The sequence below is a fragment of the Hippoglossus stenolepis genome, chromosome 14, assembly GCF_022539355.2.
Source record: "Hippoglossus stenolepis isolate QCI-W04-F060 chromosome 14, HSTE1.2, whole genome shotgun sequence".
Taxonomy (NCBI): Eukaryota; Metazoa; Chordata; class Actinopteri; order Pleuronectiformes; family Pleuronectidae; genus Hippoglossus; species Hippoglossus stenolepis.
Window position 1 is genome coordinate 19,825,085 of NC_061496.1, and position 143,705 is coordinate 19,968,789.

The 143,705-nt window shown below is 41.5% G+C and overlaps 7 protein-coding genes across 13 annotated transcripts in view; 4 read left to right on the forward strand and 3 right to left on the reverse strand.

Moving 5' to 3' along the window:
• Nucleotides 1-4,927: 4,927 nt before the first annotated feature.
• Nucleotides 4,928-10,388, forward strand: echdc2 (enoyl CoA hydratase domain containing 2). Its single transcript, XM_035176241.2, has 11 exons — nucleotides 4,928-5,372; nucleotides 6,320-6,387; nucleotides 6,464-6,551; nucleotides 6,644-6,730; nucleotides 6,837-6,929; nucleotides 7,860-7,916; nucleotides 8,012-8,074; nucleotides 8,173-8,297; nucleotides 9,522-9,572; nucleotides 9,653-9,700; nucleotides 9,867-10,388. Exons 1-11 carry the CDS (start codon nucleotides 5,132-5,134, stop codon nucleotides 9,942-9,944), a joined length of 999 nt encoding a protein of 332 aa, XP_035032132.1. The 5' UTR covers nucleotides 4,928-5,131; the 3' UTR covers nucleotides 9,945-10,388.
• zyg11 (zyg-11 family member, cell cycle regulator) lies at nucleotides 10,382-20,079 on the reverse strand. Its single transcript, XM_035176230.2, has 18 exons — nucleotides 19,670-20,079; nucleotides 19,378-19,543; nucleotides 18,357-18,568; nucleotides 17,945-18,262; nucleotides 17,699-17,812; nucleotides 17,496-17,612; nucleotides 17,274-17,414; nucleotides 16,848-17,024; nucleotides 15,908-15,972; nucleotides 15,602-15,701; nucleotides 14,769-14,819; nucleotides 14,521-14,682; nucleotides 14,324-14,371; nucleotides 14,023-14,220; nucleotides 13,878-13,930; nucleotides 12,729-12,826; nucleotides 12,410-12,610; nucleotides 10,382-12,326 (listed from the first exon to the last, which is right to left on the reverse strand). Exons 1-17 carry the CDS (start codon nucleotides 19,697-19,699, stop codon nucleotides 12,420-12,422), a joined length of 2,241 nt encoding a protein of 746 aa, XP_035032121.1. The 5' UTR covers nucleotides 19,700-20,079; the 3' UTR covers nucleotides 10,382-12,326; nucleotides 12,410-12,419.
• Nucleotides 20,080-20,092: 13 nt separating this feature from the next.
• Nucleotides 20,093-22,242, forward strand: LOC118120854 (cytochrome c oxidase assembly factor 7). The gene is made up of 3 exons (XM_035176243.2): nucleotides 20,093-20,493; nucleotides 20,587-20,727; nucleotides 21,581-22,242. The coding sequence occupies exons 1-3, from the start codon at nucleotides 20,388-20,390 to the stop codon at nucleotides 22,024-22,026; spliced, it is 693 nt and encodes a 230-aa protein (XP_035032134.1). The 5' UTR covers nucleotides 20,093-20,387; the 3' UTR covers nucleotides 22,027-22,242.
• A 1,420-nt stretch (nucleotides 22,243-23,662) lies between these two features.
• Nucleotides 23,663-92,501, forward strand: ralgps2 (Ral GEF with PH domain and SH3 binding motif 2). 6 transcript variants are annotated; one of them, XM_035176231.1, is made up of 21 exons: nucleotides 23,663-23,932; nucleotides 44,347-44,451; nucleotides 46,586-46,752; nucleotides 47,014-47,121; nucleotides 47,498-47,548; nucleotides 56,046-56,129; nucleotides 59,856-59,945; nucleotides 60,047-60,139; nucleotides 61,799-61,925; nucleotides 82,196-82,333; nucleotides 82,900-82,990; nucleotides 83,160-83,227; nucleotides 83,349-83,487; nucleotides 83,627-83,778; nucleotides 83,860-83,914; nucleotides 84,487-84,564; nucleotides 85,804-85,909; nucleotides 87,265-87,357; nucleotides 88,106-88,211; nucleotides 88,551-88,642; nucleotides 88,721-92,501. In XM_035176231.1, the coding sequence occupies exons 3-21, from the start codon at nucleotides 46,657-46,659 to the stop codon at nucleotides 88,748-88,750; spliced, it is 1,797 nt and encodes a 598-aa protein (XP_035032122.1). In that variant the 5' UTR covers nucleotides 23,663-23,932; nucleotides 44,347-44,451; nucleotides 46,586-46,656; the 3' UTR covers nucleotides 88,751-92,501. The 6 variants fall into 6 exon arrangements, with proteins under 6 accessions (XP_035032122.1, XP_035032126.1, XP_035032127.1 ...); XM_035176235.1 differs by having other exon boundaries at nucleotides 23,667-23,932; nucleotides 46,586-46,716; XM_035176233.1 differs by lacking the exon at nucleotides 23,663-23,932 and adding an exon at nucleotides 23,981-24,363.
• Nucleotides 65,270-80,423, reverse strand: angptl1a (angiopoietin-like 1a). 2 transcript variants are annotated; one of them, XM_035176238.2, is made up of 6 exons: nucleotides 80,104-80,423; nucleotides 71,550-71,807; nucleotides 70,776-71,396; nucleotides 67,644-67,837; nucleotides 66,594-66,864; nucleotides 65,270-66,472 (listed from the first exon to the last, which is right to left on the reverse strand). In XM_035176238.2, exons 2-6 carry the CDS (start codon nucleotides 71,737-71,739, stop codon nucleotides 66,285-66,287), a joined length of 1,464 nt encoding a protein of 487 aa, XP_035032129.1. In that variant the 5' UTR covers nucleotides 71,740-71,807; nucleotides 80,104-80,423; the 3' UTR covers nucleotides 65,270-66,284. The 2 variants fall into 2 exon arrangements, with proteins under 2 accessions (XP_035032129.1, XP_035032130.1); XM_035176239.2 differs by having other exon boundaries at nucleotides 80,093-80,423.
• A 1,051-nt stretch (nucleotides 92,502-93,552) lies between the features above and the next one.
• On the forward strand, nucleotides 93,553-105,225 carry fam20b (FAM20B glycosaminoglycan xylosylkinase). Its single transcript, XM_035176240.2, has 9 exons — nucleotides 93,553-93,860; nucleotides 94,899-95,217; nucleotides 95,401-95,648; nucleotides 95,733-95,819; nucleotides 95,923-96,032; nucleotides 98,935-99,106; nucleotides 100,764-100,955; nucleotides 102,142-102,201; nucleotides 102,558-105,225. The coding sequence occupies exons 2-9, from the start codon at nucleotides 95,089-95,091 to the stop codon at nucleotides 102,787-102,789; spliced, it is 1,230 nt and encodes a 409-aa protein (XP_035032131.1). The 5' UTR covers nucleotides 93,553-93,860; nucleotides 94,899-95,088; the 3' UTR covers nucleotides 102,790-105,225.
• A 37,668-nt stretch (nucleotides 105,226-142,893) lies between these two features.
• The window catches only part of faslg (Fas ligand (TNF superfamily, member 6)), a 1,783-nt gene continuing 971 nt past the window's right edge, over nucleotides 142,894-143,705 (reverse strand). Inside the window, exons 3-4 of the mRNA XM_035176849.1 lie at nucleotides 143,603-143,665; nucleotides 142,894-143,516 (exon numbers count right to left, since the gene is read on the reverse strand). Coding sequence (XP_035032740.1) covers nucleotides 143,098-143,516; nucleotides 143,603-143,665 — 482 coding nt within the window. The 3' untranslated portion in view covers nucleotides 142,894-143,097. The remainder of the gene's footprint in view (nucleotides 143,517-143,602; nucleotides 143,666-143,705) is intronic.

Sequence of the window (143,705 nt, forward strand, 5' to 3'; positions counted from 1 at the left end):
CAAGTTGTTACTGGGTTGGAATCGCTGCAGAGAACTGAAGCCTCAGTACATGTCTACAGCAGCCTTTGAATGTAATACTCTTGAATATGATATCAAAATATTTACATATAGGACCGACCAGTAATAGACAAATATTAGCCTCTTAGCACACACACACACACACACACACACACACACACACACACACACACACACACACACACACACACACACACACACACACACACACACACACACACACACACACAGTTGTGTCTCCATGACTTCAGAGGAAATTACATTAATTTTCCGGAGACTTACTCTAACCCTAACCATAGTTACAACTTGCCTAATCATTACCCTCGCCTTAACCTTAACCTAAACCTAAACATAACCTTAAAATGTCTTCATCTTAACATTTAATGATTTACTTTATGGGGACTTGGCTTTTGTCCCCGTAAGGAAGACAAGTCCCCATACTGTGACTGTGTTAACAGATGTATGTCCCTAACACATGGGCAATACCTGGATCACACACGCGTACGCACACACAAACACAAATTCGCATTAAACATCTTTAGTCATACTTTTAAAGGGGACATAGCATGCAAATTCCACTTTGTTAGTGCTTCTACAGGTTAATGTGGGTATCTGGCATGTCTACCAACCCAAAAACTCTGGGGAAAAAACACTTGCGCGTTTTGTTATAGTTCCTCTAAGTCAGAAACGTCATGCTTGAGCGACTCGATTGCGCTTCCTGTGTATTGTGTCGTAACAAGGAACTGGAAGTCTCCCTACATGGTCTTGGCCCACCCCCCACCTCATCCCCCGTCCCCACACTCGCTACGCCGGGTTTACACCGGAGGCAGCGAGACTGCGAGGCAGCGCAGCGCCGTTCCCAAGCACGCAGCCGGGCTGTTCACACGGGACGAGCATTTCTCCGCTGGTCAGCCCGCGATTCACTCACATGTGGCATTTGTCTGGATCGTTGGGACTGGGAGGCTGCAGCAGCTGCTCGGGAGCGACCGCCGCTCTCCGTGCGTGAGCTGGAATTTGTGTCAGCGCCACACAGCCAGCAGTGTGGAGGACTTCCGCAGTGTTCAGCGCTACTGTAACCCCCGAACCCCGACATTCAACGGGTACAACAACAAGCGGAGAAAGCAGAATCGCGGGCTGACCTTATATATACAGTCTATGGGGCTGACCAGCGCGGAGAAATGCTCGTCCCGTGTGAACAGCCAGGCGGCTGCGCGCTTGAGAACGGCGCTGCGCTGCCTCGCAGCGGTCTTCCACACTGCCAGCTGTGTGGAAGACTTCCGCAGTGTTCAGCTCTACTGTACGCCGGGTTACAGTAGTTACGCCGGGGTACACCGGACGCGGAAGCGCCGCTGCGAGGCAGCGCAGCGCCGTTCTCCAGCACGCAGCCGCCTGGCTGTTCACACGGGACGAGCATTTCTCCGCTGGTCAGCCCCATAGACTGTATATATAAGGTCAGCCCGCGATTCTGCTTTCTCCGCTTGTTGTTGTACCCGTTGAATGTCGGGGTTCGGGGTAAATGATGTCTTCATAGCCCCCCCCCCACCTCTCTTTCGCTCTCTGTCTGTCTGCTTGTGTGCTTGTAGTGGATGGGCAGAGGGGGACATTTAATTATGTGATTGGGAAAATTAAAACTCCAGGACAACAGAAGGGAATACAAAGTATGGGATGCATATTTGATAATTTATATCATATAAAATATGTAATTTATATCGTTTAAAATCATGGGGGGAGAGGGGGGAGGGGGGAGCTGGCTCATTAGCATTTAAAGGAACAGGCACTCAAAACAGGTCACTCTGTGGAGGGCTGTTTTATACAGGGTAAAAAGGGTGCTGTTTTAAATGATCCTTGTGGTATTTTGACCAAAGTATGTTACAGACATTTCATTAAGACCCCAAGGAACCATATCAACTTGTGGTAAAATGGGCATGCTATGTCCCCTTTAAAGTAAATTTGCTTCTTACATGAGTTATAAGCAGACAGACCTGTTTTTTTATAGGTGTCTGTGTGATATGGCAAAAGCCCCTGTTTGCAGACTAAGCTTAAGAAAGAGAGAGCTGTGTGTGTTAGTGTTACGTATATCTTGTGTAAACCTGTGACACAAAAGGTCAAAAACCCTGTATACGCCCTGAGCGGATCACTGTGCCGTCTCGCTCTTGACAGACAGCTACAGTAACAGGATGCCATTCACTCCCTCTGACTCATGCTCGGTCTTGTGCCCATGCTTGTGCCCCATCACCGGGCATCCCTGCCCTGTTTCGGCCCTGGGCTTTGGCAAGACCGAGGCCACTCAGTGGAAGTCTGCACACATCGCCTCCTTCATCCAATGTGGGGAGAGGAAGAGGAAGGAAACGGAGGATGTGAAGAGAAGAGTAGAAAATGGCGAGTATAGAGGACGAGGATAGTGAGGAGAGGTCGTGGCTGAGGACGGAGATGGTCAGTAAACACATGCAAGTTGTGAAAAGCAGAGCAGAAGAGCAACAGGACAGACTCCACATTTCTCCAATCAACACGTTGATACAAGTCTGACCCCTACAGGATTGGAGGGGAAACACTGTGAGATTGGCATCAGATACAGTGTGCCATTTACAATGATGTTTGCTGACAGAGGAAGATGTGAATCTGCTCAGTTTAAGCGAGAAAAGGGTGCTGTAGACAGAGCAGGTGCAGAGGGAGCTCATTGAAACATATTGAGACAAAACACCTCCTTTATTCGTCCTCGTCCCTCTGGAAGGCCTGCGTGTGTTCAACCTGAGAGCCCTGAATTCACCATCTGTCACAGTTTCTGTCACTCACACTCAAGCAGCGAGTGCCATCCATCATCAAATTTCCACCTCGAGCCACAAACACACATGAGACGAGGAATGCACACCTGCCAGACGTCAAATGTAAAAAACCTATACCCCTCCAAATCCGCATCATCAATGTCATCCAGGTGACATTTCACTCCACTGCAACAGAACCTACAGGCACATGTGAGAGCTCCTTAGAACTATCCCTTGTCAGGTTTAACATCCAACTTTAACACAGCTCTCGTTTTACCTGTCAGCTCTTTCTTTTTCTCTTCTTTTTGTCTATCTCATCCCTCTTTATGGTCACTGGTCTAATTTATTTAAGTAAAATGTGAGGGATTAATGTGCATCTATGTAGTTATGGTTATAGTTTCAGTTTCACTTCCTCCAAATCATCCGGCCCACCCTCCTGACGCAACACCCTGCAGCAAACCTGGTCCCTACACACTGCACTCATGATACATTTACATTTCAATTACAAATGATTATGATTCACTGACCAGACTCATTTGTATCCAACAAAACTGGACAATAAAAACGTCAGAGGGAAAGTAATCAGATCAATATAAATGTAATCTGACATTACTGTGTAATGGAAGTTTTCTGGAAGCTGATGTCTTATGCAGAAGGTTTTAATGTAGACTTGATGCATCAAGGAGACCAGAAGGTGAAACAATATACAAACGCTAACACAGTAACATGAGCAATTGTCACCCCCCAAGTCTGAAGATGTCTAACACAGCATCCCCATATATCTTCCTCTACTTGCGTCACCCATTCTAACAGCACATCCATGAATGGCTAGAATTGCTGTCACTCTCTATGTTACATGTAGGTGTTCACATCCTATTGGATAGTTAAGCCTAGAGTGTGTATAACTAAATCACATTGTGTCCTGATGTCTTTCCACTGGTGAAATACGCAAAAGAGTTGAAGTTGGTGCCTCTCTGTCTGGGGCATCTGAGTTAGATATGAAAGTCCCTCAACGTAGACACTACAATGTACTGTTGGTTGGTCCTGTATCTATAACCTGACCTTGGGTAATGCTTAGAGAGAGAAGGGAGTATCTGTGGAATGTAGACAGGCACTATTTTCCTGTACAGATATAATATACACTATAAATAATATATAGTGGCATATACAGGAATGTGTGAGGATGGTCAAAAATTCCTCAACAACCTTGATGCTAAAATAATAATAACTGTAATATTTCATAAATGACCTGTTTCTATTACAAAGGCTTGATCACATGCACGTGGATGTGAACACACATAGAGAGGGGGGAGAGATACCTGGCTCTTAGACTGTTGGGTCATCAGACCCACTGACTGACAGGGTAATTGCATAACCTGTAAAGACCTGCTCAATAATGCATGGTCAGACTAGACAAGGGCAGCCTGACGGAAAACCTTACCTCAACAACCCACTTTGTCCGGACACTGTGTGTGTGTGTGTGTGTGTGTGTGTGTGTGTGTGTGTGTGTGTGTGTGTGTGTGTGTGTGTGTGTGTGCACGCTCATTTTTGATGCCTCTTTTGGACCTTTCCCAGTATAAACACTGACCTTGTCAGGACATTTCTGAGTTCCTGGTTAAGGTCAGTGGTGAGATGTGAATTGTGGTTAGGTTAAGGTTAGGTATGTATTGGTCATGGTTAAGGTATGGATTGGTCATGGTGAGGATAGGGTAAGGTACGGATTGGTCATGGTTAAGGTATGGATTGGTCATGGTGAGGATAGGGTAAGGTACGGATTGGTCATGGTTAAGGTTAGGTATGGATTGGTCATCGTTAAGCTATGGATTGGTCATGGTTAAGGTGAGGGCTAAGGATGGTTAGGCTGCCCACAATGAAGGGAAGTCAATGCAAAGTACTAACAAGGATAACTGCACAAACTATTTCTCTGCCGTTCAGTGCAAAGTCCTGTCAGTCATTCAACCCACACCAACACAACCATGTGCTTGTAAATGTGTGCGTGTGTATGAGTGTGTGAGTGAGAAGAGGAAGGGTATATTGAGAAAGTAGCAACGGATTTTTCACAATTGCAACACTTTCACTTTGAGTCTTGCTGAATGAAATATAAACTGTGAGTAGGTAAAACTCCCTTTTATCAAAATACCGTCTTACATTTCAGACGCCCCAACAACACACTGACAGAGTTTTGGATGGTGGAGTGTATATACTACCTGTTTGCTCTCTGCTGCGTCACTGCTGGTTTTTAAGTCGCTCCTCCTCTGACCGGAAGAAACCTGCTCCAAACATCCATTTGTAAGAACTCTATCACGCCGTCTTCCTGCTTCGGGAAACGAAACAATAAAGCCTCTGACAACATGACGACGCTGCTCCGCAGAGTACCCGGGCCCAGGGGTCCATTGTGGCGGTGTCTGGGTGCAATTCTGCGGGGAACGCACATCCGAACCTCCCATCTGATTCAGCGGGACGGAGCGCGAATGCTGGCCGGTGTCAGGCTCCCTTTAGCGGGACACAGTCGCGCTCACCGCCGCTGGCAGCACACGGAGGCGGCGGATCGTGCAGAGGTGGATTTGAAGCGGTTAGAGGAGGGAGACGATGGTAGGGAGGAAGATTTCATGTTTTGTAACATCGTTTCAATTCACTCTGAGCAAAACGCCATGAAATTATCACACAAACCCAGTTTGACCCGTCTCCTGCCAATGTCAAATGTCTATACTTTCCTACTGGATGCTTTTTGAAGAACAGACTATTTCCCCACAGTTGTATAATAATCATGATTATTATTATAATTAATATGGAATTTGGTAAACTATTCCCGGAAATCCATATGACCTTAATACGTCCTGCTCTTAACAGGAATCTGTGCTGCAATATACTTTTACAACATGTGATATTAAACAAGATAACGGACACGAGATAACGGTGGAAAAGATAAAGTGCTGTAATCAAAAACGAAAACATTGAATTGGTAAAAAATATTTAATGAACTATTGATTGTTACAGATGTTCTCGATACCGATTCCGATGCGTATCGGCCAATACAGAGTAGCGTTCCGATTCCAGTGCATTTATCTGTTGTATGGTCTTTTTTATGGTCTAGCTCAGGTTAAACCTTCTGAAAAACAAATACATAATGAGAATGAATGCAGTAGAACTTCTTTTATTGTCTAATTTTATGGGAATAATTGAGAAAGAACACAAATGAATAAATCTAGGAATAAAGAGCAATTAGCTCCTTTAAAAGCTGTTAAAGTGCTTGAGATTGATAGTGTGGTAATTGGCAACACTAGTGCCAAATTTCCAACATCTTAGCCAGCTCTGGCTAATGCTGCACCATCAAAGATCTCCTCTTCGCTGCTATAAAAACTGTACTTGCCAGTGGCTGCAGAAGAAAGAAAAGAAGGATTGGAAAATAACTTAACTTTAAAGACCGTGGATGCCCGATCCAGCATTTTCGGCAGAATCAAAGGCATATCCGATGCTGGTATTGGCACATCTCTATTGATTGTTGGCTTCTCTTCCTCCTGTTGCTTTCTTCTCTTCAGGAATCGTGGAGGTGGTGATGTGTCAACACAAGGCAAAAAACGCTCTGGGCCATGTGTTTGTGTCACAGGTGAGCAGACTCTTACATCACACGCACGCACGCACACGCACACACACACTGAGACCACTGTGTCCTTTGAGTACAGATGAGGGAGCTGGTGTCCACTCTGTCCACTGACTCCTCGGTGCGAGTGGTCGTCTTCAGGAGTTTAGTCCCCAGGGTTTTCTGTGCAGGTACGTGACATCTGAAACATCTTTCACCTGCCGGGCGTCTACACGCTTGATCAAATCCTTTCTGCATCATGTGTGATGCTGCCCGTTTGTAGGTGCCGACCTGAAAGAGAGAGCGTTGATGAACAACTCTGAGTCGGACCTGTTCGTTCACGGCCTTCGTTCGCTCATGACTCAGATCGGTAAGAGACCAGAAAGATGGTTGGATGATTAGTCTCATCTTGGTTGTTCCCTGGATGTGTGTACACACTTGTGAGCTGTCCTCTCTTTGTTTTGATGTCTGTGTAGCATCGTTGCCCATGCCAACCATCGCAGCCGTGGATGGCGTTGCCCTGGGAGGTGGACTGGAGCTCGCCCTGGCCTGTGACCTCCGCACTGCTGGTGAGTGACGGCTGAACCTTCACTTGTCAACCTAGATCTGGAGAGGCAGCTTCACGTGTGGATACCTTCTACATTTCTCTCTCGCTTCAGGTGACATTAATGGAGTTAGAGAGGCCATGTCGAGTCTGCTTCACAGCTGTCAAAGATCCAGTCATATTAGATCAGTGGCTGACTGACAATAGTATGGTGGAGAATAGAAACATCCCTCGGGACCATTCCTCTTGACTAGACTGACAACTCCCTCATTCATTGTAGATACAGATAGTGGCTCTCCACCTGGATGTGGGGACACGAGAATGATTAACAATGTAGGGAGTTAAGAAGAAGAACATTATGTTTATTTTACTATTTTAAAATGTAATCTTCAAACCATCACATCATCTGGGCCCTAAAATCTCTTCTGGTTAAATATAGACTGTGTATAGAATGTTGTTTTAGCACTGAATACATACAACACCTAATAATCAACCCTTTACAAAAATTGGTCAATCATTAACAGCCCATCTTGGATTGTGAGGAGAAAAGCATAACCTGACGCTTCTTATATTTCCTGGAATGGTGCATTCATGTAAACACACTATAACACACAGGCTAAAAACAAGTCTGTTGTCGTTCCTGACACGGTGACATTTGGAGACCCACTATTAATGATCGTCTGATGAGCTCAGGGACTAATGATAGCTGCAGCGGGCCACACATCTGCTCAGCTGTTCATGACGCTGAATCTGATAGGCTATATTAGGCCGATCTGTGATTGGCTGAGGGCTGACAAGCTAGGTGAGCAGGTGCTTGCGTGTGTTGCTCTGAAAGAGTCATCAGTCAGACTTTGTGCCGTCCCTATAGCTTAATGGCCCTTTGCTGCTCAGACCTTCAACTGTCCTCTGTGTGTGTGTGTGTGTGTGTGTGTGTGTGTGTGTGTGTGTGTTACAGCGTATTCGGCACAGATGGGTCTGATTGAGACGACACGGGGGCTGCTCCCAGGGGCGGGTAAGACGAACAAAGGTCACAAAAATGAGTTGATTCTGAACTGAGAGACACAAAGTGGCTGTGGGAAGTTGACCTTGAGGTGGTTTGTCCTGCAGGGGGCAGTCAGCGGCTGCCCAGGACTGTCGGCATCACTCTGGCCAAAGAGCTCATCTTCACAGGTGGTGATGCAGAAACGCTGACATGTTGCCCATAGGCACAGGATGCTTGTTGTGTAGCGAGGGCTTTTGTGCATCACACACTCTCTCTCTGTTATCAGGTAAGCGTGTGGGGGGGCAGGCAGCGCTGGAGATGGGGCTCGTAAACAGAGCAGTGGAGCAGAACCAGACAGGGGATGCTGCCTACAGAGAGGCACTCAGCCTGGCCAGAGAGATACTGCCCCAGGTTAGAATACATGCACACACGCACGCACAGTCGTGTCTCCATGACTTCAGAGGACATTGACTTACATTGATTTCCTGGACACTTACTCTAACCTTAAACATAGTTACTACTTGCCTAACCCTCACCCTTATCGTAAACCTTGACCTACCCTAATCTAACTTTAACCTTGACCTAACCTAATCTAAATCTAACCCTTACCTAAACCATCATTTTTTTATTCCCCCACAGCTCAGATACTGATGCATCCTCCTCCTCCTTTAGGATTCTCTTTTCTCCCCCTCTCTCCCCCTCTTCCTGTTTTAACAATTAATCTCTTCTGCTTCTCGTCCACCTCTTTTCATTCTGCCCTCCACTCTTCGTGGTGGTGTCTTCCCACCTTCCCCTCTGTCCCTCTTCTCCCTCCTCTTTCCCCTCTCTCCAGGCTTCTGTCGTTCCATATTTCTTTCACTCCAGTTCAGATGCCTGCAGTCGGGCAGGGCCAGAGTGGCAGCCAAGTGGAGAAATGGACCACAAATAGCGCACACAGACACACAAAGACACACATTGGTGTGGGTTAAGTGGCTGACAGGAGTTTGCAGTGAATGAAAGAGAAATGGGATACAGGAGATAATATTCTGAGTGAGGGTTTTGGCATGAGGTGGAACCTCGGACCAGTTTTGTCAATATTTCTCACGGGAGGTCTGGTGTGTTACAGGGTTAAGGGGGGGCTATTTCACTTTTTCATTTAAGGGTCCAGTGGGTAAGATTTAGGTTAAAGGGATCTATTGGCAGAAATTGAATATAAAATAAGTGTTTCATCTAAAGTGTATGAATTGTTGTTTTCTTTACCCCAGAATGAGCCTTTTATATTTCAAAACTTTATATTTACATCAGGAGTGGGTCCTCTCTACAGAGGCCGCCATATTTTTTACAGTAGCCCAAACTGGATAAACTAAACACCTTTTGAGTTTTTAAGACAACTGAAGGCTACCACAGGTTCCCTTTCATCTTTGGAAGGGCTGATAAGATAAATCAGAATTCTAATATCAGATTACATCCCAAAATCCAGTCTTGGTTTTGATCTGGATCCAACCTTCAGAATTATTCTTTCTAACTACAGGCGTTTCAGTTAATTCCATTTGCATATTTATTGAATTTAATGGAGCCAGTACAATAGTCTCAACAGGGTTTCATATCAAACTTCTCACCCTCCAATGTGTTTGATGTTTCATTTGTGTTGCCCAGGCTCCTATCGCCGTGCGAATGGCTAAAGAAGCGCTGAACAGAGGCGTCGAGGTAAACAAATGACTCATGAATCACACCGTCCCATTATTTTTCATCAGTGACCACGCTGACTGAAATCAACTCTCTTACAGGTTGACATCACTTCAGCGATGGCTATAGAAAGGATGTGCTATGCTCAGGTAAGACTCCCAGTGTGTACTCAATATGTGTTCATCAAAATTCTGGACGAATCATTGCATTAGTTCAGCTGTGATGCTGAGTGTAAACCCTCGGAGGCTGTCTGGAGTCGCATCATCATTGTCTGGCCGCTGTCGCCCCGCTGTAACCTTTGCCCTCTCTTGTCAGGTCATCCCCACGCGGGACAGACGGGAAGGGATGGCCGCCTTCATAGAGAAGAGACCTCCACGCTACACTGGGGAATAGACTCGTCTCAGTTGTCATGTTTCTCTCTCACACAGATGCACGCTGCTCCCTATGACCTCACGTCTGATTGACAATTAACACCCCGTGTCTGTATGTACATGTCCTATTTGCATTATAACATCCAATTGGAGTTGTCACAGCAATATGACAGACATAGAGCCCAAAGACACATGTTCTGGGTTCCAGTGTAAACAAGTAGTAGCAACTCATGTGAACATAGTCAAAATAATGTCAATAGTGGGAATATTGCAATCCAGGCAGTCTGTGTCAACACATTAGTTTTAGTTGGCTTTAGTAGTGACTTTCAGGATTAGACTGACAAATCACAACAGCATAATATGACCTCCAAGATTTTTACCATTACCTCTCTATACTTTGATTTATAGGAACATCATCTCTGGAAGAGACTGCATTAAAAAGGCAACACAAGTGTCATCTCCAGTTTATGGGAATGTACATTCTTTATTTTTTCAAACTTGAAAACGTGACTCAGCAGCAACATGACACCGTCATAGCAGACATACAGCATCTTTAACTGGTTTGCATTTCCTATCTGATTAAATTCTTGTTTTTAAAAAACTGCCTTTCATCCAGGGAGGTGTTCAGGGGCTTAACAAAACAATCCATCACATCAGCAGGAGCAACAGAAGAGAACAAAAAACATGTTCTGTGTCATCTGCAGCTCTTCATCAGCCTGGGACACGTGCAGAATTAACAAGGCCATAATTCACTGAGCAGAGGAGCTGATGTGTGCTTTGCTCACTGGTATTTTCAACTACCGGTTGTAGCCCAATATATTACATTGATTTCATTTTCTATAAAAGCATTGGGACCTGTCACTGTCGTTACTGCTGGAGCCAAGATCCATGTTGCCTGGAAATGATGAATTCAATGAGCAATTTGTTGTAACAGTGACATTAGTTTGGTTTGCATCGAGAATGGATACAGGAGCCATGACGAAGGTGGGTGTCAGGGTCAGCTCTCACAGCACATTCTCTGGACGACAGAGATGCACCTAGTAAAATCCTGGAGGTGGACGAGTGGTTTCAGAAAAGGGAAATAACTCTCAACTCCACTACCTCCCCTAACCCCCATCACAACTTCCCCTCTCTTTGTTCTGCATGTTTCTCTTACTCAGAAACAAACAATGGAACATACAATAGAATAATTATCATGCAACCGGTGCAATCACTATTTCTCTGGTGTTTTCTAATATGTACAAATGACAAACAGTCTTTAAGATGCTGATACTTGTACAGACGTACATACACACATGCTCACAGAGAAGTGCTGTCTCTGTCTTTACAACACCTGGACTGGTTGGGAAGCACAGCTAACATACCAATATATACACCAGTTTCTCAAAGAGAAAACTGCTGTCACTTAATGCACATCTGTACAACCTTCATGACTTTACTGACCACATCATTATCCAGAATGGACATTTGCACTTAAACCAGAAATAATTGCGTTTAGTTCTTTTTCATTTCAATAAATCATGTGAGACCTACTCTGGGTCGTTTGATTTACAGCATCACTGGCTTGCTTGCGGATTCAACTGACTTGGGGCAGCCAAATGCTCATAAAAGAAATAGCACTGCAGCTTCTTCAAGAGACATAACTTCTCTGTAATTTAGGTTTTCATCTGTAATGTCTGGAACATTTGAACCCACTGAACACACCCTCGGCAAGTGTCCTGTCACATCAAATCAAACGCATTAGCTGATAAAAAGACTAAATGAAGAGGAGAGCAACAGTAGTACTGCAGACCCAGAGGCCGTGGGGTTTCAGTGAACGGAACACTGCTATAAACAAACAGGCAGGCATCTCTAAAATGAACAGCACAACAATTTGGACTAACTCCAGCATGCTCGAGCTCAAAGTGGCGTCATGCGTATATTTAATGAGCTGATCAACCAATTCAGACAGGCAGAGCCCTAAGTGACAGTACAGGGGGCTGGAGAGTGGCGAGAGCCTTGGATAAACTTTCAGTTCATAGGGCTGCTTGCTTTCCCAAACTGAGATTCGTATGTGTGTGCACGGACATGTTTTTGGTATGAAAATCAGGATGCAGAAGTCACACTAATGAGAACGAGCACAAACACAGGCCTCATGAGATTTGAGCTTAACTGACCAACAGCTTATCATATTTTAATTTTTTCATAAACATTAGCACAACAAACACAAAGAAAATAAATAGGGTTAGTGTGTGCAAAGAATTGCGTATTCTCTGTCCTTGACCACTCTGGGGATTCTTGATGAAATATGTTTGTGTGATAGATACAAATACCACAGACAAGTACGCACAAATACAGAAGCCCCTTAGTGGTGGCACCCCCCTCCCTTTGAAGTGTCTCTTTCTTGGTCAGGGAGCTTTGTTTTCTGAAAGAAACAATGTGAAAGAATGAAAAATCCACAGCCAGTGTGCGATTAAATAGCAAATGAGCAGTTGTGTGTGTCTTTACCTCTGTGATATTATTGGGGTGGTGGGCATCGACTTGTGTGCGAGTGTGCTGGCTGGCCGGTACGAGCTCTGTGGCGCTGCAGGCTCTCCAGAATGCTCTCAGCCAGCAGTTTGACGTCTTTGTGAGTCTGTGGGTTTGTGTGGACGCGCTCCAACTGCTGCAGGCCGCCCTCCTCCAACAACATGCTGCAGTAGCGGGCGGCTGCAGACACAAGGGTTAACACAATATCACATGAGTGGCTTAGTTGGGCGGGTCAGTGAATGGGTTAACATAACAAAACTGAAAATGCGTATTAGAATGTACAGTATCTGTGCCTCACCGTTCTTGCTGCAGACGTGTTGCATGGCCCATGCTGCCCACAGCTGGACACCAGGGGTGTGAAAACACTCCAGAAGAGGGAAAAAGGGGTTAAAAGACCTGCGGAATCAGATAAAGTGATAAGTCGTAGGCTAAGGTTTTCACAATTGGCTGAAGTTTATACATAGAATCAATGCTGTAGGATCTGCATAGCTGCATTCCCTTCACTTTAAATTGATGTGTACTTCCGTAGAAATGCGTTCACACTACACGCGACGCACATCACTCTGATGATTGGTTCACTTGGTTGCATTGCATTTCCTCCTACATCTTCCAATGACTAGTCAAGCACAGAAAACCAGCTTCACCCTCCTCTTGCCTCAGACAGTTCAGTGATTGTACACACCATCTCCTTACTGTTGTCAAACATTTATTAACTCCAAAATGATCTGCTCTTTAGCGCCCCCCTATATTTATAGTGCACTAATGAACCTCAACACAGTGACACAAACTATATGAGGAAGAATTTGATGGACTTGTTTTTTTCAAGGTGCCCTTTTAAATATAATCTTTGGAATTTGTGCGGTAGAGATGTCCTAGAATTCTCCTCCCACTTGAGCTATTAAGTTTATGATGTCTAGTATTGTCTCTGCAAGAAGGAAGAAAGTTTGGATGGACTTTCAACCTTCCAAATACAACTTGTACAACTTATTTTGCAAAGTTGACCATAGGTTTTCATAAATTGTTCCATCCAGACACAAATTTAGATTTTTTTTCAATAGTTTATGAAAACAAATTATACAGACTTGATATAGGTAATACATCCTTCCTTTGTAAAGTATGGGCCTACTTGTCTATATGCAATCATATTCTTTCCTTTTATTATTACTAGTGCACTCTCTGTTCTATATCTGTCTGTTTGGAATGGGCTGCTTGTTCTGCCTTTGTTGTTGCTGCTTGCAGATTTCTATCCGAAATTGTAAAAGTGACCTGCAGTAAATGAGCCTTAGCAAGTAAAGACAAGCTGCAGGACTCCGTCCACAGAACCCTCAAGCTGCACCACCTCTGCAGCACAACGAGCTGTTCACCTAATTCGAGATATGCAAACCACATGCAGACAGAGAAAGATTTATGGAATTGTTGTTAGGTAGATTTAGAAGCTGCTGCTCACCTGTATGCTACCATTTCACACTCTGGTGGGGGCCACTTCATAATGACAGCATGCTGGAGAGACACACAAATACACACACCTTAAATAAACTTATACAAAATATTTGGGCATAAGTTGAATACATGTTTGTGTAGCTCATTCCCACCAGTTGCTCCAGCAGCGAAGACCGCAGATCTGCGCTGAGCGTCCAGGCCTCCTTTCCTCGTGACGTCAGATGTGCGAGGATGCCTGCGGCAAAGTAGCTGACCTCCACCTCTGAGCTGTGCAGCAGAGTGCTGATGTGGTCCAGGAACCCCTGCACCATCAGCTCTTCGTGCAGCTCCCCGACCTCTGCTATGTTGTTCTACACAAACAAAAGCCGAAAGGGGAATAATAATGTCTCACAAATTTTAAATGTATTCAGCTTTTAGTTTTTCTGAGGGGTAAAAACAGAGCAGTGAACTCACCAGTAGACCGAGAACCTTCTGCTGAATAGAAGACTCAATGGGGAAGGACTGCAGGGATGGAAACAAAACAACAGTGAGTCAGCCTGCCCCTAAGGCATACATACCTGAGCAGTACATGATGTGATGATAGGCTGATAAGGTAATCTGTTCTAAATTGTGTAGTTCATTTACATGCGCGTGTCGACATGTCTGTGTACCTCTAGAACTTTAATAAACAGGTCCAGCCCCTGGTTCTCGATGAAATGGCGGCAGGTTGTTGGTGACTCATCCGTGAGGTTCCAGAGTGCGCTCAGTGTAAATTTGAGGGTGGCATCCACCACGCCCTGAGTGGCCTTCTGACGCACAATGTGGAGCAGTTGCTGCAGGGAAGGGAGAGAGATTATTATTTCCTTTTTTGGTAAATTAGTGACGGTGAAAGAGAACACAGCTGAGAGGAGAATCTTACCTTCACTATGAACAGCTCTGCTCCTAGCTGAGCAGTTTGTTCTGTGGACAACTGGAAAGAGCAGACATTAAAATGTTTAAAACTTACAAATGGGCACTGAAAGAATAAAGCGAAACATTGACAGCCCACTTTTAGAACGGCTCTGGTTCCTGAAGTAAATTTCCCATTCATTTTATCCATTGACGTTTCAGAAAATCCTTCTAAAAAGAGTTTTATGTCTGGTACCAGGCCGACCAGCTATGAGATGATCAGTGGCCATTAAACATTTGATTATTAACTGTGTACATAATTGTTTTAAGAGTGAAGGAACGATGCATGCAAATGATCCCTTTCCTACAACTTCCAGTTCATTTCTTCTGGAATTTAACCTGATTCTAGTGATTTACACTCCTTTGGACTCTTTTCCTCATCTCAAAAAACAAAACAAATAACGCAGCATGTTAGAAATGAAATCCTGGTTGCTCTGTGGTAAACGTTATGAAATGTTGAACCGCCCGATTGTAGCTGACATGAATTTCGCAGTTGTTGGTAACATAGTAACGGCAAGCTCCACCAATCACAGCCTTCACTATTTTACCTGAGGATTCTGGGTAGTGCAGTACTTCCCTTTGACATTAAGAATTAAAACGTTTTATGTAAAAAAAACGAGTGGATATCATACAAACTTGTGGCTTCTACAGGAGCACATAAAATCGTTTCGCAATCTTGTAGCTTGTGGTGAGTCCACCTACCTTTTTTTTAATACATTTTTTTAAATAAAGGGATTTTAACTTCTGGAACCATACTTTTGAGCCCTTAACAGTATAAGTGATATAATACAACATGAATTGAACCTTAGCAGCCAGTATGGAAATAATAGCCACCGCCATCCTCTGCATATTCTGGTCTTCATGGTTGCAGAGCCACTGCATCACTAATTTGGCAGCTTCAAACCTTTAAAAGAGAAAAACAAAGATCAAAACATATCTACTGTAAACACACTATTCCTTTAATAGAGAAGCTTTTACATTATGACCTGTCAATCATTTTATGTTCTGGTTTCCTGCCTTGCTTCCACTGATGCATATTCACTGTTTCAAGCTTTTACATATGTTTAAATTACTTTGTAACCATACTACTACAAAATGTGTAATTCACACCTGTTGAATGGAACCTCCTGCAAGATGCGGTCACTGCACAGGGACAGCAGGCAGTTCTTCTGCAGCTGTAAACACAGGAACCAAAGTGGAGATCAGTGTCTGATCTGCAGGCTCAGTAAAACATGTAGACAAAATTAATCTCTTACGTCTAAGTTGAGGCCTGTATGGTTCAAAAATTTGTCTCAAGTCTTATGTTAACATTATATGTTCAGTTCTCCTTGTGCCACCTTGATAAAAAAAAACAAAAAACATATATATTTGCTTTTCTGAAGACTTTTATTTCCAAACCAAAAGAAGAAAGCTGCTTCTTTAGCTGTAGGAAGTTACTCAACACATTTTGTCACAATTTACATCAATAGTAGACAGTTTTTTTATTTATATATATATATGTGCCTTGATAAAAAATATGTTGCTGATAGTTGATATGAACTGAGGATTCCCCAAAAACATTACTTCCACAATGGAGGTTAAGTTTCATGACTCTGTCCGTTAGTTGGTTGGTTTGTTGATTTGTTTGCAGGGTTATGCAAAAAGTACTCAACAGATTTCTACAACACTTGGTGGAGGGATCCAGACAAAGAGGCAAGTATTTTCTTTTCTTAAACGAAGCAATATACAGGATTTCTTTTACATTTTAACCAATTTCCCAGTGAAAAATGCATTGATCTTAATTGGGTAAAAAATCTGGTCATGGAAGTCCGCACTCCACCGAGTGTCATTTAAGATTTCCTATTTCATCCATTGGAATAATTCCTCCATGGAGAGTCGTATGCCCTTTATTCTAAGTTCCCTCTGCTTTTAAACCGTATCAGGTGAAAGGGACCTGCTAAATGCAGTCATTGTTATTACAGATTGTTTTTGTTTATCGTCACCTGGTGGGCTAGCCTAACCCTAACCCTAACGATGTGCCACTATGACAGCGGCACAGACATGACAGTACCTGCTGGTGGTTTGGGAAAGTCCTCATGGCCTCCAGTAAGAGCTGAGTGACGGTGCTCAAGAGTCGGACTGGCATCCCTGCTGCCAGGTCCTGCTTTGTCAGGTTGAACACACAGGCACTTGCTGCCAGCTGAACATTCAGAGTGGCAGGATGATTCTTCATACCCAAAACTACCAACTAGAAAATAAAAAGAGAAAAAGAAAGTAATACTGTGTTGGTTAGAGTAATGAGGAGCTTGAAGTGTACAGAACTGTAGTGGGGATGTAGGACTTTGACATAAACTTGGAAACGTGGCTGACACTCCAATGATTGTTAGATAAATATATTATTATTATCTGACATTATTGATGAAGCAAAAAAATACCAGTCTTAATTGAATGAGAAAAAAAAACAACTTAATTTCTATATATAATTATGTTGGTTCACCTTTAGGATGTCAGGCCGTGGTTTCTCCATGACATGGGTCAAACTGAACAGATGAAATAGAGCTTCCCTCACAAAACCCTCCCTCTCACTGTAGCGGCGCAGGGCCTCACAAATCTGGGTCTCATTGGCTTCGCCTGTGACCTGTTGACACGCAAAAAGATTGTTTAGCGGACCCTAATTCCTATGTACAGTTATCAGTGTTGATGTACACATCAATACTACCTTCAGATTTCCTTCTCCAGAGAGGAAGTCAGAAAAACCAGCATCTGTGGCCAGAAGTCCCACAAAGGTCATCCCCGGCCTCTCATCAACAAATGCTTTAACAGCTGCATCTGTAACCTGCAACAATTCACACATGTAAAAAATGAGAGCTTGATGATTGCCATCTTACTCAAGCACTCAGAGACAAATGCAAACATAAATACCTGTTTCCTCCCCGACACATCCAGGGAGACGAGGTCAGGTAGAATCCCTGGCTGTCCAAGCAGCTGACGAGCCACATCAGAGGTAAACTGCTTATCATCACTGATGTCCAGGTGCTGAATGGCAAAGGGTCACAAAGATCACAAATGGCCAAACACAAACAAACATGACTTTGGGAATCTTTGTGATAGTATTCTTTTCAATAACCACATACAAACTAATTTGAAAGAAGACACCCTTCCACTCACTTGCAATACATCCAGCTGGCGTATGAGTCCCAGCAGCTGAGCAGTGCTCATTTCCAGCCTCTTCAGCTGGTGCAGTGTCAGTGATCGCAGCCGATCCTTCAGGCCCAGCAGTGGAGTGAGGTTGGTGATTGAGGTGTTGGAGATATCGAGGCTCTCTAATCGAGGCAGGGAACAAACGTCGACCAGCCCAGAGTCATAGAAGTCTACATTGGCAAGAGAGAGTGAGCGGAGGCCCTGGAGGGAGCTGAAGCGATACCGGATTGGTTCCTCCAGAGAGGACATGGCGAGACCTGTTAAGCCAAGACGCTGGAGCGAGTCCTGCAGGGTGTTTGAGAAAAGAAGAAAACAACAAGTTATAATTTTAACATGAAGCGAGGGAAAAACCTAACAAGTTAACATACTCTCTCTTTACCTGACAGTATTTATTGGAGGCCAGTCCCTGTAGGATATCATGAATAGTGAGGTCTGCATTGACCCTGGCAGCATCCAGCTCCAACAGTCTGTGGGGACAGAGAGCTTTCTGGAATGCCTCGGCAGAGATACGCGCTGTGCGGATGCAGGCCCGTCTCAGCCGCAGGTATTCAGAGTTCCGAAATACACCCACTGTGCTGTCATTCAACAGACCTGTAGAATAATGACGTCAAGTCAAATGAAATCTTTGGATCCATGCAGGACTGATCAGGACTGAGCTCTGCACTATAGTACTTAGATTTCCTAGATCAAAGTTTTTGTGAGAACATACCATTGGATAAGGCTCTGTTCAGACCTGGTATTAACATCTGTCCTTAGAGATCTGATCACAGGGGGTCAACTCTAAGTTCATCTGTTCACACCTGGAATTAGAATGAATCCTGGGTGCGTGTCCTGTGACCACTTGTGATTAGATCTCACTTCCCTGCTCTCTATGTAAATGATCCCAGCTGCCATTTGTGTTCACAAAGACCATTTGTTGTTTTAAGGCTGTTTGGATTTAAAGGGTTAGAGGGCGTGAGCTGAATATGCAGTCTGAGTCCTTATATATATTTTATATTATATATGTGGACCTGGACACATTTGCATTCACACAGCAACAAGAATGTGGCCACATGCATCCCAGACCACCTCTGAATGGGGTCAGAGTGATCATATCTCAGGACACATCATGATGTACTTAATGCTGACCACTTGTGATCGAATCACTCCAGATGGATGTTAATACCAGGTCTGAACAGTGTCTAAGTGGCTCGCTGATTTTACACATTTATCCCTTTTTCTTTAAGGGGAATAGAAGCTTTTGAGAGACACTCAAGAGCTAAATTCTTTTATTTTAATCCCAGTAATGGATCAGCTTGGTATTTGACTGTTCAACAATTGAAGGATGCAGAAACTATGGTGGGACTCAGCCATGACCAGCTCTGTCTGTCCAGCAGTGTCTTTCAGAGAACCAGGTTTACCTTCAGTGGCCATCTTGGCCAGCAGCTGGTCTGCTAGCTCCTGTGGGAAGAGCACAGCCTCTCTGAAGCACAGGGAGCCGTCCGGGCGCTTCACGGAGAAACAGTCCAGGTTCTGGCTCACATAGGTCAGACACAGGTCTGTCAGAGCCGCGGGGGATGACTCATTCTGAAAACAGAACAATGCTATTGTTAGCTTCTGTAGCGGGTTTCAATTGACAGTAACAGCGCATATGCTAATTGCTTTCTCCAGAAATGACATGAGCACAACATAACGTCAAACGGCAAAACTTACCGTGTGTAGGAAACCGCAGGCCATGGTCATATTTTAAAGAGTAAAATTTAAATAAACGAACTCTAGTTTTAGCTTATGAAAAGGAGACTGGTGTCTTTTTCACCACCGCTTCACTTGCTAGCCGTGCAGCGGCTCCGTGTTCAGCCCGACGCTATGCTAATCTGTTAGCGGCGGAGCAGCCAGCTAGCTCACTTGTTTTCGCCTCCGCTGTGGAAAGTCGCTCCGCGAGCAAACATGTCGACAGGAAGCGGTTGTGTCAGAATTCATGTTCGAGAGGTATCGACTAATCACTGCAGGTGACCGAAGCTCTGGAATCGAGGAACCGGGGCAAAGAAGGTTTTAGTTTTCACAGCTATTTTCTATATTTGACGAGACAGACGATAAACACAGGTCACAGCACCGGAAGTACATTCTCAAAGGGGGCCGGGCTACGGAAGCCTGTAAAGTCGTCTTATGAAACCAGGAAGACACATGGACTAGTCCCTCTTCGTGATTCAAGAGCAACCTAACATATGAGTTACTGTGTTGAGCGTCTATAGCAAACTTACCTCTGACTGTAATGATTTCTGATGAGGTGTTTATTGTGAGGAAACGCTTTTCGAACATCGCTCCTGAACTCGCTCTCCAAGGTCACAAGTAGCAGTGGATGTGGCGAGAGCTCAGCCTGCAACACATGCGATTTATCTGAGGGTTAAAACGCAGAGGTGTCGACGGAAACATGGCGGGACTTGTGGACTTTAAGGACGAGAAGGAGGTGAAGGAGTTTCTGGACAACCTGGGGGTGGAGTACAGCTTCCAGTGCTACAAAGAGAAGGACCCTGAAGGTAACACGACCTGCGCTGTTCACAGATCAGTGGTGCTGAAACTCAGCTGCAGGTTTGAACTGTGCCATCACTGACCTGATTTCTTCCTCTCAGGGTGTCAGAGGCTGGCAGACTACATGGATGGGGTGAAGAAGAACCATGAGTCTGCAGCTCAGGTGCTCAAACACAACTGTGAAACTTATGGACATGGAGAGAGCTGCTACAAACTGGGGGCTTACCATATCACAGGGAAAGGTACGACAGCAGTGTGGCTTACTGCCTCCATTATTTACCCTCTCTTATGTGTGAGACACACATTTAGAAGTTCAAAACTTAACTTCATCAAGTCACAGGTGGGAAAATACAAAATTATGATACATTAGTTGAGGAAGAAATGGAAAGTGCTGTACTTGCTTGTATGTATTGGCCTAATATTATGACATTAAGTAGTCAATGTACTTTTTGATCAACTATTTTATGGCTGTACAACAGTTAATGGTTATAGTGCAAGATAAAGTTGTCAAGGCAAATATTATTGCAAATATTAGCTGTTTAATATGAATAATCTGTCTGTCCATCCATTCATCCATCTACCTATGTCCTTTGCTTTGTCTGCTTTTTCATTTTTTGGTTTTACTTTCAACACTTCAGGATGAAAAGTTCAACATAAATAAGTTTTATATTATGATGATTATTATTATTATTTTTAATAATTATTTTTACATGAATCTTATCCTGTAAGGGTTGGGTGAGAAGTGGGGTTTATATGTCTTTGGAGTGTGGGAGGAGGCCGGAGTACCCAATTCAAATTGTATGTGTATAACCCATATTCACAAGTCTCACTGTGTCTTGTAGGGCTTAATCTGTAAAAGGTGCAACATCCTCTGTCCTTAACCTTAACACTATTAATAATGATTATCAAAATAGTATGTGACCACATCAATAGCTAATTTAAATTAATTAATCTACTTTCTATTTAGATGTTTATATACATTTTTATATTACTTTATCTTATATTAAATGTGACTTAATTATTATGGAAGGGAGGGGTTTAAATACTTTTTACATCACTCTGCATCTCTGTCACTCTCCTGAATCTTTTCACCAGGTGGAGTGACCGAGTGCCTGAAAACTGCCTACTCTCTCTTTCTGCGCTCTTGCAATGCCGGTGGAAAGAAGTCTATAAATGCCTGTCACAATGTTGGCCTGTTAGCCCATGATGGACGAGCTATGGAGGGAGGACCCGACCTCACGGCCGCACGCCAGTACTATGAGAAGGCCTGTGCTGGTGGCTTCGCTCCCTCGTGCTTCAACCTCAGCGCTATGTTCATCGGGGGCAATTCCAAAGGAATGGAGCCAGACATGACTCAAGCTTTGAAGTTTGCTCACAGGGCTTGTGAGCTGGGACATGTGTGGGGCTGCGCCAACGCAAGTCGCATGTACAGACTTGGGGATGGTACAGAGAAGGATGAGAAGAAAGCAGAGGACCTGAAGAATCGAGCGAAGGAGCTTCACACTGCGGAGAAGGAGAGGCAGCTCAAGTTTGGGGAGTGAATGTGACACTCTCGGTTATGTCATTGTGGTAGAGGTGTTCAAAGGTTGGAGGTGATCTGATGTTAGTTAAAAAGCCAAATGGTCAAATGGGTGTTAGCACCACCTTCTATAAACCATGAAATTCAGTGAGGGACAAGTGTGGCCACTTGAATATGAGTAGAGTTCATCAAAATGTGTTCAAGAGTTATAAAAGCAATAAAATTAATTTTGATTAAATGGATTAATTTGTTATTCAATCCACTATGGAGAATGTGTTTGACTGTGTGTTTATTTATTGTCTTATTTGTCAGCAGGACTACACATATCTACTAAACTAATTTCCACTAAACTTGGATGGGGCCTGGGCCTGAGAAGAACCCAGTAAATTATGGGACGGATGTGGATTAAGGGCCGAAACCAGGAGGACTTTGTTTTCTCCACTTTATTTAGACATATTTTATGACAAATAATTAAAGTTACCAGACCACTTCCATTTGTCCTTTATATTTCATATAAAAGAACTAGGCAATCATGCTTGAGCAGATTTAAATATTTTTATAGAGGGGTACTCTCCTTTTCAGCCACTGTACATAAAAAATATAAAGCTACAAACCTGTCACTACCACTGATGTGTAGCTGAGATCATATTTATTCAGGAAGGTAAAATGGCTGCGGTGTATCTCTCATAGTTTTATAGTGTTAACAAACAAGTATGACATATTCTGAATATGTTTTATGACTAATTGTTTAGGTCATCAGCCCACTTCCTATATCTTTTATATTTCTACTGAAAGAGCAAGACAATCAGGTGTAGGATTGTTCAGCTTTGGCTGTGGTATGTATTCTACCGAGAGACACTCGTCTGTGATTTTTAGTATAGAAATAACAATACACAAGCTAAAAGTCTAAAATCCAGCTTTAAACCCCATTGGTTATCATGTATCAGCCTTCATGCAGGACTGTGTAGTACATCCATTGTGTGTTTGCAATTAATACAGGGTATGTTATGTAGAAATCTGAATTTCATTTTATTTCCAGCATAGAAAATGACAAACTTGTGGATCATTGCAGTGTGGCCTCAAATTGTAAAGCTCTAAAAACTAGAGTCCATCAATGGTGGGCAAATGCTATCAGAACATAATTTTGAATTGATTTATTTGATAGTGACATATCTAATCTATGTATTTGGCAAGTCGTATAAAAATTTCCAGGCAAAATACACAAGCTTGAGGTACAATGTTGTAGAATAGCCTTAGGTAACGTAGATAACTGTGCAAACTGAAGGCATCACAGATTGTAGCCGTGGTAATAGTGGGTCGGATTCTTTAATGCCTAAAGCCAAGTTTGAAGTCTGTTGTATAGTGTAAAAAATTCTATAGGAGGCATGTTGGCCATTCAAATTAATTAAAGCATTCACAAATGTTTATAAGACAGTATTATGTTTTATTTCTCTGCAACCCCACCTCTTGACCTAATAATATGAATAATAAAGTCACAGGAGCTGCTGTGGGCACTAAGGTAGTTGTACCACTAGGAGGAGTCAGAATCAAGGACATGAACTTTGCGCCCTTTTTAACTGTCACAGCGCGCGTCCCCCTGAGGTCACTGCAATAACCAGAGGTAAGCTTTCTGTCTGTCCTGAACCCTTTGTACTATCTTAGAAATGTGGACATACCGGGGACACGCACACATAATCCACCTGTATATAAAGAGCTAAACGGAGCCGGGCGGCTTTCAGGGTGATGGGCGGACTGGTCGGGAAGCTCCGCCCGTCCGCCGCGCGTCTCCTCAGCCCTCACTCAAAACAGAGGACAGCTGTTGCGACGCGCATCGTCGTGTCCTGAGCCTCGAGCCTGTCCGCACCGTCTTCTCCTCCCATGTGCCCGCTGGAATACCAGCAGAAGACAGAGGAACACAGCGCACTCCGGTGAGTCACTGAGCAGCACGAGGCTGAGTTTTGTTATCGTCTGCGACGTCGTGTTTAGAGAAATCCCTCCGCAGCCGTCGATGTAGCTAGCTAACGTGTCTTTAAGCCCCGCGCACGGGTTTGGGTGTGTTTGTTTTTATACGCAGGGTACCCCCCCCCGTATAAATCGGCATCCATCCGGAGGAGGGGATGCGAGAGAAACGACGAGCTGATGCAGGGGCTGCTCCGAGTGTAGCTGGGTGCTGTAATGCATGTCAGCCATTATTCATGTTCTCCTCCACCCACGTGAAGACACAGTCGCCGCACCGCACACCGAGCAGTTTGATACAACGCTCGTAATAAATCATGCGCTCCCTCGCCGAGCTAACGCTTTGAGCTAACGAGCGGTGCCGCTAACGCAGGGACCACAGGGAAAGGAGGGCGGCGAGTCGGTGAGTTAGCATGCTGTGATTCCCCTGGCGCAGTCTGACTGTGTTTACTCGAGTCACCGCACAGCTTGTTGGTGTTTGGGGACACGGGGGGGTTCGTGTCGACCCATTTTCTTGCTGCTAGCCCAGCGGAGCTCATGTAGCAGCCGTAGCCACTGCAGGCTCGGTGCTCCGAATAGCTCATTGGCGGTGAACCCCCTGCACGGTTACCCTCCAGGGAGTGTTTTGGGTGTGGCGTGGGTTCACCCACGAACAATACTGTGTGCAGTCCATCTAGTCTCAGAAGGAGCACCGAGGACGTGTCGTGTGGCTGCTTTGTGTGTCTAGTGACCTGCAGTTTTCGACCCATATGGCCTGAAATGACTGAAAAGAGGGGGACTTTTAGAGCTTGAGAAGGAGAGGACCCCCTTCCAGGCTCAGCTGGTAGGTGTTTATTAAATTCACATTTCACTAACACCACTCAATGAGTCACTGTGCCTCATAACTATCTACCTCCTCGGATGTAGTCTTAATGTTTGGATCCACAATATCAGTTCAAACTGGAATGGCACAGAGCTCCACTAGGGCTCAAAATCCTCCTATGAAACCTTGTTTAAGTTCACTACATTTTTATTTGGATCTGCAGCAAAATGATAGATATCCACTAAAATTACCTTTTTCTCCTAAGAGATGCATGCATGATTCTCTGAGAAATCAACAAACATTTGTGCCCTCTACCAATGTTAAAGAAAGTGGGGGCAAAATCCTGGATGTGCACCCTTTATATGAATCAGCACCAAAATGTAATGGGTTCTTCCCTTACCCATGTCCCACCCTGCCACCAAGTTTCACTGAAATCATTTCAGCTTCATTGATTAATCTTGCTTACAAAGAAATGGACAAGTGTGAAAACATACCATCCATGGCGGAGGTTATAAGAGATTTGGGACCTTATTCTTTTACATCTAACTCTGGTAAAAGATTATACAGATCTAACATTGATCAATCTTTAGCTTCTATCACAGATCAAATGAAGCTATGTTGATCCTCTACTGATAAATGAATCTGCGACAGTGGTCTTATAGCAGTAGCAAGAGTTGCATGTTAATTTGTTAGCCCAGGAGTATCTGAAGATATACACAAAGTTATCTTTAGATAACAACGGAAATGACTCACACACGAGTGTTCCCCTTCAATAGTTATCAAGCAGATACAGATTTAATCTGAATTCACTGCCTGCTCACTATTAGCCTGCCATTTTTTTCTCTTTCAAAGCCTCCCTCTGCTCAGCCCTGCCGCCTCACACACTCAGTGTCCTGTGTGTCATTGCTCACCCGATTTTAAAGGGCTCTAAGGAATGTTCCATATCGATATTTAGTATGGCTGTGTGGAGCTGCTGTTCTCAACACTTAACATATGACCCACAGGTCACCGGTTCAGACTCATGACTCGCATGCCTTTACAGTGCTGTGGTGTGTTGTGTCATGCAGGGAAGGCGGATACAATCTCATTTGGCTCCAGCTGCCTCCTTCAATAGTTGAATAGATACCAGATGCGTTTATTCATTAGTTAGTGTTCGAGATTGCAGTCATACCAGTTCTGTAAGCATTGTATTATTGAGTGGTCAGATAATACTACAGTTAAAGTTTAGCCCTAAATAGGAGATGAACCACAAAGCCTTCGCAGGGTTGGAGGTCCCCTGTTCGTCCATTTGTCAGTAAAGGAATCTGTTTGGAATTCCTTTTGGTTTTTACTTCATCTAATTCAGACCCTGAGAATGCTGGGATGGGTTATAAATTATCAGTGAAAGCCTCGTCTGCAGGTCAGTGGGTGCAAGGGCTTAGGTTTTAATCCAATAAAATATGGTTGATTCAGTATCCAGTGTAGAGATTTGCAGTATGGGACTTGAGCAACAAACGAACGATCTGTACGCCTATTTACGAATGCTGCATTGCAATATAATTTTCTTCGTTTCTCAAACAAAAACATCAGGTTGCAAACTGTAACTGTTGCTTGCCGATAGAGCGTGAGCACCTGGATGTTTTATTGGAGCTCACCTGTTTAGGGAGTTATTTATCTTTAATTACACCCCTTTGTCTATAACACAATCATCTAGAGCTAAGTGCTTTCTCTTTTCAAGGATGTACGTCAACAGTTCTTAATTCAAACGTGGTCATGTTGTATTCAGAGGGAGAAAATCATTCAGACGATAATGTGTTTATAGACACAGCTTCAGTTTTCCATCTCTGAATGATTTCAACTCCCTCAGCGTCATTTGAGATCTATAGTGACTTTTAAGAAACGGTTCCCTCGGTAACTCTTCATACCACCTCCATCTTCCGAGCTGGGCTAATCCCAGAGATGCCTTGTGTACGTGGGCCCATCTGTTCAGCTCTGGGGTGTAGCTGCTCTGTCCAAGGCCTGCAAATGTGATTAGTTAGAGATTACATCTGTGTGTGTGTGAAATGAAACTCCCCTCTCAGAATCAGAGCTGTGTGTTTTTAGGGGAAAGGGCTTTTGCGTCATCGGGTTCAGCCCCTTGTGTTTCACAGGGTATGTTTCCCTGCTCTGCATTACATCATGTTTACTCCACAGTTTATATAAAATTCTCCTTCAACCAGCAATCTTGTATCCTCCCTCCTGGGTCCTATACATATTCTGGAGGCGTTTTGGGTCTGCAGCAAGTTTTGTTCTCTGCGTGACCTCCTATCGGTGCTTTTACTCAGTTGCCAAGGTAACTTGATGCATTTGTCTGGCACGTCCATGCAGCACAGATGGAACTGCGAAGTCACATGTCGTAACATTCTTCCTCTGATGCCTTCCCACCCTCGATTCTGTCACTATGAGAACAAATGCAAAGTTGGTTATCGGTGTTAATTTTCTGCTCATGTTTTGGTGTTGACTCCACAAAGCCATCACTAACACTACTTGGACTAATATAATAGGTCCCTGCGCCTGACAAGTTGTTTTTAAACACTGATAATATTATGGCATACAGTTGTGTTTGATAAAGACTTTTTTTTTTATATACGAGGTGTCTCTTGTTGCTGGCAGCTGGTTGAAGTGGGTGTTGCGGATGTGAGCTTAGGTAGCACCTGATTAGCTGACTGTGTGCATGACCATGTGTGAGAAGGAGATAAATGACAAGGATAATGCACGTCCTAGCATTTACGTAAGAGATCTGAGTGGCAAGCTCTACTTGAGCAATATGCTGCTTTTTCTTTGTCCACAGAGGAACATTTGAGGAAGTAGTGCAAAACTGCCTCTTCTTATTGTAGTGAGTCTATTTACCGTGTGGTTCCTCCAGTGTTGTAATCACAGCCCTTCTGAAGGGGAAGTAGACGCCACAGAGAGCAGTCAGACACAAACGGTGTTGAAACAGATACTGTACATAGTGTCACTCGTGACTGATTGCTGAATCAAACCCTGCTAATTACACACCACAATAAGGTGAGTGGTGGCAGGAGGTCTAGAGCTCTGAGGACGTGGGAGAGGACTCGCACATGAAGGGCTACACAGCAAGGGAACCACTGCACAACTTTGTATCCCTTATTCCTCTGTTCTCCATCTCTTTTGTGGTTGCTTTGCTTTCAGTTTCTTTTCACTTTGCTTTCTTGTTGGGAGTAGGACCTTAAGCTATTACATTCCATAATGCTATGTCTGCTTAAAGGGATAGTTCACAGAAAAATGAAAATTCACTCATTATCCACTCTCCACTATGCCGATGCAGGGGTGGGTGAATTGTTTGAGTCCACAAAACACTTCTTGAGTCTCAGGGGTAAACAGCGTTGCAGCCGAATCCAATATAATTGAAGTCAATCGAGTCCACTACCTCAGACGAAAAAATATAACATGCCTCCACACTGCTCGTGCGGTGTCATCTAAGTTTCCGCAAGCCCCGACATTCATATTCAACTTGAAACGGCGTCGTTGACAGAGTTTTTAGCCTAAATGTCCTCTAATAGCCCCCCTCGGAGCCGCGTTCACGGGCACACCGGAAACACACTCTGTCGCCCCATGGCATGTGTGGGGTGCACGTTCGTATGGCTACGTCAATCTTAGCTTTTAGGCTTAAAACGTGGTGTAAATGACCTTGTTTTGAGTCAAATATGAATGTCGTGGATAATGAGCGAATTTTCATTTTTTGGTGAGTTTCACTCCGTCACATTTTTAGGCCGTAACCCCAACCATGTGTTGACATCAGAGAGGAAACAATGTTCAAATTTCATTTCATCCATCATATGTGTGAGATACAGACTTCAAACTAGCTGTGCAAATAAAATCTTTTATGTATTTGTTACTACTACTACTTCCAATTTTTTTTTTCATTGAATCTGATTTAAAATCTTAACTTTTATGGTGACTTGTAAAACTATATAAAATTTATATTTGAAATGGTTTCTTTTATAGCCTTCGTGGTGAAATGTGACATTTTGAATTATTATATTTTTTGTTTCATGTAAATATATAAGATAATCGGATGAATTGTCTCATCAAAAAAAACTATGGATGAATCAATAACAAATAATTTGTTGCAGCCTCAGTTTCATCCCCTGATGACATGAATTGCTTTCACCAAACCACAAGCCCCCACTTCCTGCTTCCTTCTCCCTTTTTCTTGCTTTTGGGGGTCTTTTTTAAAATGTCATACTAATATGGTTGTCAAATTTCAGTACCAATAACAAAACAATACTTCTTTCAAAGTAACCCTTATTTAGAATATATATGCTGTTAAACAAAAAAGCCTTTTCTTTCACTTAAATGAGTCATACGCCTCCAACACATCAGTATAACTTTGTCCTAACATACACAAGCTACACAAATCAATTTAAGTGTATTTTATTCAGGAATATTGTGATTTAGACATTTTGAGTACAGAGCAAAACACATTTTGTGGTTTGAAAGTTGAGAAGGACATAATATTGGTTATTCCATTAGAAATTGGGTTTGTTTTCAAGCCCTACTTATAAGCAGGTCATGGTTTTATGTGGCTGTGCTGACCAAGCTGTCCTTATCTTACCTTAACCTTATCGGTCATCATTGGTCTTTCACTGCAATTGCTCTCCACAAAGCCTATTAACTATTTACTTTTTAAAAAGTTGATGTCGACTCGTTGTTTTGAATGTGCAGCTTTAAACAGGATTTGATATCATATTTTTTCTCTAGATATAGAAACATTAAATATCAAAATATCCCTCAGACTCCAAACAGATCCTATCAAAGTAAAAACATGGCTTTGTTTTGAGCAGATTGTGTCCTGGCTATTTGTTATGCTGACAAGTGGTAATGTTTCGGCCAACTGGTTTAACTCTAATTCCGGCCTCTCCACAGCCTAGATGATTATCTTACAATGTCTTTCATCTGTGTGCAATTGCATCCCTGTCCATGTGTGCTTTTGAAATGTAAGTATTTAAGGGGATTTCTCAGCCAGTAGCGTAGTTTCCAAGAATTTGCCGTATTCAAAGATTGGTACCAAACTAGAGACTAGTGACCATAAACAACAGTATATAGTAGAAAACTCCCAGCATAGGTCATTTTCATTATTTAAAAAAGGTTGGGCATCCCACCTAAGTGTTATAATGGTAGGGAAAACCCTGGTCAGGTTGGAGGCGTTTGGGGTCAGGAGGCCAGGGGTCAAATGTTTGTTTAGGGACACATTTGTAGTAAAGGGCCCAGCCTTTCAGGCATGCAGAATGCCAGCTATGAGGGTCTTGTTCCACCTGACACTCTCAGGCTGAACCTTTACCTCCTGTGTCATGTGGTCATTTCTCAATCAACCATCAGAAGTTTCCTATTTGGACCAAATGATGAGTACAAAGCAAGGTAACCATGGTCAGCTGATTTGTAAATTAGGTTTTGTCTTAGTAACATAACAATGAACGTGAGCGGAAAAGTTGTCTTCTAGCAGAACAGTGGTCTGGCAGTTCATGTGTTTTGGGGATGTAGCTTTGACGAGAGGGCAGATGGGACGGGGTGGGATGTACCGTAGCATTTTTTCAAATTATAGCCTGCTCTTGTTGGCTTTTCCAGGAGTACCAACCCTAGCTTTTTAACTGGGTGTACCAAATTAGAAACGAGCCAATGGGTATGTTTTCAAACTTAAATTCTATTTGGTGTGGAAGGCGCGATTGCGAACACTCACATTCAACTCCATTTATAATGTGTCTGAGTTGTATGATCCCCCACTCTTACTACTCTGTGTAATGTGTGTGCTCAGGTGTGAGGGCTATTTTTTCCGAGTTTTTGTTCTACAAGGAGGGCCAGGACCATAATCTCCCCCCCCCCACTGGCCCAGATAAATGTAAACAGAAAGATGCCGCACCCTTCCACTTCCCTTGCATATTGTCCTGATCCACCAGTCTGTATCAGTCTCTGTGGTTTCACAACACAGCCTCATTTATCTGTCTAAACCTTCATGTGTTTAGGCTTGGGAACTAACTGAGAGCTGAGCCTCGGTTATGTCATGGAAACTCAAGAACTTGGTCCTGAACCCTGCCAAAGACAATAGATCTGATACAGACAAACACGATTCCACCTCTCTCCTCTTTTGCTCTCTTTTGTTTTCTTCTTTTTCCAACATTTTCATTTGTGTTCTTTTCCACTACATCAGACTCATGTGTCAGGTACACAGTGGGCCTTTATTTGCCTTAAGAACATGATGAATACAAGGCTTCATCCTGACCAGCTGCTCCGCTCTTTGCCTTCCTTTTTGCCGTCCGGTATCTCTTTGATGAAATAAAAGGTGATGATTCATTTCTTAAGCAGATGTGATTCTCTGTGTCATCTTAAAGACTTCATTTAGACTTGAGTGTGTGACTGAGACAACCTGTTTCCTGTCACCTTTGTCAGGTTTCCCACAGGTTGGGTCTCAACATGCAGACAGAGACTTGCATTCATATGCCTTCAGTTCCCCACTTTACATCACCAACTGTCAAACAGGGTTTTCACTTAATTCATTCAAACCATGTACATGTCATAGGATATTGCATAAGAACAGTAAAAAAAAAATGACAGAAGTAGCACTGGCGAGTTTAAAATGCAATTTGGCAAAGACGCTCTAAATTAATGTATTTCTTTTTTTTTAATGAAGGTGTAATTGAGTATCTTTAACTTTATGGCCTTGTGTTGTCTTCCCTCCTAATTTGAAATTCATGCAACGTTTACAAAGTAGTTTTCTCCACCACACAACAGTTGGATCCAATACAGTAATGTTTGGGTCAGGGAAGAACCTATTGAATTTTGGCACAGATCTAGGAATTTTTTTTCACGTTCTATAACATTTAGATAGGACAATTTTCCACATTTCCTGTCGAATAATTCATGGTTCTTGATGAACAAAAATCAGGCATGTTTGATATTTCTGAGTGTGTGCAACTTGGTGCAGATCCAAATAAACATCTGGATGTAGTGAATTTAAATCTGTTTTCGTAAGGGGACAGTTGGGACTTGGCGGAGGTATGCGCTCTACTTTGTCATTTTATTTAACTTCTGTTTAGATCCTGTTTGGGCCAATGCAACTTTTCCGTACTTTAAAAGTCAGTGGGAAGAGTTGTGACTGCCCTTATTGCATGGCAAGTCCCTTGAAAGACTTGGACACCCCTCTGTTTGATGGTGCTTTGCATGTGAGAGGGTCACCTGGCTTCATTTGGTCACTTGATAAACTTGGGATTAGGGGTGGGCGATATAGCGAATATACTCAATGTATCGTGGCTTGTACCATGTGCGATGTGAAAAAATAACTACAACGCGACCATCGAGTATAAATTTGTCACGTGAATGTTTTAAGCAGCTTGAAATTCTCTGAGTTTCGCTCTTATCATGTCCCTCTCACAGCAGACTGCTCACTTCCCCGCCCGTCCAGAAAACTCCTGTGTGCATGCATATTTTGTATCAGGAGAGGAGGGAAGAGACTCAGAGAGCAAGGAGAGAAAGAAAGCGAAGAGTCCCAGCGAGTTGACGAGAGTTCAGAGACGGTTAATGACAGTTAGTTCATATTCTCTGTGAACGCTGAACCGAACGAATCAGTTTACAAATGATGAATGTGAACGTAAGTGGCGTTCGCTCCAGCAAGAGTGGAGTGTGTGTGGTTGTAAGTTTACACGCATATAGACACACAGGCCCTGGCACTACACAGTGAGATTAGAGCTCGTTCACTTGAAGCAGCCGGTCAGTGGCTTTGTTGAAGATCAGTAGATACATCAGTTTTCTCTAGGATCCACAGCTGCCCAATGACCAGAAGGCATGCCACGACATTTATATTCGACTTGAAACAAAGACATTTACATCGCGTTTTTAGCCTAAATGTCCACTGATATCTTCCGATGAGGTTGCTTTCAGGGACCATCAGAAATGCTTACATCTGCTAGTTTAGCCACTTCCTGTGGACTTTGAATTTAAGGAATTGAAAACATTTGTACAGTTACTTAGAGGAGATTTCGAAATATCTAGGTATATATCTTGATGGTGATATAGCCTAAAAATAGAGATTTGTTTTAGGCCATATCGCCAAGCCCTACTTTGGAGTGTTGGAAGGATATTAGGAAGAGAAGCGGGAGGGCATCAGTGGCACTGGGCACAATGTCTTCCCAATTTGTAGTCAATAGACAAATGTTTCGTAGCTCATGCGTCCTGTCTGTACTTGTAACCCGGACACGCATTGTAATTTGTGTCTGTGTGCACAGACAGCATAGCCCCTGGTCATGGTGCTCTGTGGGAGAGGAGGATCAGAAAAAGGGGTGTGAGGGGCTCATTCAGGGAGAGAGGAGGGGGAGGGGAGCAGTGCAGGCCTTGAAGAGATACAGCTGTTTCTCCAGTCTCAGCTGTTGCTCCTCTTCCATTAGATGCAGGCTTGCCCCCCCCTCTCTCTTTCAAATACACACAGATACACACAAACTAAAAGAAGCACACAGTGTAACATTGTTCTGCTGTGTGAGAGAAAGATGAAAGAATCAATCTTTCATAGCTGCTATCAGATGGGAATAGGAAGTACTCGCCATATAATTGAGAGAGGCCTCCATTGCCACATAAGGCAAAATCTGTGTCTGTATTCATCACATTCAGTTGTTTTTCCTTTTGCTTGTCTCTGTTTTGCCTCTTCTGTTGCTTTCTCTGCAATGATGTTTGATAGAATTTAACAACTTTTCGCACCCATTCTCTCACTGTATCTCTCCTTTTATTTCTTCCCATGTGACCTCTGACCTAGTGAACTCTCAGAGCACACAGCTTTGCAAGTGTAGTTCATGTCCCTCTTTGACCAGCTTTGGGTGTCAGTATCCATGTATGTTTAGCTCCTATTCATGCTTTTATACTGAACAAAAATTTTAGGCACATGTCTTCCTCTTGCCCCTTCTGTGTTTAGTTTTCCTTCTGCTTTTTCCCCCTCTGTAAAGCTCCCTTTGTGTCTTAAGTTGTAATTGGACATTTTGTCACGCCCTGAAGACGGGGCAAGGCCATGTGAGGGGAGGCCATGGGGTGCAGCACTGTAGCTCCTTTTTATCATGTTGCTGTTAAGAATACCCCTTTATTGTCACCTTTGTTTGTTAGGTCACTGAACCAAACAAGGAGACATATTGCTGCCCCAGTATTCGATTTTGTGTAGTATGTCGGCTTAGTAGAATCAATTGCGTGACATCTAAAACAACAGTGTAAGTTATTAAGAGGTTTGGTTAAGTCTGTAGGAGATAAATGCAGGTCTTTGCAAAATCGACCCGTGTGTGCATATATCTTTGCGAGAGCCATTTTGAGCATAGAGCTTACAGAATGATGAAATGTTGGGGAAGTGAAGACAGAGGATTAGGGTTAGACATTTAATTGCGATGGTAAGGTAGGGCATGCATTAAGCCAGTGGTTTTTCTCACTAAAGTAGAAGTACAAGCTTGTGTGTGTGTGTGCACGTGTCTATCTATAGTTATCTATCTATAGGACAATTTTGGCTCAATACCATCATTGTGAGGACATTTTGACTTTGGGAGGACATTTTGGCTGGTCCTCTCAAATTCAAAAGGTTTTTTTGAGGATTAAGACTAGGTTTTAAGGTAGGGTTAGAGTTTAGTTTAGGGTAAGGCAATTAGTTGTGATGGTTAATGTTAGGGGCTAGGGAATGCATTATACCGATGAGTGTCTTCACAATTATAGAGACACAGTGCTTTATGGGACGTCTGTTTTCTCAGTCTTGCTCAGTTAAGCAATTTCAAAGGGACAAAATTCATCTTAGAAGTAAATTCTCAAAAGGTTGACCGCGACACAGTGCTATATTCAAAACTGTAACACTCCCTCTTACTTGGCTCTATACACATCATAAGACTCATTAGACTAACAATAGCTAGCCTACAGCGTGTTTGCTTTTGAAGACACTCCAGAGTCTGCGTTTTAGTGTTGTCTGGTGCGTTGCTCTTTTGGGTCAAGTATCCAAGCAGACTAGGAGCAGAGCTAGGCCAACCTAAAACAGGACAGAAAAACTTGTTGGAGGAGGATGATCTCATCGTTGCATAGCACAGACATTTTAGTGCTCTATGTGGGAGAGGGATGATTTGTGAGGCTTTACTTCAAAGAAACAGAAAGATGGAAGTACGATGCAATCTGGTGTCAGTGGTTACATTCCTGTGATGGCCCACCCGTACCACTGTGTTTTACGTTAACCAGCAATGATTGGTTTGCTAGAGCTAAAGAGGGGAGTATGCAGGACTGAGAGTGTATGTTTGCTGTCAAATAATTGTACGGTTTGTCAGGATGCAACATGCCAAGTCTGTGTCTCACACAAAAGCCCCAAGGGACCTTCCAGAACCCTGTCTTGAAAATACTGTCTCCAAGGTTTTCCTTTTATAAATGTTCTGACAAAGTCACGTAACTGGATGGAAATTAGTTGAGAAAACTAACTGAAAATTTAGCATTAATTAAGAGAAATATGACTCATTTATTGGGAGGACCAAACATAGGTGGTAATCTTAGGAAACATGATTTGATGATTTTATTTAATTTTTTTATTTTGGGAGTCTCACTTTGATTCAAACCTGACTCTCATTCAATTCAAACCTAACACTATCACCAGCTGTATATCCAAATTGTTGAGAGTGGCTGCAGGTCTTCTCTTCAGTTCAGTGTTTAAAACTAATCCACCACTAGACAAACACACAAAACATCTGATGTAAGTTTGTCTACCAATTTCCAACATTAGTTAAATCCGGCACCACAATAAATGTCATATATAATTTTACTCACTGAAAGGGCTTTTACTATGAACAGTTACTTGAAGGGTTGACCTTGTATAAACTGCACGTTAACATCATTTAATCTCATTGGATTCAGGACCTCACTAACACTTCTGCAATTTTCTGTTTTTTTTTTTTTTTAAAAACTAAACTCTCCAGGCTGTTGCAAGCGTCCTTGGAGAAATGACAGGAAAACCCCCGCACTAATCTGCTGTGACCAAAACTTCCGATAATGTCTTTACAGTGCTGACTCAAACCAACGATTCTTGGCCAGATAATCGTGTATTTGCCAACATGTTTAGCTTTAATGAGGAGAATTAATAATCAGTGTTAGGCTGGACCAAATCATTATGCGAGTAGTTAAAGTATATTAGCTGGAGGTTGTCGAGATGTTTCAATTAAAAGTTCTATCATTTAGACTAAGGGTGTCATGAAGAACCAGTAGAATGATAACTGAACTTAAATTTTAGTAATACACATTTGATTATAGTGTGTAAATAATCCATCACCCCTCGAATCTTAATATAATAATGTCTGTGACACTCAAATGACTTAATCATAGATCCTATTTCCAACCAACCCTCAGGTCAGTGTGTTTACACCTGACACGTCATAGATTTTTGCAGTCTGGATTTTGAATGTGCTTCTTTTGTGTGCTAGTGTGCTACAATCTTTCTTTCTTGACTATAAAGCCTTACATTGTAATAAACAATATTTTCTATGTAATTTAAGAATACAATGGTTTTTTTTGTTGCACAGTACACATTTCAACCTAAACGTTGAAGCTTTTACAGAGTCTGCCTTGCCAGAGGGAGCATGGTTTTAATGAGCCAATCACCAGAAATGATCACTTTGAACTCAGACTGAAGGTCTGCTTGCTAATTGACAAGACATTAGCCTGATGTGTGCAGACGCCTGTTAGCTAGAGTTAGCTCCCGGGCATGGGCCGGTTGAATTAAGTCGTAGTCAGTTGACTTCCATGGCCCTACATGACTCAGCCAGAGGTTACATCTTTCAAACTACCTTTGACTGATTGCTCAGATCAGTGTGCAGAGCCTTTTTTTGTCCATCCCTCCTGTAGATACAATCTTTAGATATGCTATGAAATGGCCTGAGTCTGCAAACCTTCTTGAGTCACAACAGTCTTGAAACAGTGGTGGGTTTACATGGACTATATTCAGAGTACAGTTAACCCAACTGTTGTGAATCAGGGCAGTTTGTATAGCAAGCAACAATCTACATTCCTCATTAATTTAAAAATAATATTTTGTGCATGATTCTATGAACTGATTCCTGAAAACCGCAAACTAGACAATTTACCCATCATGCAACAATTAGCCACTGCACACACATGTAGTAATTAACCCGTAGTTCAGTTGTACCTGCCATGTAACTGTGATGTGAAGGTGCAAATGCAAAGATCAGTGTGGATATTTTAACAATTGATAATGGATCTGAATAAAAATCAGAAAGTTATTTTTGTAATCCAGCTCTGTAAGTATTTAAATGATATTCACCTCAATGGAAAGTGTAGCACAATCTCTGCTGCTTGATAAAACCAGTTGTCTCCAGTACATATTCATAATACTCAGCCATACCACTATAGAAGCAGGTTAGTGCCACATAGTTAGGTGTTACTGTTTTACTTGATTTTATGCTGGATGCTCTCAAGATGTTTGCTTAAATATCTGGACACAAACACAGAATATCTTGTTTTATCAATAATGTCTGGATTGTTTAAGCCATGAAGCTTCACGTTCATCCTGAATTTGTTTACTCAGCCCTTAGACGTATGTTTTACTGCTGTATGTTTTACTTGTGCCAATCCTCAGAGACTCATAGAGGAAGACATAGAGATCATATCAGTTTCCTCTAAACAGTACTTCTCTGACTGACTGCTCTGTTGCCCTGTATTGTTAGTCTTCCCTTTCCTTGTTAATAGTCCGTGCAAGGAATGACCACAGACATCAGAGCTGCAGCCAGCTCCACACTTCCTCTGTTTCCTCTCCTGCCCCCTTCCCCTTCCCCCCCTCTCAGTCATTTGTCACCATGCTCAGGCCTCTCAGGCTTCAGCAGCAGAGTTGAACTTGGCCTAGGCCGCTTGCCCGCTCCCATTTGGACCACAAATCAGGCCGAAGCCAGCACACATGCAGACATAGATACACACACAAACTGTAGGCCAGTGCTCTGCCCACACGTGACGGCCTGCTGCTCTGGGGCCCTGCCACATGCCCCTACTCCCAAGCTTGGCACCGTGGCCTCTCTTTGGTTCATTTGATGGATAACCAGATACTGTTATCAAAACAGAGTTTTCCATACGTGCCAGCTGTCGGCCAAACAGCCAGCTACTCATTTAAGTCCAGCCCATTACTTTATTACATTATTAAATTAGGCACTCCATTTAGGAATTTGATAAAACTGTTTTGTTAACAAATTACATTTCGATTTCCTTTAACGCTAGCCTCCACCTTTTAATATAACGCGAGCATGATCACAGAAACATGCCTGTCTGGAGTTTATTTTATATATTCATTCCAGGTCTTTCATGTTGATGGTACTGTTTCTTCATTTCACGTTCAGATTTTGCTTCTGCTTAAAACTGTTTGTCTGTTCTCAGATTTACTGTTGCTGCACATGTCCTGTGCTTCAGTCTCGGTTTGTCTCCTTGCGTTTTACTTCGTAAAGTGTCCATTATGGGTAGTTACAGTTTAGTTCAGGTTCAGCATGCATCATGTTTTATTTTAATGCTGATATTACATTCTTCAGATTTAATCGGTGAGGCATTTTTGTGGCATGCAATTGCATGCATTAACAGCTAACCAGGTAGCAAAATTCTCAAAGAGCATTTACTAGTTTTTGGGGAAACACTGGGCCTCATTCACCCATATCTACTTAAGAATTACTTTTTTCTGCCGTGTGCACACACAGAAACTGAAAAGAGCATTAAAGAAGCCAGGAATGATTAATGTTAATTAAAATGATAAAAAAATCTAAAGCCGGCGCTGTACCAGACTCAAACCGTAAAAAAAGTTGTTATATTTTGTAGTGTCAGCAGTGGACGCTTGATGCGAACACAGGGAGCACTGCAACACTGACCTGGGTTCAGTGTGCAACATGTGGTGCGGTTGCATCTCCTGAGCCATCTCTTATCTCAGAAAAGAAATGAACTTGGTTTTCATAATTAATCCCACATAAGAAAACATTTGTGATGTCAGAATCTTTGTAAAAACTGCATAAGTGGGTTTTAAGAAGAAATTTCTTCTTAAGAACGGTTGGTGAATGAGTCCCACTCTCTGCTCAACCACTGCTTCAATAAGGATACCGTTTCTGGAGGGCGTAGGTACTTTGATTGCTTGTCTCTGACATTTACACCCAGACTGTCTTTTTGAGCTCACTGTGTGTGACAGATGTAACTCTAGGCTAGGCTATTGGACAGGCAATCAGAAGTAGTTGGCCGAATCCCGTGGCCTAACGTAAGGTGGGCCACCGCATTGGTAGATTGGGGGCTATTTGTGCCTGTCATTCGGGCTACGCATGAGAGCCTGCTTTGTGCAAGACACTAAGAGATCCTTTTCTCTCATTGATTTATTAGTTCTGTCACAGCAAAAAAAAGGTTATACAAGCCTTCTAACTCCTGCAGGTTACACTGGACCAACCAAACCAACACCAATGGATGAGTACTTCTGAAAGGCTTTAGACTTGAAAACACTTACAGCTACAAATAACCCATAATGCTCTCTAAAAGAATAATTCTAATTTTACCCAAAGTTGGGGAAAATAACGATTGTCATATATCTTTGTATACGATGTCTTTAATTGGGGCCAATGCAGGACATGGTGTTCATAACTCGTAGTTACACTTGTTGGCATCCTCTCTTTTCCACTTCCACTGGTCCAAACTCTCATTGAGCTGCCACCTTCAGAAGGATCAGAGCATAACAGGCATGATAAGTGATGGTGTGAAAGGCCTGTTAGCCATGTTCCCTCGACAGCAACACACACATCATTGTCCCTCCACAGGCCGTGCCACTATGCTCTGCTTGAATAGCTAACCTGCTGAGTGAAAGCAGTATATCGAACTGCTGTGACATGCAGCCACATGCTGTGTAAGTATGTGTATGTGCAGGTTATTGGAGTGCGTGTTTGATCAGCCTGGCCTCTCTTAGCTTTTGATCAATAGTGTTCTCTTGACTGGAGCACAGGGAAAGTGAGAAGCGAAATCTAGCCTTTGCTGTCATAGCATCACTGAAACACCACTAACTAGATCTCTGGTGATTAACAGGCTTCATAAACAATAAAATCAAATTTAGATTCAATTTAGAATCTAGGGCTCTGAGCAGCACTGTGCAGGCCCGAGCACTTGCGAACTCGGGACCTGATGGGGCCGTGGAAGAGAGCGGTCAAGGACCGGGCGAAACGGTTGCGTGTGTTCTGCACACCGCGGGAAGGATAAACGCTTCACTTCCTGTGTCCGTCACGCACTGCCGAACCATGCCCACTAATCATGCATTATGGTACACACCATCAAGTGCAGACCACACCGTGAACATTTTATGTAAATCTAATTTAAGTTGTAAACGAGGCTTACTTCCTGTTGCCAGTAGGTGGTGCTATCACCATATACAGACTAATAGATCTGTTCAGGTCAAAAACACTTGTTTCTCTTCATATCGTATAAATCGTTCACCTTTGCAACATCTAAGACATCAAAGGAATGTATGACCACTGACATTATACAGATTTGTATCTGTGCTTTGATGGTGTGTTATCAAACTTTGACGCCACACCACGGTCACACCGTGTGACAAAAATCAATGTAATTTTATTCCTAATGCTGCTTGAGACTTTGTTTGTGCGTCTGGTCATGATACACGTGTGTACCGAATTTTGTGAAGATCGGTGAAAGCGAAGTAAGGTGCTGCATTGGGGGGGCTATTGAGCCATTTTGCCACGCCCATTTCAAATTACTCCAGAATACATACATTTTCACCACTTTCGAAATTTCTGAAAACTTTGAGTTTTCATGCATGTTTAGGCCTTCAAAAAGGCAATTCATTTGGCAGACAATAATAATCATATAAATTTCAATAAGGCCTTCGCCATTGTCTGTGCTCGGCCCCTAATAAGACCTTTCTATTTGTTCATGTAAAATGGGAATGAGAGTTAAAGAGACCATGGATTGAAATGTAAGTAAAGCATCCATATCCCAGTTTATTCTCTTATGGTGACATTGAGACCTACTATGGTAATTAAATAGTAAACAAGTAATTTTCCGAAAAGATATATAGTTTGACTTTGCAGACCTATAGATCCTAACAGCTCGGAGTCTGTTTGTGTTAGTGTACTGTGTACTAAAGAGGAGAAGAAGAGGGCACAGCCTAATGGGCTGTCACATCCCTCACTGCTCAGCTCAACACACTGACCCACTTTGGCTCCCTGACTTTGGTGCATTCTGCGGCACGGTTTTGAAATTCCTCTTGCCCTGCTGTTGCTGCAAGGCAAAGCAGAGGGCATGTGTTACACAGTGCAAGCATTGTACAGTGACAAAGAGGAGGTACTTTAATTTTGTATCATAAAGCACAGCGGACCAATAGAGGAAATGGATTCTCCCCGTACTCCTTTTTTTTAAAGGTTTGTGCAGAGAAAAGGCCACGACTCTGTGCTGTTTTTATGAATATGGTCTATGAATCTTGCTGTTTGCATGAGACCGATATTTGTGGAGCATTCGCACACATTTTGAGCAGATTGAGAAGAGATGCTTTCGCGGCTGCTAGGTGTCAAAGACAGGCCTGCAGAGCTGCAGGCAGGGAGTGGCAGAGCTGTCAAAGCTGTTGAAGTCACACAACACTGTGTTAATGCTGGACGCTACAGAAATCTCCCATCTGATCCTTTTTTCACAGTTTCACAGTAAGTGACCTTCTGTAAAGGCAATAACAAACATGTTCCCTCCATCACACACACACTCAACACAACAATCCTTTATGTTTGTGTGTGCCTATGGAAGCTATCATCTCATGTTGGGATAGTGATGTAGTTAAGAGTAAACATGTATATGCATACTAGAAATGTTTCAAAACCATACTACCCTTTCTGACACTGATTCCAATACCTGGACAAGACAATGGCGTATCGGCCAATGTCAAGTACCGATTTGATACCAGTGCATTTGATAAAATCACAACTTGCATAAGGTATTTTAGCAGCTGTATGCTACTAACCACGTATGGAAGTCATGATTGCTGTCATTGTTGTATGGCCTGGCTCAGGTTAAACCCTTTTAAAAAACAAATGATTGCAGAAAATGAATGCCATAGAAATTCCTTTGTTAAATAGTTTGACAGAACTGAAAAATAACACAAAAAAATACATCTACAGACTAATAGATCTGTTCAGGTCAAAAACACTCTTGTTTCTCTTCAGATCGTATCAATCTTTTGCCTTTGCAACATCTAAAACATCAAAGGAATCCATGACCACTGACATTATACAGATACAACCTCGTGCTTTGATGCTGTGTAATCAAACTTTGACGCCACGGTAAAAAAAATACATCTAGAAATGCACAACAATTAAATTATTATTACTCTTTTCGCTCTTTCCAATGCCACGAACACTGTCATACATGCAGTGCATGCACTTTAATTTGTTTACCTGACAGAGATGACCCTTTTGCCTATTAATCCATTCACATAAAATCTTAAACTGCAGCGAAAAGAGGTTGAGGTGAAGAGAAACAGGGCAGGAGATGAGCAGCGAGAGGAGGATAGAGGATAGAGGACATGCCAAATGAAGGTGCAGGAGACCTGTTTTCATGGCCACTAGAGACAGGAATGTAAGGGTCAGTGCAGGATGTGGAATGTGTTGTCACATGCGCAAATATGCTGTCATGTGAATGACGACACACGGAAACACTTGCTAGTATGCATTTTGCCCTTCAGCAACGAGGCCAATTAGGCTGGCAGCGGCTTTTGTGTTTGAACTGCAGCATGTGAATGTCAAAGCAGCCTGGAAACACAAAGAGGGGGGGAAGAGGCAGCCGATTCAGAGAGGCCTAATTCAACAGCACCTGCTAGGCTGCGCAATGACTCACATTTGGCTTAACAACAACACATCCTCTTCTACAACATGACACTTTCCACTTTGCTGTCAATCTTCCTCTGCTTCTTCCTCTAATCCATCATCTCCTCCTTAAGTACTGTCCCAGTGAGCATTCCTAGCATTTACAAATGATATTCTTCAGGTAAACATTCCCTGGCTTGAACCTCAGGAAGTAAAGCATGATGTCAACACAACATAACACATTTCAGCTCATCTTATTGTTAGAGGTACATGGATGTGGCCAAGTGCAGAGAACAGGAGACTGACCTGATGGGATTAGATGGGGAAGTGTTATGGAAGTTGCATAGTTGGAGGTGTGGGCATCTTAGGGAGCTGTAAAGTTAGATGTAAACTGTTCTTGGATGATCAGGTACGTAACAGACACAGAGCAAACTGTCAGCAGACAAGCAGAAACGGGCTGTTGCTATGTAGTGTTTACACTGCTCACTGTATAGGAAGATCAACACTTTCTGGGACAATGACCGACTATAGATGTAAGCATAGTCTCTGTTAAGTTTGCGTAGGAAGACACGTTATTCCTTTTCTTATAATACAAAAGAACCCAGTGGCTCAGCTTGAACCTTGAACCAGTTTGTTCTCAGCAGGCTGTTGTGAAACTGAACCCAATCTCCAGGGTGGTGTTCTCTTGCTCTAATGTGATCTTTGAAAGAATGTACAGGCTTCTGTAAGCAAAGGTTTAAAGTTAACTCCGACTAGAGGAAATCTTAATCTGCTGTTTGTTCTGCTGCTGAGCTTTGTACCTCTATCCAGTGATAACAACTTTGAGGGGATGAGAAGATCTTAGCTGCTGCCTATCGGCAAAAGACCAACTACTGTCTGTCAGAATGCAACATTTGTCCATAGCCTGTCTGTCTGACACACAGGATTCATTCTTTAGAGTAGTGAGACACCTACTGGTGGTTATTAGTCATGCAATGTCATGTTCAAAGTGTTAAGGCAACAAATGATTCATGCTCAACATGAGGTTGGCTGCAAACTATCTGGACCATATTGGAATCGTGTGTCAAATATTAAGTCACTCATGCTTCTTAAAAACCAACTGATTAATGAGAATAAGGATGTACTGGTCCATTTTTTTCCTAATTCAAATACCAATCTGTAGCCATCCAGTATCTTTGTTACGACTTTGGGAAATCATTTCTATGTAACATTTCAGGGCCAAGAAATGTCAGCAGCTGTGAATAAATTGATGAAGATAATCGAGGGAAACATTGAAAATGATACCAGCAATGATAACAAAATGGGCTCTGTAATGTCATGGCTAACCCCCGATCTGCTCAGATGGATACCTGTTGAAACATCTGCATACATTATGTTTTTTTTGTAATTATTACTGCATTTCTTGATTTAGGTGAACAATTAATACCAATAATTGTATGATATTGAGTTGTATAATATAATAAATGGCATTGATTGTGTATAACTATCTGAAAGGAAGTTTTAGTAGGTATTTATATGATGCCAATGTTCCTCTCCCACTTTTTTCTGAGTTAACTGTTACTTAAACAGATGGTTCAGAGGATGCAGAGGTGTCCATCATCATTCGTTGCAATAGCGGGTTGTTCAAATCAGCATCTGGACTTTTTTGGCAGTGCTTGTTGCTTATGGCTGTGTGGGTTTTCCACATGTTCAGAAGATTCATGCTGCCTTCCTCTCTCTTTCTCTTTGTTCTTTCACACAGAGAGCAGGAGCCAGTGTCACAGAAAGAAAGGACTCGATAAACAAAGTGATACAGAACAACGGGCTAACCTCACCCCCAGCACTATGCCCATTTGACACACGACTGGTAAGTGTAACAGTCTTTGTAAGGACAGCTTGTTTTTCGCGATGTTTTGACAGCACTGTCTGTGTGCCTGCATGGTCGTAGGCTACCTCTATTTTAATTAGAGCCAATGTAGATTTTTTTTGTGGACAATACAGACATTAGGAAGTTTGCAATACTGTCAGATGTAAGCATGAAAATTTGAAATGCCCTAATGACAAAAAATGTATTTTATTCTTGATATTTTACAGTTCAAACTTGTATTTAAATAACTAAATAAAAAGAAACCACAAATACAACCAAATATGTAGAACTTGAATTAAGAAAATAAACCGTGTGACATATAAACATAAATGCTCATCTTTTTTACTTTGTTTATTCTGTAAAACAAAAGTTTTGATAAACGCTGATACTGATTTGTCTCTGAAAGGCTTGAATCTGCCAATTTTCAGCCAACCAATAATTCGGTCAGGTGCAAATTTTAACTGCATTGATTAATTGCAGGAGCAGAGATGACTGTACATTGTTTCAGGTGTTTGACACACTGGACTGAGAGGCAAACTAGTGAACAACCCTATTGACTGTGGTTATAAAGTTTAGTAGAAGATCATATGTTGAGTCATAGATGTTTTTTAAAGTGATTATTTTGGAATGAAGACATAATCCCTGTATCAATGTTGGACACTTCATGTATTATGTTAGCGTAGGTCTAATTTTACCCTGACTGGGCTGTGTGGTAACTGTGAGTTACACTTTATATAATTGTCCTGGGAAAAGACCGACACTAGTATTGGACCAGGAAGTAAGGTAATTGCAGACGTATGATTTTATAAACAGCAGACATACTTGTACTTGTAAACACAGACTAGCTACTGCTTCCTGTGCAATTATGCACTGCTGTCAAACAATATGAAGAAGGTTGACATGATGTAGCGCTGTTTGTTCTGGCTGAGCAGACTGCAATGTGGAAGGAAGCAGCTAATGGTATTTGAAGCAAAGGCCGTTGCCTGAGCCTTGAGCCAACCAAAATGATAGGAAGAAACGTACTCATGCACGCACGCACGCAAGCAGGCCCGTATGGGCACATAGAGGCCTGTATTGTCAAGTACACAAGAGATGCCTTAGCTGGAAAAGTTTACAAAAAATGTCGGGATCATCCGACTCGGCCATTTCCATTCTCACATACAGCTCCCTGGTACATTTCAGGATTTAAGTGCATGTCTGAATGCAGCTTGTTAATCCTTTGGTGTGTCTCTGTCTACATACGTGTAGTTTTAGACAAGAATATTAAAATATACTAAATTTGTGTTTTGAATAAAGAATATGTTGAAATAGCAGATGCTGAATCTATTTGTTCATCATTTGATTCACCAAAGTAAAAGGGACAATGTTGAGTCATTTCGGTAATTCAGCTTTGAATAAGTCTTTGTGTAGCTTGTGTTGTGTATTTGTCATTCACATTTGTACGTTAATATGGTTCTCTCAGGAGCGATGCTCCTGCTCGCACTGCAAGTACTGTGAGTGACGCATTGTAGTATGGCATGAATCCTTAGCATTAACAAACCAACTTAATAAAACACTTGTGTAGAAATCCTTTTTTCACACCAACTACAAGTTACAGCAGCCATTTTATGTTTTTAGTAAAAATCCAGTTATCCATTAATACTCAGTGAAAGTACCTGGAGAGCGTCAGGATTACATACTCTGCTCTGTTGACCAGAGAACTTTTAAAAATCCTTCTGGTCTAGAGAGTCATTGAGTGGCAGTAGGTCATATTGTAGTGCTGTGTAAGCTGTTTAAAGTTGTGGCTCTAGCAGCCAGCTGGCCTCTCCAAACCCCTTTCAGGGAAGATCTCTTCTTAACACTCAGCCTAAGCTCCTTCTGTCTTGTCCGGTCTTATGTGTAGTAAGTGACAGGCTGTGAAAGTGTGTCCATATGAAATGCCCCTGCTGGGACGATTCAATAAAACATTTTCTGAGGGTTAATTTAGTTTAATATTCAAGTCAGGAACCCATAATGACAAAGTGAGTTCTCAACAGAAGAGGGTGCTGCTGCACCAAGTTGTGAGTGATGAGTCTCATATGTTTGCAGGTGAGGAAATAATGGTCAAGATGTGGTGCTAAATGTACCAACTGACTGTGTGTGTGTTTTATTCCAGAGGGCCGGGTGGACTTTGCTGCATTTGAGGATGATGAGTGGTCTCCTGCACTAGAGCTAGATGGTGTGGGAATGATGGACCTCCCTAATGGCCAGTCAAGCATCAACACCAACGCTGCAATTGTCTCTGAGGTGAGGCCACGCCGACTCGCCAGGCCTCCATTCAAGGTGTTGAAAAAAGCAGGACGAACGCACAAGAAGTGTCCAGCCCTAGTATTTTATGATTATGAGGCGACAGGATGTAGTTAAGTGTTAGATGTTTATTTTGACTGGAATATTTAGTAACCACAGTTTTCTTTGATCAACCTTTCTTTTCCACTTCATATTTGTTCTTAACCATGCAGCTGCCATCATTCTTGTATACCTGATGCCTTATTCGAACTGTTACACACAGTTGCATTATAATGTTTGTGTTTTTACTTCCATCAGAGGAGCAGCAGCTCTGAATCTCTCAGTGATAAGGGTTCTTCAGAGCTGAAGAAGAGTTTTGATGCTGTTGTGTTCGATGTGTTGAAGGTCACTCCTGAAGAATATGCAGTAAGTGAACTCTACTTCATCTCTTAAAACTAATGTACTACCTTGTTTGGCCACAAGGGGGCACTCTTAATCTTTGTCTTGTCGTAGTGTCACTTTCCCCTGGTATTTCAAGAAGGTGTTAAAATGTGCTGTCAGTAAAAGTCATGACAGTAATGGGCTGTGCACATCCTGTTGCGTACAATGACGTGGCACACAAGAGGATGTGGCAGTATTTTAACTGTTTTATTGTTGATCTTAGATTTGACAATTAATGATTTGTCAAATTCTTAATAATGTAGGTATTACATTGCTGTATGGAATCTGGGCAAATGCAAATTTAACCATTGTGGCCTGCTATAAAAATAAGTCTGACAACTGCGTGTTTCATCTCCTCCAGGGCCAAATTACACTCATGGATGCTCCTGTGTTCAAGGAAATCCAGCCAGAGGTGAGCTGAGATCACATCAAACAAATTGTTGTAATTGTTTTTAATGACAGGTTTAAAATCAGTCCCCCTTATCTCAAAAACTATTTTTTTAAAAAAATCAAATTATATGTATACAATTGTTTATTTAAGATGTTACTCTATCCATTTGCTGTCTTTCCCTCGGTCCCTTTCTTTTCTGTATTTCATTCTTACATCCTTACCATGCCGTTGTAATCTCAGCAGCAGCTGCATTCAGAGCTCCGATGCACAGCCACATATTACACTTACTATCTTAGTATCTGTCATACTCAGTCTAGCCCACCCTGCATGTTGCCTCAGTGAGAGAGGCTAATGCGTTTTCTCGTCTGGATTGTCAGACCCTTTCGGTTAGCAGACATGGATAATCTGTGTTTAAGGTTGGCCACTGTGGCCTTATGAAAGCAGGAGAGAGACCACAGCCCAGCGTGCTGTGGCCCAGTCTGAATCCTGCCTTTGCACATGCGCAACATTTGGCACTTCACAGCGAACACCACGCACACACACTCCTCTAGCATGACGTCATTCCCAGACCTGCAGTTTGTTTTTATTTAAATAAAATATCATAGTTAAGCTTGACCTGTCTGATCCTGTAAATAGTTTGTTGTGTCTGAGTAATGGAAAAAAAATCCAGTTTGAGGGGATTAATCAAACATTGATTAATCCCTTACATTGCAAGACAAAATTAAATCGTAGATTGTAGGGATTCCATTATCATGATTAATATTATCATTATTACTATTTTTGTTTTTGTTGTTAAACCATGACTTATTTTAAAAACTACTGCCACATCACTCAGCTACAGTATAGGTTGATTTTAGCTAGCATTAGTGTTAATATATCAATACAGTGATTGATCAGTGACCAGCTGAAACAGAAAAGCTAGGCACAAACATGGGAACATGTAAGTGATTTTTGAGCAGCCTGTCTATTGGGTTACATTTGCATTGTATTATCAAAAAAGCTGAGAAGCATACAGCAGCACATGCTACAAAGGGAAAGGAAGAGTATTATCATGCCTGTACTTTTGTATATTGTATTTATATCATATTTTAAAATGTTGTTTTATGTTAGTAGCCTACTGGACACTAAACTTGAAACAACCCCAGAAGTTACTGTAGCTGTGTAGCTCAGATGGTCACATCCACTACTATCCACAAGTACCACAGTGTCTCATAATAGGGCTGATGTCAGGCTGCTGTATTACAAAACACCCTCAATAACAGTCACGTTTTGGGTATAAACATAATGAGTAGATCTCTAGTAGTTGTAAACTTTGAATGACTTCCAACATAATTGGTGATTATATTTGTATCCCATGGCCAATCTGTTTTTAGAGAAGAGTGGATGTTCTTACATGAGCAGACTGATGGGCCAATGACTTTAACTGGCCCCCGGCCATCGGTTGTGGACTCTAAGTAGCTTTTGTCTTTGGAGTACTGCTGTTTCTTCACTTAGAGGGAAGTCATTGATATCGTCTGGACTCCAGCCCCATCGTCTTAACTCCACCGGGCTAAAATCACACAGAGGTTCATAAATGTTTTCATAAATGCTTTGTTTGACTGACTGACTGACCGACTAAGTGGGATTTACAAGTCTAATGTGTCCCTGTATTTCAGTCCAATGTAGCAATTTGGAAAATAATGGCTCAGGGTAAAGATTTAAGTATCAGGTGGGTGTGTCCCATGTAGAGCGACTATACGTGGGATTGAAGAACAATGCTGGGAAAAGTGAGCAAGAGAGGCTATTTGGGAAGGACTTTTGTTCTCTCACTGACCTGATCGAGGGGGAGAGCTGACAAGGAGAGGAAGGTTGCAGTGTGGAGGGAGAGTAGGGAGCAGAGTGTACAGTGTACACACTGTGACCCAGCAGCATCAGAGTGCACTCGAGGGGCTTTTCCTACTTTCACTGTGCTTTTGTCTCAACACTGGCTACGAAGAAAACTACATAGCTATGACTGAACTGAACTCGGCTCGAGTTTCCATTGCTGTCAGTCTCAGACACATGATGGTAAAATCAGGTGTTTGTGTGTGTTGGTGCACGCCTGCTGTTTCACTCTGTCCACTGTCTGAATAGGAAAATATTAAATAACTTGGTTAAAACCTTGAGATGTGCAATAGTGTTTTTACTGACATGCAGCCATGTCTGCCCTTTAAGCACCCTTTAACTGCTGTATTACTCTGAAATCTACAAACAGGTTACTGATAAAATGGGAAACTATTATAGCTTAAATTAAATGGATATTAATATAAAGCAAATTCTTGAATTTTTGGCATTTCATTTTGTTGAAATGAGTGAGTGGTAGAAAGAAGGCAGTGAGTGTACATAAGGGGCTTTTAGACAGAAATGTCCCTTTCCCTGTTTCCCCTTTCACTTACCATAAATGCAGCACGAGATTTTCTGGGTCAAATATGTTCACAACTGCAGAAAAATGTCTGGAACATTCGGGCGAGTGGTGGCGCCTGTGTAGAGCATGTAGGAGGCAGGACATGTCATATAAATAAAAAAGTTTTTGTCATACCGAGATCAGCACTTATCACCAAAGGCCCTCTCTATTTTTCAGCTTTGCGTCCTTTGCTTACTAGAAACATCATCACTTGCTCGCTTTGCTCCTTTCCAGCCTTTTTCTTGCTGCATTCTCACTTGCGCTCACTCAGACTTTCTATGGAAATTTTAACAGGGGGGAGCTGGCAGGAAAAGTTTCAAAAAATGTTCAGGGAAACTGACTCAGATATTTGAGTTCTCATATACAGGTCATTGTATGTCTGAAAGCAGCAATAATGTGTTATGGTTCTCATTTGTTCAGCTAGATGTGCAGTCATCCACCATCTATTGGATTGGATATCTATATCGCATCTCTTGCCTGACTAAACTCTGACATGTTCAGATGTTCTTCAGTATTAAGATGTTTTTGTATTATGACAAATGATAAACAAATTAGATTTTCCACCACATTACTCTGAACTGTCCTGGTCTGTTCTTATTCTAATTTCTAACAGTTTTTACTCAAGACTTACAGCATAGTTACTATAGGAAAACCATACTTGACCTTTAGACTCATGGCTTCTTACTGCAAATGCCGACCTCTGCGTGACTTCAATGTTTTGCTCCATTTCTGTTTTTCGCTGGTCTTCCAAGGCTGCTGTAATTTCCATAATAACTCTTCTGACTGCTTGTAATATTTGAAATGACCATAAACTAGCTTTGCCTTGGCATGTTATGTCCGTTTTTAAGATTAAATTTTTCTTCTCTCCATAAACACATAACTGTATTCATAACATGAATGAATGTGAGTGTGTTAGAAAGCAACTGAGAGTCCAGAAATAAATATGCATGCTTGTGTTGTTCATTATTTTACATGTGTATATGACGCATAAACAGATGAGTTGGCAAAATTGTCCCAGACCATTAACTCAAGCTTTCCAGCACTCCCAAGGCGCAGATGTATGGTCTAGCCGAAGCCTCTGGACGAGGAAGAACGGATAACTGTCAGTCACAAAAGCAATAAAAGATTACATGAGAACTGTGAATGGAGTCACCACAAACTGTGTGAGAAAATGGTGTTAAGGGTCTGGCCAAACCCTTGGGCCAGGAAGTATAGTTCACGTTCACTATCCTCTTTTCTTCCAAACTGTGGAAATATATATAAGTAATGGATTATAACTGGAGAAGCCAGTATTTCTAAATAACCCTTTAATATTGGAAATAGTTTAACAGAGGCAGGTTTTAAAGCTCAGAGCTGGAAACCTGCCACTCTGACACAGCAGAATCCAGAGACAAACACACAGTATAAACACATACGGTTTTAATAGCACATAAGTGACAACACACTGCATGCACGAGGATTGGTGTATATTTCCTTCCCGTAATGGATCCTCGTCAGTCAAACTCAAGTGTCTTGTCTGTAGAGTAAAGAAGATGGTGAAGAATATGAAAAGGCGTAGTCAGAGTCCTGTGTTCTGTTTGGAGTGCAGGCATAATTGATGGGAACAGCAGAAGTAAATTTTTTTGTGGTAAAAGAATCTATAGTTGCAGAGCAATCTACAAACATCAGCTGAATCCCTGATGTGTTGCTTGGCTGTGGGTTTGCAAAGTGAAGTGCCATTAAAATGACAAGCCGGATCATAGAAAGATGGAGGGAAAACAGTGCGAGGGACATGTAGCTAAATCTTGTTCTCATCTAAATTTACGATGCAGTAATTCCTCATGGTTTCTATCAGTGATGGGTTCCGTGTTTCAAGAGCGTGCTGGCTTGAATAGTTCACTTAATATGGACGATCATCTGATGAGAGACATAGAGAGATAATACGTGTCAGGGAAAAAGGGCAAGTGAGTGTGATGAAATGGAAGACATGGGACATTTTCTTCATTCATCTCTTTTTTCCAGTCCCAGTGGGCCATTTCTATTTCATAATCAGACAAGCAGATGGATGTTTATGAAATAGAGACTGAAAGAAAAGTGATGAGGGACTGAGTGATGTAAAGGGACTCGAAGGGGAGAGAGGTTTGCATTTGTTTTAACACACAGTCATGGCAACAGCCAAGTAAGTAATTTTGCGGCTTTGGCAGGTTTTGCTTCAGCTCTCAGGGAATAGCTATCAGATTGCATTTTACGTACCGCCGAGAAGTATGTCAGTTCCTCACGTCTGAGCACCCAGTGTAAAAATCCACTGAACAGACTGAGGCTCTCATGTGACTCATGGAGTCTTGTGATGACTTGTAGTTGGCGGTAACTCTTCATAGACTGAGGCCTGACATGTAGGCTTAAAGTTTTCACAAATTTCAAACATGTTCTCCTATATTTTGCGGTGTGTCGTGCAGTCACAGCTGTAGCTGACATTTTTCTGCTGTAGGGATGAGAAAAGAATTGCTGCACAACAAACAAGGAATCCCACCTACACTCCAGCCTTTCAGCATGGTGATCAGTAGACATTAATCGTGGTGAAAGATGGAGAAAATAACATTTTGATAGTGGAGACAGAAAACCCACAATAAGACGTTTTCCTTCATTTGGGCCAGAGTTTTTAATCCAGTTTCAAAGAAGGTGCCAGAGGAATACTCTCTGGAGTAGTAGATCACTGCTGAGTTTAGTTTATTTCTTTTAGCATAAAACATAATCTGTATAGTAATATCGTGCAATGGCGCTATTAAATCTTCATATAGAAACCCCACCTATAGTAAATTTCAGAATCTTATGCAGTACATGTCTGAAAAGAGCTCCTGGAAAAGTCATCATTTTCATGGTGTGCACAGAAAAGTAATGGAGCCTGCTGCTGACTTATTGGAAGTCTCTTTCAGCTCTGCAGTTTAGTGATGTCTGACCGAGGTAACAATGCTTTTCGTGACCCTTTTTTCATAATTTCTGAGAGAGAGAGAGAGAGAGAGAGAGAGAGAGAGAGAGAGAGAGAGAGAGAGAGAGAGAGAGAGAGAGAGAGAGAGAGAGAGAGAGAGAGAGAGAGAGAGAGAGAGAGAGAGAGAGAGAGAGATTTTGGTTTTACTAGAACTAAGAAAAGGCAGACTGGTGTCATAACCTGGCACTCAGTTGAGGGTTCCTCTGTCTCACTACAAGCTGAAGTGCAGAACAGCACTCGACTTTCCATCCCTTCCTCACATTCCCAGTAAATTTATCTCCACAATCGCTCCTCTTCTTGTGGCAAACCTTCTTTTTCAGCCTCACTTCCTCTCCTCCTCGTTTTTCCATTATGCTCTTCATCTTTATCAGTCCTTCCTGTCTTGGCCTGTGGCCCCTCTTTAATATTCTCCGAGACCCCAACACTTGAGTTTTCCATTTACAAAGTTCACAAAAGCAATTGCTGCAGTATCTCGCATGAGGTCATCGCAATTTGTGGCTGAGCTTCAGCTTGTTGTTGTATTCAGCCTGTACCTCTGTTTACTTGATTCTTCTTACAGTGCATTTGTCAGAGTTCAGTCTACACTCGGGTTTCAACAAACACAGCATTAGATGGAGAGATAATGAGATGGAGTGGTCATTTGCAGGTTTATTTTAGAGATCTCTAGGGTTATGTACAGTTTTAGTATGGTTGCTGTTTCGCTGAGAATCTGACCTCTGTTTAGGTCTTTGGCTGGATCCATAGAGCGCACATGTAAATTGTAACCAGACGTGACGTCAGCTTTCCTCGACAGCCCTCACGTTAACTATATAGACTGAGTTGATATAGCCAGCATATAGCAACCCCATAGGACTGTGCTTTAATGAAAAATGCTGCTTAGCCAGACCAGCATGTGGAAATGACAGGCTGTCTGTGGTTTGGCATAAGCACTGACTCTTTTTTTAAAAAAAAATTTTATTGGAGCGTTACTGTAGCATGTAAAACCCTCTTCTTACCAGAGCTGCCTCGATAATGCCGTTTGTAATGTTGAGTGTGAGATGAGACAATAAAGACAAAAGGAAATAAACTTCTAATCATTTCTGGAGATGCTGTGGATTAGTTTCCTTCTACAAGACAACTGTCACTACACAACTTCAGAACAATAATAACCTCAACTTTTGGTGTGCCTAGGTGGATAAATAGATGGATGGTTAAATTAGAAGACAGGTCTAGGTGGTCCAGTGTTGAATAGTCGGTTACAGTTGTTGAAATGTTGTGGTTCTTGTTGAGCGAGGGAGGCATTAGAGCAACTGTGTGTTTCCTTTTGGGTGTACCGCCTACCTGGGTGGTCAGGTGATGGTTCGAGCTGCGAGACACACAAACACACAGCTCTTAATAGCTATGGAACGTTTTTGTTTAAGAATCATCACCAAAGTTGTGTGAAAGTTGGAGAAAATAATGATTGACATGACAGCAGTGCGGAGGGCAGTGCTTATTTTAAAAGGACACATTTTAAATAAACGACGCGTTCTCCTTCGGTGAGACTTGCTCGAGTCTCCTTCACACTGGGTTTGATACATCCTGTGACAGGGACAACGTGCTCTAACTCCGAGGAGGCTCCACACAGGCCTGTCATCCTCATGGGAAGATGCTGTTGGGTCTTTTACAACGTTCAGTGGTTTCTTTAATGGTCTTAACACTATCCTTTCATTTTCCCTCCAGTGTTTCCCCCGTTTACTTCTCCTTTTATTCTCATCCTTCGCAACATAGGCCCAGAGGCATCGACACACCCACGCATTAACGTCTGCTTTTAACATCTGCATTTGATATGCTGCCTCTTTAACCCTGCTGGCTGCCACTAACGGCTCAGAGACTCACCCTTGAGTGAGCGTGACTTATCTGTGCGAGTAGACGTCTTGATGGGGTCCAAAGTTGTGAGCTGTTTGGTGGAGGTTGCTGCTTCCAGACAGTCGGGCTGTCTCACAGGGGGGGCCATGTGGAGGAGCCGCAGCCTGATTCCGCTCTTCATATCGTAGCGCAAGTCGGCCGGTTGAGTTGGCAGGGTTTAAGAGGAGAGCTTGTGCAACATCTTTCCGACGGTTACGTCAGTGTCCCTGGCCTGTGGACAGCCTGCAGGGCCAAAGGAGGGTCTGGGTTCCCCTCTCAGTGTCTGTGTGGTCTTCTGTCTGAGTCTTTACCTCATTGCTAAGAACAGTGGCCGAGGCCAAGCTGATTCCAGCCTGGTCCTGACTGACTGTTTGTGTGTTGCTGGAATTTTCTCTGTTCAATTTCCAGAGTTGCTGCCTTCACTTTAATAAACTGAAATTACTTTTTGAAATGAAAAATGTCTCTGCCAGAAAATCAATAAATTACAATTTCAGTAACTTCATACTTATTTTCAAGTTGTTATTGAAGTAAAATTAATCAAACATCCATTAATTACTCTGCTTTGTATCATTGTAAACTGAATAGCCTCAGCGGTTTTTGTCTTCTCTTGTTTTTATGTGTCATTGCTTCCTTTTACATGAAGCTGTCAGAAATGTAGGTTATATCAGCCCTGTGCTGATGGGACGTGTTTTGGTACACTGCAGTAAAGCTTTCTCGTGGTGGAGTTTGACTTTTCTGCTTCACATTTAGGTGGTGACTCAGATTTACTGGCATGACTAATAAGGATTAGTCATTTGTTTATTTAATTAGTTTGACCTGTGCTTTTCCAGACCACAGCAGTTCAACACGTACCTTTTTTAAAAGATGAATCAGTTCCTCAATGAATAAATGAACCAATGATAAAACTTTCAGATTTTTTATTTGAATTATTGTATCATTGTTTATGAACAGTTTTAAGAAACACTCTTTTGGTTAGAATACGTTTAGTGGTAATTGGTAGAGACCACAAAACTTCTTAATGAGGTAGAACTTTCTCCTGAATCGGTTTGTTTTTCAGCCGTTCTTCAGTCTCTCTAAATCTTTGACTGGATGCTGTCCTCCGCCTCTCTCTCTCTTTCCCTCTTTCTCCTCATCTATGTTTTCTCTCTTATCACATTCTGCCCTGTGCTTTTTCTTCACCTCCCACTGAGTGACTAACTGAAAATGGTTCTGTGTACCTGTGCATATTTCTAACTTACCTGATTGTTTGTATGCATTTTTTTCAGGAGCTGTCGAGCTGTGGCTGGAACAAGAAGGAGAAACACAGCTCTGCTCCAAATGCCGTGGCCTTCACTCGCAGGTTCAACCAGGTGAGACATACACGCAGTTTGCACTTCAGTGCAGTACTGAAGTCCCATGTCGCTCCCAAAAGGAGAACAGAGGGAGAGAAAACCATTCCTCTGGTAGTGTTAAAGATTTATAAGCTTTAGCCATCGAGGAATGGAGAGGTTACAACTCCTCTTTCCATTGTGCCATCTTCTTTCATCCTCCAAGTACCAAATCATCACCACTGCTCTCCCAGAGGTTGTTGTTTTTCATGCTCTTGTCATGGCAGCACTAAATAACCTCCACATCTCCTCCCTGCTAGTCATATACCGCACAAGTAGTCTCCAAGTAAAAGAGCAGTGAAGAAAGGTAGGATACTTTGTCCTTAGCTGGATTTTGGTTCTGAACTGCATCAAGTTATTAATGTGATTTTGTATGTTTTTGAATCGCGTGCATTACATTTTTACGTATATAATTTATTCAGGAGTGTGAATGGCATGCTCCCTCTGCGCCCTGTGAAATCAACAGGAAGTTGTGGTTAATGATGTAAGCAGTTCCCTTTAATCTCCTTCCAGTGTTTTTGCCAGAATCATCCAGTAAAGACCCACTTTACTGCCCTCCTGTATAAATATGAGATGATCTAACAAGAATGTGTTGCTGTGGAAACTCCATGTGTAGCAGATCCCAAACGGTGATTCAAGATGTTAGCTGCACATACTTCATCTGCTGCAAGCCAAGGAAAATTAGCTTTGTGAATAATAGGACTTGAACTGGTTGAGCAGAGATTCCCTTAGCATGAGGAGAAGCCATATTCCTCTTCTTTCAGACGCTCTTTGCTGGTTTCAGGATCCAGTTGAGCAAAAGAATACTACACTGTTCACTTGGCAGCAAAGAGTGAATATTTCAGAATGGTACTGTGCATTGGTCGTATAATGCATATGAGCAGTGCGTGGTTTTGATGCAGCGAGCAACTTGCGTAGTAGTAAAACAAATATTATTTTATCTAGAAATCATAAGAGGAGTAATAAAGAAGTTGGCAATGATGACATGATCAACTTATTTCAGCTCATTGACCATTAATTCTAAACACATTGATTCTCTGGCATATTAATTCACTTTGTTCTGTTGAACAGCCAATGGTAAATCAGACCCACCATCCCCTCAGGTCTGTCAGCCAGCTATCATCCTCGTCTTTGTCCAGATCTTCAACTCCACCTCATCCCTTCCTCCCCTCGGGCCATTTAATGGGTTGATCCACAACAATAAACCGTCTGGATCTGCCTTCTTCTGTCTATTTATGTTCATTGAGAACTGGGGACTCTCAGGTCTGTTCTGGAGGCCTTGATACGCTCGTGAGCACAGCCCCAAAGACATGATCCTTACTTGGGACAAAATATGGCATCCATACAGACATGCCCCTGTCTCTCGGCCTCCCTTCTTACACACTTCTGTATGTGGAGCACTGTCGTCAGGAGTGATCTTATCGTTGTGCAGATGCAGACACAGACACATGTTCTGCGATGAACCCCTAAGGTACAGTATATTTTGTCCAGACTGACCTGAGATATTAAGATAAAACACTGAACAAACTGAATGTGAAGCTGCAGCATGTCTCTGCTCCCAGACTGGAATCACATTTTACAGTAAATGGAAACTGCAGTCAACTGTACACTGGAGATCGGAGGTAGATTTCAAGATTCAACGTTGACTTATTGTCCCAGAGTGGGACATTTGTCTTGGGCTCTTCCCCTTTGCTGCTATAATAAAAGAAAATGGGTCATACAGAAAATACACAAAGGTGTTGATAAGTAGTATATCAAGATACTAAAAGTACCTAAAAAGGTAAGAATACAAACACATCACACATAATAACATAAAAACCCTTTTCCATTAAATTTCCTTTCTATAGAATTTCCTGGCCCTATTAATACTAATGATAACAATAATAAATACATTTTTAATCCATTTAATCTGCTTCGAGGGAATCTGAACCTCTTACCGCCAAGATTTTAAGGGTTTTTATATTCAGGTCTCTCTTTCGAAGAAAACGAGGCAAATTCAAGTGGTAGCTAATGGAAATAGCATCTGTGAGTCTTCTATTCCCTCCCTCATCTTCTCTGCAGACCTCTCCACGTGAAATGGTGAAATTAAACGCACATGGCTCTGTTTTATGGGAATACACTCACTACCTTAGCAGATTAAATTTAGTTTGATCTGTGAATTGTGTGTTTATAAGAGAGGGAGTGAGTTAGTGGCTGGATGAATTTATCTCTTCACTCCTCCACTTCTCACTTCCTCCCTGAAACAAAAAATTCCAGGGCTATTACCAGCTGTTTGACTTATATATGTAGCACCCACTAAAGTCTAACAGCAGAGAAAAGAGGGAAGCAAAGTGGAGAAATAATTCAGACACTGAAAAAGGCGAAAGAAGAAAAGCAGAGAGGGTCAGTCTTCCTTTCACATTAGAACCAGTATTTCCTTTACATTAATAACAATTGGTTACACATTTTGAGCACCAGACAGTGTGACTGGTATTCTTTTTAGGTGTTTATCCGTCCTTTTTTTTGCATGTTTATGTTTCTCGTCTGTCTGTGAACAGATGTTGTGAAGATGATACCATCACAATTGAATAAATCAAAAAACTGAATACTCGCACTAAACCCCAAATTGCCCCTGACGACTGTGCCAACAGTTAACGAATGGTGGGTGATAGAAAAACAGGGCTGTTTATAAAAGCAGTGTATGCATGTGCATGTGACTGGATGGATGCAAATTGTACTGTAAAGAGCTTTGAGTGGTTGATAAGACTGGAAAAATACAATATAAATAAAGCTCCATTAATAACTATTGATATTTAGTCAAGTTGACAAAGGACCAGTCTGTCTGGAACACCAGGAGAGATCCCATGGCATCGGTGGGCCGTCCTGTCTCTTTATCAGCCCCCTCTGTGTTCCTGTCATGCACATGAGAGCGAGCTACTTACAAACATCCTGTAATCAACCATCACTGACCCGACTAAAGTCGTTGAGGATTACATCAAGAACCAATTAAGCTGGTGTTTGGTTATTTATATCACAATGGAAATTAGAATATTCACAATGAAGCAACATTATATACATATGTTATTTAATAATTCATTTAAGTAATGATGACTCCCCTCGTCATCTCCTGCCACAAATAGAAAGTGATTTTGTGGGAACACAATGTGCAGACAGACAGCTGCGGGCTCAGAGCCCTGTGGCATTGAAGCTAACTTCCCCTCCCATCACCTCCTCTCTCTCCTCCCTTTTCCTCTTTCCATTCCTGCTCTCCCCAGAGCTTAAACACTGATTGATGCTCTGACTTGTCCGTGTGTGTATGTATAATCAGAACTTTGGCTTACCAACGTTCTCCCTTGAGAAATTTCCGACATCGCTCTTGGTCTGGCCAAATACTCTGAACACACATATACACGCACTCTTCTCCTTCTTTCACAGTTTACATATTAGGATTTATAGTGTGTCTGTTGTGTAATAAGTTTGGATTTTCCTGCAAAGCTCTTGTTTTACCTCAAGGGCTAATTCCTAATCGACTCTAATGGAGCGTTCCTGTTAGCAGTCTGCCCAGTGCTCTCCTGCTCTGAATTTGACTAGTTTCTGAGTTGTGATGAGTGCCTGCAGACCCGTTCTGCTTAATCAGTTCTGCCGTAAACCGCATCTGTTTTTGGTGAGTGTGTGAGAGTCGAATGGTGTCATCATCTCTTTGCGTGTGTGTGTGTGTGTTTTTTCTAGACAAGTTTTTGGGTGGTAAGAGAGATCCTCCACGCGCAGACGCTGAAGATCAGAGCAGAGGTGCTGAGTCTTTACATTCGCACTGCCAAGGTACACAAGTCTACACACAATATGACTTTATTGTTCTTAACTTATGAATGTTTGCAGAGTAAACTCAACTTTTATGCTCTATGTGCTTCAACTTCCCATAGAAACTGTGTGACATTAACAACCTTCATGCGGTCATGGCTGTGGTGTCGGGGTTACAAAGTGCTCCCATCTTCAGGCTTACCAAAACATGGGCGGTGAGTATATTTACATAACTCAAAAAGCAAGTCTGATTTATTAGTGGAGTGCTGTTGATACAAAGAGGTGTCACGTAGATCTGTACGATAACGGTATGCAGGACATTCAGAAAACGTATAATTCTATTAATATCATGAGAATTTAATCAGCAAGATCCATCACTGGTAAATGTGTACGTCTTTGAATGGTTTAGTTTTTTTTAGGTGAAATACCGGACACATGCAGATTTATTAACTGATCATGCGTGTGTTCAAATGGAGGGGACATTTTCAACACATTATTCAGTTGTTAATCTTATTAAAGTTTATTTATTATAGCAACTTTTACAGAGCAAATGTCAAAGTTTGAATAAATTCGTTCATAGCTACTTTGGTTAAGGTCCATATTATAAATGTGTGCGGGACAAAAAGTCTGTCAGTTTCTCTCTGAAGTTGTAGATCTTTGATAATGGCATAATTATGCCGTGATGTAAAGAGGGAAGTTCCTCAAAAACACTAAAACAGATTCTTATCACCAGTCAGTAAATAGTTTTGCTGGCAAGGACACATGCCCCTGGAAAGATACACACACACACACACACACGTCTGCATTAGTATGTTGGGTCGGGTTCTGTGCAACAGTTAGATCTCTTCCACTTTTGTTTTTTTATCGTTGTTTGCAAACAGCTTTTGATTGCATGACTACCACCCACTGATCTGAGCGTGTGGACCCACTTCAGGTGTCACTCTCTTTCTTTTTACTCTCTGTTACTCTGACCTGGTATTAACATTTTTTACACGCTTAGCAGCGTAAACACAAATGCATCCTGGGCCACATTGAAGGACCTTCTAATCAGTTGATGCTCACTGACATGTTACAGTTTTACAATGAACCAAAAGTATTTTTTAAATTCTCAGTATTTAAGATTGATTTGTGGCCACCGTCTCAGTACCAATATTGTCCACCACATTTATCTTCTTTTTTTCTTCATCAAATGAGTAATATAAATTCTTATTTCATAATAGAGCTGCGCACAGTGCATCGATTCACTCGGCCACTCCTAGCCCCGCTTTCTTGCTCTCCCCCTCTCAAACGGAGACACAGGCACAAACGCATTGGGAACAGGCACATCTGTATTGTCAGATTGGCGAAAACATCAGTTGGTCTCTGCGTACAGAAATTATGTACGTGTTAATTTGTATGTAGAGCAGGGAAGTGAGATATAATCACAAGTGCTCCCATGTGGAGACACATTCTAAATTCCATGTTTGAAAAGATAAACTACGTTTCCAACAGCTAAGGATTGACTGCAGCTTAAGTCTCAGAACTTTGAAGGAAGGAAGTGTTAATGTGTAGCTGGATGACAGTTTGTCACCAGACTTCTGATTAACCAGTCGCCAACACTGTATTTGCCAGTTCTTTCTGTCTTGCATTATTTTTCTCCATTTGATCAGGTTCTCAAGCTTTTTGTTTTTAAAACTTAATCTTTTCCTGGAATGTATCCAATTTCACCCCTCGCTCTGAAAGAAGTGACTTGATTGGATTAGATTTTATGAGAGAACCTCTTTTCTTTCCTACTTCTCCTTAACTCCTGCAGTAGCAAACGCATTATAGCTGTCTATTTAGGTCTCATGCTATCTTTCCCTTTGCTCCCCCTTCTCTCTCCTTCTTTACTTCAGTTACTGAGTCGTAAGGACAAGGCAACGTTTGATCGACTCGACTACCTGATGTCCAAAGAAGACAACTACAAACGACTGAGAGACTACATAAGCAGCCAGAGCATGGTCTCGTGTATACCATACCTAGGTAACACACACAAACAGACATGCACACACACAGACATCCACATGGTTTGATCTTTGAACGAGGCACTGACGTTGCTGACTGTCAGCTTCCTATCTTTATGGACCATTTACAGGACAGAGGTTAATCTAAGGACAGGCGTCTGGGTTTAAGAAACAAACAGCCTCTGCCTGTGTGTCTGGCATGAAACAGAGAATGAGAAGTGTGTTAATACTGGACGGATTGCCACGAAACTTGCCTCAAGGATGTGGTATGGGTCAGGGAAGAACCCATTCAATATTTGGTGATGATCCATATCGGGGCAGATCAAGGAATGAATATAATGAGACACATTTTTCAACATTTTCCTTGATTTCTCAGGGAATAATTCATGGATCTTGATGAAAAACATCAGGCATGTTTTGGGGTCTGATATGTATGAGTTTGCATAATTTGGTGCACATCCCAATAAAAGAAAAAATCCAGATCTCGTGAATTCAGATGTGGTTTCATTAGGGGGACAGTTGGGCCTTGGCAGAGGTATGAACTCTACTGTGTGCCATTCTAGTTCTGCTCTGTTTCTCAGACAATGTTGAATTTTCCTGAAACATATCTACTTTCTTTTCAGCTGGAATAAATGCATGAATCAGTGAGGAAAACTGAAAATAACAATAATAAATGTCTTTTTCCTCCCCTTAAATATTTATGCCCCTTCTCTCCATGGCATGACATCATGCAGGAATCCCCTTTTGAGTTGTGCAGTGAAATCGCTCATGTCCACATGTGTGGTTTTATTGCTGTACTGTTTGTTCTCTTTTTTTTTTTTACTTGATGACGACTTTGATCTTTACTGCCATGATTTTTTGTTTCTCTTACAATCAGACTGGTATCATAGCTACTGCTGCAAACTTAGCCACTGGAGCATGGAGTAACAAACACAAGCATAAACACAGAGAGCTGGAAAGTCTGTTTGTCGTTTCAGAAACTTTTAACTACCACATTGTGCTCCGTCATGGAAGTCTGGACATAATGACTGACCGGGAAACGAATGCAAATCTAATGCTGTGTAACGGCACATGTTTGCTAGCTTAACTATGTCTGTGTTGCGTATGTGAATAAGACCATAAGTTGGATTTTTATTTGGTGGAGTCTTTTTGTGTTTTAAGTGTTGGTGTGAGTTTTCTTACAGTCCGATGAGTGTGCATGTGTGATGTGTGACCAGCTGGCTGCCCTCAGAGTTGGACTGAGCCAAGTTGGCACACAGGATGGAAATCGCCACTCTCCTGTTCTCAGACATTCCCCTCTATCATAAATCCACCAGTCCCTTCAGAGAGAGTGTGAGTGAGAGCGGGTGGGAATGAACAAAAGCCGCAGTGCTGGTTCAGAGTATCGTGCACGCGTGTGCGCGCTCCTGTTTGATGCCTCTTGAGTACCTTTTCTAGTGTAAACACTGACCTTGTGAGGACTTTTTGTCCTCATGGGGACCAAAGCTCAGTCCTAATGAGTCAAAACATCATCTATGACATCCTGGTTAAAGTTGTGGATAAGGTTTTGGTTAGGCTGTCCACAATGAATGGAAGGCAATGCGGTGCCCTAATAAGGATAGCTGTGTGTATGTGTAATGGTTAATTTGGGTTGGGTGGATTTCTCTTAGTGTATAATTATCTGTCCACAGCAGAGAGCTGACATTACCATGTGTTTTTCTGTGTGATAAATATGCCACAGGTAGGTTAACTTTCACAATGTGTCTGTGTGCATGTGACATCCCGTCATGTTTCTGTCTGCTGTGTATCCCTGTGGGAGTGACACTTACCTCTGGTGATAAGGCTAAAGAAAGAAGCTTGTGTCTGCTCTTCAGTCACTTAGCCTTGGTTTTTGCACAGTGATACGTTTGTGCTAAAGTGCATGTGTGTGCATGCATGCGTCTGAACTCTGACCTCTTATTCGACTCAGCAGAAACAGACCCCTCCTGTATGTGTTCACCACAGGGCCTGCCTGTTAAAAGCGCAGATGAACTTGTCCCTGTTCTCTAGCTAATCATGCAAAGGACAAAGAGCCCATAGAAATGTATCACTCCACTGTGACAAAAAACACACACTTTGAAAACTCTTTCTCCTTTCACCTTGTCTGTGCTGGCCACGTAGCATAAGCAGAATAACAACAGTAGTCCTCTATCTGTGTGCACCGAGTTGGCTCCGGTTTCATCCATACTTCTATGTTCTCATTTTAGGAACTGTGTGAAAGTGTTTTGAAGCTGAGACAATCTCAGTCTCAGAAATGGTTTGATGCAGCCTCCCAATCTGACACTGTAATTGTGTTTCGGGAGAGGGTTTCTGAAACTATCCAGCTGCAAATACTGGCCCCTTAAGAGTTTTAAAGTACCTTAATTGCTTCCATGAGCCTTGTCACAGTGAGCCAAACTACAATAACTAGTCTCCTGTTGTTTTTACAACATTAACATTTATCTGTCCCTTTCACCTAATTTATTATCTTTGCTTCACCTCTGTACGTCAGCACTCCTCTTTCTTCTCGTAGTTGTAAAAAACGCTACGTTAAACAGATAAGAGAAAGAACAGCTGAAACATGTCCTACATAGACAGGGGGTTTAGTTATTGACCTCTCTGAATGGGGCTTTACTGATACTTGTATACTATTTTTGACACTCTCAGTCTGCATCTGCAACAGCTGTGGCCACAGGCATTAGGTTTTTAAGCTGTGCATCTTTCCTGTTGTCACAATATCTCTGGGGGAGTTTTTTTGCAAATGTTCCCTCAGACTCAAAGATGACATGAGTAGATTTTGGTGGTCAAATGTCAAGATCACTGTGACCTTGCCCACATGTCTTACCCGGTGTTACTGTACATCTCAGAAAACACTGGAGCATATTTTCAAAAAGACATCTGGAAAAATTGAATAGCTTTTTTGCGTGCAGTGAATGTTCCCCAGCTATCTTGTGTCTCTTTATTGTCTCTGCGTTTCGTCTGTAAATTCTTCTGTACCAGCATCATTTGATATCCTCACTGTTATCTATCTCTGTCCGTACCTTAGTATAGTCCCAACTGCCTCTTTGAATCTGCCTTATCCCCTCACATAATTCTTTTCTTCCAAACAAGAATAATGAGATTTTAATTGCAGTCTCTTACAGCTCATTTTTATTCTTCCCCCTTCTTTCATTATTAAATTCTCCTTCTTCTTGCTTGGAATGCACTTCAATCAGTTCAAAGTGGTTCATTTCAGATTTCAGTTGATTGTATCATATTTTTAAATGGATGGAGACTTTGCTGATACTTTACACACTGTAATAGTTAAGGTTTTACTGTTTGTTTTGGTTTTCATTAAGATGAAGCTAAGTGAAGACTTAAAGGCTGTTCAATGTTTATAAAGGAATTTAATTTGATTTGGGAACTGGCAGTGGGTGTCACACATTCTCCACACTCAAGTCAACTAGAAATCCACTTTGTATTTGTCATTTGTGTGTGCGTGCGCATGCACCCACTTCAATCATTACACTGATATCAATGCATTTCTACATAGGTTTAAAAAAAAAAAATTAAGAATTGTATTGTTACAGGGCTAGATATAAAATGGCCCTGGCTATACTTACTATAAATACACTGATAAATAACAAAGACTGGCAGAGTGACAACATTGTGAACATTTGGCCTGAGTAGTATCACACCTCTTAAATTAACTTTCACAAATACAGCCAGATATATTTACATACCAAAGCCAGCTCAGCCATATGCAATTTAAGCAAGCACACTGTTGCATTACTTCATTTCTTTTGTGTGGGGTCAAATAAAAACCCTGAAAGTCCAGAAAAATCCCAGAAACGAGTAGACAGAAGGTTCATCAAAGCCTGTCCGCATTTGTTCATCAAATATTCTTACTGAAATCTTTTAATTTCATGGATTTTCTTGCTACTTGCATTTAACATCCCAGTACATCCATTAGCCCTTGGTACGGGCAACACTTCCTTCAATAAGTCACCATTAGCTGCTCAGGAGAAATCTCATATCTTAAAGTAAATGACCATTTCCCTTTATTACATGTCGCGTTTCACCATGAGTTAGTAAAATGGAACATGTGAGAGTAGTACTAAATAGTTTTATGGACCATTACTGTCCAGACTGAAAGGTGGAGGAGAGCAGGTATTTACGAAGGGCAATAGTATCAGTCCTCTTTCACTTTTGAGTCGACTCTTAGAGTCATTATCATCTGACTATAAACATATGCATCCATCTCTTCCTCCGCTCTCTTCTAGAAGGCACAGTTGGACAATGGCAGGGGTTCCTGGTCCTGCCTTTACAGAATTTGTTTACGGGTAGATAAAGATAAGGAAGGAGACTAAGGATTGTTCGAAGAGAACCAAAGTTCAAGGTTTTAGTCGATTGGTCGGATCATGAGGCGCACCGACTTCAGGGAGTAGAAACCTCCTCCATACTCTGCCCAGAAAATTCCATCCTGAAATTTGCTGCGGTAAACTCCCCCGCTGTACCACACGCCGTTCAAGTTGGTCTGGCCGCAGGCATTGTACCACCAGCCACCCTTATGGAAGTGGGCGCAGTTGCCTAGTGGAAAGGGATACAACAGGGGGAATGGGATGAGTCAGTGTGATGGACAACATCAATTGTGCCATTACTCTGAAACAAATGAAAATGCATTCTGGAACTCCTTTAGTATCCATCTTACCAGAAAATGCATCCTTGTCGCGATCAAGCGAGGTGAACTGTTTGCCGTTGTGACTACTGAAGGAGTCCCCAGCGTTTCCTTGGTAGGTACCAAGCCTTAGTCTGTAACCCTCACTCTCTGACTCCAGACGGAAGCTGCTGTATTCGGCATACACCTTCTTCCCCGTCCAGTCCTCCAGCTCTACCATCAGCTTGTAGTCGCCCTGCTTCCCAAGGTTGTAGATATTGTCCAATCCAAGCCAGTGTTCACCATCTATGTTGCCAAAGCCTTTCTGTAGGGGGACAAGCCATGAGGCATGCTCTCTGTTACCCACTTTCAGTCTCATTGCAGTGTGTTGCAGACCAACAAAGGGCAGTATTAATTTTAGTTTTTAGTCAACCCACTGGGTCAACTTATTGTTGAATAGATCTTTTTTTTTTTTTTATCATGCCCAAAAAACCAAACAGTAAAGCAGGGCGAGGAGAGTTTAGAGGACTATGGCCTCTGCTATCAAAAACATAAAATAAAATCTGTTTCCTTTTCAATTATAATGTGTTATGAAGATTGTCACTCAATACAAATCGGTTGGGGGGTGGGCAATGGGGATTTAGCGGCAGTTGGATGGAGAGCGGATCATAGAAAATGCATTGATCAGATATATTTGTTAGCTTGCATCTTTTTTGGGGTCTATTAAATGTATTCCTTAGTCCGACTCCCCCTCTGTTAGCTCATGGGTCACTGGCTAACACATTTGAAGAAAAGGATTAAAAGATCATTTCAGTGGGGTTGATCAAAGTCTTCCTTCTTAGCCTACCAGGGCTCTCTGATTATATTTGTGTGGGGGTCATTGCTACACATCCCGGCTGTGATATAGGTATGAGCAATTTTACCAAGCTGTTTACATCAATGGAGCACGAGCTTGCTTAGTGTCCTAAAAAATATTTCTCTAAAGCTTACGGAAATTCTTACATTCTCCCCTCAAGAATCAGATTTAATGTTCTGGAAAGGTTGTTTTTATTCAACTCTGCCTTTACCGTCTTAAAGCTAGTTCTCCTTTTTCAATTAACCTACCTTGTAGTTCTCCCAATTCCGAAAGAAGTTAACCGAACCATCTTTCCTCCTTTGCAACACGGTCCATCCACCATTATCAAGGCCATGTTCACACCAGGCTTGGATCAGCCGGTCGCTGCCGTCTGCCTTAAGCAGGTACATCCCACTGGTGGTGTGTCCTGCCTGACGCACCTGGTAACAGTCCTTGAAGGGTCCTGGGAACAGAAAGATCATTGTAGAAAACTCGCTAGTCCAAAAAAGTTTGAATAGAAATTGTTGTGGTAGCTCTAATTTAAAATGTCTGATCAGTAAATATTTTTCCAATTGCTACATCACCACTGGCCACAATCCATTATTATAGTGTAATTTGCTACGGCGGAACTATTAATCAAATATTATGGAAATAAAAAAATATGGCCAAATGCAATATCCAAATTGCAGGAAAAATGTGTCACAACAAACATTATAAATGAGGAATTGTGGTGTTACAGGGATGCCCCGGCCTATGAATCATATTCTCCAGATGTAAGGGAACATGTTTGTTTGGGGCAGACCAGACATTTTTTACAATTTGCACCATAGTATCAGTATCTAATATATTTATAATTTAATACTAATAAACATATTGCTAATTACTTCATCTGCCCAAAATCAATTACAATTTGTAGATTACCATATAACTTGAAAGATTACACATTCTATATCTGCATCTTTTGGTATTGATTCTAGATCCCTGCTAGAGCTTCCCACTGCCTGAATAACTGGTAATTCACGTTCCCCAAGCAAATAAACCCTAGTGAGTGCCTTGAAGCAGACAAGATGTCTTCCTTTTATTGCATATGCAAAAGTCATCATCATCATCATCATCATCACTTGCGGGGGTCGTAGACAGGAGACGAGACAAAGGGGAGAGAGAGTTGGGCAGGAACAGTTCGAGGGAACGTATAATTGTCGACACATTCCTTAGAAAATATCTCCTGTTTCAAACATGCAATGTGAAACCACAAGCATGTATTTGTACTTTGATTGTTTCATGAATATTCATCTTCAAATGAACCCATGTGTTCGCGCTGAAGCAGCTGAACCCTTCTCAACCATCCATCATATTTCCTCTGTTTTCCCCTGTGTGAATTTGTGTTAAACCAGTATGAACACAGTCATTGTGTGGGGGCATCCAGGTCCTAAAAGCCAATGGAAGATGGTTTTCTCAGCTGTATGTTGGAGCACACAGGGACTCAGTATAACGCCCTGATACATATACCTAAAGCTCTTTGCACAGGCTTATGTTTTTCCAGTAATATGTCTCCATCAGAACTGTCAGTTAAGGGCTTCTTGAACAAATCCCCCTATTCTCTCTCCTCCTCTGTCAATTTCTTGTCAGTTTCCTTATACATTGCTTTTAGAGGTTGTGGTTTGAAATATATTAAGGGACCAAGCCATAGTGGTTTAGAAGGAGCTCAACTACACCAAACTGTGGTCTGGTAATGTCTATTTACACAAGTAGTAAACCTACGTGGAAGAGAGCCCATTAGAGCTGTTGGATTTTGAAGTATTTACCTGTGTTACTGACTGATTTAGATACACACAGTCTGTTGAAAAGGCTGTACTCATCCATGGACACTTAAATATGGAAAAGGAATGGAATTATTGTAGTGAAGTGCTTATCCTTTTTAGTTTTATCTATAAGAAAAGGTAGAAATACATTTTTCCTGAAAGTTAAAAAAATTTGCCAACCTCTCCAGCAAAATCGACCCATCACTCACTTTCTGTTATTTTTCTTGGTTTTACATAAACTTGGGGTGTCCAGATTGACATGATTCAATCAGACGAAACATGGATTTCAGCAGTTTGTGAAAGCAGCATCTTGGTTCTGATTGGACAGAGCCTTTAGATGAGGCCTCTAGAAAGATTGTTACATTGCAGCTCATAGTTCTAATGAGCTATGATTAGCTAATGTAACACTGAAATTACAGTTTAACAAGGACTTGGTAAGTGGAAATTTGTTATGCACAGCTGGAAATGGCCACAAGAACGTTCAGTGCGGAATCCCTGCTATTAAACACCCCCAACCACTTCTCCACATCTCTGTCTTCTCTTCTCCTCTTTGTGTTTCTTTATTTCATGAAGGCTTTTTTCAAATATGGCCCCTTTGCTTCTCTGCGTATTGGGATTGAATTAAGTGTATCGTTATTGTTGCTGAAAGTGGGCTGAAGGCGTTGCAAGCTCAGTGTTATTCAGACTTGTTTTTCTGGAGGATCAAACATTGAATCAGGTCAAACCACTTATGAGATACACTGGATTGAATTCACACTTCAGAGTATTAGATAGGTAGTAACATATCAGTGTCAGAATCAGATACCAGAGGAAAATATTCTTTGCGTCAGTGTTCTTCTGGGAATCAATTTGTCTCTCTGTAACGTTACTCTCCTCTCGGTATTCTTTTTCCCCTCTTTGTCAGCGAGATCGAATGAATAATTTCATCCATTTCACTATCTGGTTGTATAACCCCTATCGGCAGGAACCTGCCAGCGCTGTCCAGTTTTTAGGAGCCATTTCCAGGCAGCGCTCTGACTTTTGCTAACAAATTGGTTTCATATTGGACACAATCTTTCTCAGAATTAGTCTCTGTGAGAACAGTCTAGAGGAGCCATGTCTATCTTAGAGGATTTTATCTGAATTGATAGTTGTGTGTAGGGGTGTAACACTTGAGGGACTAGTCAATTATTTTTCTCAGAGAACAGATCTGACTTAAGTCTTGCTGTAGATAGATATTGCCATTAAACTGAAGGGTTTTTAATGCTTTTTATAACAGCCCGGTCCACATCCTACTAATTTAGTGCGTATGCTCTGTGTTGTTCAGCCAAGCAGGACTCATAGGAATGTATGATTTCATTGCCTCTGTAGCATGCCAAGAATGAGCCAACTGTGCCTCAGCAATACCAACTGTTGCAAGAAATTACATTGTAAATGGAACTTTGTAGATAATTGTTTTAGTAGTGGTTTGTATAATTAATGGGACAATTATTGTTGCAGTTGACAAGTACTTAAAAGGACATTTGATTTTACTCAGCTTCCATCTCCTAAAAACTTGAGTTTACAGTATGGGGTCACTTATTTCTACATCATCCCTACCATGTTAAAGTTGGTACATACCATCAGATGTAAGTGTTCCCTGGGGTGGTGGAGGGTTGAGTGCATAGGGGCTCGCAGTAGGGGACTCCATTCGTGATCCTCGAGGAAAAGCCCGCTTGTTATTGTCCCTCTGTATCTCATTGGTGAAACGATTATTAACTGGTATATTCTGTGGTACCACCTGAACCAGTGGAGGCACAACGGGCAGCTCACTGCGTCCCATCGTCCTCAGGCACTGGTCCTCCAATTCAGAGATGAGAATGGACTGGTTGTTGACCACCGCGGCCATCGTGGCGAACCTGCCCTCCAGCTCCTTGTACCTGGAAGCCAGTCGCATCATCTCGGAGGTCACGTTGAGTACACGGTTCTCCAGCTGGGCGAGCTCCAGAGAGTTGTCTCTCTTCCTGATGATCTCATGCAACAGCTGCATATAGAGTTGGGTCACCCGAGAGTTCATGTTCCTGCTCTCTTTCCGCAGCAGCTTCATCTCATTCACTAAGTTACCATCCACATCCACCACCAGCTGCAGCGTCTCAATCTCACGTCGCTGTTTGGTAAGCACCTCCCGCACATCTGCGATGTCCATACGGGTCACTCTGTCCTTGTCTGGTTCGGGGCCCGTGGTGCTGGCACAGATTGGACCTGTTGACAGATAAAGGAAAGATTACCAAGAATGTAATGCAGGGGAAAAGGAGAAAACGGATAATAAAGTCATAAAGTTATATCTATGTGGAATAAGGCCAGCTGTGTGGTGAATAACTGGAATTTGTTGCTAAAATAGGATATTGTATGAACCTGTGATTCTCTGCTCAGGGACAAGAAAAGTGTAGGAACACTTTTTCGCATCAGGATCCTGGGGAGCTCTTTTACTCCTGTGGATAGAGAGCTCTTTGGTCCTCCTGGTTTCCCTGGAACTCTTGCAGTAACTTTCCTCCCAGAGGGAGAGGCAGAACATGATGCACAGGCTCCACATCAGCCCCTGCATTTCTGCTGGCTGGTTAGATGAATAGATTGACAGCTACTGGTGCTCCCTCCCAATCCCTCCAGGCCTTCCTGCAAGAATATAAGACCTTGAGAGTTAAGCAAGTTAAGCATGAGAAACAACAGTCTTTTGTCTAAAGGAGGGAATCTTAACAGCAGGCGTGTTGATTGTATAGTTTTGAAGGGCAGAGGAAATTGCTGCCATACGATTTGAATCAAAAATCATTTTGAAATTTCCTCTTGACAATCTGTAATTGTTTAGAAAGTGTGCAGTGATAGAGCTGTCAGGTCATTGTTTCACATAATATTGTATGTGTGGAAAGCCTGAGAGAGAACACATTTCTTGATCAGCCAGAAGTACAAGGTCTGCTTTCCATCTCAGTTAGTTCCCCTGCTGACTGACACCCCTTTTTTAAGGCATGGTTGGTTTCCCCACCATCAAGAGGTCTGATACGTGGCAGCTGGCTATGGTTTATCTTTGGTATCTGCCCTTAAACATACTAGATCTTCTTTAGTCTTGGACAGAATTTTTCCTTTTCTTTCGCAAACACCCATCTTTTTGTCTTGTGTCGTACGCATCTTAATTGTCTTGCTTGAGAAAATCTTAACTAAACCATTGTTGGATATCAAGGAACTTTAATGTCTGAATCTAGTTCTCGTTTTTGTTTCCAAATTATACTATAGTTAATGTCCCCTCAACTGTCACACCTTCTGATTGGTCCTCTCAAATGGCCCAGGTTTGCAGCACCAAATGGCTGATTGATCAAACTCAGCGACTGACACAGTGCTCCGTCTTTCAAACCGCAGTGTTTTGGGAATATTCTTATTAATATTTTTAATAATGTAGCCTACTTCCAGATGAGTCTGAAATGTGTATGAATTAAAGAGAGAAACTAAAACTAAATATACTCTCTTTTTATATGGCCCCTTTGCCTCACCATTGTCTTAAGTCTCTTTCTATCTTATCTCTTCAAAGTAAAATCGTGAAAGGAACTTTATTACTCAGATTTGTTTCCTGATTTTAGGTGCTGAGGCTCTTTAGTTCTAGGTACTTGGTCAAAATGGCGAGTCAGAGGGTTTGGGACGTCTCTTCCTGCTCAGTGATTTGTCCCTTTTGTCTGATGCAACAGGGCTACTTGTATACATACTTTACTTGCTCAGCTTCTCCCTCAGTGAAACATATTGACCCTGAAGCTGTTGTCTGTGAGACGGGTTGAAAACTGCTCTCTGCTCCACATGACTCCATACATCCAACAGGAATGTTTAGTTGAGGTTTTACTTGCATGTGACTGAAAGCAATTTTACAAACACACTTGCACAAACAGTCACAGCAGGGGTGTGAGATAAACTCAAGAAAACAGTTCGTGCACAGTTGTCTTCATCCTCATCTAATTTTAGGGGTGACTCCTTGCACTCCCTCACCTCTTTCTTATCCCAGCTAACTATAGTTCTGTTTCTCATCAGTGCACAAGCACAAAACACCAAACGCGCACTCAGACGTTCATGGTGCGACATTTAACACCTCGGCCTGTGCACGGCCAGGGCTGTCTAGTCCTCATCATCCACTCCATCACTCTTCATTTTAAAGTATTCACTCTCAAGTCTTAACTCATTGCCACCTCATTAAGTCCTGCCTCCACCCCAAAACTCAGGCATTGTGTTTCTCCCATATGACGCCATTGCGATTCTCCAGGAATTCTGGCAAATCTGTCACTTGGAACAACGTGGAGAACAGACAGCTATATCTTCAGTGTGTTTGTGCACTATTGCTGGTATGCATAATCTTGTGTGTCCGTCTGCATGATTGAATACTGTGTGTGCATGACTATCCAGAGACGTTATTTATATTCATGGTGATGTGTTTTTCCAGCCGCTGGTGTGTCTGACAGCGTTACCAGGTACTGTATACTTATTGACCTTAGCGAGAGTTGCTAATGACTTTAACAGTAGCATCGGCAGTATTAGTTCTCAAGTGCGTCCTCTTGTCCAAACTACGGCTGCCGCTCTGCTGTTGCTGTGCAGCTTCATGCAAGTGACCATACTCTGCATTGTCTACAGTTTAGAGGGTATGAATAGAATAGGCATTACAGGTCATCCATCAGCTCTCACCTCCTCAATCTCCCATCTCTCTCTTCTCATTTTTCTTTGTTTTTCCTTCCCTCCCTCTCTTTCAATTTTTCCCTCTCTTCCCTGTCTTGTGGAGTTTGATTTTCCCCCTGGGTGGTGGTTCTGAGTACGAAGGGGCCTCGTCTCTTTCGTAGAACCATAACATATCAAAGACTTCTAAGTGAGCGTGGAGAGGTCACCAGTGTGCTGTGAAGGTACAAAGTTTGCAGTGTTTCCTCAGAACAAGCCAAAAGTCTCCTTTTTTGTATCCTGACAAACCTAAACTAAACACTGCTGAAGGGCTTGGGGACTCAGACAGCCATTAAAAAAAGGGAAAAAGTGCTCATCTGTGGGAATAAAACTCCATGCATTTGAATTTGCCTTCACATACTACGCTTTTTTGCGTTGTAGAATGGACATTTGTTTTTATTGTTGCAAGTTAAGAGTTATAGTTGTAAACTGTACATTAGAGAGAAGCGGTTTGTCCCAATATGTGGTGCCCTATTTGTAGTAGTAATAAATAGAATAGGGCATCAGAGGTAGAAAGTGGGTCAAAGACCCTTTTTTTTTCTTCCTGGCCACTCATAATGATAGTTACTTGAGACAGAACGTTTGATAGATAGAATACTCCCAATACTTCTTTGTTCTTGACAGATTTTCACTCCTTTTATCTTTCAATTTAATTACTTTCCTCTTTGTGTAAACTCCCTCCTCCACATGCATTTTTTTCTTCCTTTTTAAATACCTTCCTTCCTCTTTTCCATCTGTGCTTGGTGTTTCTTTCCTTCTCTTTCTTCTAAATAACTTTGGTTGAGACGTATGTCTTGTGTTCTAAAATACAAACATTTTCTAATTTCCCCCTTTTTAATATGAAAATGATTTAGTACATTTCTTGTTGGCTCAGGCCACCTGACAAAAACATTGTTATTTCACAACATGCATGTGAAACCACTGTAACTGTGTGAGGAATAAAGGATTTGAAGTGGGCCTCCAACTCTGTCTACTTCATATTTTGGCAACAGTATGAGCTTTGTAATTGCACTGCTGGGTCGTCACTCCACTAATAGTTTAGTCAGGAGACATATGACAGTGGACTTTTAATTCTTTACTCCCTACTTTGTCTTTCTGTGTCTGAGCTATGGTTTATTTTATTTTCATGGCTGTTATTGGAACAGTCTAAGAACAGACAGGATTTATGAGTAACCTACTTCCTCTGATCTTTTTACCACGCATTTTTGTACAACTGGGAGCCATTTTCATTTGAGAAAGACAGTCATTTGACTGTTTTATGTTAAAATAACTCGACCATATCCTAAAGAAGGTAAACTTTCGAATGTGCCATATATGTTCGCAGCTCTGACACTATGTCCTGTTCTGTTGTTTTAAGTTTATACTGTTTGTTTTGTCATTAAAAGTTCTTCTGCTCGAGATGAACAGCTCTGCCATTACTTATTGAATGCAGCTCTATGACTTGGACAGGAGAGGTCATTTTTTTTTAGGTCTGGCTTCAGATTTATCTAATGATTAAAGAGCTCAGTGCCATGCTGACAGATCTCTGGAGGGCCTGATGCACACAAAAATTCACTGTTATTTTTCTCCTCACATGTATCCACATTTGCACACAATTCCTATGCACAGACACACAAAGTGCAAAATGGTGCCAACTATTCACCTTCAACAAAGCCCAGATCTGAATACCTATTTGAGCTGGACTCTGGCCTGTGTGTGAGTTCACCACACCGCTCACTCTAGATGTGCATATGTGGAGACTGCCTTTTGTTCACCTTGGTTTTCTGTGTAGTTGCTGATGTTGTACATAAATGGTGATTAAGTCTGTGCCTGAGTAGGAGACAAATAATTCTTTTCTCCCTGTCGTAAGAGAGGAAATGAGCAGAGAGCTCATTAAGACGGCTGCGCTTCTAACTTAGACAGGAAACATGTGTTTCACCTTGTAGGATGAAAGGCATAATGAACGTTGGTTGTTACCTCGGAAAGACGGCCATATGTCATTCTTACAGCTTTAGGTACACTGTATGTACTGGCATGAAGCCTCTTGTTATCTGAGCCAATGCCACAGATGAATAAAAAAGTGGTTTAAATTGCTTGCATGGAAATGTAGCTGCAGATGGTTAGAAATGAAGGGGGGCGTCGTTGTGCAGTTCAGGATGAACCCTTTAGTCACATGCTTAGAGTATTCATACTATTTCTAATGTATGTACATATGGTTTCTTGAGTTCACATTTCCATGCAAGGGAATTGTTCACATACTGAATAACCTGTCCACTTCTTACTGTGCAGTCTAAGGCAAATTATCAGCCTGTCATTCATCTTAATTCTTCTTTAACAAATTAAGTTTGATAACAGGAGCAGAGATGAATAACACATATGTTGAATGTGTCATTGTGTGTTTCCTGGTGCATTGCATGCATGGTAGATGCATACAAGCAGGGAGAATCTGTTGTGATTGTGTGAAAAACTTGGACAAAACATTAATATTTTCATAGCCAATGTACATGTATTTCACAGCCTGAAAATCCCCCCCAGCTTCCACTCCCCCATCTGGTCCTCAGACTTTCCCACAACAATTCCAATGTGCCCTGAAACGCACAACAGACCAGATCATTGGTCAGAAGAGAGAGAGAGAGAAAAAGCAAACACAAAACAGGATGTGTGAATGACAGGATCTGGATTTAGAGAGGACCAACAATAAACAGCAGCACTCTTCTACATGAAAACATGGAGCTGAGCCAGCTGCACTGTTAGTACACAGACAGAGACTGACGTCCTCCCAGCGTCTCATCCATACATGATGTCACCAGCCCCTGTCACTGTCTTTACATGACCGCTCATAAACTGTATCCCTCAAACACACAAATTGAGTTGTCCTTGCATGCTCATTGAAACAATTGGTTCCGCTCCCACAAGTGGGAAAATGAAGCTGGTGAACAGAAAGCTGAAAAGGGTAGAATGAAAATCAGAGTGAAGAAATGGCAAAGATGTGAGATGAAGACAATAGACTTTAGAGGAGAGCGCAGCATGAGTGAGGAAGTAGTAAAAGTACAAAAATTATGGAGCAATTAATGACCACAAAAACAACAGCATCAACACTGAGAACATTACCAACAAGGAAAATCTCATAAAAGTTCCTCAATAAAACTGAAGTGAGCTTACAAAGATTATTAGCACAGCGGAACAACAAATACACTGCTGTTTTATATCTGATAATTAAACTATGCATGTTGAAAGTATGAAAAGGCAAATTGATTAATGCTAGAATAGTATTTTCTCTACATTTATAACTCGAGCCAGTAATTGAGACTGGAGTCTCCCACCAGAATTTGAAAAAGAAGGATGAGGTAGAAGAGTGAAGATGCTGTGTTTAAATTAAGTGGTTCAGTTTAAGAATGCATTACCCCGTGGTTAGAATATAGCCAATCCAAATAATAACTCCAGAAGTGTGTCTCGCCTTTTGCTTTCGAGCTACTGAGGAGGAATCCCCCCCGAAACCCCCCTGAGGCCCCACGGCCTCAATCTGTTTTCCCTCTTCTGTAGTGAAACTCTAAACATGTGAGCTGATGTTGGGTTCAGAGGTCTCCGTGTGGGGATTATGGTGCAGCCTCACCCTTCCTCTAACCTCCCCCCTCTACCCGTACTCTAGGCAACCCCTGCAATCAATCGGTCTTTGTGGAAAACTGGCTCCCCTCTCTTCTTCCATTGGCACTACACAGAAACACAAACACTCTATTCTAATAATTAAGCTGACAAAGTTCATGTAGGGCTCTCTATTTGTCATACTTTGTCAAGATAAGGACTTGCAGCTCTTCAACAGCCTCTCCTCCATCACTTCACGACACTCATCCCCTTACCTCCCCCATCACAAAACACAAACACATCTCTTTGTGCACACACAGGCGTAATAATAATTCTTATGTAGCAGTTGGCATCATCTTAAACTGACGTGTTCCATGGTAATAAATTACCCAGGCAGACAGATTAGCAATTTCCTCACCGGTTCAGGTGGCTTTTTTTATTGAACTAGTTAAGTGGCACTTGTTTTCAAGCATTAGAATAGAGCCGCAGGAGGGTCGGGGGAGAGAGGAGAGCCAGGAGGGTGCAGTATTAAAAAGTCACAGCAGTTATAAATAACTGTTTGTTAGGCTGGATAGTGTACATTTTCAGGATTTAGGAGATTACTCATGAGCACTTGTACAAAGTGCTTCCTGGGTTATTTTGTTCCTCTGGGTCGCACCTCATCTTAAACTCATACCACTGACCGCACATGCTTTCTATTAGTTGAATCAACACTAATAGACACGCACACACACACTGGCTCTACTTAGTTACATGCCTCTACTTCTCTCGTCTGTTTATGTTGACCTCCTGGCTGACCTCTTCCTCCCTATGGCGACCTGTCCATTCAGCTGTGTCCAAGCTCTCATTAGGGGGACTCTAAATGAGCTTCGTGGAGCAGCTAGAGGGTTTTCTATCAACTTTTACTCCAGACCTGTTTCTTTATATCCCCCCTGCAGTTGTTTTAATTTCTTGTAGCTCTTCACTCTAACCAGAAGTGCTACAGCTAGCCATGTGACTCATAATCCGGGGTTGAGATTCGAGCAATAAAATGTGTCCGGCTTTTTCCGCTGTGGTTGGATTTAACCACATGTGGTCAGTACAGCACAGGAGCAGTGTTTTAGGACAAGCCCATGTCTGTATCCTGTGTGTGTTTGTGTTATCTGTCTGTTTCTATATGTGGCTCTGTTTGACTGATAAGATCAGCTGAGCTGTCCGTTACACATCTGCGTCTGTGAAGGGTCCCCACACGGCCTCAGGTTAAACGGTGAGGCACAATTGGCAGAAAAACTGCAGTTGGCTGAGTGAGTTATCAGTCTCCTGCTGGGTTACAACCTAGTCTGTGAAAGGGCAGCAGTTAACCGGCTCTGACAGCATCACCACGCACTACCTGACCGCTTTTTATTGGCTTCCCTCAGGAGTTTAAAAAAAAGTTTAAACGGAGAAGGCATCAAACAGTTTTCCTGTGCATGTGTGTTGTGAGTGTGTCCTTCATGGTCGCTTACAGCATTCACAGATGTGGCTTTTCATAGTGAACGGAGCGTTTTCCACAGATCCCACCAACAGACCAGAAAATAAGTGAAAACATTTGAAGGTAATTGTGAGTTGATGATATGGATGTGCTCCAGACTGGTGCTATTAGTGTTCAAAGGTTTTGCTATCATGGCATAGTTGTGACTGAAGTGTTTTATGCCCATGGCGTGGGTTTGATGGAGGATGTGCTTAGAGTTGTATTACAGTGTGTCATCACGTTTCATTAAACTTGACCCTGAGGAAGAGACAAGGCACAATTTCAATGAGTCCACAAACAACAATGTCGTTTTTTGTATGTCTCAGCATATGATCTCACAACCCCCATTTATAACAAAGAGACGCATGTGCTGAGAGACATGTCATATTGATGTAACCCGGATTTAACTCCACTCCGTCCCCTCACCCCTGTTAGCAATGCCGCTCAGATGGTTTTGTATTTGGAAATCTAAAGCCAAGAAAAATAAACAAGCCTTGCTTCGAAGCTCAAATCTCTCCATCTGATCACTTCAGACATCAGTCTCCCTCAAGTGTTTATCTGGAATGCTCTACTTTTCTTTCTCTTTACCCTTTTTTTCTCCTTTAGCTTTGTTTCTCCTGAGGTCAGACTATGACAAAAAACCTTTTGGAATTATTTAAACAAATCGTTTAACATCTTCCCCTAAACATATCTGTATACTGCATAGCCTGTGTCAATTTTGGTGCCATACCCTGAAAGAGACAAAACTACCAAACATCATAGTTCATAAATGTATTCCCGATTGCATCTTACTCACCACTTGTTCTCATATACTGTTAATCACTTGTTGAATGTATAAACATAAAAACGCTCTCAGCATGCTGTATAAAGTATATCTGGGTCCTCAGACGGCTGAGGGAAGCCAAAAAAGCGTTGCTAAATGTTCCGTCTGCAGCTTGAGCCTCCAGTCACGAAACGTCTAACCTCTTCAACCTCTCAGCCAGAGATCTCACACACACACACACACACACACACACACACACACACACACACACACACACACACACACACACACACACACACACACACACACACACACACACACACACACACACACACACACACACACACACACACACACACACACACACACAGCAGAATGAGAGGCAAAATGTGCACAGACAACATTTACCTTTTTCTTACCAGTAGTGGTGGGGGTGTGTTTCCCGCAGTTATAGTTTCACCTGTGTGTTTTGCGTCTTCGCCGAGCCACAGTGCTCAGGACTCATCTCTCTGTCTCCCTCTCTCTCTTTGTCCCAGTCTTCTGAGTTGTTCCCCTCCACTCACTCCTTCTCTCCTGTAGCTGAATATCAAAATGTATATCGGCTCTTTTTTACAAAGGACCTATATCCTAAAGATGTCCTCCTCCTCTGTGGACTCAGCTGTCCCGGGGCTCGGGCTGGGGCATGGTTCAAAAGCCGGCCACTTCAACAGACTGAGCTCCGATTACTGATGCTTTTGAGTTTTCCACAAAGGATGGGGGAGACTAGAGGAGGGGAGGGGAAGGAGGATGGGTGGGGAGGAGAAGGGGGGCGAGGGTGTGGGAGTTGGATTTGACCCTTTTTTATTTTTTGTTGGAGTGGCCCAGCCTACCTCTGATGTCACTCTGAAGGGAAAAAAGGAGAATAGCACAGCTGCCTCATTTAGTTTCTCCATCTTCAACAATGGCCTTCATGGTTCTTATGAAGAAGAAGTTTTACTGAGTTTGGGGATCACGCTCAAGCTGCTTTGGACCCTTTCCTCAATTACTTCACATTCTCCTTTTTTTTCTCCTTTTTCCTTTATCCGTGCAGAGAGCTGATTGTAATGCTGCTGGGGTTTCTGAGCAGCTTCCTGTTGAGTTACAGCTGTGATTTTGAGAGCGAGAGACAGAGGCAGGCAGATAATACTGATTTGTGCTGTTTTTGGAGCAAAGACATTCTTGCTGCAGGCGTAGTCTGAGCTTGTCTGGACGTTTCTTGCTCCTTATCACTGCTGTCATTCACTTAAATATGTTAAGGTGTGTAAGACATGGACAGATGTTTTTGTTCCAGTGGAAATATTTGAAAGATTGTCTAAGACGATCGACCATACCTCACGTTTCTAATCAGTGGGTGTTCCAGGCACTATGGATTTGTGCATGACTAACTGCTGTTATCCCTGACGTGCTCTCAGAACAGCAGCTATAGCAGTTAAGCCTCCAGGATCCCTCTCTTCCTCCTCTTCTCCCCATCTCTCACTTCCCCCCTCACAGCTGAGTCTTCAAACACTTGTAAACTTCTCTCACCCTCCCGTGTGTGTGTGTGTGTGTGTGTGTGTGTGTGTGTGTGTGTGTGTGTGTGTGTGTGTGTGTGTGTGTGTGTGTGTGTGTGTGTGTGTGTGTGTGTGTGTGTGTGTGTGTGTGTGTGTGTGTGTGTGTGTGTGTGTGTGTGTGTGTCCTGAACACAAGGTTTGACCCTTTTATTATTGGATCTGGTCCTGCAGTTCTGTTGTCGTCCCTAATTTGTACATCTGCAGTGCAAATGGTTGTGTACGTGTACACATCTGTGAGTACAACACCGTTTCCCAAGAAGGAAAGAGGTGTGGGTGTCATAGTTTACTACGTGATGAGTTTTCTTGCATCTGAATTCAATCTTGGTTCTAGCGTGTGAACGAAAGATAAGAAAAGAAGGAAGGGGAAGAAACACCAGCAGTTCACGTCTGTTAATGTCTCTTCAGTATGGTGGGAATCTGCTTCTGGGTTTGTCTCACAGTGTTAATATTTATGTAATGAGAGACTAGAAATGTCAGCTCTGCTCCAAATCTGCCGAAAGGAGGCATGGGTGGGGGGCTTTGGCTGAAGAGAGAATCGGTCATCCATCCAAAGCCCAATTTGGAACAGATCAGGGCAAAATTATCTGTTAGAAACTTGAGTAAATTATATGCAAATAGGAGAGTTTGTGCAAGGTTTTTATTACAGTCTGTGTAACATCAAACATGCCGTCTGCAGTCACCAGCTGGTCTTCACACCAAGAATCCAACAGCTGCACAATACTTGAATCATACATCCAAGGATATCTGGCCTATTACCATGTCCTGCCTTGTTTATGTCAACATGTTTGAGAAGGAAAAAAATCATGTCCCCAGTGATTAAAATAACACTTCTGATATATGAACACCGTCCTTACTTAGCTTACAGTGAGGTCCTCAACTCTCTGCAGGAGTCGAGGGAAGATGGTTGTATATTTACATCCTCTGTCTGCTGCTTTTCTTTCAGGGATGTACCTGTCCGATCTGACCTACATAGACTCGGCCTACCCCTCCACAGGCAGCATACTGGAGAATGAACAGAGATCCAACCTGATGAACAACCTTCTCAGAATCATATCGGACCTGCAGAGATCCTGTACCTATGGTGAGATTATATATAGTCACACACTCCATCGTGTGGAAGAAAAAATATAAAGAGCAGGATGGAGTTTGTATAAAGGCTGGAAGAAAACTGCATTGTCACCTTGTTACTTGATTTTCTGTTGCCATGGCGACACAATGAAGGAATCTGTGCTAATCATCAAAATGTCACTGTGTTTAATGACAACCAGAACAAAAAATAAAAACAATGCACTCAGATGAGTTCAGTGTTTTTTACCTCCATATGTATAAAGAATCAACGAAAGGCATTTTAGGATATTTTATGTTTCTAATTTGTAAAATAATTAGTCTTCATTCCCTAACTTTTTTTTTTTATTTCACTGTTGTCTTATTATTCACAAAGCTACAGAATATAGATCCTCCATCATATAGCTAGAATTTGATCAAGTAGTTTCTACATGGTGTACAAACCGTTGGAGTAAAATTTCTACAATAACACAGTTTCACGTTATCAGTTATTCTTTATCCTAGAGTTATGTAGGAGGATTTAATAAAACAGGATCACATGTACGCGTATTCTAATGTGGATCATTATTTTCTCTCCTTCAGATATAACGGTGTTGCCTCATGTACAGAAGTATCTCAACTCAGTCAGGTATATCGAGGAGCTGCAGAAGTTTGTGGAGGATGACAATTACAAGTAAGGGGGGAAAAAACTACTTAACTTTATCTCACAATTTCTGGAAGATCAAAATAAGTTTTCTATGCTGCCCGTTATTGGTAATCCACCTCTGTTGCCCACGAAAAATTCATCACGTTTTTCAGATGATGAATTCAATCTGATGGATTCATGAATATTCTTTGTTTAGGTTGTCTCAGAAGATTGAGCCAGGCACCAGCACACCTCGAGCAAACGCCTCAAAAGAGGATCTTGTCGGTAAGTTTATGTGCAGATCTGTATTGGGTGAGAGATGTAGAATAAACCTGTCTATTATCGCCTTATCACTGAGGGCTGTCTGGGCTGTAAAATTTCCCTTCCCACCCACTCTTACCCACAGGCCAGGATGCTTCAGCGTCTCCTCTCTGCGGCCGTAAATGTACAGTAGCAAGTGAAGGACCCAAAGTCCCGGCCACTCCGCCCTCCCCCAGGAACCTCCTGCCCTATGGACACAGGAAGTGCCACAGCCTGGGCTACAAGTCAGAATCACTTCTTGATAGATAATGATAAGAATGATGATGTCCTACAAATTGCACACTTTTTACACATTAAATGTCCTTAACTAAAAATACGACTCTCTTTATCTCTCTGTCCCTGCTGTCTGCTGTGTTTCCACAGTTTTATTCATAAAATGAATACAGTAGAGTTTAAAAGTGCTACGTTCCCAAATGCTGGTTCTCGCCATCTGTTGGACGACAGTGTGATGGAGAGCCACAGTCCCACCAGAGGACAAGCAGAGAGCTCAACTTTGTCCAGCGGTATTTCACTTGGTGAGACGGAAACATTTACACTTATAAACATGACTCACATGTTGTTCTTCAATCGTTGTGCTGATTGTTATCTGTGAACAGGGAGCAGTGAGGGCTCGGAGCTCAGTGAAGAGGTGTCTTGGCCAGCTTTTGAGAGGTAAGGTTTTTCTTTGTTGTTGGTGCTTTTTTTCATCACATCAACGTGCAACTTCATAAAATAGCCCCATCCCTGATGTGATTGTTCTATTTCCAAAGCTCTGGCCTCAAGATACAGCTACGCAAAAATTATGTGCCATTTAAATCCCGTATACACAGCATGCACAGCCTTGCTTTTAGGCTTGCAGTCCAGGTCGCCATGCATCATCACTCCACCGCTGCTTTTGGATGCTTCTGCTTCTCTGGCAGCCTAAAAAAAACCATGGATTAAATCCCCCTAACCTTTACTCCAAGTGTGACAATAAGCCACATTCGCTAGTTCAGAAGTAAAAAATCGACTGACCTGAAAACAACTTACCCTTCTTCCCAAAATACCATTCTTTTAAACTCTTGAATAACTTTATAAACACACATCCATCAATAATCCCTCAAACCAAATGACCACTCCTCATCCAGCCCTAACTCCTGTATTTCGAAAGGGGAAAATGATAACAACGGGGAAAAAACACCCGAAAAGCCTTAACAGTGTACCGTGCCCCCATCCTATCCTATTTTATCCTATATTCTGAACAGGAATCGGTTCTATCACTCTCTGGGCCCAGTGACCCGAGTGGCCCGCATCCCCTACAGAGGAGTCCTGAGGCCCAGCAGGTACACACATCCCGACCGGAACCAACCTGACCTGAATCAAACCCGCTCTTATCCTCACCTCACGCCCCTCAGCCTCTGCAAGAGGCCGCTGTGTGCTGGTGCTTAGCGTGTGTGTGTGTGTAGTGCTGGGCTCAACTTGTGATGGGTGTATGTGTGCGTGTGATTGTTGGTGAAATCACAATCAAACAAGGGTTTGAGGTTCTGATTCTTCATCTTTTGCTGCGTATCATAAGTCTTCAATCTACCTTTTGCTTTCTCGAATTTCCTGCATGTCTGCCTTACACACACAATAACACACTCTCATACACGAATTGAGCTTAAAATCAACCTGGGCTTCTTCTTGTGAAAGGTTTCCAAGATATTCCTCAGCTTGGAGCTAAAAAAAGTTTCCACAGTCACACTGAGCTCCATGTGTTACTGGAAACAAACCGCTACATCCTCATTCCTAAGGTAGAGACAAACAGACTCTTCAGGTTTATTAGAGCCAGTTCTCATGGACGCTGCATAATCGGCGTCCCTTGCGGTTTCAGGATGGTCTCTCTCTGTTTCTCTTTGTTTCCACCAGGCTTCACTAGGCTCCTGCACTGGGCTCCCTGCTCTGATCCTCCAGACAGACACAATCTGTACACCACCTTGCCTGCTCCTCTCTGCAGATACCAGGGTTCAGATTTAATTTGTGAAATTCAACTTAAAGGTCCAGTGTGTAAGATTTAAGTTAAAGGGATCTCTTGGCAGAAGTTGAATATATAATAATCCTAGTGATGTTTTCACTGTGTGTGATCACCTACATTGTACAAATTGTTCTTTACCCTATAATGGGCCTTTTATATTTAAATACTTTGTTTACAGCGGGAGTCTGTCCTCTCTACGGAGGCTGTCATGTTTTTACAGTAGCCCAGACTGGACAAACACCTTTTAAGTTTTTATGACACCTGAAGGCGACCACGGGTTCTCTTTCATGTTTGGAAGGGGAGGGTGAGGTGAGGGGTGTTCAGCTGCAACATGCAACTCTACCACCAGATGTCACTAAATCTTACACACTGAACTTTTAAGCAAAATGAGAAATAAGTGTTACTTATTCATTAAGCAGAGGTTAAGGTGTCTTTTGCAGATTGTGTCTGTCTATACTTATAGTTCATCTCTGATTTGATCTACATGTTCATGCATGAGACCATGCATGTTTTCTCATGTTTATGTTTGTGTATATATCTTGTAATGTTTGTCTTTGTCCTGTTGCAGCTCTGCGGAATCGGAGGAGCTGGCAGTTCACTTGTATCCCGGAGCAGTCACAGTGCAGGGGGTGTTGAGAAGAAAGACTGTGCTCAAGGAGGGCAAGAAACCAACAGTGAGAAAACCCACACACACATTTGCGTAGACATATACAACTATACATGTGCATGTGTCCAGATGCTGTTCATACACCCACACCTGCATGTACCATACAGGAGCAGATGGGCAATAAATGCTGCCTGGAGAGCACAGATAGGACCTCAGAGACTCTTAAACCGGCAGAACATCTTCGTTTCTGTCTGTTCCTCATATACATTGTAATTCTCTTCCTCTCTGGCTGTGCTTGCGTTTCTTTCCACTGCTTTTGTTTTCCTTTTTCTGCTCAAGTCATTTTTATATTTGTGCTGAGATTATCCTATTCGGTTTTGCCTGGAAACAAATCTGGATGTAGCTAAAATAACTTAAAACTGTCACAAGTGGTGCAGGTGATTTACAAGCTTCTTTGATGATGTAACAAGGTCTAAAACTTGTTTCCCAGTCTGGATATGTAGTCAGATAAAATCTACCCACACCAGGAGGATTATTTAGCAGGTTCACTTAAAGGGGACATATCATGAAAATTCCACTTTGTTAGTGCTTCTACACGTTAATGTGGGTATCTGGCATGTCTACCAACCCCAAAAAAAATCACTTGCGCGTTTTGTTATGGTTCCTCTAAGTCAGAAACGTCATGCTTGAGTGACTCGAATGAGCTTCCTGTGTATTGTGTCGTAACAATACACTGGAAGTCTCCCTACATGGCCTTGGCCCATCCCCCCCGCCCCCCCACACTCGTTACGCCGGGTTTACACCGGACGCGGAAGCGCCGCGCAGCGCCATTCTCAAGCGCGCAGCCGCCTGGCTGTTCACACGGGACGCACATTTCTCCGCGCTGGTCAGCCCGCGATTCTGCTTTCTCCGCTTGTTGTTGTACCCGTTGAATGTCGGGGTTCGGGGGTAAATGATGGTCTTCATAGCCCCCCCCCACCCCTCTCTTTCTCTCTCTGTCTGTCTGCTTGTGTGCTTGTAGTGGATGGGCAGAGGGGGACATTTAATTATGTGATTGGGAAAATTAAAACTCCAGGACAACAGAAGGGGAATACAAAGTATGGGATGCATATTTGATAATTTATATCATATAAAATATGTAATTTATATCGTTTAAAATCATGGGGGGGAGGGGGGAGCTGGCTCACTAGCATTTAAAGGAACAGGCACTCAAAACAGGTCACTCTGTGGAGGGCTGTTTTAGACAGGGTAAAAAGGGTGCTGTTTTAAATGATCCTTGTGGTATTTTGACCAAAGTATGTTACAGACATTTCATTAAGACCCCAAGGAACCATATCAACTTGTGGTAAAATGGGCATACAATGTCCCCTTTAATACTTTTTCCCCCCACAAATAAAGATGATTTCCCCTTTGTACCTCCAGGTGGCATCTTGGACCAAATACTGGGTTGCTCTTTGTGGAACCCAGCTCTACTATTACCCTGCCAAGTCCCTGAAGGCCACTGAGAGAAAACATGTAAGTCACATACGCTGGTACGACTCTACCTGAGGACACATTCAATGCCAGGCATCTTTCGAGCAGATGGTAGAAATTGTGGAGGTTTTTACTGTGTTTGTTTATTCAGGCAGGTGAGGACTGAAAGCTCATAACTGCAGTGAGACATCTTAAAATGTGCAGCTGTTGATAGAAGTGAGAGTAAATGTACCAAATTAGCCAGAAACACACTCAGTTTTATAAGGAGACAACACCTGACAGCCATTATTTACCCATTCTCAAAAAGTTTTAGTATAGAATGAACTCAGGGGAGAACACGAGATGAATCTTCTTCATTCGTTGCACATGATTATTTCATTGATTAAAAGAAAATCAACGTGTCATGCTGGACATGGGTTTGTGTGTATGAGCTTTAAAGAAACATTCACAAAATCTACAGGAGCTCAGAGGAGAGTGTAGGGAAGAAATGTGAGCTTTGTGTGTGTGTGCGTGTTTGGTGGGGTATAAGTGGGGCTGTGGAGGGGACTCGACTGGGTTCGGTGCAGTGGGGGGAGAGACAGATGGTAGCACTCATTGAATAATGAGACCAATGACATCACTGCAGTCCTGTGTGTCACTCAGGCTAATGAGAACCTTGTGGAGTACACATCCTAAATCCTGAGGATACACGCACACACGCAAACACACACAAGGCCCATGTTAATATTTAGACAACAGGTTTGTTATGAGAGAAAAAAGGTTAATCCATTTCCTCTTGTCTTCTACCCAGTTCAAGTCAACGTCCAGTAAGAGCGGGTGTGTGGTGGGCCTAATGGCCATGATGGCTGACGATCCTGAGCATCCTGATGTCTTCTTGCTGACAGACTCGGAGCACGGTGAGAAAAACACACACACACACACACACAAAAGGATAAAGACACGGAAATGACCAATACAAGCAAGAAGTCATTCCTCTGAAAACAGATGAAAAGGTGAAGTGGGTCAATGGAGATTGGTTTGAGTGGTGACATCCCACCCAACCAACCAACTACCAACACACTCACAGACACACACACATAAGCACACACAATCCGACATTGTTCTGAACTGTGACTTTGTTTATATTTTACGGGGCGGGCCAAAGTCAAGTGAGGCTTCAGCCATGTTTCCAGAGTTTTGCAAAAACAGGTGGAAACAAGACTTGGCCACTCACATTATTTGTCTCTATTGCCTAGGTAACACCTACAAGTACCAAGCAGGGAACAGAATGAACGCTTTGCTCTGGTTCAAACATCTGAGTGGTGCCTGTCAGAGCAATAGGCAACAGGTATGTGGCCACATTGCGCACACACACATATACTGCTTAGTTTTAAGCTGTATTTTACAATTCTCACTGTTTTCCCAGGTGCCAACCAATCTGATGTCGTTTGAGTGACGGATCCTGGGAAGTGTGAAGGAGACAAGGATGAGGAAACAGACGAGGAGGAGGAGGATGAGGAGGAGGAGTTTTGACTCAGTAGTGGGAGCTTTCACTGCCATGAGCCCTGACCGCCGATTCTCCGATTCTCGCCCTGGCCTCACTGCAGCCTCACCTGCCACCACTGCCTTAACTAGAGTACTCCGTGTGTAAATGTGTGTGGTTGTGTGTGTAAGAGTGAATCTGATTGTGTGTGTGTGTGTGTGTGTGTGTTGGTGGGTGGGAATGGAATGGACTGATGTGGACATCTTGACTACTGAACAAGGACCTAGACCACTGCTCTCGTCTCCCATTTGCTCTTTTGTTTTTACTGCGAGTGTTCAGCACTTCAGTGGAGCCATTCAACTTCTCCTTTCTCACAGACGGACTGTCCTCGGATGGACAGAAATAATCCTCTCCTTTTGGTTTTCTTAAGGGGTGTTTTTTTTCTTTTTTTTCTTTTTTTCTTAATTCATGTGCCCTGTCATGCTCTAAAGCAAGATTCTCGCCTTTTTATTCAGCTGGACACAAAATCATAACGTTCACACTCATGTCGGACTTGTTCATTGGACTTTGGAGGGATTGGAAATACACTTTTTATTTGACTTATTCTCACTTTCAGTTGTTTCTTAATTCACTGGAGTTGTCACAGGATTATTTACACACATACTCACACATACACAGGGCTGTTTGATTGCATAGGGCTCTGATTTGCAATCGATTTCAGCAGAAACGATTCCCACAATTCCCGAATGTTTCTCTTTTTTATAACAGTACGTCGCCCCTCCTCTTTTGTCATATACTCGCTTAGCGATCTGTGCGTATGTGTGTGTGTGTGTCTATATAACTGCATTGGGTTAGGAGGGGAGGGAAAATGTTTGCTTAAATTACTGGAATCTTGTCTTGAGTTCCACACCAGTACGATAATCCCAGAATCTAAGCTAAGACGTGTTCACGCCCGAGTAGCCGAGAGTTCCTGCTTTTACAAACCTGCGATTCTTCTTTCTCCAGCGTCGCCTGCTCTCTGTCGTCGCCGCTATCAGCTCAACAGGGTGATGCTTGGTTTCACCAGACTCACACACACTAAACACTAAAGACTTGAAACTGTGAAAGAGTCCAAGAGAAAGCAGCAAGAACCTGATTTTATGTCCACTTCTTCTTATTGCTGGTCTGGAGCAGACATTTAAAGCTACCTGGAGCCATACAAGTCGATTTTAAATCTTGTTTGTTGATATTGTTTTGTGTTGTTAGTTTCTTTTCCTGTTTTGTTTTTTTGGGAGGGATGGTGCAGTTCACAGTATTACTTTGTAGTAGAACGATTGCACATTTATGTAGATTTTTCTTTTGTCTGTTACATATGAATGTTACATTTTTTGTTTTATGTTTTTCTCCCTTTTTGGAGCAGTTATTTTGAATATTTTATGTACATGTGAATTTTATTTGATTTTTTTTGTTCTACTTCTTGCCCTTTATTCTATAAACCAGGACCCAGCTTAGTTAATGCCCCAACCCTCTGATTTGGAAATAGCATAAGGACTTGGTTTTAACTAGTGCCAAGTGATGATCACTGTTTTATTTCACATTGACGAAACGTTAGGAAGCGTAGAGCTGCGGTGGAATCAGGTGATGGTGCCGACGGTGGGAAAAACCTTGGATTTAGTTTCCACCAGATGTTTTTCTTTTCACAGATGTTCCACAGAGAGACTGTTACTGTTTGTTTTTGAGCAAACATGATCAGAATAGTGGTGGTGACAAATGATGAAGTGCTCATCGCCCAGTGATGCCCAACAGATTCTAATCTCCTTCCTGAAACCGCTGTTTACATTGTATGTTTACACAATCCATAGCCCAACATCACAGTCTCCACACTGCTCCACATGTACTGTATCGACTTTAGTGAAAAAATATATATATTGCGTAGAAACAAATGTCCTGTCAATAGGTTAGATTAAGCTCAGAGGTACAGGCAGAACATATTTGGGCTCACAGCACAGAATCTACTTAAATGTGTCAAATCTGATGCAGCAACACAACATACAGTCATGAGACAAACATTACAAAGTGAGACTGACTATTGGGTCCCAATCAGAAGACATTCAGCCCTTTTGTATATGGGCTAAAGATATGGCAGTTGATGAACCTGTGGAGGAATGAATGAGGAAGCCAGTGTCAGGCTTATGTAACGCAGCAGTTATTCTAAGTATGTGTGTGGATTTGTGTGCCTGTGCATACTTCTCTATTTTTTTTTAAAGAAAAACATTGTAATTGGAGCCAGATAGGCAAATCCCCTTCAGGCTGCTGTCACTGCTGAGCAGTGGGGGTAACCAGCTACCTAATCATCTGTGCGACTGACTTTCTGCCAGCTCGCGCCACAACTCCTGTCGTATGGGATGTTTGAAGAGAGGACGACTCGGGAGCTGATGGGAAATGGAAACTGCTCGTCTGTGGCAGGAGCTGCGGAACAGAGCAGAGAGCGTGTGAAACGACACAATCCCAGAGCTGAAGCACTATGGAGGCTGATGGTTGCTGGTGTTGTTATACCACTAGTGGGTAGAGGGACTGTGAGAGGGCTGTGAATTAATTAAGTGAAATGGGTGACAGAGCTTTTTTGGTGCAGGTTGAGAAACTGTTTATCCTCCGATGCTGGTCTTGACTGACATTCAGACGAGCTTAACCTGCTGTGATTTGGAAAAAATTACCAAGCTGTTGCAGTTCAGCAAATATTGATGCTGTCTCAGAAAAAATGACTGTGGCCCGAAGTGGCTGAGATCAAAAACGAACCCATGATGGCGGATGGATATTTCCGTTTCTTTCTGTTTGCTTTATCTGATGTTAACTCAGAACAATGAAAGAAAAAGAAAGGACAAGATATTTGATGTTGATTTCTGAGTTTTATATCAAAACAGACCAGAGAGGTGCTTTTGCATCTAGGATGGTTTATTTGAATTAATTTGGGTTCAACAATTGTTCCTTTGAGAAATTCCCAGATCATGTAGAGCGCTTTTTGTGAGCTTCTCCTCGCTGTAACCTGAGTTTACATGAATTTCTTTTTTTGTATAATAATTTCTGTAAAATGCATGGTCAGAACAATGGAAACACGTTTTATGTTTGTTTTGTGGTTTAAGGTTGACCCATCCTTTGGATTTCAAGACCAATCACTACAACATAGTAACACCGCAATCATCTATTTTGGGATAAGAGTGGAAAATTACTCATGTAAGATAATTTTTGGTTGTAAAGAAGAAACTTGATGTCATCCTTGAAAATTCTCTTTGCCCACGTTCTTTCCTTTCTTTTGACCATTCTGTCTACAAATGCACAATCTACCCTGTATTAACTGTTTTGAGTGAATCTTACCTTCTGAGTTTGTTCTTTTTAACGGTCATGGAAAGTGTTTAAAATCTGAGATGAAGGGTTCGACCAGAGGGATATTTTTGGCTGTGGTTACGTGATGTGTTTATTCTTTGGTGGAGAAATGGAACCAATGTGAATCTGTGCCTCCCGTGCACTGGCCAGGCATCTGTTCACCGTTTACCAAGGACGTTGACAACAATCTTCCTTCAACCCATCGAAGGTGATGTATAAATGACCTTTGACCTTTACCTGGCTCTGTGTGTCTGTCTGCCCGTGTCATGACTGTGGCGAGCGCTGTGACCTCACTGCAGAGCGATGTGCTGCCTGGTGTGATGACTGAACCAATAAACACTCTGCCCTTTTTTTACACCACAAATCAGTTTCATGCTCATTGTTCAGGTGAAGAGTGTGACTGTTGAACTGGGAAACGGATGAAGGATTGGGAGGGCTGTTTGATGATCAGCTGCTATGTGAACTGTTGCAGAAACGTAACTGATAACAGAGAACTCTGAAAGAATCTCTCCTGAGTGAGTTTCTTTCCAGGATAATTATATTAAATGTGTGGCTATATGCCCAAACTATTATCCAATAATCAAAATGTTGAAATCAGCCAAAATATAATTTATTGCATACCTGCATTGGCTCAGTTTTCTTAGCCAGTAATTTTCATTAATGAAACATTACTTCACTAGGCTACAGATGCAATTGCATCCATCACGGTACAGATGTTAGTTTTTTATTTGCGATAAAAGTAACGGCTGTCTTGTTGTGTAATTTTCAATTTTCATTGCCAACTACAATGAGGTCATCTATTTGTACACGATCAACAATCATTGAGAACAACCTTAAAGGGCCGGTGGTGTTTCTGAGTGATTGTAAAGAAAAAGTAAATATATATATGTAGTTGTTAACAAACTGAAAAAAGAAGAATCAGTTCTTGGTTGGAGTAATCAAAACCTGTTGAAAATGTCAAAAAGTAAAAACCCTTATGTCTCCTAAAAAGAGGGAGAAAAAAAGGAATATCTAGCAACAAAATGTTTTTTAGTAACACAATTTAAAATGTTGCTCACAGGTTTGTGTGCTAGTGTCCCAGCTCTGAATGAGGCCTTCTCTCAATCAAAATAGTATAATCTACGTCATAGGTGTGATACAACAAAAGGGGAAAATTAATCATTTTTAGTACTATAAATAGTTAAAAGCAAATTCAATGTTTACGTGTGTATATATGTTTGTGTATATATATTTATATATATTCGATATATATATGTATATATATTCGACATGTGTATATATGTGTATTCATAATTCATTTATTTGACTAAATATAAAAGGATGGATTTTGTTGCAATAGAGGCTAATGTAAAGTTCATCTCATGAGCCCTGGCCCCCTGGTGGCGGTATAACAGTATAGGTTAGAACTCCCCCGCCGCCTCCATGTTAGTGGAAGGGACAAGGAGCAAACTAAAGAGAAGTCAGTGCACGGTTTGTTGGGTGAGGCGGAGTAACACTGCCACCTGCCGGCTGCTCGGAGCACTCACGGAGAAGAAGCGGACGCGGCAGGCCGGAGAGAGGGAAGGAGAGGGCGGATGAAGAGGGAGCCACAGAGGGACCGAGGAAATGACAAACTACCGTGACTCCTAGCATCGCCGTACATCTTAGTCAACTTCCATGGTGCAGGTTCTTTTACCGACACTTGCAGCTTCTTTGTCAGCGGTGAACCACAGACAGACAGACGGTGAGTGAGCGTCGCTGCGCGGTCAGTAAACAAAACAGACAGCTGGAACAAGCTAGCTGCTGCTGCTAACCCACAGAGCAAGGTGTGCAGCTAAAGCTGCTAGCAGCGTCGACATTGATGTGACCAGGTCGCTGTAGAGACCTGAGCACCTGAATAACCCGAGTGTGGTCCCTACCGAGGGGGACAGAGGCTGAGCCACCCCCCGGTCCGTGCGGAGCGGACAGGAGAGGCGGCAGCAGCATGAAAGAGCGATTGTTCGAAGGAATTGACTCCGTGGAGCAGAGTGAACAGCAGCTGAAGCAGTGTCTCGGAGTCTGATCCCGCGAACAGCAGCTCCAGGCTCCGCAGCAGACCCGGTGTCAGCTAAACGTGGCGGCGGCTCGGTGTGAATGTTGCTGCTGTGACGTGCAGCTCATCATCCAGCCTGCTTGAAATGTTTTAGCTTTTAGCATCCGGGGGAATCCACCATGACGTGGGATTAAACATCTCAGGGGTTCAGGCCGTTTCTGTCTGACTGTGCTGGTCCAATCCCCAACAACACCATCCTCACCCTGCAGCACAGCAGCGCTACATGGCCCATCAGCCCCTAAACACAGGGGCAGTAAATAAGAGTTTATTCTTTAGCACAAATCCAGTGTTTTTACAGGGAGGTTTCGAATACTGCAGACGTGGCCCCTCCGCTTGAACACAGCCCAGTTTACACTGTAGCTGCACACCCAGTGAGGTTTAGCCGCCCTCTCTGTACACAGTACAGGTTTTGTGTCGTGGCGTAATTTGAAATGTACACTCACACTTGAACAGCAGCCACACAGTGGCATCCTGATGTATTCACACATGCTGGACAGGCTTCAGCTGTGCTACAGTACTGGGTCACCATCTCCCCTGAGGGGAAACAAGCAGGAGGGGCAGCAAATAAATCAGTTTTCTCTCCACACATTATTGACAGTTCACCTCTCTCTCCCTCTGTCTCTGTCTCGTTCTCTTTGTTCTCCTATTACTGCCCATCCCTAATAACCTCTTATTTCTGTTTCACCGCAGGTGGCTGCCGGTTTCTTAGGTTTAGCTCCAGGTGTCGCAGCTCCTCTCGTACTTACAGGAAATTGGGGTCAAGCAGGTGGGTTGGGGGACAGGGTGTTGCCGGGGCCATGCATCGGGGGTGAGGGGGACTCACATCAGGGGAAACACACAGCGTCGGGCTAGGAGGGGTTCTGGGCCAGTCAGTGCGGAGATGAAGCTCAAACAGCGCATGGTGGTGCTGTGTGCCGTGCTTCTCCTGCTGGGCCTGGCCAAGATCTTCCTGCTGGATGGAGGTGAAGGATCTGCAGCCAGTCGACGGGACCTCAGAGCGTTCCGCAAGGTCAGGGTGCAGGCCGACTGTTAAAATACTGTGTATGAATATATAGAAATGACCCATCTCTCATTGGGGCGACTAATTGAGAGGAACGTGTAATACTCCAGTAGTTGCTGGTATAAAGTCACACTGTGTTCAGCATTTGCAGACATGTAATGACACACTGTAATTATCATTCATCGCTAACAGATGGAAGCTGGCCTCGCTCTGTCCCGCAGTGCTCGTCTCACCCACACCCTCCAGTCTCCGTGGGAGATAGCAAGCCAGTGGGTGGGCCCGAGAGAGGTGTACCCTGAGGAGACCCCAGAGCTGGCTGCTGTGCTCATTGCCCTCAGCACTTCCAGGATTGAACAGGCAGATGTGGGCTATAAGGGCACTCAGCTCAAAGCCCTGCTGGTGCTGGATGGGGGACAGAAAGTGGTCTTCAAACCCAAAAGGTCAGCGGTGTGAAGTACGCACCGGTGTTTTATGCATAAAGGTGCTTCAGCTTTCTCATGTTTGTCCTGTCGACCCTCCCTCAGGTACAACAGAGACCATGTCGTTGAGGGCGAGCCCTACGCAGGCTACGACAGACACAACGCAGAGGTGGCAGCTTTTCACTTGGATAGGTGCGTGGGCATCTTTATTTGAATTTGATTCCTTCTGACTCAGATCTGTAGATGGATCAGGACTGTAATGATCCTCTGGTATCACCTCCTGCCTTCTTTGCAGGATCCTAGGGTTCAGGAGAGCACCTCTTGTGGTGGGGCGGTTCGTCAACCTGCGGACAGAGATCAAACCTGTGGCGACGGACCAGCTGCTGAGCACCTTCCTCATGCAGGGTGAGTACTGATCCACTCTTTCGTCCTCTCTCTCACACTCACACTTCTCCAACAATGCTCTAGTGAGAAGTGACTGTATTTTTTTTTTTAATGAATCATTTCCCTTCTCTTTTGATCAGTCTGTTCACATTCTTAGTCACTCTGAAAAACTAATCCGAGTTGTTACTCTGTTGATCACTCTCTGCTTCACTGTCCCGTCTTTGTCTCCGGTTTTATCAGTCAGCACTTTGCACCGTGAGCCGCCCTTCCAAGACCTATTTGGTGAGGGAGTGGCACTGTATAAAGAATAAATACGCGAAGTCACGGTTATGCTTTTGACAGACACGTGTGTCAAAATGAGAAAAATAGAAAATAATGGAGTAGATTTTAACACTCACCCTGTTTCATTTTCTACACTAGACAGGTAGAGCTATTTAAAGCAGGGGTGGGAAAAGTCCGGCCTCCACACATGCTCACTTTACACTTCAACAATACACACCAACACTGATCACAAGGTATTAGGACCTGAACAGTATTGAAGTTTACTTTGTGTTCGTTGAGTCACTCACACACACCTATGTGTAATCCTAGACAGATTATTTATTAAGGATATTTTATTAATTCTTATTCAAATGTCAGGCTGAGTATTCTTAAGAATTAACTTAATTGCTCTTTGAAACTGTGTACTTGCACGATTATGCATTTACATTCAAAATGTAATTTTATTTTGTGCAAGAGAGAGAGAGAGAGAGAGAGAGATCTGAGAATATCATAAATACGCTACACAATTATTTTATTGTAATCAACTGCTTATAGACATAATTTGTCTATTTGCGATCACTCATAATTTCCAATACTAGAATTTTGTTGGGAGACGGAAGCAGCACAAATTTTGAAAAAGGCGGCTCACAATTCTCTTTGCAGGAGGCCCGTCAATGATCAGAATATCATTCATTTTCAACTAAAGACAGGTCAGAGCTGAGCATCACAGGCTTAGTGAGAGTGAAACATGAGAACTGAATGAAATATCTCTGCAATAAACATCACCTTTTTTTCATGGGGAACTCCAGCAGTTTTATACATAAAGGTCAGTTCATCAGGGAAAAATTACAATATAACCACAGATGTCATTCTAGTTTATTTTCTCAGGTCGGCTTGGTACAGAAGCTTTAATGACACTACTAGATGTTATTGGCTGCATTTTGGGAAATTAAGTATTCATTGTTTTTAGATCCTAACTAATCCTACAGTCTAAAATTCTGGTCTCTGCTACTTTGATTCAGATTTTTCTTGACGTTTATCTGTCTCTGAATCCCAGTAACTTAATTTCAGTCCAATTCTAAATAGCTAAAGAATTACTTTAAGATGTTGTTGCAGTTATTCCATCATTTGAGGTGTGAAGTATTGTCAAGCTTGAGATTGCCTCTCGACAGAATATGCAATCTTTTTGACTAAATTGGAATTATTGTGCATCAATTTGATAATGGGCCTTAAAGGGATAATTTCCCTCTTTATCTACTCACTACTATGCCGATGGAGGGGTGGGTGAAGTCTTTGATTCCACAAAACACTTTAGGAGTTTCAGGAGTGGATAATGAGTACATTTTAATTTTTCTGTGAACTATCCCTTTTAATTTGTCAGACGTTCATATTTGATATTTTATTTATTAAAGTGATTCTCACTGGATTCTCCAGAAAATTCACTACATCATGGTGCATATTTATATTTCAGTGTAAAATTACACACACCATGACAAGTAACTTCATACTATTCGCCATCTTTTAGCCTTCATGAGAATTCTACCTCAGCATTAAAAATGTGTTTTGGGTCATCGGGTGGCGATTGGGTTGTGCTTGACCATATGAAGGCACTGTTGCAAATGCATCTTCAATGTCTGGAACAGTCAGCACTGAGGACAGATTGTGATCCATTTGGCCAAACCAACTACAGACGTGGTCAAGGACACATTGTGACCACAGTTGTCCCCCAGCTCTCTCTTGTGATCTGAGCTGAACAGAGCGATCTCATCTCAATGTGGACACTAGTTACTCAAGTGACAGCCTCCAAATGATGATGCTGTTAAAATACCTTCACACTAGCTCGATATCCCTCTTATTCAATGACTCTACATTTCAAGAGACTTGCATCGAGTCAAAGGTTGCCCAGGTTGGCTCTTGTATAAGAACCACCTAACTCAGCACCGCACATATTTGTGTAAATGACTATGGATTTCAAAATTAATGGATATTTTTTGTTATTTTTCTGCCGTTATTTGTAGTTGCCCTGTTCAAATAATTTTTTTACTTGACAGGGTTTCTTGTTGGCCTGGTGGCACATGCTAATAAAGGTGAAACCCTGCATTTTATATTGACAACAAATTCATCATATGTTCACTGGAGTTTGTTGTTTTCAACTCCACAAAAGTTAAAAACAGTGTTTAATTGACTAAGTGTTTGGATTATTTTTCATGTGAAATAAGCCACGTACAGTAATCACTCAATTAGGGTCTTTTGTGTTTTAATAAAAACTTCTTTCATTTAGATTCCTGTACATTACATGACTAAGAACTCAAAACACAGTTTAGTACAGGGTGTACAAGTTTAGTACAATTTTAGTACAGGGTGACAGTGATGCAACGCTTAGTCTTTCTTCAATTAGTTATTTTTTGCACTGAACATACAAGTGTGTGCGTGTGTCTTCTGAGTCATTTTAATGAGGCAGAGTGTGTGAGTAGGAATGTGGGTGCTCTCTCTTTGTTCACATTTCTTCACTCTATTCACATTTATTTCCCTCAGAGGATGTGACGCTTCACACTGTCCTTCCTTACAGAGCCATGTTTGCATCTCATCATTGATCAGACGTAATGGTCAGGTGGATATATTTTCATTACAGTTTTTTCCCCCCCCCTCTCTCTTTGTCCAGGTAACAACACATGTTTCTATGGAAAGTGTTACTACTGTCGGGAAAGTGAGCCAGCCTGTGCAGAGGGAGAAATCATGGAGGGTTCATTAACCCTTTGGCTGCCAGACGTCTGGCCTCTGCAGAAACACAGACACCCCTGGGGACGCACCTACAGAGAGGGGAAACTTGCCAGGTTGGTTTGGAGAGTGTTTCCAAAAAATGATCTCCACACATGACTTATGTTTCAGAAAATCTTTTGACTGGACTGAATTATTGTGTTTCATGTTTACCAGAAGGAGAGAGGGAAATGTTTTTGTGTCAGTGGCTGTAAATGGACTGACCCATTCTCTCACTATTAAAATGTAATGACGCTCTACCTGCTCCTTTATTCTGAGAAAAGAATCCCGAGGTGGGAGCTAGAACATAGGAGTGTGAGATGAGCCTGGTGGTTTTGGTTCTCCATCACAACTGGAACCAGAACAATTGTTTCCATAAAAGCATATAGTGATGTGACCTTATGAGGAAACTCAACACCTGACCATCTGCTGGATTTATAGCATTGAAATATTTCCCTGGGTTTGAAACCTTCTGTTTCCAGTAGTTAATTTCTCTAATAAAATTCAGGCATTTATTTATCCACAAACTGCTCAGTTAGTCAAAAAAACAATATGAACACGAGGCCGAAAGAATATATGGCTCACAATAGAACGAAAGTATAGTCATTTCTGTTGAGGCTTCTTTACCAATTTTTTAAAAACCGGACAAGATGGTGACTATCCCTTGTATGTTTGAAAGTTTTCCGTACTAGTTTGATGATAATTTTCCAACCACCAGCAGATGTCAGGGATCCCCAGCAGAGTGCAAAATATAGAGCTGGCCCTAACTTTTAGTGATTTACATTTGTTATAGTGTTAATAGTAAAATTAAAAATGCCTTTTGTTCCATTAATGAACAAAGAGAAGAGGAGCCAGCGGGTTGGCGTATCCGTGTCCCTCCATTGCGATGCGAGTTTCAGGTGTTTTTATCGTGGTCATGCTCTCGCTTTCAGAACCTTTGGCGGTTTTAAAAAACACTGACTATCGGAAAATGTCATGTGACAGTGTCGCTGTGAGTATCTGGACATTTACACAGGTTTTGTTCCTCAGGAACATTCAGTTTGAAATAAAATGATACTACACATTTGTGCCAAGACTCAAGACTGCAAGATTTAATTTGAGATGGTTTACATCAATATTCAAATAACTATGTGAGAGATACAGCCCTCTTTTATTTAGATACCTCATTATATTGACATCAGAGAATTTGCCTTGATACTTACAATACATACTAGCTCAGTGGGTTATTAAATATTAAGCAAAAGCTGACTTCACAGAAAAATTAAAGAGCGAATTTCGACAGACTTTCACTTTGGAAAAAAACAACTGGCTCAGCTCATTGTCACTGAGGACTGTTTCCTGTGTGCACGCTGCACATGTCAAATTATGTAAGATGATAACATCAGCGGGATGGACAGGATGCTGGAATTGTTTCTCACACACTGTTAACATCAGACTGGATTTTAAGTTTACTCATCCAGAGTACTTGTAGTAGTGAGATCCTGTTAGTGATACCAGACTGTAGTAATTTTTAATAGTGTGATATTAAGACCTGTTCAGATTCTGAGGGTGTGTGACTCAGCTCTGTCTCTGCCGACTGCATGTAGGACGTTCCAGTAATACAAGGAATTTCTCACACACGCAAACACGAGAATTTAAAACAATTTTCATCTTTCTATTTGTATGTTCTCACAAAAACAGACGCCACCTGTGTGTTAAGTTGGATGTCGATGTTATTATGTTGTAAACATCCAGGTGGGAGTACGATGAGAGTTACTGTGAGGCTGTGAAGAAAATGCCACCATATGATGCAGGGCCCAGGCTGCTGGACGTCATAGACACGGCCATATTTGATTATCTCATTGGGAACGCTGACCGGCATCACTATGAGAGTTTCCAGGATGACGGGGGCGCCAGCATGCTCATCCTGCTCGACAACGCAAAGAGGTGAGTTAGTGCTATTTAGTCTCCTCCTTCTTTTTTTCCTCCTTCCTCTTCTTCTTCCTCCTTCTCCTCCTCCTTCAAGATAACAGATATCATTTTAAATGTTTAAATCAGGCAGATTTGATAAATAGTTTATGAAACAACAATAATTAACAATCAAAAACACAATGATAAATTAAACTTTAAGAAATAATCTTCAACACAACTTTTTATTGAAAATTCAAACTGTTTAAACTTAAAAAGTTCAATCTTAATCTCCATTTAAAGAAGTGACTCACTAAATGACTGTAGAAACTCAAACGTGTTGGCTCGTCGGCTTCAAAAAGTTCACTTTTTCATTTCTAGATTTTTAATAACAATATGTTGAGAATTTCTAGCGTGCTCATCTTTGATAAGAACTCTGTAAATACCACTGAAACTGCTTTAAGCTGATTCATTGGAACAGCCACTTTCATGTGGGGAGGACGTTCAGCCGTTAATCCGTCTTTGAGTTTTTTTTGTTTTCATGATCAGACTGGGGACATTTTTCTGTCGATCGCTGGTTTTCTCCCTGAACTACTGATCATTTTTTATTAAGCACATCGTCTATATTTCTTACATGTTAGATTGCAGAATAGATATTTTACATACATCGGAGCAGCTTCATTTGATCAGGTTATCAAGGATCCATTGCAGTCAGAAGAAGGAGTTATTTCCTAACCAAACAGAAAGTCATATTAGCCATTGTCATTTTATACTAACATCAGGGTGGACAGTAAACTGAAAACTAAGCAAAACTTGCATATCTGAACTTTGATGGCCTGTTTGAATTCAGAATATACAGTCAATACATATGTTATGTCAAATTTGTTCAAACTTTATTTTTAGAAAAACTGACTGCTCTAGGTGAGACTGACTCATGATTGGTAGAGTGCGCGCATCGGTGGGACCTCGCTACTGCAGCTCCGGCACCTCCTACAAGGAGGCAACGCTGGCATCCAGGATGTTTTAACTTCTCTTCTGGATAGTGGGAGGAAGTGGAGAAGAAACATATTTATATACAGTTTATGGTGTGCATGCATGCGCAGTTCACTGTGTTACCATGGCCAGCACAGTGTGGCTGGTACCCATGGTGCAGACAGGCATCCAGTTAAATTCCAGAATTTTTTTTAATCGTGTCATGTTTTGTTTGTTTGTTTTGTCTGTGTAGCTTTGGGAACGCAGCTCTGGATGAACGAAGCATCCTGGCACCACTCTACCAGTGCTGCATGTGAGTACTTAACTGTCACATCTTCTTTTTCTTCTAATTCTGATGATGATTTTGACCTCTGCCAAGGATGTTATGTTTTCACCCCTGTCCGTTTGTTTGTTGATTCATTTGTTTATGATGATAACATTTTGGTGCGGATCAGGAGGCAGAAATCCATTTAATTTTTCAAGATTTTCCTTGATTTCTCAGGGAATAATGAATGATATGCAAATGTGCAATTTGGTGCAGATTAAACCAAAAATCTGGATCTAGTCAATTTAATTTAGTTTTCATAAGGGGACTTGTTAGAGGTATGCAGTTCTAGTGAGTGGCTTTCTAGTTTAAATACAGTATGTCTTGTGTTTCCTCTCTGTCAGGGTCCGAGTCTCCACGTGGAACAGGTTGAACCTACTGAGAAGTGGAGAGCTGAGTTCAGCCTTGCGACAGGCTCTGGCATTCGACCCCATCCACCCTGTCCTGGCTGAAACGCACCTCGCAGCCCTGGATAGGCGTTTGTCTGGAATCATAGCAACTGTCAAGCAGTGCATGGAGTCGCAGGGCCCCGACAACACCCTAATAGAGGACCGAATGAACCTCCCGCATCCATAGAAACAAGGGAGAGGAGAAAATGGCCCCAAAAAAAAAAGGAAAGCAAGGACGTGACTTCCTCAGGCTGGAGAAGAGGAAGTACACATGAAAGTTGGTGACTGAGACATCAGAGCAACCCTGATGTTAAAGAAAGAGATGCAGAGTAGGCAAATGGAACGACAGGGTGGAACAATGACTGGGCTTCTCTTAACCCTTGTCCCTTCCTCGCCATTCACTCTGACAAGACTGGAGTGGTTCTCAAAGAAGAACCACTCGATTCAAAGTGTTGGAACTGTGTCACTTTGAGCTACAAAAACGTTCTCTAAGGACTGTTGTGCACTAGAGGACAATATCTGCTGTAAGGACACATCTGTGCACTACTACTACTTGTTGTGACGACACTCCTGCTGCAATCTTCCCTCCCGATCCAGGTTCAACGTCATCTGAGAGGAAACCATGGGGCTCAGAGAGATGGCGATGGGAAGTTAAAATGAGCCACCAACATCAGGATGGAAGACACAGTTCAGTCGTGTTTCAGGCTGTTTGGACGTTTACAGTACAAGGAACTGAAAATCTGTTTTAGAACTGGAAATGCTTCTTTTTTCCCTTTTGAACTGAAAAGAAATTGAGCTCAGCTCCTGAGCCATCAGTGTGTACATATTTAACTACGTACTATACACATAGAAGAGAGAGAATATACCTTTGTAGATAATATTAAATAAACTTAAGGGTGTGTGGGTCAGTGTGTGCGAGTGAGAGTGCCATATTGTGCCGTAAATATGAAAGCTACTGACGTGTCAGAATTGAAGTGGGGGGATGCAGAGGTCAGGTGTGTGGGTTCATCTTCATAATTAAACTATGATCTATTTGGTTGTGGTTCTGACGTTTATTCTTCCATGCGTTCACCACTTGAAAGTCTTTTTTTTTTTCTTTTTTTTTTGACACAAACTGAAGTCAGCCTGACTATCTGATGTTGGAAGGGACCTCGACTTAACTCTTACTTTTAATTTAACTCAATCTCGGAAGCTATACAAGTCATATCTGGAACTCATTGGTCATAGTTAACCTCCAGTTTATAAAAACTAGTTTTAGTTTTCACCATTCAGAGTCTCACTCTGTCAAACTTTGTTTTCATTTTTCCAAATTTGAATCAGCTCTCATGTCCTAAATTCAGTTCAGATTGAACAGAACAAACTTTGAACCTCACTTTTGCCACTTCTTTCATTTCATGTTCACATCATCAGGTTGTGGATGGTTTGTAAAAGAATGTGTGTATGCTGCTGATGATTAACCCAATAACACTCTTTCATTCTCAAATTCAAACTTTCTTAATCCTTCTGCTCTTGATGTTTGCTAAAACTAAAATACAATTGTCCAATATACTATATATTGTCCAAAAGAAAATCTTTCCTGATAACTATTGTTTGAATTAATATTTTGGCCCCTTTAAAACAATGTAATGCTGTTGCGATACTTGTGATGATGGACTTCCCCTTTTGACCATGTGCTTCTGGTACAGAACGTTGGTCACCATCCTTATCACTTGACATTTCATTACTTTCATCGTGGTTGTTGGTATCATGTCTACAAAGCGTATACACTTGTTCAGAACTTGAACCCCGCAGAAGGGAAATGTAATAGTGAAACCATGTGGCAGGTGCCCCTCTCCCACAAGCAGATGTTCACTCTCAGCTGCCGGCTCGTGGTGCTGTCACTTCCACCCTGCTCTGTGTTGATGTGTGCAACATATATAGGACATCTGTTTCATTTATGCTAAGCAGGTGTTTTGTTGGGACATCTCCCAAAACCCTGAAACTTTGACAAAAAACTGTTTTCTGTCATGTTGGATCATGTCAGGTCACATCGCAGAAGATAGACAACATTGAGTTTTTTGATGTTTTCATATTGTGTTTGGAAGAAGCAGAAAAATATTGTCGTGTTGGTCTCTAGCTGCCATCATGCCACAACATTCAGCTTTTATTATGCCGACAACCGACAGTGGCTGGAGACGGATGTTTTGGGGTTTTTCATCCTTCCGTCCATTCCATTCTTGTGAACACGATATCTCAAAAACACCCAAAGGAATTTTCCTCAAATTTGGCACAAACTCTCAGTTGGACTCGTGGATGAACTGATTCGATTTTGGTGGTCTAAGGTCAAGGTCGCTGTGACCTCACAAATCACATTTGTTTATATCTCAGGAACACCCCCAGGGATTCCTTTAAAAAATGGTCAAGGTCACAGTGACTGTTATCTAATTAATGTTAACACACTAATCTGTGTTATCTAAAGAACGCCTCAAGAGAATCCGTTCAATTTGACACAAAGGTTCACTTAGACTCTCGCATTATCTGTTTGGGACCGATTTGGGACTTGAAAATGAACTGATAAAATGTCTGGTTGAAAGTAAAGCTCATGGACCTCTCATGATTATGAAATAAAATATGTAGACTGAAACAACACTGGTTGAAGAGCGTTAATTCTTATTTCTAATGGTGTTTCCCCTGTTGGAAGCAGTGAACTTAAAGTCGAAGTACACAAAAGTACCACAAGAGTATATTAATGATCACTACTTGTAACGAATGACACTTTGTCCCTTTACTTTATGCACGCTATAGATACCCTTTGGGATGGAGAGTGTAGGAAAGTACATTATGAAGCCGACCGCAAACTCAACACTGAAGGACCTTGCAGAAGTCCCATCGACTATTACAGGAATATCAAAACCTCTATGTAGGGCGACTGAAGATGAAGCTCTGAAGTATGACAGGATGAGGGTTGACTCACTACAAGTAAACACACTGTACATCACCCACTCCAGAGACACTGATGTCTTTAAACTCACGATGCTGTGACCCTGTTGAAATCATAACCGTTTGTTGACAGATAAAAGCTGTTCTGTGTGACATGCCAACGAAATGTTCCCCCTTTCAACTCAGCTTGACTCATCTTCATTGTTTTGTGAATTGTGGGAAACAATGTGGTTAAAACGCAAACAGACACAACAAGATTACCAAGGGAACAGGTGCTCTTAAGGCCCTAGTTTCACTTTCCGATGATCAAATCAGATATATATGAACAGAAATGGAGTATGCTTCTATTACCATAAATAAATCAGTTGATATGACACATACATGCTGTGTATTCCTATAGGAAGAGTTTGGCATCTTTAAAGATGCATTTAATAGCCTTCTTGACACCATTCTTTACATTACATTACATTTAGCTGACGCTTTTATCCAAAGCGACTTACAATAAGTGCATTCAACCATGAGGGTACAAACCCAGAACAACAAGAATCAAGAAACCCAAACTACAAAGTGTGATAGGTAAGTGCCATATAAGTGCTACTAAACTTTTTTTTTTTTATTCAAGGTATAGTCAGAAGACGTGTTTTTAGTTAGCAGTGGAAGATGTGTAGACTTTCAGACATACAGTGATGTGAGCACTTTGTTTAAGTTCCCTAGAAAACGTGAGATGTTTCAAACACCTGCACGTTGTCTGTCTGTGTCTGTCTGTGTGTGTGTGTCTGTCTTTGTGTTGTTGTTGATATGACCTTTCTTTCCAGTCACTCCCCCCTTCCTTCCTTCCTTCCTTCCTTCTCACCCACACCTTATAAACCCTTGCTGTGCTGCAGGGCGCACACAACAGACTGAGCAGCTCGGAGGACGATGGAGAGCCACGTGAGGAAGCTTTCGGTGGTGGTGGCCGTTCAGAACGTGCTGGTGGTCGCGAGCCTGCTCGCCACAGTGTGTGTGTACTGGAGGGTGGAGGAGCAGGAGAGGGTGAGTGCAGAGGAGGTGATGGACACTGACACACTGCTCATCAGTATGGACAGGACTACTCTTATACTATTTCTTATACGTTTGCCCATCACTGGTTGTTGTTGTAGTGGAACACGTTGTTTTTTCTCGGCCTGCTTAGACTGGCTTACTTACTGTTGCCATGGAAATACATACCCAGCCTTTCAATGGATTGTTCTGGTGTTGTTGATTGTATAGTTGTATTTTTCTTTTTTGTGCCTGTCTCTCTATATTTCTGTGGTTGTGTTGTGAATGTTTTTTTTGTTTATATGATGGCAAGCCAATTCTTAGGATCAATAACCTCTTCACTCTCCTCTCCTCTCCTCTTCACTCTCCTCTCCTCTTCACTCTCCTCTCCTCTCCTCTTACTCTCCTCTCCTCTTCACTCCTCTTCACTCCTCTTCACTCTCCTCTCCTCTTCACTCTCCTCTTTACTCTCCTCTCCTCTCCTCTTCACTCTCCTCTTTACTCTCCTCTCCTCTCCTCTCCTCTTTTCTCTCCTCTCCTCTCCTCTCCTCTTCACTCTCCTCTCCTCTTCACTCTCCTCTTTACTCTCCTCTCCTCTCCTCTCCTCTCCTCCCTGCTCCTCTCCTCCCTGCTCCTCTCCTCTTGTTGAAAGTTTCTTTTAATAAATGTTGGGGAAAGAAATATTCTACCACTTCCTTTGCTCCTGTACAAACTAATTAAAACAAACTTTTATTAGCCTACACATGAATTTATATTGCTCATTGGAGTTGACTAATAATCGCAGTGATATCATATCCCACTTTTGCTCATTTAAATTTCCTCAGTCAAACTGAATCTTCTGTCTGTGAGAAATCGTTACAGAACAGATGGTCCGAACTGTCCGGACATTATTAAATAAATAAGAGTTACTGACAGGAAGCCTCATTGGTCCTTTCTCCATGATCATGTCACACTTTTTTCACTTGTGGTTTTCTGTGAGGTTCTTTACACATCCTATGACCTGGATGACTGTTTCTTCTAGTTCCTGTATAATGATTATTTTAATGACTAACATTTGTTCTACATTTAGGCTGCAGTGTTTATTGCTGCGATGCTGCCCTCACTACAGTTATTAATCATCCCACAGTGAGACTTTCCCCAGTTTCAGCCCGGCCTGTTTTCACAGCATGCAACCTAACCACCGACTGACATAAACAATTTTTGTGTTTCCCAGAGACAAACACCGGGCGTAACAGCTCCACGACCTTTCAAAATGTCAGAGCAGTAAAGTCCAACTGACACTAGGACAGATGGAAGGTCAATGAACAACCACACACTCTCTAATGTCAGTGTTTTTTCTTAACAGGTGTCTGGGGATAATGTACACATACAGTTTGGTCCCATTTCAGGTGAGTACTCAAAAAAAAAAAACGATCTTGAGCTTTTTGTCAAACATTCATATTGAAAAAGGTTTCACAAGTAAAACACATGTTTTTCTCACTTTGTCATCCAGACTTCTCAGGCAATGCGACGCTGCGGTTTGACCACACTCACAGCAAGAATATGATGAGTCTGGCTGACGAGAAGAGGATCCACGTTAACTGCACTGGGCCCTACGTTCTGTATGTAGACGTGTGTTACAAGAGCCTGAGCAAAGAGAATATCATAGGGTTCCTGCAGCTGTGGGTGGAGGGGAGCAAGACTCCCGTCATCTCCTTCACCCTGCAGACTTCAAATGAGGTCTGCAGGGGGCTCTACAAAATAGCGTTCCTCCGGGCGAAGGAGCAGGCGAGTCTGCACCTGTTTGCCGAGGATGCGTTTAAGATTAAGAACGCGACCGTTGGCCTGAACTATCTGCTGGGGACAGAGAGGCAGTGTTACTATTGATGAGGGCCAATAATCGCTCCACGAAGACAAAGATGACCTCAGCACTTGTGTTCATGCGTCGTTGTGAGAACAGACACACTAAGCAGGACTCACACCCCTTGTGTTGACTGATTTGCATTTTGTTTATCATCTTCACCATGGGAACGGTGGCTCCAATAGTTTGACTGTCAACAACAACCTGTTCATGGTCCTGTGTGAAAGAAGTAGATTTGATTTTGGTGCTGATAGAGATGGATGATCTTATTTTGTAGAAATGAAGCAGCTAAACCTGGAAATCATATCTTTAATAAGATCCCACCGTTTGTGCACAGGGCCAAAGCTGGTCACTGTCCATGAATCCTGAAGCTGAATATTATTTCAATCATCTGACAATCAACTGATCAATCCAGCTCTACTTTTGACTACAGCCATGATTCCGTACCTTTTTAAAAGGAGCATTTTTGAAGTTTAGTATCAGAATAAGTCAGAGAGGTACTGAACGACATTTACAAAGGTACTTTATACCTTTTTAATATATATATAATATTATTCCTCCGCCAAGTGTTTTGGCGGAGGAATGTTTTCTTCTGGGTTTGTTTGACTGTCTGTTAGTTACCACGAAACGGAAGGATGTGGTGTCGGCCAGGGAAAAACCCGTTCTGTTGCTGCAGATCTGGATCAGAGAGTGGATGCCGTATTATTTTTTTTCACTTTCTTTAACATTGTGTTTTTCAACATTGTCATTGATTTCAGAGAATAATTAATGGATCTTGATGAAAAAAGTCTTACATGTTCGTGAGTGTTTGCAATTTGGTGCAGATCCAAATATGCATCTGGATCTAATCCATTCTGTCTGTGTGGACTCCTGCTCCTGTTATTGCACTAATATGGGGGTCTCATAAAGCAAGTTACACTTTTATAAAATGAGGCTTCCTGCATTCGAACAATATAGTTTATGGAGGCTGGGTGAGAGCTGAACTCCCCAACAATGTACCTACACCCTCGTGAAGGAGTTCTAAAGCCTCTGCACTCCTAAGGTGTTTTCTAGATTTATAATTTATAACTAGATGGATAGTAAAGCATAATCCTCAGTAATTTATTTCACCTAATCAAGTGCAAAATGAATGTTTGAATGTTTTTTGGTGCAGTTATTCTCTTAAACTCTTGATGTCTAGCACAACAATGACATTGTTCATATTGATAATGGATTTTTTTTTTTTTATGACTAACATGTTTCTTGAGCTGGTGTTCATAGAGAAATCAACACGTCCGCTCAGGGTAAAATCCAGAGAGGAAATGAAAGTTTTCACCCTTTTGGTTGCATCTTTCCACTCAGTGCTCACATTTCTTTGTAATGTTCTTATTTTTCAGATCTGACATGTTTTTTGTATGAATGTCTATAGCTTTTAAGGAAAAACCAAATACTGATCTGGTTGAGGTTATTTTTATACACTTTATAAATTAAGCTATGATACACTGATTCACTGAAAAGCCTCGTTGTCATAATGATGGAATGATACTTTGGAAACATGCTCTCAGGAATATTGTATGGTATCTCAAGCCATAACATAGGCAGGTTTACTATCTGGTAATTTGTACCTGTTGGTTTTAATGGTTTTGATTGAACTTGCCTATATCATACATACATATTTATATATACTGTAAGGGTGTTTTTGAAAGATGGATCTTTGCTTTAGTGTTCCCAATGCCAAAGTGAAAGATAAATCATTTTCAGTGACGGTTTAGGAGGTTGCAAAATGAACTAAAAACATTCTCACAAGGGAGCTTCTGCAGTTTCACACATCAAAGTAAATGCTGTGTTGTAACAATGTAAAATGAATTCAGGGGATTTACATTACCGATACCTCTCGTTGTGATGAAACTAATAAAGAAAAGTTGTTTTTGCAATGAGCCTCTCTGTCTGTCTGTCTGTCTGTCTGTCTGTCTGTCTGTCTCTCTCTCTCTCTCTCTCTCTCTCTCTCTCTCTCTCTCTCTCTCTCTCTGCCTGCCTGACGGCTGTTTCAGAGCCAGCGGTTTCATCATCGTTACCTGACGTAGTAAACCTTGTTCAGTCAGAAGTGAAAGTGAACTGAACGAGCCCTCAAGTTGCACAATGACCTGACGTGGCACTACTCTACTGTAGCAGGAGAACGGAAGATCTTAAAGCCACTGACTCAGACACTGTTTTTCTTTAATCAAAATGAGTTTATTCTCTGTGGTTGTGTTTCTGATGTGAATCTGCATCTTGCCTCATCTTGCTTGTTTAGCTTTATTTCAGACTTTCAGTTAGAGAAATAAAATGAAATAAATGACAAATAAAAATCACAGTTTACAAGTCCACGGAGATTAAAATCACATTCAGTCTTTTGCTTCAGTGTTTCCAAAAATAAGAGTAGGTGTTGACTCGGTTAAGGCCCTTATGATCACACTTTTACAGTCGTTTAATCGAAACATAAAGTTGTACATAAAACTCCTCAGCAGAGCATGAAATGTGGGGAAAGCCACAAAGTTGAACGTCTCCATCTTGAAAGCTTAGGCAAAATTCTGAAAGCACCACTACTATATTCTACCTGAAGATTTTCCAGCATTGCTTGACTATAACTGCACCACAGAAAATGTGTGTGAGCCGACATGTTGTGCAACCAGTTTGCAGCACTGACACTTCATTCATTCATTCAACCTTTATTTTAACTCAGGAATTGATTGAGGTAGGAATCTCATTGACAACATAGCTGATTGAGATATTCCAAGACACAGAGAAAACACAAATCATTTTTTATTTATTTACATTTTAAATTTGATTAGAAATAAATACAGTTCATAAAAATGAATTTTAAACAAATGCATCAACCAAAACAGCTCAGCCTGGAGGTAAAATAAGGTGAGACTAAAAACTGAACTTACTACTAAGGATACAAATGAGTTAATCTTTAGTTGAGCTGTGTGTTGTTCCATGTTGCAGGTGCATGATGAGAAAAACTCTTATACAGCAGTGAGGTAATATAAGGGGGTAAAAGAGCGATAAGGGCCTCACAGATAAATAAAACCCAGTGTGTTTCTCACCTAACTTTGGCATATAACTCACATTACTTAATTAAGCAGTTGCTGTAAACCAGCACTTTAAGGTAAATACAGACTGAATGCATTGGGTCCTTTCTAAATATAGAACATGATAGAAATATTTTCTACTGAAATAAAGCTGTGCCTGAACAGGTTTTTCCAAGATGTAGGCAATTCCTGAAACTTATGACGACGTGGTACAGTTTGACAGTTTGTCTGCTATTTTGGTATCAGGAACACTGGAACAAGATTCAACTTGAACAGAAAAACATTCACACGTTTATATTTGCCTTGGGCGTAATCGAGTCAGAAGGAAGTGAGTTACACCAGCAGTCATTGAGACAGCTAAGGTCTGGGTATGTACAGGTGTGCACAGATATTTGCTTATTGTTCATACATAGTTAGAATAAAACTGGAAACCAATGAAATCAATTATACATTCAGTATTTGCATAGGTGTGGTATTTGCACAAGATTGTGTCAAAGACACAGTTGTGGATTTGGTTACAGGTGCAATCTCACTTTCCCAATCATAGTTTATTCCACTGTCATTAAACAGAAACAGCAATTACACATGAGATGCTTCAACAAATCAAGAGGCTGAAATCCAATCTGTAATGGTATCAGGTGACCTGTGATGTGTTTGCTCAAAGTCAATCGTATATTATCTTTTTTACTATGTACATTCAGACTTCATTGTGAAAATAAACCACACTGCTGAGGAAAAGTTGTTTTTCTAAAATATTACATAGCTTCCTCTTCTTGATATTCTTGACAAAGCACAGAAATCTGTAGGCAATAATATATCAATATATAAAATGTAATAATATCGTGTAAAAAGGGAAAAGTCCGAAAAACAAGATACGTTTTTTAAAGACCATCCAGTTATATCAACACCAGTGGCATTCAGCTTTGATGTTTCTGTTATTTTGCCCACTCAGTGAACTGTAATGTTGCGCATTGGTTGATCTTTATAATTCAACACGGTTTAAAGTGACAAATACTTTCAGCCAACATCATAAACTCTCACTCAGGTTAATTATTACAATGAGCTCAAAGGTCAGCAGGAAGGTAGAATCCCTCATTTGTAGGATTACAGTGGTCGGGGGGGCACCCTGGACAGGTCACCAGCCTATCAGTGTATAACAGAGAAAAACAACATTTACAAACCCCAATCTGATTTGAACTGTGGGAGCATACTCGGAGAAAACCATGCAAACACAGTAGAACATGCAAACTCCACACAGAAAGACATCGGCCGAACTGGGATTCAAACCAAGAACTTGGTGTGAGGCGACAACCACTGCAACACCGTTCAACATGCATAATATTTACAATATCTTTATTAGTTTTCAACACCGTGTTGTACGTGGTGCTTCAAATAAAACAACAAATGAAGAAGACAAGCTGTTACACTTATACTATCATCAATCAATCAAATTTTATTTGTATAGCCCATATTCACAAATCACAATTTGTCTCATAGGGCTTTAACATGGTGTGACATCCCCTGCCCTTAACCCTCACCAGCTGCCTTGTGTTAAAAGGTTATATATGTGAAGGATCTCAAATTATCTTACAAGTCTATCTTACAAGTCTCTCACTGCAGGAGCAACAGGACCTTGTTTTATGATGAGGATGTGTTTAGAAAAGATAACATTATCTCAGGTCGAGCAGTAGGAAATCTCCAGCTACAGTGTGTCTGTGAGTTTTTGCCTGTAACTATTTTCCATGCTCCTCACTTCCAACCACACAGACCTAAACTGCAACAAAAGACATAACAACAGCGTTGCCAAATGGGAAATGTCGAAGTATCGTACCAGAAGCTTAAAATTATCTTATTTTGAAAAAAAATGTATCTTATGTGACCAGAGTAGTGATAGGGCTGTTTCGAGATTCCGAAGCGCAGTTGTATTGAAACACTGCTCTGAAATGTGGTTCAACCGTCACCAATGGACATCTGGCAACACTGCATAACAATAACATTGACCAATGCCTATTTTTTTAAACTCAGATTATTAGTGGATTTATCAAACAGTCACTCTGCAATGTACTTTTGTTCAAGTTATAAAAACTTAATATTCAAAATCCATCATTCCTCACATGCAGGTACAATCTCTCTCCACAAAACTGAACAGAAAATATCTGTAATGGAGGTAAATGTGAAGAGAAATCCAGTGTGTCTGTCTGATTGCATGGTCGGACTGTGTGTGTGTGTGTGTGTGTGTGTGTGTGTGTGTGTGTGTCCACTGCTCATGCTTTCACTTTTGATGAAATGTGTGCATGGTACCACACCTGTTGATTTCATTGAGAGGAGGCACAAATAGAACTGGAGAGGGAAGTATCTGTCTGCCTTGTTTTATGTTCCATTATGTAACAGTTTGTTACCTGGAGCATGTTTCTTGAAACACATTGTATCGGCTGTCAGGTGCGTGCAAAACCCTGCGCGATCTCCATGGCTTGGCTGCAATTTAACAAAAATTAAATGGTGAGGAGCTGACAGTTTGGGGGAAACTTGAATTTTAAACTTTAAACTAAAATATTTATAACCTGCAGTCCTGCTAATTTAAAGGTTCAGTGTGTAAGATTTAGGTGATAGGGATTTTTTGGCAGAAATTTAATATAAAATAATACTACTGATGTTTTTACTAGTGTGTTTCATCAAATTGTTCCAATTGTTGTTTTCTTTACCCTCGAATGGGCCTTTTATATTCAAAAACTTAATATTTACATCAGGAGCGGGTCCTCTCTACGGAGGCCGCCATGTTTTTTAAAGTCGTCCAGACTGGACAGACTAAACACCTAGAAAGTAGTTTTATGAATGTATTTCATATTTTCATCAATAGTTTCTCAGCTCATGAATCAACAGTAGCAATTTCTTTTGAGGGCAAAGATCCTCAACGTCCGCAGAAATGTACAACCAGAGCGAATGATACTACAAGTTCACGCTCTGAAGACGATGAAACTGAAGATAGAAACACATACATGTAAGATAAGAAATTCCCAAGTGTGGACTGTGTAATCTGCCAGGGAGATAAGTAGTTTTTGTGTGATGTGTGTGTACGTGTGTGATGATAGGACCAAAGCCAAGGTGGATGTCGAACAACAGCGGTGATGCAAGTGCTGCTCCTTGGCTTAGTGTGTGGGCGGGACAATAACGGTGATGTAAGACGTCAGTTTCTCATGCTTCATTTCCGGTTAAATGGGTCAAGATGTAAACAAAGTACTGAGACTGAGAAAGAGGGAAGTTCTTTCAGAGAGCACTTTCAGGTTCCTTCCTTCCATCATTGCTTTCAGTGTTTTGCAACCCTCTACATTTTAAGTGAAACCGGTTGTGCGAATGGAAAAGTCAAGTCCTGGCAAAGTCTTACCAACCTCACGCATGTTGTTTTTGATACAGTTTGCAAACAATTTCTACGTGTGCAGAGATTGAAAAAGCTGAAAATCACCACGCACACTATAGACATGACGCTGCAGTGGCTTCTGGCATTTATTTATCACTCTCATTAAAAACAATAAAATGCTGTCTTGGACCAATAAGCCATCTGGCATAGCCCCGTGCTCGTCTGTGCTTGTAGAGGAGGCAGGTCATATCTTAGATGTGTGTGGCAGTAAGCGTAAGCAGGCCTGGAGTAATAATGAATAATCACAATCTTTTGGTGAGGAGAGAGAGCTGACTGTCTGACAGCGCTTATTAACTAATCAACACACACCTCAAGGGCTTTAATAGGTTTACAAATCCACTTTAAAAACACTCAGCTTGTGCCAGAGTTTCTGATTTAGATAGAAGTTACACTGATAACACAAAACCTACAAGCATGACTTCTTATCTTTCTGATCCTGATAAAGGACTGAAATTTTAAAAAAACCTAACAAATAACAGTTTAATTCGTTAACCAGTTTTGTTGCATGGATGCAGAGGGTTTCCCTCGTCTCTTTCTGTTTGCTTTTTATTGCACAGTGGGCGGGAGCTAACTGGGATTCCCACTCACACTGTTCTTGTGTGGGAAGATGGAGTGACTATATTTAAGAGTCCATCTCATTCACCAGTATCAGAGTGTGCATTATGGAGAGACACCAGCCAGGACAGAGGGAGCAACTGGTAGAGGTGAAGACGGGCGGGTTGGAAGTTCTTCATCAGCGCGGAACTTCATCTGCAAACCGCAATGCCTGCTTCAAGGGTATGGTCACTTTGGTAATAGTGATGGGATTGGTCCTTGTCACTCTGGTAGCAGTCGTTATCCTGCATTATTTCATCTTCAGGCCATCATGCAACCAGGTGAGAAACACGTGATGGTTATTCATCTGAGCAAATATTATCACAGGTTTCTCCACTGTATGTATCCATGCATATCTGTTTATAATCAGTCTGTCTTTCTACAGGTCGCTCCACCACTGAGCCATGCCACCATAACCTGTACACTAAAAAGTAAGCACCACTTCTATTTGAATGACTTCCAATATTCATGTTCACTTGTTATGTCTGATTGTGCTGATGGGGAAAACAAACATTTCTTTTCCGTAGAGAGGGATGAACAGGGCACATACGACATCTTCACTGTGAATAAAACTGGAACCTACCTGATCTACGGATGGGTGAAGCTACTGAACATCACCGATGACAAGATTGTCCTAATGCAAAAAGAAGCGATTGATCAAGGGGGAAACGAGCGAAGTATCGAGGAGCAGATCGGAAATAAAACAGAGATCTTCTTTTTCAATAAGGTCCGACTGGTCAAAAACTTCAGAATAATCCTTAAGTTCATGTCTGCCTACACAGACAATTTGTTCCATGTTTATGAATTGTGACCAGGCTGAAATCAGATGGTATCAGTATGTTAACAACAACAACTGTGTTCAGTGCTTCAAGTTCATACTTAGCATGCTGCTGAACTGAGCTCTCAAAACCTGTTGCTCTGCCTGCCAGGCGGGTTATTTCATTACATTTTTGCTACACATGCACTTATCACACAATATTCTCATGAAAAGGGAATTGGTTTCATGGTGCTGTTGTGTTTTCTCTAGAAGAGGTGGGTGTGTTCCCTCTGGAGTGTCAAGTTGATATAATTTCACTCCAGATCTGAGCAAACGATCTAAAACCATGAGAGGCACACTTGCTAGCTGTAGTAAAAATAACCTTTGTACCAAATGATTATTTAATACAAATTATATATCAATAATATGCCAAAAGGAAATTGCTGCAAGGAAAATGGTGTCTCATAAAGTAAATTGTAACTCATAATGAGCTTTAGTTTACTGCCATGTATCACTGTAAAATACTGTTTCACATGAAATTTCCATTTTTCTGATTGAATTCTTTAACCTTTCACTACCTATTATATAAAAGGTTGTAAAATAGAAATGGTATAATATGTATAGGCTTTAATATGGTATAAATACTGTAAAAAAAAAGATTTGCTTTCTGTAATAAAATGTTTGATTATATATATATATATATGTGTTTAATAATTTTTTTTATGTGATTTTACTCACAGGTGAACCGAAACCTATCGTTTTACTACTGTGTGTTGGGAATCAGTATTGTTATTAGTATAAGAACAGAGGGTTTATGTATTGGGTTTATATACTTTCAAGTGCATCTTATTACTGTTGCATCACGCCCACATAAACACAGTTGACTGAAACTGCTGAAACTCATGTTGTCTATAGCTGAACTTTTGAATGAGCTCAAAATGAGGACTGGGGATTTTGTACCCGATCTTTCACACTGAAATTGTTCTAAGAGGGGATCACTTTGTGATCACTCTGCCACTTTGTGTTTACACAACACAACAAACTAAAATGCTTTCAAGTCAGACATAAAAAATAAGTTTCCGATATTCAAAAGGCTCAAATTTTGTGTATCTTAATGCCTATTGGTAATTTTCTGTGAAACCTGGTATTCTATCTAGTCCTCTATAAGCCTGGATCTAGTCAGACTACAAAAACTGACAGATTGCAATGTATGTCGCCATTTATATATAGAAGTGTTTGTATGGTTACACACGATACATGCGTGTTTCTTTTTTCTTTGCACTTAATTTCTTAATATTATGACGTTTAAAATACATTTTAAACGTATTTATTATGATGTTAAATACTTATAAAGAAAGCTTTTTTTTTCAATTTATTGTGCGGAAATTGCAGATGATAATTCAACTAAAAAGTCACCACACGTTAGCTGTTTCAGCAATGACACTGCACTTTTTCATGCCCACACACTTTACAAACCTCCTCCACACCTCCTCCACACTGCTTTCAACTTCAACATCAACTTGTCCGTAGGGGAAGTGAAAGTTTACAAGAAGGCAGTCTTTGAGAGTTGAGAGGCTCTCCGTCATCATTGTGATGCAATATCTGAAGTAACACCTCCCGCGCTGTAGACTCACCCATCCCGTAGAATTGCTTCATCCAGCCAAAACCAATGTTTATTTTACCTTCGAGGGACTTTCACGGTATAGTGTGATCAGTAACATGTTTTTCTCAGTGAAATGACTAATTGTGTATTTGTGAGAGAAACTGATTGACTCTCACTGTACGAAGGAATACATGTAAAAATAATGTGTGTTTTTAAACATCTGCTCTCATCTAGTTTCTCTTTTTTTCATTATAAGCCACTCTTAGACAGAAAAAAACACAGACAAGGCCTGAGTTTTGCTGTTTCTTGGTTCAAATACATCAACATGATGCAGAAGCAATTCATTTTTCAACTACTGATACACTCTAGAACAGGGGTGGGAATCCTCTGGCTTGTGGGTCGTATACAGCCTGTGAGACTGTTTGATATGGTCCGAGAGGCGAGGATGGAGAATTTGTGTGTGGTTGTCTGCCTGTCAGCATACAGTGTGAACATCTGCCCCAAACTTGTAATGGTGATGTCCAGCGGAAAATATGAGAGAATTTGGGGAAATATGCTATACACACCAAACGGCTACCCACTGTGAGTTCATCCATTGGTTAGGGAACTCATATTTTAGTGGACCTTACTGAGAGCTTGAGGACACCGCACGCTGACCTACACCTGCACCCATTGGATGGCACTAGCTGTCAATCACACGGTATCCACACCCCGAACTAGCGGCTGTGACCATAAACTCTGTATGAAAATGTTTACTCTCATTATCAATCAAGTGAGAAGTCTGGTAATTTTCTCCTAGACTTTTAAATGAACGGAACGGGCTTCTTTTTGCAACCAGGGAAGTCTCCCTCTGCTGGTCTTTCAAGAGAATGCAGGATTCAGACATTGCATTGACTTCACTTTTTAGATCCGGAGTCTACACACATTTCTATGTACAGTCTATGGTACAAAGGTTCACAGTATGCGGAACTAATCAGATTCTGTTGGTCAAAGGTCAAAAGTAAGGGTAAGCCTCATGTCCATCCCATTTTTATGAACACAATATATTGAGAGGGAATTTCATTACTTCTGAAATAAAAGTTCATTTAGGCTCAAGGATGACCTGGTTAGAACTTTGTGGTCAGAGGTCAAAGGTCATTGCGACCCCACAAAATGTGTTTAAATCAACAATCCATACACTAATTATGGCAACATTTCACACAAATGTCTAATAAAATGAAATTATGAAGTAAAAGGTCAAAGGGCAACATCACAATACAAGAAGACCAGAATTTTCCCTCTTTCATCCTCACGGGTGAACTTAATATTTTTATCCAATGCATTGATGTGTTCTAAGTTGGCATCAACCCTCTGTGTTTTGATTTTGACTCAGGTGTCGTTCACATATCTGAACCAATGGCTGGGGGCAGTTGCTGGGAAGGAGGTCAGAGCTCTGGTTTCCACTTCCTACATTTAGAGGTTAGCCACTAGGAGACAAAGTTGAGCCCTTGGCACACCTGTGTTTCTGCTTGTCCTTCATTGTATTAAAAGTAGGTGGTAGTCAGGCAGAGTTTGAACAGAGCACATGTTGTGAAGGTTGCTGTCTTGCAGGTGTTGGTTCCTTGTCCTCTAAACTGCTTCTGTCGTGGGAGGCATGTAGTCGTATGACACCACGGTTTCATCTGGGTCGAGTCTTATGTCTCTGGCCATGTTGGCAACATCAGTTTGTGATATAGTTTCCAACCAGTGGGAGCTAGGATGATGGTGTTGGGCGATGTTCTATAATACAGCGGTAATGCTGCTAATGATGGGTCTGAGTAGGGCTCCATCCTTGTGTAGTCCATAGATGCAAGGAATGGCTTCCCCTGGGTAAAGATGGTAGTTGATGGTCAATGGCTTGGTCCTTTTCCAGTTTCTGTTGTTGGTTAACAACTTTACCCAGGGGATGCAAGGAATGGCTTCCCCTGGGTAAAGATGGTAGTTGATGGTCAATGGCTTGGTCTTTTTCCAGTTTCTGTTGTTGGTTAACAACTTTTCCTTTGTAGCGGCTGGTATGATCATTGTTGGTTGTGTAACTGAGAAGACCAGTCACCTTGGTGTGATAGTCTGTGTGTTCAGTACCACTATGCATCTCCTTTTGTTGGCCGGTAGGTTGCTGATGTTCCAGTGTCTTTACACTAATGTCAGTGCCTTCTTTCCATGTATGGTGAGGTTGGAAGGGGCTTTATCACTGGTGAGGGGGGCTGGCACCTAGCCGAAGTTGTCCTGCAGCTGTGGCCCAGTACACACCTGGTTTTAACATGTGGTATTTGTGATCCGATCACAAGTGGACAGCTGAGTGCGTACATTCGCACCTGGTATTAAAATGTGGCCCCACATTGTCTCGTGAACGAATCTCACTTTCCCGCTCTATACAAACAAACACGTACATCATTTCTGTTCAAGAAGATCAAGTTATGTGGTTTTTCTGAGTAGAAGGTCCAGACCTCCTCCCAATGTGGTCTGGCGAGATCAGATAGCTATCTGAATACGTTCACATCTGTACTTGCACAGGGCCTGTGTTGCTCAAGTGGTTGTTTCTGATGGTTGAGTCAGTGATGAGTTTTATCACCGGTATCGGTGCTGGCGTTAAGACTGTTTTCCAGTTGCATGACTCTCTGGTCAGACTGGTTCTGCACCCACTTTAGTTGGAATTAGGAGTTAGCAGGGACTTCAACAAGCAGCTCTCATGTAAACATAGTGTCACATCAAAACTCTTAAGATCTGTAAAAACCAACGGATGTTAAATACCTGAAAACCTCCCACTAGTCCATTAGACCTGAAGAAGCCTCTTGGATGAGAGGTGAAACTTCTTCAAGCCACACAAGCAGGTCCAGTTTCATATGTACACATGTACAACTCCTGAAGATACTGAAGTTACTTTCAGACATGCACTTGCACTAATATCCTGACATTCACTAGAGGGGCTGTATAACGCAGATGTCAGGGTAAGAGGCTTCAATACACAGGCACAAAAAGACAGGCACAAAAAATAAAAGTGTATAGCGGTGAACAAGACACATTTTGAGTCATGCTACTTTAAAATGACCAGGAGCACACAATAAAACAGGATAATCAAGTCATTGCAACTTATAATTACAAGTTTAATACTTGCGTAGGTGTGTAAAGGGAGAAACCTTGCTCCAGGCTTACTGAGACACTGGGATGTTGGGTTTTACTTTCATTTCATTCATCAGCATATTATTTACAGAATTGTTGTCATACTCTGTAATTAACATTATGATTATATCATCATGTAGACCCAGAGTAGGCATGCAGCTGTTTAGCGATTTAGATTAAGAACCACTGCTTGAGATTTTGGAAAGTCTGTGGTGTGCTGCCTTACGTCGCAAAACCATTATCTTTCCATTTATACCACAGTCCATCAGACTGGTCATCCAATCAGCGTCACACACCCTCACAGTTAAAAATAAAAAGCTGTGTCAACTCAAAATTATAAGGCAACAAACTTCAGTAAAATTTTTAATTAGGCAATTAAACTTAACATTTTAAGTTTTGTGATTCAGTTTGCTCAACTTTCAATTCTAAGTTGTCATAACTCAACTCCTAGTTGATGTAACTTTTAATTTTACATTGTAGCAACATTGAATCCTTACTTCTGTTAACTTGACTCAGAGTTGACAAAACCTATATTTTCAAATTGTAATAACTTTAAATCCTTACTTCTGTGAACTCAACTTCAAATTGATGTGACTTATAATTTCACATTGTTGCAACTTTTAATTCTTACTTTTGTTAACTTCACTCAGGGTGTATATAACTTATAATTCTTAATTGTAATAACTTAAAATCCTTACTTCTGTTAAATCCACTTCAAGTTGAAGTAACTTATTATTTTAGACTTTAACAACCTTAATTCAAACTTTTAATGTCGACTTTATTCTAAGAGTAATTCAATCCACTAAATTTCAGTCTGATTAGTGGAGTAACGTAAAATTGTACAATCAAAATTTAAGGTAACGAGTTCAATTCATTTCCATTAGATGTGTAATTAATTACAAATGCAACGTTTACATTTGTTTATTGAGTTCAAACCTTTCCAACAAGGTCAAGTAAATTGGAACTGCTGAGATCCAGAACTGTCCCAATCTTACCACATAACCTGTTTTTATACTATCACGCATCACAAATTGTGGTGATGTATTCACATAGCATGTACACCGTCACTTTAGCTGTGGAACTGACGAATCTGTCAGACAATAACACACAAAGCATCTTAAATTCAGAACTATCAGTCTCAAAATTATCAGAAAATGTAAATTGTTACACAACTTTATCCTAACATGTCATTCTTAACATAACATGGTACAATTGACCAACTGATGGGCAGGTGGGGAGAAAATAAAGAAATAGAGAAAAGAAGTTAGAGGTAGATAAGTGTTTGTGACAATCCAAGTGAAAGTTAAATCTCTTCTGGGATTTAAAAATGTCCCAGATTCAACATCACCAGCTAACTAGCTACACAAAAGATGTGCATGTACTGCAGGGTCTAAAACGTACACTTTCAAAATTTCACATTAAACACTGGGCAAGATGCTACCCTTCAAGTCCTATTCCACTGCTAAACTTCTGCTTCTTGTCCAGGCTGGTTGCTGCTACAGTGGTTTGTCAACAATCAAGCAATAAAATATTCACTGTTACAGCCTGAGATTGCAGAAGTAGAAATGAATTTACTGAAGCAGTTTGTTTTTAAAGGACCTGACCCTTGTAGGGAGATCCTTTCCAAGTTCCATGAAAATCTTTTGAATAGTTTCAAAAGTGTGCCTCACTTCTTTTGGATACTGAAGGTTTAGAGAGTAGATCAGTCCAAAGAGGTAAGCAAAAGCGGTTGGCAGGTCAGGAAGATCCTGAAGGACGATGTTTTCCTCGATAATAACAGCGACGTTCACGACAGTGCCATCAACCTCCTCCAACACATTGAGGACACCCGCAACAAGGCCCTTTGTTTGCTCCTCATCTGGGTCAGTTGCCTTGTGTAATGGCAGATTTGCATTTGTGTAATGTTAAATAGAAGAACAGATATGTATTTAGAAGAAGTAGATAACAAATGTGTTTCTGTGACTTATAAAAGTTGCAGAGGGGGCTATAAGTGTTTATGACCCCCACATGTGTGTCTTAGCAAATGCTTCACTGCAGGGGTTACTTAGTGTGTCTGATAGAGAGGGGTGAGGGGAACTCTGCATTGTATACAGGACTGGGGTCTTTTGATGTTGTAAATCTAGATAGGGGATCTCGGAGACAGATTGTCTCACACCAGAGAGGCACACCACCAGGGGTTAGGGACGGAGATCTGAGACAGGAACTCTGCCCAACCTGGTCAGACATCAAGAGACTGAAGTGTACCTTTTGGCTCCTCGCGGGGAGGGGCTTCTGATTGTATAAGTGAAGTGATTCTCCTGTGCTCTGTGCTCATTCTGTACACGTCACACTAGGTGACTGTGTGGGGTGAGCCCACCTGCAGGTGTTAGAATTGAACTTTCCTAGAGACAATGTTATGTGTGTATTATTATACAATAGAGTATCATTATTAAACAGAAACTGCCACCACAATTTTGGCGTTGTCGGCAGGATCACTCGTGTGAGCAGACACTCTGGATCTCAATGCTGAGGAAAGTCTGGGACTCATACCTCAACAAAATGAGGGCCGAATGCTTGAGAGCCAGGAGTGCACTCACTGAGGTGATCCAACGGACCTGGTCTGGAAAACAAGCATTGTCTCTCGGGTAAGTAAAATTAAAACGTTTCGATCTTTAGGAAAAGGTCCAATGTTGTGATCTATTAGGAAAAGATCCACATTTGTTATGACCTTTAGGAAAAGGTCCAATGTTATGACTTTTAGGAAAAGGTCCAGGAAAAAAGATTCACTCATTCATTGTATTGGGGACAGACGTGTCTGCATGGCAAGGTTTGGAAATCGGTGTAGGATCCAGGAAGCTTCGTTTCGATCTTTAGGAAAAGGTCAAATATTATAAATAAGATTGGGCTCTGATGTCGGGCTCATGACTAGTAGTTATTATTAATATATAGTAATATTATTATTATTTTGCAATAGAGGTGTAGCTGGGACAGAAGGACCAAGGCCAGGTCCGGATCGTCTCAGTACAGCAATCTGTTGAAAATCTGATAATTCCAGTACATTTTATACCTGCATGCGAGGTGCTAAAGAGAAGTGTGAATATGAGATTTCTCTAAGGCATTATATCAGGCAGAGTATTTAAAATGTATTAAGGAATCAAAAACGTAGGAACAATAATTGAGAAATTTGCCAAGTGATCAGGAATTACAAGAGGTAATTACAATTGACAACATTATATTGGAGATGGGTTTTTATTGTTCCTTACAAAAGCATTTTTTGAAGGTTGGGTTGAAGGTTAAAAGCATTTTGGTGTTGGTTGAAGGTTTAAGGTTACTAACACTAAAACACTAATAAACTAAAAACTTAACAAATTTTGTTGATGATATGTGTGACTGTGAAAGAAGAAACATGTAGAATTTGATGAAACTAAACTGAGTATTTAAGCTGAGGATTTCAGCTGAGAAAGCAGAGGAGAAAAGAAAAAGAGAGGAATCTGAGAATCCTCAAACTGGAGAAAAAGGTGAGTATATGTTTAAATATATTTGGGGTATAATTGGGTTTTTTAAAGGCTAATAGTAAAAGGAAAAAATAAACAACCTCATAATAAATCTTAAAATAAATTTTTAAGAGATAGAAACGATTTGGTTTAAAAATTAAATTAAGAGACTTTTAAGTTCTTTTCCCATATAAGCAGAACTTTATTTTCCAAATTTCGTATTCTGCTGAACAAAACCAGAGTTTAAATTTATAAAATAAGAGTCGGGTTCACAATTGCTGAGACAACCTATTTGAGAAAATAGGTTTAAAATAGAGAGGATGACTGTGTCTTTTCGGAGCATGGGAAGTTTGAGTTTAAATTATCTTTGGTAATTCAAAACTAAACTGCGTGTGAAAAGAGAGAAATAAAAAGAATAAGAACGAAGTAGAGAGGACAAAGAAAAAGGAAAATGAAAGTAGGGATATTTGTGCTGGATTGAAGAGTGTATGGATGTTGTTTAACTGAAGTGAATATGCAGGAACTGAAATAATCTCCAGTCTCAGTGTTTCCGACTAGATTCTGATCTGGACTCAGCTCCACCAAGAGGTGGGCAAGAGAATGCCCTGGGAAGCAGCGCACACAGTGCGATTGATTAGCGGTGAGCTGGGGACAGTGAAGGAATTCATCTGGTGAGGACACTGAGATGGAGAGAGAGAGTTTCAAGCACGTCACTATAGTAAGAACACGGTTACACACACACCATGTGAATTAATGTTAGACATAGAACAGATGATTAAGATTGCTATTGACCATTGTGAGCTTGATTAGAAGATCAGTAGAGAGAGGCCTACTGTACTTTATGCTAAATATTTTCACAATGATGTGTATAAACTAATGCCCGAACACACAAATCACAGTGAGTGGTAGAAACATCACATATATTTGTAGATTCAGGAACCGGAATCAGTTAATAGATGTGAAGAGTGATATTACTCCTAAAATGAATGTTGGATATCTCATAATGATTGGAGCAACAGGTCTATCAACAGTGATAGAGAGATGCACTGTACAATTGCTATTTTTCATGATGTGGTTGAAGGGGATTTTTTTAAGATTCATTTTTGTTGTCACCACACTGCCTGATAAATCTTATGGGTAAAGATTTGATGTGTTCATTGAGTGGTATGTTAAATTTAAACACCGCAGGGCATTAGAGGTAACTGGAGTCTAAATAACATCTGCATTTGTTTGATAGAGAAAGGGGGATTTGACACTAGCATATCAGTGGGAGGTCTAGACTCTTTTCTACTCTCTGGAAGTAACACCCTCTTGCGAAAGGCAGAGGCAGAGAGACTTCAGACAAATGTGAACAAAGATGTTATTTACTCAGAGAAGCGGACTTTTAAGTAAGAGCAAATTAAGTTTAAGAAGGTTATAGAGGATGTTAAGTAAAGAAAGGATAAAGTAGGTTGGTTGTATTGAGATAGTAAACACTGTGTTGTCTTAGTAGTTTTGATAGACTCATTGGCTAAAAGATTTGTTAAAATATCAACTTTTGATATTTTTAATACTACTGGAGGGGAAAAGACATTTAATACCAATAAGATATTTTAAAGAGAGTTAAAGGTTAATCGCAAACGATTTTCCATAGTGATAAATGAAATTAGGAGTGTTGAACTCATTCCTGAATGTGGTAAATTTTTTGATAAAATATATTACGATTTTTTAGTTTTGGTGTAAACATTAATGATATTCCTGAGTTGAAACAGGTACCGTCATGTTTGTGGACCGGGCACAAATATGTTTTGGGTCTGATCAAGGGATAAGACTCAAATAGAAAAGAATATCTGAATCCTCGTATGGAATATGTAAAGATTGTCTGTTAACACACTATTTTTTTTCCTGTAAGGAAAAACAAAGGAAGCAGAGCTTCAAACAATGTTTTAGAGTTTCGACAACTGCTGAGAGAGCTGTGATATTTGATGTGTGATATGTGACGCTGTGATATATGACTTTACTGGTGCCAATATGCTGATAGGGTGATTTTGCTTGGGCAAAATACCTCCCACCTTTTAACAACCAGGTGGCTCAGATATGGAACAGTATTGCCTTAGATGATAGACATCACTATTTAGAGATGCAATGTTTTTAACTATGCGACTCTCTTCCCTACATCGGTAGGGATAGCCACATGATTGCGTAGCAGTTTTTCTTAACTAAAGAGAAAAAAGTTTTTTCTCCTAGTTTAGAATTAGATTTTAAGAGATAACCAGCTAATTATGCAGGAGTGATAGTTGTTTGGTGATAAGTTCAGCATCAAAGGATGCAGCAGCTGAGATAACCAAGTGGGTTTACGACTGTGTGATACAATAGAGGCTAAACCACTCCCATCACACTATTGTGCATTGACTGAAGAATGCAAATATGCTAGGGACAAGAGTGTTAAGAGCAACACTAATAGCAGGTTTGCATGGGGGTGGCATGTGATTTTGGCCGAGTTGATTGAATAGGAGATTCATGAACCTATTTCACTTCACACTCATCTGTGTGCTGATAGATGCTGTGTTATTATGCAAACTGTATGCAGTCTGCAAATGAGGAGAGCGTATTAAAGATTTTTAATGATAACACTTAATGTAGGTTATAGGAGCTATAAACAAAGGTCAATCGCAATTAAATAATTTTGTAAGAATACAGATTTAATTTACTACGTTTAAGGAATAAACTGGTTGGTGGATAACAGTTGTGTTTGGTGGTTGACAGACTTATGATGTGGGTCGCATGGATGATATTGTTTAACTTATGTATGTTTCTTCATTAGTTTGAATTGACACATGACTGTAGTCAGTGTGTCAAAAGGGAGGAATATAGATATAGGATATTGGGTGTACAAAAACAACACTCTAAACAATACTCAATAAAACTTTTTTTATCTGAGTCGTGTAATTGAATTACAATTAAAATAGGTAAAGAAATCCAGATTCCACAAAGTGAAAAATACACCACCAAGCAAACAGTTTGATCATTTATAGAGGAATTTGATAAAGATTAAATTGAATTAAGTAAGTTAGATAAATAAATAAATACTGTCTTGTTCTTGTTGACATGTATGCTATGCAAGTAGAAGCTTTCCCCACATCTAGACAGGATTCTTCAGCAGTGGCGCAGACACTGCTCGGAGAACTCATTCCACGTTGGGAAATTCCAAAAAGATGTCCACTGATAATGGTACACCATTTGTAAGCACAGCTTTAAGGATGCTGGTGAGTATGGGTATCGACACGAGGCAACATCGTGCCTATCATCCCGCCAGTGGCGGGGCAGTGGAAAGAAACAAACAGTGGAAGGAGACAACAGCACATTGAAAAACGAACGGTAGATATTGTGTAAACCTATCCCCTGTACTCTTTAAAATCCACAGGCAGGTGATGGACTCCCTACCGAAATCCATAGACAGGGAACTGCATGATCTGAGACCAGGAGACAGGATTGTGGTGAAGGACGTGAGAAGGAAACCAGGAGAGCACGTCGATGGAACGAGTGCAAACCAAGTGCTTCTCACCACACAGACGGAAGTGAAGGTCAACCTGGAGACATGCAAGCCATTGAAGGAGGATTTCGGAGCCAGAGTGGATTCTACAGGACGGAGCGTGCGTGGTGTCAGTGTGCGAGCCTTCAGCCTTCAATTGTTTCGTGTTTGCAAGCAAGGAGAGGTGTGGAAATGATTAGGGCCACACGTCTCTAATCTCAAGAAGAGGCAACACTTTGAAGAGGGGTTGGCGAGGGGCACTGCTGATACAATAGCGCCGAAGGGGGAAAACAACGACACCTGATGGGACGACTGGGATGCAGTTCGAGGGAAAAGATGGTTTCCCTGTTCATGAACACCGTCATCGTCGTCCTGCCACCAATAATATGGCATGTGAAACCTTGGCAGGAAGAAAAACGCGAAATATAACTTGAGCATCGAAGTCAGGACAAAAGGAGAACTCATGTTCAATTTCCCTGATGAACTGACAAAGCCTGGAGAATGCATGGTTTGAGACCATGAAAATATCAGAGACCCAAGCTCATATACAGATTCAACTCATTGTGTGTAATCAAGAGATGAGAGTTCCACAGTGTGAGTGTCTCCAGATGAAAGGTTTTGGAGGACTTGCCCCAGGGGGGAGCACTGTGAAGAACACACACAAACAGATGAGTTTGCTCTGGAGATGGAAGATTAACATCTTTAGAGGGGGGCTGGGTTTTCCAACTCTTTCTCCCACTGTCTAGGGTCAGGAATGACTCTGCATCACAGAAAGGCTTTGAGAAAAGATGCTAGCCAAGAAGGTGTTTGTCACATAATCAGGACGAATTGTGGCACATACACAGTGAACATTTTTGACAATATGATGCATATCGTTTCAAATTTTAAATGACCTATTGTCCAGAGAAAGAACAAGGACACTTAGATTCCTGAAGGGCGGAATTGATGGTCACGCCTACTTTTGAATGATTGCAAAATATGTTATTGAAGTTTGTTGAAACCTATTTGAATTTTCATGTGTGTACTAGTGTTGTTGAACTGTTGTATTGTCTTTTGAGTTTAAGACTATGGTTATTTCCTTAATCAAGTCTATGATTGGACGATATGTTCAACTTCCTGAAACTCATCTATCCTGGATGCTTCCCTTCCAGGATGATGAGATGGTATAAAGATGTATAAAGGATATTGAGCCTTTTAGGCTCAAAGGGGGAATTGTAATGGCAGATTTGCATTTGTGTAATGTTAAATAGAAGAACAGATATGTATTTAGAAGAAGTAGATAACAAATGTGTTTCTGTGACTTATAAAAGTTGCAGAGGGGGCTATAAGTGTTTATGACCCCCACATGTGTGTCTTAGCAAATGCTTCACTGCAGGGGTTACTTAGTGTGTCTGATAGAGAGGGGTGAGGGGAACTCTGCATTGTATACAGGACTGGGGTCTTTTGATGTTGTAAATCTAGATAGGGGATCTCGGAGACAGATTGTCTCACACCAGAGAGGCACACCAGGGGTTAGGGACGGAGATCTGAGACAGGAACTCTGCCCAACCTGGTCAGACATCAAGAGACTGAAGTGTACCTTTTGGCTCCTCGCGGGGAGGGGCTTCTGATTGTATAAGTGAAGTGATTCTCCTGTGCTCTGTGCTCATTCTGTACACGTCACACTAGGTGACTGTGTGGGGTGAGCCCACCTGCAGGTGTTAGAATTGAACTTTCCTAGAGACAATGTTATGTGTGTATTATTATACAATAGAGTATCATTATTAAACAGAAACTGCCACCACACTTGCAATAACAGACAGGAAATGACAAACACATGTTTAGTAAATCAAACTGAAAAATAATTTGTGATTGAATTAGTTTGGATGATAATAAGCCATTACTTAAAAGAATAAAACAAATGTTTAACTTAGAATAAATTGATATTCTTGACATATTGACATTTTTATCTCACAACCCAAAATTAAGACACCCCTATATACAGTATAAACTATGAAAATCATTGCTCCAGAAAGTACAGGGAAATGGATAGTAAACGCTGAAGTCAAACTTAAGAACAGGATTCTAAAAATCTTGTATATATATAATTTGTACAAATAGCTACTCACAAGACAAGTCCTGAACAGCTTCTCGGGACTGTCGCGGAGATACAAGGTAAGGCCCTTCAAGGCTGCAGTTTGTCTGTGTGTCATCAAGTCAGATGTCTGAAATAAACATAGTTGGGCGAAACATTACACCATTATGTAACTAACATGACAAAAGCTAGGAGCAAGCATTATAACATGTTCAGTTGTGTTATAGGGTTCAATAAAATTCTGTTAAAGCTGCATTAACTCAACAAACAAACATTTAATATATTATGGCCTAGTAAAGTTGCTAATTCTCTCATTCAGCAAATACCTGCAGAATGCAAGTAAAATGTACAAATTTTAAGTACGCTTGGTCTTCAAAAACTTTATATAAATCAGGGCATTAATAACCAATGGCCCAGTGCCAGCCAAATAATATAAAAATGATAAAAAGTAAAGAACTACTGTAAATATGCTCTAATTTTATAAGACTTATTCCCTGCGTCATCTAATCATGTGTAAGACAGAGAATGTTTGTCTGAGTGTGTTAATAGGGAGTCAATCACTATTCCTACACTGACCATTTGCACTGTGCTTATCTCTGTATATAAACATACTTACTCACATTAAGAAAAATATTTGTGAATGTTGAATGTGAATAAATAGTTTTAATTTGCAAGTAGTACTGGGACTCTAATATTCCTTCCTACCTTTGGTACATTTGGTAAAACTGGCCAAGCAGGCCATTTGGGAAAAATTGTTGCACTGAAAACTGTAAATATATTAGCTAGCTGTTTCACTTTCTTTACCACTACATCACATCTTTGTCTGTTTCTTAGGTAGTGAACAGTGGGTTCGTTCTGAGGATTTGTCACTACAAGCAACACCTTACATTTGACCCATTGTTTATACAAAAATACTGATTAGTGCAACTTCATTATAGGAAGAAAAAAAAAATCACACTTACTCCGAATTACTTGTTATACATGCATGTCCATAATGTCAAGAATTATGAAATTATTCTAAAATGTACCTCTTCATCCAGTCTGTTAAGTAGGATGTCCATTTCTGGCGGAAAAGCTGTCCTCCTTGCCCGATAGAGTCTTAGGAGCCTCGGGGTGTGTTGATGAATGGCTGCTCTGAAGCTGTCTATCAGGTTCTTGTTGGTGATCCGATAAAACTCTTCCTTTATCTGTTAAAAAAAAAAAATAATAATACAATAATGGAAGTTAACAACTGTATAATTTTTTTGTAAAGACTATATCAGAAACACATAATATATTGTTTACTCAGCTGCTTACCTCTGCTTCGCAAAACAGAGCAGGCCACCTCTCCTGAACCTCTGACACCATGGGCTGTGATGAAGGCGGTAGTGTTTAGTGTGTCATTGGCGTGAATGAAGTTGCAGAATTTGCACTGCATTCATTCCAATCTGAAAGACAAAATTTGTTGGAAATTAGCAAAGCAGACAGAAGAAGAAGAATCTAAATGTACATTTTTCTGAGACAATTAATTATTTAAATTATTATTTATTAAAGTCACCACTCAACACACTATAGTGTATTCTGACCCATCCACTCATGCATTCAGTTGTACCAAAGCTCATCTGGAGAAGGAATTGAGGAGGTTAATTTTAAATTGTAACTTGTACAGCCACAAGCCACTCTTCTTTGTAGGAAGTAAACAACAATAATGGTATTTTATCCCTTGGTTTCTTGAGGGGTTAGGTGATGTGGTTGAGATGGGGGTGTTCACTTGGTCAAGATGTCGTCCTCCAAGAAAATGTGATTATTATTGGACAAAAACTCTGCATTACCACAACATTTCGAACAATTATCATTACAAACACATACCACACAGGTTGTAGGTTTTAATAAAAAATTCAAAAGCAATATAAATATACTCACTGAATAATGTCCTTTAGTTAAGTTGTGAGGGATCCCAAATTATGACAAAATAACAATGGTAAAACAAGGCTTATAGGTGGATTTCAGCTGTAAATCTCTCACCCATTTTATCTTAAATAATAATTTAAGTAATTAATTACTACTAATTTAAAAAATCCTCAAAATTATGCTTAATCAACTTTTTTTTAATTGAGGGTTGTAGTCTGACCAAACGACGATTTATGTGTATATAAATATCGGTGACCCTACACTCCACATGGGCGGTAATTAATTATTAACAAAAATTCCTCAAAATTATGCCTGGACATATTTTCTCAATGAGGGTTGTAGTCTGACCAGGAGGAGACCATTTGTGTACGAACTGAGATGTGTGCAACACTTCCTGTAACCTACCGTTTCAAAATAATAGCACCTACCACGTTTCTGTTGACTGAATCCATTAAAGAGTTTTATTGTGAAATATTAGCAGGAGCATAAGTTGCACGGCTTTATAGTGTATAGTACTGGTATTTGTTTGAGTACACAGGAGTACATTTATAAAAGGAAATACTGTAATTACACCAGAAAACTCATAAAAGGGCTGTAGTTATATTAAAGTTAAGGTAAATTACTTCAGGCGGTAGTCTCTCGCTCTCTCTCTCTCCCACACACACACGCACGCGATCACACACGTACACGCACGCGATCACACACACGTATACACACGTACGTTCGCACGCGATCACACACGTATACACACGCGATCACACACGCATACACACGCGATCACACACGCATACACACGTACGTACGTACGTACGCCCGCACGCGATCTGTTAGGATTTTAATAATATAATTAGACACTATAGCCCCGAAAAGGATCGATTTTACGCGCACCATGTTTGTACCTTAACAGAAAGAATTAATGTTTTGTTATGTGTTAGGACTGTAATCCGTGGCATACAATAACACTGTACTTAAACCTGTTCTCATACATAAACCTTTATATATATTACAGTATTCCTTTAGCTTTATTCAACATCACACATACATGAATGCACTGTGCTCATTAAGACACTGTGACCTATGCCTTAGAAAGAAATCAAGCAGCCGCCTCAGCTTCTGAAGGCCAGATAGGAAAGGCGTTGTCTTGTCTGATAAATACGCATGCTTACGCACACAGAACATACAGCCGATAAAGCAGGAACACAATGTTTCTGGGAGCGGCTCCTCATCATTGGTGGATTCCAGTTCCAAGATGCTGGGACCACGCCTTCTACCTACTATTATAAATATTGCACCTGTCGTCCGTTCGGGGCGACTCTTGACTACCCCGTGCTACTAGAAAGCCGAGGCTGTGTATTGAGTGCCCATAGCTATGTGCACATAGCTATGCTGTACCTTTTCATTGCTTCTGAATAAATACTTTTTGAACCAGAATAAGACTGACTCTTCTCATACCTAAGGATAAAAGAACATGACAGATCACACCCACACACACGCACACACAAACGCACAATTATGGATATTTCACGCGGCCAGTTTCAACAACTGACAAGTCTCTTACCGGCAGATGGTCAAGAGAGAAATGAAAGGTCTGATCCGGTGTCCGACCAGCTCTCCTCTGGTTCCCGCCGGTTAACCGTCCTGTCTTCTAACAAAGAAGACCGAGAAACGCACGTGCAGATGTCGAAGCTGACGCGGCGCAGCGCAGTCAATTCTCCTGACATGTTAAGACATGAAAAGCATTGACGTTAGCTTGCGTTAGGGTACTTCGAGAACTACTCCCCACCACAGTTAAAAAGTGTCAGGGTTTAAACACAGCTACTCCCGTGGTTGTAATACTGTAAAACATATGTAAAGACAATTCGGAAAACACATACTATAGTGGCTAACTGCTATAGCATCGCACTTAAAGCGGTAACATTTTCAAAGATAATTCCAACCTTATTCATTAGCTAAGTTATTACACCATATAACTCTAAATAATAATTCTGACACATTTAATAAAAAGAAAAGTAGGTTAATACATACCTGTGGACACCAGCTCCACCGCAATGACACTGGGGTGGGGCATTCAAGTGACCTCCAACTTGGGAAGTTGGCTTTCCCACGTTTCACAACAAAGACACATGAGTTATCAGAACTTTCACTAATTTGTATTAGCTCGCAACGTAAAGATATATGTAGCAATAATTCACTTATTTTTGTTGGACTAACTAAATGCCAGTTTTTGCTGGACTGACTTAAGTGTTGGCCTTAGATGTTAATAATTTATATTTCAAAGTTATAAAAACTTAAAATACTTCTTTAGGCCAAAAAATGAAAGTTGGATTTTTAACAGTGCACTGGGTCTCTGTCTTTGTGTGTGTGTGAGTGTTTATATGTAGATCTCGCCTACAGACCATCATCCATCTCTACTTCTTTCAAACTACCGGGGGAGGTGACATTGGAAAAGGGTATATTTACCACTATCACTGACCTGTCTTTCCACTGTGACACAAAAACACCCCCTTCGTGACTGCAGAGAGCACACCACACAGGTCAGCTGACTTCCTGTTTAACTGTCTGGTGCTGAGGGCAGGTTAAAAAGAAAATCAATTCATACACTGTTAGTTCGCACATATACATGGCTCAGTGAGTCAAAGATGACTGAACAGGCAATGTTAATATTACCTCACAGCAGCAAGACATTTAGCATATCGTTTTATTCAATCATTACTTAAATAGCAAGGATAAGACAGGATAAAACATATATACAATTTTCGGACCAATTTTCTTTGCCTCTTCTCACTCATCGCTCCTCCCCAGGTCTGTCTCTCCTAAAAATGTCTCAAGTCAAATACTTGACAACAAACTATGGGGACATTGTTGTAGCAAATTTATTTATGAATTTTATGCAGATTTGTGGAACTGTGTCTCTGTATAACCGTTTTATACAGTTTTTATATGGTTTAAATCCGGAGAATTGGCTACGGACTTTGCCTTTCACACACTCACCACGCATATGGACAGACACGTTCACCACTCCATCAAATCCTCTGCATTATTCAGCTGAGAGGTGGAGCAGCCGGGTGCAGCAGACAAAGGCAGGAAGTGACGTAGTAACTCTGCTTCGGAGATCATGTGATGATGATTACAGCACCCCCCGACACCTTTGTCAGCTCTTATCACCACAAACTCTCTTGACACCATTGTCTGTGTCTTCTATGTGTGTGTCACTGCTTTTTCCACAGGAGAAATTTGTTTTTGCATTTTTGCATTTTTCATTGCTCTGATCTCTTTTGCTGAACACGTCACTATGAGAGTGCTGAGACCATCACCCACCTCCCATGTGGACTACAACAATGGAGTCCTGTCTGGAATACACAGTATGGATCTGGACAGGCTCTAGTATGTGCAGAACTCTGCTGCCAGGGTTCTTATCTGAACCAAGCCCTGGTAGCACATCATCCCCTCTCCAAAGTCAAGTCCTGCATTCAAATCCTCCTCCTCACCTACAGTATGAATCCCACCATGCTCTATGGCTCTCCAGCCCGTCTGACCTCCTATGGTCACAGGGCACAATAGAGAGACACCCGGCTCCATCTAAATGATAATGCTGCTGGATATATAAAAATCGCCGTCCGTCTGTAAACTAGTTCACTGAGTCAACTTATGGTGTCAATGTTCACATCTTGTTACAGCTCCTTCGAGGTGGTTACAAAATAATTTGGTAAACTGATGTGATCACTCATGTCACAAAGACAACTCTGACAAAAACAGACATTTTACTTCTTCTTCATGTTTGGAATCAAAAAGCAGCATCTTTTGCAGAACATTTACACGTATATAAATATATTATGTGCGGCATGTTTTTGTTTTATAGTATAAAAGCGGTACGAGTTCTAGATGTTATTGGGAAGTGGCTTGAGATGATGTATGTTGTGATTTTGTACTATACAAAAAACTGCTTTATATGTATCTCTCTATATATATATATCACTCTGGACTTTTATTTTCTGAAAAAAACCTGCTTATATAATCTAATGATCTGCAACCCACATTTCTGGTAAACTCATACTTTCCATTTTATTCATGCAGGGAGAGGATGGGCATCACACCCACAGGTTTTGCTACTGTGTTCCCAAAAACAGCAAGTGTGATGGCTGCGGGGAGAGGAGAGCAGTGTGGAACAGGTTTCTGCTGCTAGCTGAGTCATTATGAACCTGCACATGTATCAGAGAGGACAGAGTCAGAGGGGCACTGAAGACAAGAGAGAGAGAGTGAAAGAGAGAGTGTGAGACCTAGATAAGCATATCTTACCTCTCTATGGAAAATCATAAAGTGTTGCGTGTGCATGCATGCATACATGTGGAGGAACGAGAACGAGAGAATCAGAGAGTGAGAGAGAGACAGATTTCCCATTGTATGGACAGGGGAGTCCCCCAGGCTCAGCTTTGGTAGGGGTTTATTGGTCCCACCTCCACATTGGCTGAAAGGCTTTATCTTGCATCATGAGTGGGCTTCTGTCAAAGTTGTTTGTCCCTGTCAAAGTTAATCATCTCCTTCCCTTACCAGTACTCACAGAGCTTTAACATGGTGCAGGGAATCCCCCCCGCAGCTGCTGCTGCTCGCTGCCAGTATCTGTGAACTTCAACATTAAGATTCATACAAATTTGTAGGCATTTATGAGCAATTTATAGAGGTTTAATATAAACTGTACGATGCCAGGAACTCTCCTGCTGAGTAAAATGATAAATGCTGGTGGACCCCCTGAGTGTTGGTGTGGATACAATGTGAGAGAAAAAGGTACAGTCCCTGCAACCGTTGGATGCCATTCAGGGCCGTTTTCTCTGGGAAGATGTTGGTCTCGGTTTCAGATCGGTGTCTTGATAAGAAATGAATGAGAGGTTGGCAGGATTTATAAATGACACTGTATTGGAAATTCTGTATTTGTGGATGTGATGTTGTATGAGCAGACGTGTATGTGGAAGATTGACCAGATTGTTTATCTAAAAGGGAAACTTTAGGTTTAGGGTCTTCCACAGAGACATGAAGGCAGGATAGCTCCCACCCTGATAAGACATCAGGAGGGTAAGAAACACATTTGCATACCCAATGGGAGGGGGCTATGGGTTATAAGAACACAACTCTCATGTCTGTTCTTTGTTCATTTGTACATGTCATTCAGATGATGTGTACTGTGAGTCCATCTGCAGATGTTGGATTAAACTTACAGAGAGACAAGTGTTTGACTCTGTGCTTGATTCACAGAAATTGCCACCACAACACCTTACCTTCTAATTTCACAAACGTCTCTCTGTCTGTATGTGGAACGCATATCTCACAAACAATGTGTGGTCTTAATGGCCCCCGGAAGTGCAGTGTCAAATTTGGTGTGCGATTTGGACACATGATACATTCAATATTAATAAAAGTTGAAAAGATGTGTCCAGCGCTCTGTAGTCAGTGGGGACAGGGCTTAACAGTCAGTCTGTGGACTGAGTTGAGGGTCAAACCGTGGGTTGAAATCGTAACTAGATCATCTTGATGATCTCATTCTTTTTATTTCTGCATATCGGACTGACACAAACACTCAGAGCTGTTGCAGGTGCTGATCTCCAGCATGACTTCACTTCACTTCCTTCCTATTTAGCTGAATGACAGAGCTGTTAAGTAAATAATTCAAACTCATGTAAAAGCCAGACAAGTGAACAGTTCTAAAGCAAATTCAGTTTCATTTTATGAAAAACATTTGACTTTAAAATCTTCATTGCAAATAAACCAGGTAGGATGAAAGCAAAACATTTTCTAACTTCACTTTGCACCATGGACTGTTTATAGAAAGCTCTGCACACAATGTCCAGCACAAAAACAATAACAAGTGACAAGTGAGGATATTGTAAACGTGTTTGAGGAGGACTCACTAATGACAAGGTATAATTGTGAAGTAGCTCCGGAGCATCAACACAGGACCAGAGAACAGGCAGGTTTAGAACAGACTCTGCACTAGTTAGATTAAACAGTGGACGTTCAGTGACTCAGATGAGAACAAATATGAACCAACCAATTAATTAAAAAAAGAATATATATAGCCTCCTAATATACTACATTAAATACAATAATTGAGAAACATGCCTGGCTTTCTGCATTGTTGCATGTCTGTCCATTACTTTATATGTTTTGGCTTTAAGCTATTTTCATTCACACTGATGGCCTTTTCATCTTCTGCCAGATTTAGTGCCGTGTTTCTGGTTTATGACCAGACCAAAGACAACTTACATTGCTTAATAAGCAAAGGTTAAAAAACTAAAACAAAAAGACAAAACAAAAGTAATGTAAAGTTCCATTCCTGCATAAATCCCACACATCCATTTCTGATTTAGTCCCATATCATCCCAACAATACTTTATCATCATCATATTCCGGAGGCTTACACTGCATTAATCCTTGAGTCCAAGTGAATGTTTGTGGAAAATGTGAAAGGTTCCCTTCATGGCATTCCAGATATATCACCTTCACAAGGCAAAAAATGTGCTTTGTGAGGTCACTGTAACATTGACCTTTGACCCCTGACCGGACGGACGGATGGACAACCTGAAAACATAATAACTCTGGCCACTGGCTCTCAGGAGGCATAAAAAAAGACTGTGAGACGTACACAGTATAAATACAGACACCAGTATACAAATACACAAATAGAAAAAAGGACAACACACGTTGTACACTTCTGTGTTTGGTTCATTGATGTCTCCTGTAAAATTTCTTAAAGGGTGAGAAACATTTTGTCTTTAAAAATCGAATAGAAAATTGGACACTTGTGTGGTTGTTGCTCAAGTCAGAAGCAGCTGCTGACTGGGTAACATCTGAACATTGACCAACAGCTTATGCTCAACAATAAACATTTTAAACCATATTATTCTTTCCACCTCTTAATCTTAAGAATAACCATGACTGGGACATGACTTTTAAACTTACAACTTAGTGTCATTAGCACCATCAAGTGGCCACCAGATGTACTTGACATTTATATTTACCTCGACTAACTATAATTTCTCACTCACATGTATCAAGTGGTACAAATGGGCCTGTTTATACATATCGATAATAAACTTCAGTAAAAAAATTATATTAATTATTATTTTTAGAAGAATACCTGTGTCACGTTGAAAATATATACCCACTACTACATCCTTCATTGTTGTAGGAGTACCATTAGCATAGATAATATTTGATTGCCCTCTGCTGGTGTAAAGATCAACTGCAAGAACTTGAAATGTAAGACTTCTAATCATTGAATATCTATGGTAACATCCATCCATCCATCAATTATCTATCCCGCTAATACTTTTGAAGGTTGTGGGCGGAGCTTGAGCAAATCCCAGGTGACATTGGATGAGAGGCAGGGTACATCCTGGACACGTCGCCAGCGCATCACAGGGCCAACATTCAGAAACTCACAACAACTCACACTCACATTCACTCTTGATGGGAAAGTTGGATGTCTCTGCATGTCTCTGAACTGTGGGTGGAAGCTGGAGTAACCAGCGAGACCCCTCGCAAACACGGGGAGGACATGCAAACTCCACACTTAAAGTTTGGTGACCCCTTATAATCTTCAGAAGAACTCAATCTTTTTGATCCTATATGGGAGCTTCAGTTCGAAATGTACCTGCTTTAAGCAAATCTCATGATTCTAGAACAGTATGATAGTCAGCACTGGTGCAGACTCACAGTATGAAGGCGCTGCTGTCCTCTTTCACTGTGACATCATTGGATTTTAATGGTGAATACCAGTTGCAGAATCTCATAGAAAGCAGGAGTATATCATGTGACTGATAGTGTTGGCACCTTGCCGTCCAGTCAGGGCCTTTCACAAACTGATGTATGGGTGATACCAATCAGATGTCAGAGCATGGAATGAAATCTATAGTTGAAAGCATACAAGATTAAATGTAAATAAAAGGTCAAATGCACAGACTATGACACAACTGGAATTCAGTAGCTTGGATTAACTGTGGTGTGTTGCACATGCTCTGTCTTAACAGACAACATGCACACAAACACAGCATCCAAAACTGACGGGACAGTGTTGTTGGAAAGCCTCACCAATGTTAACATGATCGCAGAACTTCTTTTTCATATTCTGTTCTCCTGACCTCGTCTTTGGTCGTTTCTCTGCCATCTCTCCGTCATGACAATTAAGTTGTGGGGTTCCCACCACTGTCACAATGCTACCAGTAGGTGTTCACACCCTCTGTTTGGTTCTGTAGAAAGCCTCTCATTACCACGCGTCTACCTCTCGCACTTCGTACTTTGAAAATGTTTGCAGCGAACATTTGCTCCTCTGCTCTGCTGCATTTGCTCTGGTCTTCAAATATCATCAGGAGTGAACTTCTCTACCCACCAATGCCGCAAACGTCTGTCTGTCTGTCTGTCTGTCTGTCTGTCTGTAGGTCTGTCTGTGGAACAGATATCTCACAAACCGTTTATCTTATCTTCATCAACAGTCTCAGAATCGCTTCCTCTTTAGCAAGTTGTTTACAAAGTTGCTGCAATGCCATATATCGAACTGAATTACAGAGCTTTTTATTTTGAAAAGTTGTGTACATGGGTGTGAACATTGTATCGGTTGCTTAAAAGACCTCACAAATAGCAGACATGCAATGTTTGAAAACATAATACCAGTTCAGTAAAACATTCAAACTTGTATATGAACCACACATGTAGACTTTATCAAAGCAAATTTAGTTTCATGTTATGAAAAACATTGGGCTTTAAAATCGTCATTGCGGATAAACCAGGTAGGATGAACACAAAGTTCTCTAACTTCACTCTGCTCCACAGACTGTTTATAAGAAGCTCTGCACACAACATCCAGCACAAAAGTGACAGTATATTGTAGAGCTGTTTGAGGAGGACTAATGACAAAGAATAATTCTGGAGTACAGAGGATTAACACAGGAAAAGGAGAACAGGCAGGTTTAGAACAGACTCTGCACTAGTTCATCAAATGTGTATCTATATAATCTTAGAAGGCAACACATCAGAGAGCATGTCAAAAATGTCAGTCTGTACAATGGGCATCATAAATAATTTGTTCATGTTTGGATCTATTCTACAAAGCCCAGCAAATGCAACGCTGTGTAAAGATGGAGGGATAGAAAGTTCAATGAAATCAAAATGCCCTGAACTGTGAAAAGCTGCAGTTCACCCTCCTACAACGCCCTCATATTTCCACCATTGAGATATTTTCCAGAACTGAGCATTATTACCTGTGTGTAATTTGACGCAAATATGGATCGAATAGATGAATGGAAATAGAAATATTTTGTCCCAGAGACAGCTCACTTTTTATTCGACAGAATGTTTGACGCTCAAAAGAAAGATTTTGGGCAGGGTGCCACTCTCAACAGTCAGCACTGTGATGAGTAAAAAAGTCTGTGGATTTCAGACATGATCACAGGCTGAGAAATGGTTGTGCAGACTGAGTTTACTTTATCAGATTGTTAATATTTGAAGGTCTTGATCTGTTGAGTGAACTTGAGATAAAGTACACAGCCTCTGGAAACACAGCAGAACAGATACACTTCATTTAACAGCTGATATATGTTGTGCAATGCTGCTTTCTTATATTTGTTATCTGAATGATGTGTCCTGTGCTGAACGACCAATGTGAGCACCAGCAACACAGAAAGATGAATGGAGGGGATTCACCAGCTGAGTTACACACGGCATCTTTGATAAATCAACTTGTTGCACTGACAACCTCATTGGAAACAATACAATTACACAGAAATGTGTCATGTAACTTATCAGTAACAATAAGAGTTTGTGAGTAATTTGTGGTTAACATACAACCGACTAGAATAGAAGTTGAATCATGTTTTAAAGGATCCCTCAGCTCATGTTGAGACAAACACAAGTATAAACGAGTTCAAAATCGAGGCATGATTTGAAGTTGTGTTTTTTTTCTTTTACAGAAATCGACCTGCACGCATGCAAGACCCTCATGATGTTCACACAGGAAGGAAACACACGTCAACCATTTTATCCCCTCATCTTTGCCCAGCCAATGCATCGCCTCGAACTCAACTAACGTGTGTCTGTGGTTTTTCAGAAAACGAACTGTGCAACGATGGTGTTAAATATGAAAAAAGAGGCTACGCAGAAATGCAAGCGCAGTGCACAGTGATCTGTGGTCTTAATCTTAGACTTTATGTAACTTGTAAACTGTGTATGAGCCACATTTTAGCTGCTTTGTAAGCAGATTTGAAAATAAAACCCCACCTCTGTTTCAGGCTGCTACAGCTCAGTGGAATATATGGAAATCAAGTTTATTTTTAAAAACAAAGCCTGAGTTGGTGTTTTTATCTTAAAACTTTCCAGTGGTCATGACCAAACCTCATGTGGGTGTTCATTACACCTTTGGCCTTTTTATTATTCCTTAAGTCAGAACTGAAGGCCACGGTGAGGCATCCTTTTATCACTAGGCCTTTGGAACAGCTTTCCTGAAACTTTTTGAATTTTCTTTATTTACTTTGATATAAATATATATATATATATATATATATATATATATATATATATATTTGTCATTTTTAGATTATTTTCCTTTAAATGCACTACATTTTATTTCTTAGATTTTATTCACTTCAATGCATCTATTCTCTCTCATTTTATCATTGTATTCTTCATACATATCTTTCTATTTATTTCTGTTCTGTTCTTCTTCAGGAGTTGTGCAGGTGTGTGGGTGGGCAGCTGATGTCTGATGGGTGGGTCGTTACATGGGTAAATGAATCACAAAGGTTATTTGCCTGCGACCCCCGCTGGTTGATTGGGGCCTGGGAGGCCTCTGGAGCACCAGTTGCCCGTCCAACTGGATCCACCTGAGGGAAGAAGTTCCCTCAGGTCCTTTTTCGAGTGTTTTTGTATTTTTTTTGTATTTTGCCATCACTCAGTATTAACGAACTGCACCAACATGACACCCTTTAGTTTTCAATCAGAAAGACTTCACTTCCTTGTCAGACGTTAACTTAAATTATCTCTTTATTTATTACAAAACAATATTCTTAAAATACTTTTTTAATGATTGTCAGATCAAAATAAATATTTTACAAATGCTACAAATAAATCAGCATCTTAGTGTCAACATTTACAAAAGGCGCAATATTTGTTTTCCACTGTTTACATTCTGTCATTGACTAAAAAACTAAGCCCATCAGCACAAACTCTTCATATCTTGTAGAGACCAAAGAAGTTGGCATAATGTTCATGGCTGAGATATTTGGGGTGCGATACGTTCACAAACACTCTGTCGTATTTCTGCAGCTTCACGGCAGAGGCCAGGAAACTGTCAGAGGTCCAGGGGTGCTCCAGCTGCTGAGGGCAGAAGCTGTCTCTGTGGGCCTCCATCAGGGTGAGGGGTGGCGAGGGTCTCGCTCTCCTCACAAACACGGAGTGAAAGAACGAGGAAGCGGATGAGCAGCCCTTAAAGATCAACTCCACCCGTGAGTAGACGTGATAGAATCCGCTCTCATTGACCCGCAGGCTGCCATCCTCAATCTGGTAGGTCACTCCTCCAGATAAGAAGGGCCGACCCCCCTTCAGTTCCCATCGCAAAGTCTTATGGAATATCTCTTTCTGGATCTGCCCTGGAAGAGGAGAGACGAGCGAGATGTAACAAAATGTGGATTTTTCAAAAATCTGAGTAAGGATTAAATTTGAATAGAAATATTACCTGTCACATGTGCTGCAGTTCTGTCGTCTTTGTCTTCGTCATGCAGCTCAGGTTCATAGAGACCTTTAACAAACCTCACATTAATTTCACTTTCACCTTTTCT

What these genes read in the sequence shown, in the direction of transcription:
- LOC118120854 (XM_035176243.2), top strand. Translation starts at nt 20,388, where the DNA reads ATGGCGGGACTTGTGGACTTTAAGGACGAGAAGGAGGTGAAGGAGTTT. An exon ending in CAAAGAGAAGGACCCTGAAG is followed by an intron (nt 20,494 to 20,586) that starts GTAACACGACCT and finishes TCTTCCTCTCAG; the next exon opens with GGTGTCAGAGGCTGGCAGAC. An exon ending in TTACCATATCACAGGGAAAG is followed by an intron (nt 20,728 to 21,580) that starts GTACGACAGCAG and finishes TCTTTTCACCAG; the next exon opens with GTGGAGTGACCGAGTGCCTG.
- zyg11 (XM_035176230.2), bottom strand. Translation starts at nt 19,699, where the DNA reads ATGACCATGGCCTGCGGTTTCCTACACACG. An exon ending in ATGTGTCGGGGAGGAAACAG is followed by an intron (nt 17,613 to 17,698) that starts GTATTTATGTTT and finishes GAATTGTTGCAG; the next exon opens with GTTACAGATGCAGCTGTTAA. An exon ending in CACGGCCTGACATCCTAAAG is followed by an intron (nt 17,025 to 17,273) that starts GTGAACCAACAT and finishes TTTATTTTCTAG; the next exon opens with TTGGTAGTTTTGGGTATGAA.
- fam20b (XM_035176240.2), top strand. Translation starts at nt 95,089, where the DNA reads ATGAAGCTCAAACAGCGCATGGTGGTGCTGTGTGCCGTGCTTCTCCTG. An exon ending in AGAGAGGGGAAACTTGCCAG is followed by an intron (nt 99,107 to 100,763) that starts GTTGGTTTGGAG and finishes GTAAACATCCAG; the next exon opens with GTGGGAGTACGATGAGAGTT. An exon ending in CCACTCTACCAGTGCTGCAT is followed by an intron (nt 102,202 to 102,557) that starts GTGAGTACTTAA and finishes CCTCTCTGTCAG; the next exon opens with GGTCCGAGTCTCCACGTGGA.
- ralgps2 (XM_035176231.1), top strand. Translation starts at nt 46,657, where the DNA reads ATGATGGACCTCCCTAATGGCCAGTCAAGCATCAACACCAACGCTGCA. An exon ending in CTCGTGTATACCATACCTAG is followed by an intron (nt 61,926 to 82,195) that starts GTAACACACACA and finishes CTTTTCTTTCAG; the next exon opens with GGATGTACCTGTCCGATCTG. An exon ending in GCTGACAGACTCGGAGCACG is followed by an intron (nt 88,212 to 88,550) that starts GTGAGAAAAACA and finishes TCTATTGCCTAG; the next exon opens with GTAACACCTACAAGTACCAA.
- angptl1a (XM_035176238.2), bottom strand. Translation starts at nt 71,739, where the DNA reads ATGCAGGGGCTGATGTGGAGCCTGTGCATCATGTTCTGCCTCTCCCTC. An exon ending in CCCTGAGCAGAGAATCACAG is followed by an intron (nt 71,397 to 71,549) that starts GTTCATACAATA and finishes ATCTGTCAACAG; the next exon opens with GTCCAATCTGTGCCAGCACC. An exon ending in GGAATTGGGAGAACTACAAG is followed by an intron (nt 66,865 to 67,643) that starts GTAGGTTAATTG and finishes GTCCCCCTACAG; the next exon opens with AAAGGCTTTGGCAACATAGA.
- echdc2 (XM_035176241.2), top strand. Translation starts at nt 5,132, where the DNA reads ATGACGACGCTGCTCCGCAGAGTACCCGGGCCCAGGGGTCCATTGTGG. An exon ending in GCCATGTGTTTGTGTCACAG is followed by an intron (nt 6,388 to 6,463) that starts GTGAGCAGACTC and finishes CTTTGAGTACAG; the next exon opens with ATGAGGGAGCTGGTGTCCAC. An exon ending in TTCGCTCATGACTCAGATCG is followed by an intron (nt 6,731 to 6,836) that starts GTAAGAGACCAG and finishes ATGTCTGTGTAG; the next exon opens with CATCGTTGCCCATGCCAACC.